Below are 121,896 nucleotides of genomic sequence, written 5' to 3' on the forward strand. Positions count from 1 at the left end.
AGGCCCTGGTGAATACATTACATGGTGGTGGTGGTGCTGACAGAGGCCCTGGTGAATAGATTACATGGTGTTGGTGGTGCTGACAGAGGCCCTGGTGAATACATTACATGGTGTTGGTGCTGACAGAGGCCCTGGTGAATACATTACATGGTGTTGGTGGTGCTGACAGAGGCCCTGGTGAATACATTACATGGTGGTGGTGGTGCTGACAGAGGCCCTGGTGAATACATTACATGGTGGTGGTGGTGCTGACAGAGGCCCTGGTGAATACATTACATGGTGTTGGTGGTGCTGACAGAGGCCCTGGTGAATACATTACATGGTGTTGGTGGTGCTGACAGAGGCCCTGGTGAATAGATTACATGGTGTTGGTGCTGACAGAGGCCCTGGTGAATACATTACATGGTGTTGGTGCTGACAGAGGCCCTGGTGAATACATTACATGGTGTTGGTGGTGCTGACAGAGGCCCTGGTGAATAGATTACATGGTGTTGGTGGTGCTGTCAGAGGCCCTGGTGAATACATTACATGGTGTTAGTGGTGCTGGCAGAGGCCCTGGTGAATAGATTACATGGTGTTAGTGGTGCTGACAGAGGCCCTGGTGAATAGATTACATGGTGTTGGTGCTGACAGAGGCCCTGGTGAATACATTACATGGTGGTGGTGGTGCTGACAGAGGCCCTGGTGAATAGATTACATGGTGGTGGTGGTGCTGACAGAGGCCCTGGTGAATAGATTACATGGTGTTGGTGGTGCTAACAGAGGCCCTGGTGAATACATTACATGGTGTTGGTGGTGCTGACAGAGGCCCTGGTGAATACATTACATGGTGTTGGTGGTGCTGACAGAGGCCCTGGTGAATACATTACATGGTGTTGGTGGTGCTGGCAGAGGCCCTGGTGAATACATTACATGGTGTTGGTGGTGCTGACAGAGGCCCTGGTGAATAGATTACATGGTGTTGGTGGTGCTGACAGAGGCCCTGGTGAATACATTACATGGTGTTGGTGGTGCTGACAGAGGCCCTGGTGAATACATTACATGGTGTTGGTGCTGACAGAGGCCCTGGTGAATACATTACATGGTGTTGGTGGTGCTGACAGAGGCCCTGGTGAATACATTACATGGTGTTGGTGCTGACAGAGGCCCTGGTGAATACATTACATGGTGTTGGTGCTGACAGAGGCCCTGGTGAATACATTACATGGTGTTGGTGCTGACAGAGGCCCTGGTGAAGACATTACATGGTGTTGGTGCTGACAGAGGCCCTGGTGAATAGATTACATGGTGTTAGTGGTGCTGACAGAGGCCCTGGTGAATACATTACATGGTGTTGGTGGTGCTGACAGACGCCCTGGTGAATACATTACATGGTGTTGGTGCTGACAGACGCCCTGGTGAATAGATGACATGGTGTTGGTGGTGCTGACAGAGGCCCTGGTGAATACAGTACATGGTGCTGGTGCTGACAGACGCCCTAGTGAATAGATGACATGGTGTTGGTGCTGACAGAGGCCCTGGTGAATAGATTACATGGTGTTGGTGCTGACAGAGGCCCTGGTGAATAGATTACATGGTGGTGGTGCTGACAGAGGCCCTGGTGAATACATTACATGGTGTTGGTGCTGACAGAGGCCCTGGTGAATAGATTACACGGTGTTAGTGGTGCTGGCAGAGGCCCTGGTGAATAGATTACACGGTGTTAGTGGTGCTGACAGAGGCCCTGGTGAATAGATTACACGGTGTTAGTGGTGCTGACAGAGGCCCTGGTGAATACATTACATGGTGTTGGTGCTGACAGAGGCCCTGGTGAATACATTACATGGTGTTGGTGCTGACAGAGGCCCTGGTGAATACATTACATGGTGGTGGTGGTGCTGACAGAGGCCCTGGTGAATACATTACATGGTGGTGGTGGTGCTGACAGAGGCCCTGGTGAATAGATTACATGGTGTTGGTGGTGCTGACAGAGGCCCTGGTGAATAGATTACATGGTGTTGGTGGTGCTGACAGAGGCCCTGGTGAATAGATTACATGGTGTTGGTGCTGACAGAGGCCCTGGTGAATACATTACATGGTGTTGGTGCTGACAGAGGCCCTGGTGAATACATTACATGGTGGTGGTGCTGACAGAGGCCCTGGTGAATAGATTACATGGTGTTGGTGGTGCTGACAGAGGCCCTGGTGAATACAGTACATGGTGCTGGTGCTGACAGAGGCCCTGGTGAATACATTACATGGTGTTGGTGCTGACAGAGGCCCTGGTGAATAGATTACATGGTGTTAGTGGTGCTGACAGAGGCCCTGGTGAATAGATTACACGGTGTTAGTGGTGCTGACAGAGGCCCTGGTGAATAGATTACACGGTGTTAGTGGTGCTGACAGAGGCCCTGGTGAATAGATTACATGGTGTTGGTGCTGACAGAGGCCCTGGTGAATAGATTACATGGTGTTGGTGCTGACAGAGGCCCTGGTGAATAGATTACATGGTGTTGGTGCTGACAGAGGCCCTGGTGAATACATTACATGGTGTTAGTGGTGCTGACAGAGGCCCTGGTGAATACATTACATGGTGTTGGTGGTGCTGACAGAGGCCCTGGTGAATAGATTACATGGTGTTGGTGGTGCTGACAGAGGCCCTGGTGAATAGATTACATGGTGTTGGTGCTGACAGAGGCCCTGGTGAATACATTACATGGTGTTGGTGCTGACAGAGGCCCTGGTGAATACATTACATGGTGCTGGTGGTGCTGACAGTTTTGTGGCTCAGCGTAGCCGGGCCGACTCTCATTACATAATTTCAGTCTTAAAAGTTAAGGACCAAAGACTGTTTCCTCATCAGCTCTAAACACCTGGGTTTGACTGGTGCTGTAAACCCACAGCGTAAAGAGACTGTCTCACTTATTCCAGCACTTTCTGATCCATCACTCCAGCATCGCACCACCTTCCCCGACTCGGTAATCTGTTGCCCTTCCCTCAGCTCTGATGCCTATTATGCTATCTCCACACCTCCTTCATTATATTCTCAATATTTATTATATTTTTATGTATTGGAACCTCTACAGCCTTTTCCTCTCTGCTCTGTATTCCCATGCGGGTTTTCCTTTACTATATTCACCTCACCTTCTCTCTATTTCTCCATATTTTTTGCTCTTTACCTTCCACCACTTGACTCTCTCTCCGTTTCTCTCCCCCCTCTTCCTCCTCCTCACTGTACTTTGCAATGGGGGCACTTTATCATTTTTGGCATTGCATACTTAAAAATATGAGAATTTATGCAAATATATGGCTGAAAAATGAGCATTCACCTCCTTGCAAGGTACAGAGAAAAGTAGCAACTCATTACAATATCTTCCCTTTGTTTTGAATCTGCAGAATAATAATTAAGAATTGTTTGTGATCTGAACAAAACTGTGCATTTTTTCCAGCAGTTAAGAAAAGCATTAAGCTTCACCTAGACCCCAATTGCTATGCCACAGATGATTACGTTACGATAGTACCTCATTCATATCACATTCATAATCTGTTCTAGTGCTAATTGTTTCTACCAGTTTGGCACTTCTACAGCATTTTCCATGCGCATCGCTAGATGGATGGACGGATGGGTAGTTGGATGGAAGAGAGGGATAGATAGCTGGGTGAGTGGAGGGGTGAGAGGCCACAGGGTCATGTTTGACAGTGGACCAGCTGTCCCTTCTCCTCCCTCGTCCCCCTCAGGAGCCCTCCTCATCCTGCGGACCTGACAGTGATGACTGACACAGCACACCACCACTCTCTAGGGTCAGAGGTCACCGTAGAGCAGTCAGTCAAGGCCCTGTCTCCTGACACACACGGTGATAAACACACACACCGACACACATCCATGTGTCACCCCAGGAACTCTGGGGTTGCAGCAGAATGACTGACATTGCTTACAGCTTGGGATCGACAGGTTCTACTGTAGTAGGCAAATAGTTACTACAGTCACCTACACTCTTAAACAAAGTCCACTCACTGCACTCTCATACAAGACCACAAGGTGAGCAAGCAACCTACCATCAATTATTATTCCTCAATGCTATACTTATAGCTTCATGCAGTTATCTGCTGTTGTTTGCATATTTCCTGTGGATAGTAGTGGGGGTTAGCCACACAGCAGTCTCATCTTTCCATACAGGGGTCATACTAGTTTTCAGGCCAAACCGTTCGTGAAAAGACCGATTTTCGGGATGTCTCCTGGTCTGACATACAGCGGTGTAGCTCTGCCACTTTCCACCACAGATGGGAGAAGATGCGCTGGATTAAGACCCAGCCCATGATAAAAAAATATATATCTCTAGCTTAAACTGACGGATTTTGATGGGGATTGTTTAATTATGTTCATTAGATTGATGCACGGGGGCGTCAATAGACTCTTAAGGTTTGAAACACGGAGACTCTAAATGTGTTCAAGCATCCTCAGAGTTAATGAGCGTCCACACAAAGAGCCACACGCCCATCATCATCTCAGTCTCTGCCTGCCATAATTAATGCACAGACAGAGGGGGGACAGGGAGAAATTGAGAAATAATAGGCAATTTAGCCCAGCATTGTGATGAAAGGAAGGATGAGGAGGAGGGCAAGGTCAGTTTCCGCCTCATTTTTAAGGTAACCTTCCCCGTCATCCCGCTGCGCTGGAGAGGATAATGAGGAGACGGAGGGAATGTGAGAAAAGGAAAAAAGAGAAATGGCATAAATAACATTAATGCAGAAGAGGATGTGAGAAGAGAGAAGGCTACCTGTCCTATCTCTTCCTGTATCCTTCTCCTTTTCCTGGCTTTACCTGTAACCCTTTTCCTCTTCTCCTTTCCTCCACTGCTTCTTTCATCCAGGGTCACTGTGTCCTTGTCACTGTGTCGTTCCCTTCTAACTTCCTCTCTCTATCCCACAGAGGATACATAACACACACAGTGGTGCTTATAACACACACACACAGAGAGAGTAATGTAGACATAGGCCTATTATGAAAGTATTTCTAAAAGCTTCAGCCGGATTATACTATTAAAAAAAAAATCTAAATAAATCAAAATTATTATGGACCATTATGACGCTCAAAAAGAGGCAGCCCCTTATTCAAAGCTTCATTCATTTGTGTGGAGATTGGTTGCAAGATGATAATGTTTGCTGTGCTATCCCAACTCCAACAGACAGGGTTGTGTTTGTTCTGTTCCTCAGGTGGGGTCACAGCTCTAACCTCATCTGATCAAAACCTCATCTAATCATGATGCCATGTATACAGGCTTCCATTTCTATATACTTTACTATGGTTATTGGAAAGGAAAATATGTTTGAAAGACACATAGGAAGTGTGTGCGTGCGTGTGCGTGTGCGTGCGTGCGTGCTTTGCGTGTGTGTGTGTGTGTGTGTGTGTGTGTGTGTGTGTGTGTGTGTGTGTGTGTGTGTGTGTCCATGCATGCGTGTGTCCATTCGTTCTTTCACTATGTGACACAGGTGAGCGAAGGCGAGGAGGATCACCAAATGTTATTTCCAGCACAGTGATTGGGCTGTCTCTTCTCTGGGTAGCAGAGGAAAAGGAAAGGGGGAAACAGTGCAATTATTTTGCCGTGTTTGGGAGCCAGCTGTGGATCCCTTCAACAGCACAGGCTAATTTATGGCTGCTCGGCGCTTTCCGGGACTGAGTCAAACCCCCATTCTCCCCTCCAGAGCCCTTTCTCTACTACCACTGCGAGTCCTGCAGCATTCTCATCTACCGCTGACACTTCTGCTGCTCTCTCCCTTCTCTATTACTGCATCCCGTCTTATTCCACAGATATTCTGTTCACTCTTTAGTCTTCTCTTCTCTGCAGATCCAGTCACAACAGACACAGTCCACCTGATTTGCTCAAATTATTTTTGTCTATTGTTTATAAGCTCTAAAAGATATCTATTACTGATTGATTCAACAGTGAGTAACACAGAACCCTGTGTAAGTCATTGGTTTGTTCCCTACATAGTCCCATTGATTGTCTATTATGGTAGAAACACACCAGGAAATCTGACTGCCGATAGGTACTTAGCACCGTAGGAGGCCTTTCCTTCTTTTGCTAGAACAAAAGACGCCCCTGCTGTGTACCGACCTGATACCAACGAACCTGCCGTTTCTACTTGTAGAATCACAGTGCTTGTCAGTGGCCGAGAACTTGACTTTGAGCCAATCAGAAAGCACGAACCTCCACATGGGGGAGAAGACAGAAGTGATAAGAAAAAGGAAAAAATGCACACAACACTAAATGCTTTACCAAGCTAGCTATCTAGCAAGCTGAATAAATAATGTAACTAGCATAGCTAGTTGTAGCCATCTGGTTAGTATCAACAAGGGCTTACAACAAATTCTAGCAAGCTAGCAACAACATTAGCGCAGCTTGCTAGTTAGCATACATGAGTTACAACAGGCACAAGCCAAACAAGCTACTGCCGCCTTGTGGCCTGGAGTATTTCAACAAAGCAAATATCAGACGTAAAACTGTGTCAACTGCCGACACTCTTGGCAGAGGTGCTAAGTACCTATCGGCCGTCACATTTCTCAGTGTGTCGTACAGTATTGACAGGAGTTATTATCTACTTCACGTTCCTCATTGTTTTCTCCGTGGTTGTTAATGATACACAGTGTTTTTCTGTGCAGAACTGCTGCCTCCTGTCAGCGTTCGATATCAGGGTGACTTGCGAGATAAGAGATGAACTCACAGTTGTGCTATTCTTTTCCTCTGGTTGTACAGTCGTCTCAAATAAAACTGTGAAGGACCTCGGCTGTACTCTGGACCCTGATCTCTCTTTTAAAGAACATATCAAGACCATTTCAAGGACAGCTTTTTTCCATCTACGTAACATTGCAAAAATCAGAAACTTTCTGTCCAAAAATGATGCAGAAAAATGTATCCATGCTTTTGTCACTTCTAGGTTAGACTACTGCAATGCTCTACTTTCCGGCTAAAGCACAAAATAAACTTCAGTTACTGCTAAATACTGCTGCTAGAATCCTGACTAGAACCAAAAAATGTGATCATATTACTCCAGTGCTAGCCTCCCTACACTGGCTTCCTGTCAAGGCAAGGGCTGATTTCAAGGTTTTATTGCTAAACTACAAAGCATTACATGCTCCTACCTATCTCTCTGATTTGGTCCTGCCGTACATACCTACACGTACGCTACGGTCACAAGACGCAGGCCTCCTAATTGTCCCTAGAATTTCTAAGCAAACAGCTGGAGGCAGGGCTTTCTCCTATAGAGCTCAATTTTTATGGAATGGTCTGCCTACCCATGTAAGAGACGCAAACTCGGTCTCAACATTTAAGTCTTTACTGAAGACTCATCTCTTCAGTGGGTCATATGATTGAGTGTAGTCTGGCCCAGGAGTGGGAAGGTGAATGGAAAGGCTCTGGAGCAACGAACCACCCTTGCTGTCTCTGCCTGGCCGGTTCCCCTCTTTCCACTGGGATTCTCTGCCTCTAACCCTATTACAGGGGCTGAGTCACTGGCTTACTGGGGCTCTTTCATACCGTCCCTAGGAGGGGTGCGTCACTTGAGTGGGTTGAGTCACTGATGTGATCTTCCTGTCTGGGTTGGCGCCCCCCCCCCCCCCCCCTTGGGTTGTGCCGTGGCGGAGATCTTTGTGGGCTATATACTCGGCCTTGTCTCAGGATGGTAAGTTGGTGGTTGAAGATATCCCTCTAGTGGCGTGGGGGCTGTGCTTTGGCAAAGTGGGTGGGGTTATATCCTTCCTGTTTGGCCCTGTCCGGGGGTGTCCTCGGTTGGGGCCACAGTGTCTCCTGACCCCTCCTGTCTCAGCCTCTAGTATTTATGCTGCAGTAGTTTATGTGTCGGGGGGCTAGGGTCAGTTTGTTATATCTGGAGTACTTCTCCTGTCCTATTCGGTGTCCTGTGTGAATTTAAGTGTGCTCTCTCTAATTCTCTCTTTCTTTCTCTCTCTCGGAGGACCTGAGCCCTAGGACCATGCCTCAGGACTACCTGGCATGATGACTCCTTGCTGTCCCCAGTCCACCTGGCCGTGCTGCTGCTCCAGTTTCAACTGTTCTGCCTTATTATTATTTGACCATGCTGGTTATTTATGAACATTTGATGATCTTGGCCATGTTCTGTTATAATCTCCACCCGGCACAGCCAGAAGAGGACTGGCCACCCCACATAGCCTGGTTCCTCTCTAGGTTTCTTCCTAGGTTTTGGCCTTTCTAGGTAGTTTTTCCTAGCCACCGTGCTTCTACAGCTGCATTGCTTGCTGTTTGGAGTTTTAGGCTGGGTTTCTGTACAGCACTTTGAGATATCAGCTGATGTACGAAGGGCTATATAAATACATTTGATTTGATTTGAGTTACTAATGCCATCACAGTACATCACGTTTCTACATAGAAAATTGTTCTCACACACACACACACACACACACACATAAATACAAACTTACACACACACACACACACAAACACGCAGGCTCACACATGCACATGTTATATTACTGTAATGAATACCACTATTCTACTTATACTATTGTACAATAATACAATTGAAGTTGCATTCCATTCATGTACAACAAAGTTGTCTAAAACTTTACCTTATCTTATCGTCCTCCTCCCCTCTTCCTTACTTTCTTTGTAGCATCTCTGTTGCTGTCTGCCTCCCCCCATCGGCTCTGGCCACTGCTAAATTGGTTGACATCAGACATTTACACCATGGATGGAAATATCACACCCAATAATAGCTTGACCCTCAAAGGCCCTGCTAGCCATAGAAGCCATTTTCCTTTTGTTCACTGAGACAGAGGACAATATGGAGACAGAGATTAGACGGAGGAAGGAGGGATAGAATCAGACATGGGAAAGATCATGTGTGATTTCTCTGACCACAATTGTAGTCTTCCCTCCCTGGAGCCCAGAGCGCCATTAAAAACTCATTTTTACCTATTCATGATAGAAACCAATCCTCCGAGTGACTAATGGTCTCATCCACACACCGGTCATTAACGATCTGATCATCAAACATTAGGATAATTACTGTACGTGCCATTCTACAACTACCCTAAGCATTAATGACTTGCCTACTTTACAAGAACCAAGACAGTGTCAATCCAGTAATGTATTACATTTTAGGATGACATCGGTTGACACAAACACATTTCTGTGGTTTTGGTCATATTAACACTAAGAAACCAGTAATGTGTTAATGTGTTGAAAATCCCTAATTCTTTGCATAGTCAACTTACACACAGCTCTGACACACACACTTACCCCACCACACATGCCACCAGGGGTCTTTTTACAGTCCCCAAATCCGGAACAAAGTCAAGAAAGTACAATATTATATAGAGCCTTGGTGCATGGAACTCCGTTCCATCTCATATTGCTCAATTGAACAGCAAACCTGGTTTCAGAAAACAGATAAAGCAACACCTCATGGCACAACGCCTCTCCCTTATTTGACCTAGATAGTTTGTGTATGTATTGGTATTGATATGTCGGCTACGTGTGCCTTTTATTTATTTTTGATGTAGTTCTGTCCTTGAGCTGTTCTTGTCTATTAATGTTCTGTATTGTGTCATGTTTCATGTTTTGTGTGGACCCCAGGAAGAGTAGCTGCTGTGTTTGCAACAGCTAATGGGGATCCTAATAAAATACCAAAAAATACTACTTTGGCCTATCATATTACAGAATATCCCTTGGTGAACAGGGTGCTGTGAATGACGTTGTCACGTTTTGTTTTTAGTCTCACTGTTGTGATTGATTATATTGGTTTATATTGTGTCTCCCCAACAGGTGTGTATACTACCCAGCCTGTTATTTATAGTGTTCAGAGAGTCTTTGTCTCCTTCCATTCAGTAGCTCAGAGGCTGATACTGTGTCTGATGTGCACATCAGTCCCATGAGAGGAGCAGGCATCAGACTCTGTACTAGACTGTACTAGACCACAGGCAGGTCAATAACGAGGCTGATCACCGGAGAAAACCGCTTAACCACAACTCAACAAAAACTGCTCCTGTCTGCATCTCTCTCTCTCTCTCTCTCTCTCTCTCATCCTCGATCTCTCTCGTATAATGCATCTGTGGTGATTGGCTATTTGTGCCACAGAGACTGGTGAACACCCTTTTAATTCCTTGCTTGCCATCCTTGGCAGAACACATGTTTAAGAAAGCACAGTAATATTTGGAAAGTAAGTGGAACCATAAAGAGATGTAAATTAGAACAACCATAGTTAAGGGGGAATGGCGAGAGGTCATAGTCCTTAGGCTAACAATACTGTCCACTCTACTCATTTGGTTTTATTTTATCCCGCAGTTTCAAGAGAGAAATTTAAATTTACCACACTCCAAATCCATTTTTCCCTAGAGAGAGTAAACACAACCACCACTGTGTAAACATTAAACACAAACATATAATGAATAGACTACGGACATACCCCTCAAGGCCCTCTAGTTTGAAGGACGCGAGACCCTTTGTTCTCTTACCAATCTTGTATTGTGAAACTGAGTGACATGCTCTCACAACAAAACACTTGAACACAAGTCTGTGGAAAATCAGTGAGGGTTGCGAGAGAGTGAGCAATACACATCTGAAGGATGGGGCAAAGTTCATAGGTGACAGTGTCCAGCTGTCAGCTTGTTCATGTAACCAGAAGCTGCACAGAAAACCCTTCCTCGCTCATCTCCCTCAACTGCACAATTACAGGTTCTCTTCCTCGACACCTGGGCACCATAGCCAGGAGAAAGGTAGAGGGAGGGAGATGGAGGGAGAGGGAGGAAAGAGGGACAGATCAATCACATTTGTATTGTATGTTTTCTTTGTCTCTGTTTTGATGTAGATGCCAATGTGTGAAATGATTTGGCACTGCAGATCTCCTATTTGCTCTGCCAGTGATGTTATTTGACTTTGAAATTTGGATTTGGGAGAAAAGGGAAAGGCTTGAATGATGGGTGTGGGTGAAAGAGAGACGGAACACAAGAGAGGCGAGAAAGCAAGAGAGTGGAGAAAATCTGTAAAACAAACACAGAAAGTAATAACAGAGACAGAGCAAGTGAATGGAGGAGGAGGAGGAGGAGGAGGAGGAGGAGGATGAGGTGAGAAGGATATGAAAAGAACAGTAGAGTGGGAGCGGATCAAAGCAAGCCAGGGATGAAAAATGAAATTATGAGATGAAAAGAGACGCTCTAAGGGGTTAACAAAGTCAACGGTTGGGGGAGGAGGGGCGGGTCCCTCTCTGTAGGAGATCCAGTGGCGACCCGTCATTCAGGGTGGGTGGGGCAGCCCCACTTGTTTTACATGTTATTTTGGCATTAATTCATGTCACATATTAGTTTGCAAGCAATGTAAAAAATTAAATAAAGCCACATACAAACATGGTCTCTTTGAAGCTGCCTTACTCAAGAAAGTGAAAGTGTTTGAGCCTAGCTCAGTAATTTGTTTTGGTGGAGGGACAGCCAGCAAAAATACAGAGCATAGGCGTTGGTAATCTTCTCTACTTGCGCCATGATTGGCTCAGTGTTCTGTCACTCATGGGGACACTTTGTCAACATCAAATCTACAGGGAGAGCTAGGCAGTTCAAGCCCCCTTGGGTGTTGCCAGAAATATACATTAGAAGTGCCCGTCCAAGAAGGCTCAAGGTTGTTCGCCACAGATAAGATAACGTCAAATTAGGTTATTTCTACTGTAGCTTTTATTGGACTGACATCATACTTTCACAATCATAGCTAGCAAGCTAGACAAATTATGAAATACCTTGACAACCTACTGGTGAATCCTTTTCATCCTTGTCATATGAAGAAAAATGATAGATAAAACGTACCGGTGCTCATTGACCATTGGTCATAAACATTACACAACAAGTCGGAAATCGCAAATTCAACAAGTGGTTTGGAAGGAATCAACGGCTAACTGCAAGTATCGCAAAGCAATCACTATTTTGCTTCCCCTGGCTGCTATTTGGTGGAGAGGGTGTGTGGTCCAAGTCTGGGTTTAAGGATTTAAAATATCTGTCTGAAAGGGTCTCTTTTCCAAGCTTAAAAGGATAAACATTCACACGTAACACCATGGGATAGAAAAGTTTGAATACATTGGCCATGCTGTCAATCCAGCATGACTCTGCTACGTTCAAAACAACTGGAAACTCGGAACTGGGAAATCTCAGACTTCAGTGCGTTCAAGATAACTGAGAACTCTCAAAAACATTGCTTCGACTGGCAAAATACGTTCAACTCTGAATTCTTTCAAGAGCTCCGACCTGAAAATCATTGATGTCATGGATCGACCTTGTTTTTTTCTGCGTTCCCAGTTGTTTTGAAAGCAGCATTAATCCAGAGAATGACAGACTTTGATGACAAAGTTCGTCCAAAAAAAGGACTGCTGCAAGTTCAAAAATATGTATTGAATAGAGCTGCATAAATGATGTAATATGCCAGGGAGATATGTATACTGTAACTAAGAAAATAATACTAAGTGTATAATGTGTAGTAAGCTGTTGGTAGCACATGTGTCTCACCATAAGAATTTGTTCCCTCTCCCCCTCAGAACTTAGCCAACTGTTCTGACTTGGTGGTGAACATGTAGCCTATAGCCTGTTTTGGAGAAATGTCATCATTGAATATTGTAATAGCTTTCGTTATATGCCCCCGTCATTTATCCTACGGTTCTGACTTGGTATGCAGGGAGAATACTGTAAGAACGACACATGTTCTGAATTCTGTCGCCGTATATCTCAAAAGTGCTGAACAAATAGTTATATCGACAACTCGCTCATTAATGTCTTAATTGAAATTACAGCTTGCCACTTATTTGTTCATCATTCCCTTATGCCATAGTTTGTACATCTCAATTGTTATATTGCTTATATATTGTATGTCTATCTCATTCGTATCTTCTTCATCAATGTAGGCAATGTTGGAATTATTTAATTGTTTTGCATACTTTGTGTATTATAATTAGGTAATGTGCTTTTCTTCATGAGGAGGGGATTCTTTATAATGTTGTTGTGTCTGTAACCTTGTTTGCCAGTGACAGTCTCTTCCCATTCAAATATTTTTTTCTACAAAAAGTTCAATAATAGACCCATGAAATTCCAGTTAATAATGCGAGGGTTGATTTGGTTTTTGTCTGTTTGTCGGTATATTGTCTATAAAAGTGGATCTCGGGATTGTATTTTCCTTTGTTTTTAGACCACATACAGTGCCTTGCGAAAGTATTCGGCCCCCTTGAACTTTGCAAACTTTTGCCACATTTCAGGCTTCAAACATAAATATATAAAACTGTATTTTTTTGTGAAGAATCAACAACAAGTGGGACACAATCATGAAGTGGAACGACATTTATTGGATATTTCAAACTTTTTTAACAAATCAAAAACTGAAAAATTGGGCGTGCAAAATTATTCAGCCCCCTTAAGTTAATACTTTGTAGCGCCACCTTTTGCTGCGATCACAGCTGTAAGTCGCTTGAGGTATGTCTCTATCAGTTTTGCACATCGAGAGACTGACATTTTTTCCCATTCCTCCTTGCAAAACAGCTCGAGCTCAGTGAGGTTGGATGGAGAGCATTTGTGAACAGCAGTTTTCAGTTCTTTCCACAGATTCTCGATTGGATTCAGGTCTGGACTTTGACTTGGCCATTCTAACACCTGGATATGTTTATTTTTGAACCATTCCATTGTAGATTTTGCTTTATGTTTTGGATCATTATCTTGTTGGAAGACAAATCTCCGTCCCAGTCTCAGGTCTTTTGCAGACTCCATCAGGTTTTCTTCCAGAATGGTCCTGTATTTGGCTCCATCCATCTTCCCATCAATTTTAACCATCTTCCCTGTCCCTGCTGAAGAAAAGCAGGCCCAAACCATGATGCTGCCACCACCATGTTTGACAATGGGGATGGTGTGTTCAGCTGTGTTGCTTTTACGCCAAACATAACGTTTTGCATTGTTGCCAAAAAGTTCAATTTTGGTTTCATCTGACCAGAGCACCTTCTTCCACATGTTTGGTGTGTCTCCCAGGTGGCTTGTGGCAAACTTTAAACGACACTTTTTATGGATATCTTTAAGAAATGGCTTTCTTCTTGCCACTCTTCCATAAAGGCCAGATTTGTGCAATATACGACTGATTGTTGTCCTATGGACAGAGTCTCCCACCTCAGCTGTAGATCTCTGCAGTTCATCCAGAGTGATCATGGGCCTCTTGGCTGCATCTGTGATCAGTCTTCTTTTATGAGCTGAAAGTTTAGAGGGACGGCCAGGTCTTGGTAGATTTGCAGTGGTCTGGTACTCCTTCCATTTCAATATTATCGCTTGCACAGTGCTCCTTGGGATGTTTAAAGCTTGGGAATTTTTTTTGTATCAAAATCTGGTTTTAAACTTCTTCACAACAGTATCTCGGACCTGCCTGGTGTGTTCCTTGTTCTTCATGATGCTCTCTGCGCTTTTAACGGACCTCTGAGACTATCACAGTGCAGGTGCATTTATACGGAGACTTGATTACACACAGGTGGATTGTATTTATCATCATTAGTCATTTAGGTCAACATTGGATCATTCAGAGATCCTCACTGAACTTCTGGAGAGAGTTTGCTGCACTGAAAGTAAAGGGGCTGAATAATTTTGCACGCCCAATTTTTCAGTTTTTGATTTGTTAAAAAAGTTTGAAATATCCAATAAATGTCGTTCCACTTCATGATTGTGTCCCACTTGTTGTTGATTCTTCACAAAAAAATACAGTTTTATATCTTTATGTTTGAAGCCTGAAATGTGGCAAAAGGTCCCAAAGTTCAAGGAGGCCGAATACTTTCGCAAGGCACTGTACGCCTAATAAAATTTTACAATATTGTGTAGTGGTTTTGCTGGCATGCATCTAAAATTTTTTGGGGAGTTTGCCCCAAGATTTACATGCTAAAGATTTACATGCTAAAATCGCCACTGAGGAGGTCAGAGGTTGGCTCGGACTCCTGCATCTGGAGTCACTTCGCCCTGCGTTCACACTACACACACTACACACATGCATCACATACTACACATTACACACCATATCAGCCATCACACAAAAGACAACACTGTTGCTGATGCCCACCTATTTTCAGGACCTTAAGACGTTTTTGCTTGGCAGATACACACACCCACCAAGTTGTGCTGTGTCCATGCTGTCCACTACTCCCAACATCCCCTAGTGGTGAGTGAATGAGTAGAACTGGCAACTTCCCTCTCTTTCTCTCTCTCTCTCTTTCTTTGTGCTATTTAGTTTAGCAGTTAGTTTCTCAATTCTGCAGTCGGTCCCAGACAGTGCTGAACTCAGCCAGACTCATTGTACAGATGTAGGAACTTCATTTCCTCTTTTGTAGATGAGAATGTTCCTGCATAGCTGGAAATTTAGTGTATTCTCAAGGTTTAAAAAGGCTTCAAACATTTGTAATATCCATTAATTATAATCCACATAATAATTCACATTTTCTGTTGCTGCAGAATAATTTTCCTGCTGTAGCAAACTGGCTCAAATCAAGACCCTACATCTGTTGTCTTCCCTCTCTGCTTCCTGCTCTCGGGTTTCTCTCTTCAGCTGTCACGGATTTGTTGGCTTAACGTACTTCTCCGTTACTCCCCCCAGCTGCTCGCTCTCTTCAGGATGCCTTTCTTATGTGTGTAATTGTTGTTAAAGGCTAACTTTAAAAGGGAGGGGGCACTCCACTTCGAAAAGTTATTAATGGGTCCTTTTGATCGTCCCAATATTTCAACCGCTGGGGGGGTGAGATCTGCATGTTGCCATGGTAACAGTGTCTGCCCCCCCCCCCCCCCCCCAGGTTATTGGTTCGCCTGCTACCCCCAGGCACACACATAGACACACACACATGGACACACACATGGACACAAACACACATAGACACATACACGCAGACACACACAGACACAAACAACTCTTTCATTTTTATGAGGGGTTAACACACATTGTGTGTGCATGTGTAACTTTAGTGTGAAAGCTGTGCTAATGTAATTGAGTGTGTCTTGACAAATCAGAGTGTCAGTCTGTGCATTCTGTGAGAATATGGTGACACAATAGGCTTTTTGTAGATTATCTCATATCCTTATTGCCATCTCCTTTTAGGTAAATAAACACCTTTCTTTTAGCACAAGGCTAAACACAAAGTTTTGCAAGGAGCTACATATACAGGCACACATAATGTTTATTTCCCTCTCACTGTGCCCTGAAAGAAAAGTCGATTTGGAAAAAATATATATTTTCCCTCAGCCAATCGTGGGCCTCCACGCTTGCTAAATTGAGGAGTTGAATGTCATGAATTCTTAATGCTTAATGAGCCCATCAGCCCTTGAGTAAAGGCGCTGTGTAGTGCTTCAGCTAATTGGCTTCAGTGGCTGTGCTCTCCAGCTGTGGTGGACTGGAAGCGTAGGAGAAAGGGATGGGGGGAGCGAGAGAGAGAGAGAGAGAGAGAGAGAGAGAGAGAGAGAGAGAGAGAGAGAGAGAGAGAGAGAGAGAGAGAGAGAGAGAGAGAGGTGCAGGCAGAGAGTTAGAGGTTGAGGGAGAGGAGCAGGTTTGTTTGGGGAGGTAAGGTGAGCAGCCAACAGGTCCAGTGGTCCTGGTCCATAGCATTTGTTCCATTAGAGGTTTTCCTCCACTTTGGTTGTTTTATTGGACTTTTGTTTTCATATCAGTGATGTTTCATAGCAGAGCTTAGACAGAGACGGACAAACACATACTGTACACACACACACACACACACGCACACACACACACACACACACACACACACACACACACACACACACACACACACACACACACACACACACACACACACACACACACACACACACGCACACACACACACACACACACACACACACACACACACACACACACACACACACACAACAAGCCTCATTTTCCAAGCTGTTTTGGAGCCTAAAGGTAAACTATTCAATCATGTGATTTGTCCACAACATTGGCCAATGAATAGTTGCAATAATATGTTCATTCATCTTTGTGTGTATAGTTACATGGAAGTTAGTAATGTGTACAGATTACACACAGAATAATTAACATTTTAAGCTTTATTGACAGATACACCATTCAATCCACTGCCTCCCCCTCTGTGGTCACTGACATATGTGGGTTACTACACTTACTCCTGCTTTCCTTGCTTTCTCTACATAACCACTGCAATTGGTGAAAGATGCACACAGGCACACACCAGTAGCCCCTCCTTACCCCCTCATCTCCCTCTCTAGTGTCCCCCCTCCTGTGCTCTCTGTGCCTGTCCCGACACTTGCACCAATTACTGGGAAAGCGCAGAACCATGCCTAAATCTGTGGTGGAGGTGGAGAGGCATGTCTGTCCATGCTGTCCTGTGGAGAGGAAACAGACTCACCACCAGTCTGCCGAGGCTGCAGGAGGCCTGGACAGGATCAGGCCCATGTGGCAGGGTTTCCTAAACTCAGTCCTGGGCCCCCCTGTGTCAGCGTTTAGATTTTTTTGCCCTAGCACTACACAGCTGATTCAAATAACCAACTCATCATTAAGCCTCGATTATTTGAATCAGCTGTGTAGTGCCAGGAAGGAATTTTCTTTTTTATATATCATGAATTCAGTGGGTAGAGTCGTGATGATGAGGGAGAATAAGAGAGCTTTTGTGTTTTCTATCTCTTGTCCTTCTGTAAGGACTGTCGCATTTCTCTCTCAATGGTGAGATGCACTCCAGATCATCACGGTCACTGAGGAAGTAGTCTTGTTGGTATGTTGAATAGTAATAATAATATATGTATTTTATATAGTGCTTTTCGTTACATGTTGAATCTCAAAGTCGCTTTGAAAACAAAACTAACAGAAAACAATTTAACAAAACAAATGTAGGAAGATCTGGCTGTTCTTGGGTGATGGTCTTCCACAACTTTAGATGTCAGGCAGTTCAGAAAGTTAGTATCTTGAGCGTAGGGAGCGTTGATGGTACAGCCAGGAAGGGAGGTAGACACATCTGACAGACAGGCCACGGAGCTCTTCATTGGGCACCTCGTCGTCTCCGATGTTCACTATTCTTCCTCTGTAGGTAGGCTGGATTGTCCACTACTGAAATTAAGCACCCAGTGGGGGTACCACAGGTTCAAATGTGGTGTGGAAAAATTTGTATGTGGATTTTCTGGGGCCTGGAGTTTTCCCTACTGTCATGATTTGGTCAGGTCATTGTTGTAGATAGCTTCCCTTTTCGTCTGTGCTATGGCTATAGGGCTGGGTTTTTCTTGTCGGGTCATGTGAATTGGAAACATTCCTGGCCTAAGGTGGATCAAAGTTTTTCAAACCACAAATCTCATTAATATTCATTCTGAATCTGATATCAAAAGAGCCACCACATTTTTTTATGTGTAAGTCATAAAACCACTAACCTTGTGTTGTTGTCCTGGTCTCCATCTGGCCCACCAAAGGTTGGTTCCTGACGCTCACTGTAGGAACTGAATGCCTGTAAAATCCATATATTCAATCATTAAAACAACTCCTTTCAACATTTTAATAAAAAAGAATATCCCCCTTTTCCTAAAGTCGATTTTATTGAATGTCACTCATTCAATAGGCTGATGAGACAGCCTACAGTGAGTAGGTGAGGGTCCTGGGAAAATGGTGCAATGAAAATAACCTCTCACTCAACATGACCGCAATGGAGAAGGTGGAAAGTTTTAAGTTCCTCGATGTACACATCACTGATGATCTGAAATGGTCCACCCCCACAGACAGTATGGTGAAGAAAGCGCAACAGCGCCTACAATTTGTCTTGGCCCCGAAAACACTCACAAACTTTTACAGATGCACAATTGAGAGCATCCTGCCGGCCTGTATCACCGCCTGGTACGGCAACTGCACTGCTTGCAACCGCAAGGCTCTCCAGAGGGTGGGGCTGTTTGCCCACCGCATCACCGGGGTCAAAATACCTGCCCTCCAGGACACCTACAGCACCCAATGTCGCAGGAATGATAATCAAGAACATCAACCACCCGAGCCACGGCTTGTTCACCCCGCTGTCATCGAGAAGGCAAGGTTAGTACAGGTGCATCAAAGCTGGGACCGAGAGACTGAAAAACTGCTTCCATTTCGAGGCCATCAGACTGTTAAATAGCCATCACTAGCCGGCTTCCACCCGGTTATGCAACCATGCACCTTAAAGGCTGCTGCCCTATATACATAGACTTGGAATCACTGGCCACTGTAATAATGGAACACTAGTCACTTTAAAAATGTTTACATACTGCTTTACTCATCTCATATGTACTGTATATACTATATTTTATTCTACCGTATTTTAGTCAATGCCACTTTGACATTTCTCAATCTAATATTTATATATTCTCAATTCCATTATTTTACATCCGTGTGTACTGTTGTGAATTGTTAGATACTACTGCACTGTTGGAGCTAGGAATACAAGCATTTTGCTATGTACAGGGTCAGTGTGTTCATATTGTGTTCATATTGTCTGTGTAGACTGGTCTGTGGCGAAATTTCTACTTTTGAGACAGTTAAATGTGAGCCACAAACATTTTGTGACCAGCTGTGGAAATAAAATTATACGTCAACATTACTGGACAAACAAACTGGCTGACTAACCTTTTCAGGAACTTCGGTATCACTTGGCCTTGGGAAACAACAGCAGACCGTATCATCTTCTATATCCTGTATCAAACACATTTATTCAGTGAGTTTAAATTATTAGCTTTAGCTGCTGTCTGCATGATTGCATCAACCTAGCTAGCTAATGTTAGCTAGCTAGCTGTCTAGCTAAGCAACTAAAGCTAAAGTTAGTAGTTTTGTTAGCTAGCTAACAAGTTTTGTTAGCTAGCTGGATCCGGCTATGATGGCCGGATCCAGGATGTCTTTAGCGGGAACCCAGCACCTCTCCTCTGGGCCATAACCCTCCCAGTCAACCTGTTACTGGAGACCTCTGCCCCGTGGTCGAACCCTCAGGAGGCGTCTCACCGTGAACGCTGGCTGGCCATCGATGGGATGGGCCTAGAAACAGAAGACAATGTGCAGTCAGAAATGGTTTTGACTCTAGACACAGAAAAAGTAGGAAAAATACGGAGGGTACAGGGCAACAGAGGACAAACAGCGGGACTAATGATCTTGGAGCGGGGGGAAAGGTCTAGGCTTCCGGGAGTGTAGCTGCGGCACTATTGCGGAGTGCCAGCACCTCAGGCCTGAGCTTCTTGTATACCGATCAGTGCTGCAGAAGCGAAGTGGCCCGGGTCTTCCTGAACCCCTCCCGGAGGTCCTGGTGCACTGCAGAGTTGGAGGAGAGGTACGGGGAAATTTCCAGGCCCCCAGGAAGACATCCAGGCAAAGCTGACTTCAGGCAATGAGTGTAGCAGGACGGGCTCCAGCCCACAATGGCACAAATCAAATCAAATCAAATCAAATCAAATTTTATTTGTCACATACACATGGTTAGCAGATGTTAATGCGAGTGTAGCGAAATGCTTGTGCTTCTAGTTCCGACAATGCAGTAATAACAAGTAATCTAACTAACAATTCCAAAACTACTGTCTTGTACACAGTGTAAGGGGATAAAGAATATGTACATAAGGATATATGAATGAGTGATGGTACAGAGCAGTATAGGCAAGATACAGTAGATGGTATCGGGTACAGTATGTACAAATGAGATGAGTATGTAAACAAAGTGGCATAGTATAGTATAAAGTGGCTAGTGATACATGTATTACATAAGGATACCGTCGATGATATAGAGTACAGTATATACGTATGCATATGAGATGAATAATGTAGGGTAAGTAACATTTATATAAGGTAGCATTGTTTAAAGTGGCTAGTGATATATTTACATCATTTCCCATCAATTCCCATTATTAAAGTGGCTGGAGTTGAGTCAGTGTCAGTGTGTTGGCAGCAGCCACTCAGTGTTAGTGGTGGCTGTTTAACAGTCTGATGGCCTTGAGATAGAAGCTGTTTTTCAGTCTCTCGGTCCCAGCTTTGATGCACCTGTACTGACCTCGCCTTCTGGATGATAGCGGGGTGAACAGGCAGTGGCTCGGGTGGTTGGTGTCCTTGATGATCTTTATGGCCTTCCTGTGACATCGGGTGGTGTAGGTGTCCTGGAGGGCAGGTAGTTTGCCCCCGGTGATGCGTTGTGCAGACCTCACTACCCTCTGGAGAGCCTTACGGTTGAGGGCGGTGCAGTTGCCATACCAGGCGGTGATACAGCCCGCCAGGATGCTCTCGATTGTGCATCTGTAGAAGTTTGTGAGTGCTTTTGGTGACAAGCCGAATTTCTTCAGCCTCCTGAGGTTGAAGAGGCGCTGCTGCGCCTTCTTCACGATGCTGTCTGTGTGAGTGGACCAATTCAGTTTGTCTGTGATGTGTATGCCGAGGAACTTAAAACTTGCTACCCTCTCCACTACTGTTCCATCGATGTGGATAGGGGGGTGTTCCCTCTGCTGTTTCCTGAAGTCCACAATCATCTCCTTAGTTTTGTTGACGTTGAGTGTGAGGTTGTTTTCCTGACACCACACTCCGAGGGCCCTCACCTCCTCCCTGTAGGCCGTCTCATCGTTGTTGGTAATCAAGCCTACCACTGTTGTGTCGTCCGCAAACTTGATGATTGAGTTGGAGGCGTGCGTGGCCACGCAGTCGTGGGTGAACAGGGAGTACAGGAGAGGGCTCAGAACGCAACCTTGTGGGGCCCCAGTGTTGAGTAAGTAGCCCAGTCAATGGAGCGATTGTGTCGCTGGAGCCAAGATAATCCCAACACCACGGGAACCTGCAGAGACTCAGCCAGCAGGAATTGGATCGTCGCGCTGTGGTTCCCCGACACTCGTAGGTTGATGGGGGTGGTCTGGTGGGTGACTAGACCTATAGAGCGCCTGTCCAGCACTCTAACACCCATGGGAATGGAGAGGGGTTGAGTGGGGATGCCAGGGTAATGACCATGAGACTCATATCGGCCACCGAGTTGATGAGTATCTGGAGAGACTTGGACTGGTCGCCCCACAGCAGGGTGGCATGGAGAGGGGGGCGAGTAAGGGGAGAAGAACAATTATGTTTGAGACCCACCAGTGTACTCATTCCTACAAATGAGCTAGGTCTCTTGAAGGGACAGGTAGACACAAAATGGCCGGCAGTACCGCAATACAGACAACTCTGGGTCTCAAGTCTGCGTACGCATTCAGCTGGAGACAGCCTAGCCCTGCCGAGCTGCATCAGCTCGGGAAGAGGTGAATTGGCAGTCTCCGGAGGCTCTTGGAGGGACTCGGGTAAGCTCGGATCCTCTCAGAGATGTAGATGCCGGGGACTCCCGGAGTTCATCAGATGCAGGGTGAGTGAGTGATTGGGACCCCAATCGGACCTCTTCTCCCTCCTACGTTCCCGTTGCCGACCATCGATCTGGATGGTTAAAGTGATGAGTGAGGTGAGATCCGTCGGTAGTTCTCGGGCTGCCAGCTCATCCTTTAACTCTGATAATCCGTTAATCCATGCAGGAATGTGTCAAACAGCGCTTCCGGGTTTCAGCTACCCTCCACTGCTAGCATGTAGAACTCCACCACATAGTCTGCAACACTGAGGGTGTCCTGCCGAAGCTGGAGTAACTTCCGGGCAGCCTCTCTACGGGACATCGGAGCCTCTAAAACTTTTCTCACCTTAGCCACAAATACCAGACTGAGGCAGATGGTGGATTGTTGCTCCCACACCACCGTGGTCCAGGCGAGTGCCCTCCCGGACAGTTTGAGTGCCCTCCTGGACAGTGTGATAATGTACACTATCTTTGAGCGGTCCGAGGGGAACGAAGAAGTCTGCGGCTCGAAAACAAGGGAGCACTGGCAGAGAAAGGCCCGTGAGGTTCTGGAATGTCCATCGTAGTGCTCCTGGGGAGGGTAAGCGGGGTTCCCGGGAAACCGGGGTGATGGCGCTGCTACCAGCTGGGTTACTGAGGGCCTGAGAGGTTACCGTCATGGTAGGCCGCCTAGTAGGTAACCCATGGAATTGCTCCCGCAATGCGTCCAAGGTAGATATGCGTCCATTGCGTCCGTTGTTGGCCCTTCCCAACAATGCAGAGAGAAAATATAAAAAATTATAGACAAGGAATAAATACCCAATGAGTAATGACAACTTGGCTATATACACTGGGTACCAAGTTGATGGTACGAGGTAATTGAGGTAGATATGTATAGTATGTAGGGGTAAAGTGACTAGGAAACAGGATAGATAATAAGCAGTAGCAGCAGTGTATATGATGAGTCAAAAAAGTTGGTGCAAAAGGGTTCAATGCAGATAGTCCAGAAAGCAATTTGGTTAACTATTTAGCAGTCTTTTGGCTTGGGGGTAGACGTTGTTCAGGGTCCTGTTGGTTCCAGACACTTGCCGTGTGGTAGCAGGGAGAACAGTCTATGACTTGGGTGGCTGGATGCCTTCCTCTGACACCGTCTGGTCTAGAGGTCCTGGATGGCAGGGGGCTCAGCCCCATTGATGTACTGGGCTGTATACACAACTCTCTGCAGCGCTTTTTTGTCTGATGCCAAGCAGTTGCCATGCCAAGCGGTGATGCAGCTGTATAACTTTTTGAAGATCTGAGGGCCCATGCAAAATCTTTTCAGACTCCTTTAATTCAGTCACGTAATCAATCAAACTTTAGGTAATCGATTTGATAAAATAGCTTGTCATCACATTAAAGAAGTCAGAGACACGACAGAGTGCTACGGGGCGATATCCATTTAGACAGGTTACTTTGGCGTTCTTGGGCAGAGGGACTAGGGTGGTCTGCTTGAAACCTATAGGCATTACAGACTGGGTCAGGGAAAGGTTTAAAATGTCAGTGAAGACACTTGCCAGCTGGTCAGCTTATGTTCTGAATACACGTCCTGGTAATCCATCTGGCCCTGCGGCGTTGTGAATGTTAACCTGTTTAAAGGGGGATCATCATGTCGGAGGCATTTCCAGGACAGTGAGATGTGTTGCCCAGGAGGAAGGCAGGTCTGGCTTTTAAGGGTGGTCTAAAAATAAATGAAGTCCTGCTTTGCTTCGTTTGGCAAAGGCTCTATGTTATACTGCTCACACTATACATTTTTGTGCATGTAGATATTGATGTCCTTGTTCGATAGAGCCATTGGACGTCTTTCAGCGATGTTCCTATCAGCAGATTCATTGCTAAATATAAAAGCGTGAAAAAAATGTCCAGTCACTGAAAGACTACAACTTGTGTTGGGCAGTGTTTCGTGCTCTGACCCCCGTCCCTCCCCCAAGGCAGGCTTTTTAAAAATTGAGGTGGACACTAACAACACAATCCTTTGGGCAAAACTGAAAGAACTGATCAGACGCAATGGCTTCAAGTGATTCCTCTCATCAACAGGAATTCAACCATGGACATTTTTTTATGTTCTATTAGCTACATGGTGACATTCAACCATACATGTTTCAACCGGAATATAGCTAAGAGGATTCGAAACATAGAGTTGGATTTAACTAACATTAGAAGCTAAGCTACAGCCGATGCCAGCACCAAGAGGACAGATGCTTGTCACGTCTACTCCTGCTCCCCCTCTCCGGAGTTCAACGTTGCCGGTCTACCAACCACCGGTCGCTGGCAACCCATCATTACACATACCTGCGCCACATCATGAGGCACAACTGGACTCCATCACTATCCTGATTACTCACCCTTTATCTAGCATTCCCTAGCATCACTCTTCAGGCAGTATTGGTTCAGTTTCCAGGTCCAGACGCTTCTCTTGTTTTGTAACTCTCCATGTTTGTTATTATTAAACTCACCATCTGCACCTGCTTCCTGACTCCCTGCGTCTACGTTGCAGAATACTTCCTCAGAAATTAGGAAGCATGATTACACCATCTTCCTGATGGTTGAGGAACAGGGTCATCTACGCCACCAGCTGGCTCTATTGGCTACGACTTTGAAGAAGGTCCTCCACGTTCTAAACTGACTCGACATCACCAGCGAGGTTCTCCATACCTCTGACGGAGGGCCTCCTACCACAGGTCATCACAGTGAGCCAGTCCCCCAGCCTACCCATCCGTCCACCCAGGTCAGCGATGCCTGACTTTCCCTTCCGGAGAAGTATGACGGTACTCCATCGAAATGCCATGGCTTCCTACTCCAGTGCTACTCTATTTTACCTATCAGACTGGAGCCCCCACCACCGAGAGGTCCAAAGTTGCCACAGTCATTTCCCTGCTGGATGAGTTGGGTGTCTATGAGAGGTTCATGGGTCTGTTCAGGGCAGACTTCAACCATCCTCCAGAGGGCAGAGAGGGAGGTGAGCAACTTTTCAACTCAAGCAGGGTGCCTAGACTGCTGAGGAGTACACCCTCACCTTTCGGACTGTGGCAGACTCCAGTGGGCGGAATGAGCTGGTGCTCCCCACTCTATTCCGCAGTGGACTGCGCAAGGAGGTCCAGACGGAGTTGGCATGTCGAGATGACAACCTATCCTTGGACGCTCTCATCTTGATGGCCCATCCGTCTGAATAGCCTTCTTCAGGAGCGTCGGTGTCCACCTCGCCACTGGCCTCACTCCTAAGGCTGTCCTGAGGCAGAGCCTGAACCCATGGTGATGGGGGTACTGCGTTGCTGGAGACACCTGGGGCTCTGTCCTGATTGTGGCCAGGAGGGACACCAGCTACAGTGGTGCCTGGTGTGTCCTAACCCCTGGTTCACTAGAGCAGAGGGGCGGCCAGTGATAGTTTGCATGCCACGCCACATCCGATGAGCATCAGAGCCGGTATAGTAGGATTCAATCTTAGTCCTGTATTGACGCTTTGCGGGATTTTGCAGGATTTTTTTATAAGAGTCCGGATTAGTGTCCCGCTCCTTGAAAGCGGCAGCTCTAGCCTTTAACTCAGTGTGGATGTTGCCTCTAATCCATGGCTTCTGATTGGTATATGTACGTACGGTTAACACACTTATTAATGAAGCCATTGACTGATGTGTTAAACTCCTCAATGTTATGGTAAGAATCCCGGAACATATTCCAGTCTGTGCTAGCAAAACAGTCCTGTAGCTTAGCATCCGCTTTATCGGACCACTTCTGTGAGCGTGTCAGTGGTACTTCCAGTTTGAGTTTTTGCTTTTAAGCAGGAATCAGGAGGATAAAGTTTTGGTCAGATTTACGAAAGTGTGGGCGAGGGAGAGCCTTGTATGCATTTCTGTGTGTCAAGTAAAAGTGATCAAGAGTTTTGTCGCCTCTAGTTGCACAGGTGACATGCTGTTAAAAATTAGGTTAAACGGATTTCAGTTCAAGTGCAGTTTCCCTGCATTGAAATCACCGGCCACAAGAAGAGCTGCCTCTGGATGTGTATTTTATTGTTTGCATATGGCACTATGCAGCTCATTGAGTGTGCTCTTAGTGCCAGCATCGGTATGTCGTGGTAAATATACAAATTTGAAAAATATAGATGAAAATCATCTTGGTAAATTGTATGGTCTGCAGTTTATCGTGCGGTATCTTAACTCAGGTGAGGAAAAAATGTAAACCGTTACAGCAGGCATGGGGGTTACCGTATGAAATCCCAGCGACAGGGTGGTTTTCACTAGACAAAACAGAGGCAAACGGGCTGAAATTGGGTGAGGTACTATGTCAACTTGTCCAATAGGGAAAATAATAGTGGCGGCTGGTAGCCTAGTGGTTAGAGTGTTGGGCCAGTAACCAAAAGGATGCTAGATTGAATCCCGAGCTGACAAACATATGTTGTTCTGCCCCTGAACAAGGCAGTTAACCCACTGTTCCTAGGCCGTCATTGCAAATAAAAATGTGTTCTTAAATGAATTGCCTAGTTCAATTAAGAAAAGTGTGCTTTATTTTCCATTGCAAAATGTTTTTATGCATATTTCTATGATGGAAATGTAGGAATATGTCTGGTAAACGCATTCGATGCTGCTGCTTTGAAAGCCCCAGATTGAAAAGTATATGGGCAAATGCTGTCTCGCCACATGTTTTCCGGCAGCTCTGCACCTGGGTGAGGATGTAAAAGTGTTTAGTTGGAAAGTGAAATTATAGCAAAAAGTATACACAGCAAAAAATGAAACGTCCTTTCACTGTCATCTGCGTTTATGTTCAGCAGACTTAACATGTGTAAATATTTGTATGACCATAACAAGATTCAACAACTTAGACATAAACTGAACAGACATCTGACTAACAGAAATTGAATAATGTGTTCCTGAACAAAGGGGGGGGGGGTTAAAATCAAAAGTAACAGTCAGTATATGGTGTGAACACCAGCTGCATTAAATACTGCAGTGCATTTCCTCCTCATGGACTGCACCAGATTTGCCAGATCTTGCTGTGAGATGTTACCCCACTCTTCCACCAAGGCACCTGCAAGTTCCCAGACATTTCTGGGGGGAATGGCCCTAGCCCTCACCCTCCGATCCAACAGGTCCCAGACGTGCTCAATGGGATTGAGATCCGGGCTCTTCGCTGGCCATGGCAGAACACTGACATTCCTGTCTTGCAGGAAATCATGCACAGAATGAGCAGTATGACTGGTGGCATTGTTATGCTGGAGGGTCATGTCAGGATGAGCCTGCAGGAAGGGTACCACATGAGGGAGGAGGATGTCTTCCCTGTAACGCACAGCGTTGAGATTGCCTGCAATGACAACAAGCTCAGTCTGATGATGCTGTGACACAGCGCCCCAGACCACAGCGCCCCCGGACCCTCCACCTCCAAATCAATCCAGCTCCAGAGTACAGACGTCGGTGTAACACTCATTCTTTCGACGATAAATGCGAATCTGACCATCACCCATGGTGAGACAAAACCGCGACTTGTCAGTGAAGAGCACTTTTTGCCAGTCCTGTCTGGTCCAGCAACGGTGGGTTTATGCCCATAGGTGACGTTGTTGCCGGTGATGTCTAGTGAGGACCTGCCTTACAACAGGCCTACAAGTCCTCAGTCCAGCCTCTCTCAACCTATTGTGGACAGTCTCAGCACTGATGGAGGGTTTGTGCGTTCCTGGTGTAACTCGGGCAGTTGGTGATGCCATCCTGTACCTGTCCCGCAGGTGTGAGGTTCGGATGTATCGATCCTGTGCAGGTGTTGTTACATGTGGTCTGCCACTGTGAGGACGATCAGCTGTCCGTCCTGTCTCCCTGTAGCGCTGTCTTAGGCGTAAGTACGGTCATTGCAATTTATTGACCTGGCAACATCTGCAGTCCTCATGACTCCTTGCAGCATGCCTAAGGCACGTTCACGCAGATGAGCAGGGACCCTGGGCATCTTTCTTTTGGTGTTTTTCAGAGTCAGTAGAAAGGCCTCTTTAGTGTCCTAACTTTTCATAACTGTGACCTTAATTGTCTACTGTCTGTAAGCTGTTAGTGTCTTAACAACCGTTCCACAGGTGCATGGTCATTCATTGTTTATGGTTCATTGAACAAGCATGGGAAACAGTGTTTAAACCCTTTACAATGAAGATCTGTGAACTTATTTTGATTTTTACGAATTATCTTTGAAAGACAGGGTCCTGAAAAAGGGAAGTTTATTTTTTTGCTGAGTTTATATCTTACATATCATAATACAACCACAATGTCCCCAATGTTCCAGGAATTTGTGACTCACTGACCCTTTAATGGCATGATCTGACATATCACCCGTACAAACCCAGTGACACAGACCTGGGCTCTGACGCACGCTCACCACATAAACATTCAAACTGTGTGTGTGTGTGTGTGTGTGTGTGTGTGTGTGTGTGTGTGTGTGTGTGTGTGTGTGTGTGTGTGTGTGTGTGTGTTCAAGTGTGTGTGTTCAAGTGTGTGTGTGCATACGTGCATGCTTAACTTTGTAAATGTTCTCATGTGGTCCGAGGCAAAGCCACGGCAGGTCCAGGCCGGGCAGAGGCCCTGCCAAATTGAACACCGGCCCACCCAATCAAGATGGCTTAAAATATATATTTGAATTAAATAAATACATTTGATTTGTTGTTTGTACTGCCTCCTGACTAATCCAAAATGTTTAAAAATGCTGTAGGAGGTATCTAATTGGTTATATCACAATCATATAGAACCACTAACCCCTCCACCTCCCCAACACACGTACCTTCTAGCTAGCTAACTGTGGGCAAATTGTTTTGACCCTCTGCAATTCTTTGCTAATGAGAACTAGCGCTAGCTAGTCACAAGTTATGGCAAAACAAAGTTCACTCATGTGCTTTAAAAAAACACAGATGAAGGATGAAGACACAACACCTGCCCCATTACGTCTATCGGCAGAACCTAATCTGTCAGAATCAGCATCAGCCCATGAGGAGGCTAGCATGTCAGCCTATAAGGAGGTTAGCATGGCTACTACTTCGACTTCCACAGCCCAGCTAGCTCCCCATCGCCTAGTACCATTTCTTCACGAGTCCACCTGCAGATTTGTCTGCAGTTGCGAACCACCCACACAACCAAATATGTGAGTGTTCCCCACTACAGTGACCAATGTAAAATGTAGGTGTTTCTCATGGAAAAGGTATCGACCATTTTTGTCGGCTGGAATACAGTTTGACAAGGGACGCTGTTTTCTGTAAAATGTGTAGATGTTTCCCTGAGGCCACTATGGTAGGCTCATTTGTTAATTAAAGACAGATATAAGGACTGGAAGCACCTTCGCAAGGCATTCTTCAAACCCCGCTCTTTTTGCACTGGATCAATGTGAAGGCTACAGTGTAAGCCATCACAATCAAAGCTGTGGTAGTGTTTTAAATCAACTTAAAGTCCAGGTAGCAGATAATGGACCATATCAGATATTTATGTATGTAGTTTATGTTGTATACAGTGCCTTGCGAAAGTATTCGGCCCCCTTGAACTTTGCGATCTTTTGCCACATTTCAGGCTTCAAACATAAAGATATAAAACTGTATTTTTTTGTGAAGATTCAACAACAAGTGGGACACAATCATGAAGTGGAACGACATTTATTGGATATTTCAAACTTTTTTAACAAATCAAAAACTGAAAAAATGGGCGTGCAAAATTATTCAGCCCCCTTAAGTTAATACTTTGTAGCGCCACCTTTTGCTGCGATTACAGCTGTAAGTCGCTTGGGGTATGTCTCTATCAGTTTTGCACATCGAGAGACTGACATTTTTTCCCATTCCTCCTTGCAAAACAGCTCGAGCTCAGTGAGGTTGGATGGAGAGCATTTGTGAACAGCAGTTTTCAGTTCTTTCCACAGATTCTCGATTGGATTCAGGTCTGGACTTTGACTTGGCCATTCTAACACCTGGATATGTTTATTTTTGAACCATTCCATTGTAGATTTTGCTTTATGTTTTGGATCATTGTCTTGTTGGAAGACAAATCTCCGTCCCAGTCTCAGGTCTTTTGCAGACTCCATCAGGTTTTCTTCCAGAATGGTCCTGTATTTGGCTCCATCCATCTTCCCATCAATTTTAACCATCTTCCCTGTCCCTGCTGAAGAAAAGCAGGCCCAAACCATGATGCTGCCACCACCATGTTTGACAGTGGGGATGGTGTGTTCAGCTGTGTTGCTTTTACGCCAAACATAACGTTTTGCATTGTTGCCAAAAAGTTCAATTTTGGTTTCATCTGACCAGAGCACCTTCTTCCACATGTTTGGTGTGTCTCCCAGGTGGCTTGTGGCAAACTTTAAACGACACTTTTTATGGATATCTTTAAGAAATGGCTTTCTTCTTGCCACTCTTCCATAAAGGCCAGATTTGTGCAATATACGACTGATTGTTGTCCTATGGACAGAGTCTCCCACCTCAGCTGTAGATCTCTGCAGTTCATCCAGAGTGATCATGGGCCTCTTGGCTGCATCTGTGATCAGTCTTCTCCTTGTATGAGCTGAAAGTTTAGAGGGACGGCCAGGTCTTGGTAGATTTGCAGTGGTCTGATACTCCTTCCATTTCAATATTATCGCTTGCACAGTGCTCCTTGGGATGTTTAAAGCTTGGGAAATCTTTTTGTATCCAAATCCGGCTTCAAACTTCTTCACAACAGTATCTCGGACCTGCCTGGTGTGTTCCTTGTTCTTCATGATGCTCTCTGCGCTTTTGACGGACCTCTGAGACTATCACAGTACAGGTGCATTAATACGGAGACTTGATTACACACAGGTGGATTGTATTTATCATCATTAGTCATTTAGGTCAACATTGGATCATTCAGAGATCCTCACTGAACTTCTGGAGAGAGTTTGCTGCACTGAAAGTAAAGGGGCTGAATAATTTTGCGCGCCCAATTTTTCAGTTTTTGATTTGTTAAAAAAGTTTGAAATATCCAATAAATGTCGTTCCACTTCATGATTGTGTCCCTCTTGTTGTCATTGGTTTTATTTCCAAACCACTAGAGCGTGCTCTCTCTGATCAACTTTCTCGTTATCTCTCTAAGAACAATCTTCTTGACCCTAACCAGTCAGGCTTCAAGACGGGTCACTCAACCAAGACTCCTCTTCTCTGTGTCACAGACACTCCACACTGCCAAAGCTGACTCTCTCTCCTCTGTTCTCATCCTCCTAGATCTTTGCGCTGCCTTTGACACCATGAACCATCAGATCCTCCTCTCCACCCACTCAGGGCTGGGCGTCTCAGGCTCTGGACACTCTTGGATTGCATCCTACCTGGCAGGCCTCTCCTACCAGGTGACGTGGAGAGGATCTGTGTCTGCACAACATACTCTCATTACTGATGTCCCCCAGTGCTCTGTTCTAGATTCTCTCCTCTTATCTCTATACACCAAGTCACTCGGCTCCATCATATCCTCACATGGTCTCTCCTATCATTGCTATGTGGATGACACTCAACTACTTTTCTCCTTCCCCCCTTCTTACACACAGATGGCCACACACATCTCTGCGTGGCTGGCAGATAAGTCAACTTGGATGTCGACCCACCATCTCAAGCTCAACCTCGACAAGACAGAACTACTCTTCCTCCCGGGGAAGGCCTGCCCGCTCAAAGACCTCTCCATCACTTTTGGCAACTTCATAATGTTACCCTCTCAGAGTTCAAAGAACCTTGGCATGACCCTGGACAACATCCTGTCGTTCTTTGTAAACATCAAAGCAGTGCCCTGCTCCTGCAGGTTCATACTCTACAACATCTGTAGAGTACCACCCTACCTCACACAGGAAGCGGCGCAGGTCCTACTCCAGGCACTTGTCCACTCCCGTCTGGACTACTGCAACTCTCTGTTGGCTGGGCTCCCTTCCACTCCCTACCTCCCGTCCCCTCCCTAAGGGAGGGCAGCTCCCGCTCAGCCAAGTTCAAGCTCCTCTCTGTCCTGGCACCCCAATGGTGGAGTCAGCTTCCCCCTGAAGCTAAGAGTCCCTGCCCATCTTCCGAAAATATCTGAAACCCTACATCTTCAAACATTTTAAATAATCCTCCTCCTCACCTAGACTCCCATCCCCTTCACGCTCTGATTCTACTGATAGCTACGTTATTGAGGAAAAATGTACTTTCTATGCTTGTGATGTGGTTGTTCCACCTAGCTATCTGGAGATGAATGATGTGGTTGTTCCACCTAGCTATCTGGAGATGAATTATGTGGTTGTTCCATCTAGCTATCTGGAGATGAATGATGTGGTTGTCCCTCCTAGCTATCTGGAGATTAATTATGTGGTTGTTCCTCCTAGCTATCTGGAGATGAATGCACTAACTCTAAGTCGCTCTGGATAAGAGCGTCTGCTAAATGACTCAAATGTAAATGTAACTAGCTGGCTCATTGTTGCCCATGAAAGTAAGTTAGACTAGCGAGCAAGCATTTTAGCCAGGTAGCCTAGGATAACAAAACATCAAAGCATGTACTGTATGAAAGAGTCATAGACCATTTTGGCAAAATAAATGAGAAGAGGATGGCATTGGCGTTTCTCTACATGCAGGGTGAGTCAACATGTTTTTTAAATTGATTTGCAAGCACGCACACACACATTGAAATCAGTACCGTGGACAGCCACATCCTATTTAGCTTATAATGATTGGAATAAATTGGGTTTTGGTATATTTTAGTTGTCACTGTATTAGACTAAGCAAAGGTGATTTGATGATGTTAAAATTTTAAAGTTGAAATGGTGCTAGAATAGTGGGGACTGTCACGCCCTGGCAATAGAGAGGCTTTTATTCTCTATTTTGGGTAGACCAGGGTGTGACTAGGGTGGGCATTCTAGTTTCTTTATTTCTGTTTTCTGTTTCTATGTTTTGGCCATGTATGGTTCTCAATCATACTTAGGCAGCCTTTTTTCCTTTGTATTTTGTGGGTAGTTATCTTTGTTAGTGGCACTATAGCCCTATTAAGCTTCACGGTCGTATCCTTTGTTTCGTTTGCGACATTTACATAAATAAAGGAAAATGTACACTCACTACGCTGCACATTGGTCCGGTCATTTCCACAACGACGTCCGTGACAGGGAAAGCTCCTGCTTTCCTAACCCATCGAGGTTCTAAATCAGTGGTTGTTAAGTAGTCTGAAAATGTCGGAAACATGAACTTGCTTGACCATGCTGTTGGTCATGTGACTGTAACTGTCTGTTACATGCAATATGTTTTGTGGACTTCACCATACAGATGTTGCTCTCCGGTTTTGTGATAAAACAAAGGTGTTTTTGAATTTATTCTGCCACTGTCTTCTTATTGTCTCGGCCTTAGGCCTATATACAATGAGGGAAAAAGTATTTGATTTTGTACGTTTGCCCACTAACAAAAAAATGATCCGTCTATAATTTTAATGGTAGGTTTATTTGAACAGTGAGAGACAGAATAACAACAAAAAACAGAAAAATGCATGTCAAAAATGTTATACATTGATTTGCATTTTAATGAGGGAAATAAGTATTTGACCCCCTCTCAATCAGAAAGATTTCTGGCTCCCAGGTGTCTTTTATACAGGTAACGAGCTGAGATTAGGAGCACACTCTTAAAGGGAGTGCTCCTAATCTCAGTTTGTTACCTGTATAAAAGACACCTGTCCACAGACGCAATCAATCAGATTCCAAACTCTCCACCATGGCCACGACCAAAGAGCTCTCCAAGGATGTCAGGGACAAGATTGTAGACCTACACAAGGCTGGAATGGGCTACAAGACCATCGACAAACAGCTTGGTGAGAAGGTGACAACAGTTGGTGCGATTATTCGCAAATGGAAGAAACACAAAAGAACTGTCAATCTCCCTCGGCCTGGGGCTCCATGCAAGATCTCACCTCGTGGAGTTGCAATGATCATGAGAACAGGGAGGAATCAGCCCAGAACTACACGGGAGGATCTTGTCAATGATCTCAAGGCAGCTGGGACCATAGTCACCAAGAAAACAATTGGTAACACACTACGCCGTGAAGGACTGAAATCCTGCAGCGCCCGCAAGGTCCCCCTGCTCAAGAAAGCACATATTCATGCCCGTCTGAAGTTTGCCAATGAACATCTGAATGATTCAGAGGACAACTGGGTGAAAGTGTTGTGGTCAGATGAGACCAAAATGGAGCTCTTTGGCATCAACTCAACTCGCCGTGTTTGGAGGAGGAGGAATGCTGCCTATTACCCCAAGAACACCATTCCCACCGTCAAACATGTAGGTGGAAACATTATGCTTTGGGGATGTTTTTCTGCTAAGGGGACAGGACAACTTCACCGCATCAAAGGGACGATGGACGGGGCCATGTACCGTCAAATCTTGGGTGAGAACCTCCTTCCCTCAGCCAGGAGTGGCTCAAGAAGAAGCACATTAAGGTCCTGGAGTGGCCTAGACAGTCTCCAGACCTTAATCCCATAGAACATCTGTGGAGGGAGCTGAAGGTTCGAGTTGCCAAACGTCAACCTCGAATCCTTAATGACGTGGAGAAGATCTGCAAAGTGGAGTATGACAAAATCCCTCCTGAGATGTGTGCAGACCTGGTGGCCAACTACAAGAAACGTCTGACATCTGTGATTGCCAACAAGGGTTTTGCCACCAAGTATTAAGTCATGTTTTGCAGAGAGGTCAAATACTCATTTCCCACATTAAAATGCAAGGAAATTTATAACATTTTTGACATGCGTTTTTCTGGATTTTTGTTGTTGTTTTCTGTCTCTCGCTGTTCAAATAAAACCACCATTAAAAATTATAGATGGATAATTTCTTTGTCAGTGGGCAAACATACAAAATCAGCAGGGGATCAAATACTTTTTCCCTCACTGTATCACCGTGGCAAGGCATATTACTAACAGGTTATAGAGCAAACACCGCAATTATCACAACACATAGGTTGTAATATGGCTATTTTTACTTGGCTTGGCTTCCCCAGTGAGTTTACCAACACACCGCTACTGACTGTAACCACATTGATCCTAAGATTAAAAAATAAACTTTCCAATGGACCAAAGTCCACAATCTATGCCTCCAAAGAAAGCATACCTCAGGGGCTTCTCCAAATACCCCCTGATCTGTAATCAGCATTTGAGTTTAGCCCGCACCCTGCAGTCCTATGTGGTACGCATAGAAAAAAGAGCTATAGAATGACCGAATTACCGCGCAATATGCAGCCCCCACAAACACCTTGAAAACGAATATTTCCCATTGGCTTGTACTATCTACGACAGCATCATCAGTTAGCGACCAACAACTGCAGAACATGTTTACATTTGGTTAGTTCTATCAGTGTTATTTAGATGAAAGACGCAAGCTAACTGAGGTAGCTCTCAGTTCACTTCCATGCCAGTGATAATGCTCACGGTCTCTGCAGGTGCTGGTGGCTGTTTGAGATGCTTTCGAAGCCACGTTAATGGTAGGAACAGCATCCACTTTGAGAAGCAACATCTTGCTGAAGCCCTCCTTCCATTGTTGATAGCTTTGGAAGTGCTCAGGGATTAAATGTCCCCCGCAGATTGATGAATATTTTTCACAAATGTATCCCACTTTTTTAGAAGTATTCATACCCACCCTGATATTAGGCTATGTATGATGATTTCATGTTTTCATGCCTGCCTCGATAGGCCAGGTTTACGTTTGCTGATTCAAGTGAAATATTGTATTCATACCCACCGTGGTATTATGTATAATGATTTCCTGTTTTCATGCCTGAATGCCTATACAGTAGAGTTTGCTTATTCAAAGTGAGCTATTCATAACCAGCTGTACAGTTCAAGATATAGGCCTAAAGTGTTTGTATTGTATTGTGTGTGGCTCTTTTGATATAGTAAAAAGTGTGCAATTCTGGGCTTAATGAAAACACTTTCAGGGATGTGTCCAGCCGATGCGCTGACCATGGTCCTGAATGCATATTTTGTGTTTGTACTGTAGATCGCTCCTTTGAGCGGGAGTAGTCGATATTTAGGTGATATACTGTACATGTATTTCATGTTTGTTTATTGTCAGCGGGGTTGTTGTGTGACATATTTGGCAATATGGGTTTGAAGAGTGTGAGGCCTACATTATTATTATACATAGCATAGGCCTACATTATTCAGCACCACCGGCAGGTATTGCGGCTTGGCTGGAGCCAGCCAATGTCAGATCAAAGATCTCAGCAGCGGACAGCTCCGCACTCTGCTCTATTCTCTGACTCCTAATGTTTGCATTCACAACAATAATTGCACATTTATTCACGTCTCGTGAGTTCTACAGTTAGCCTATCCCCTTTATTTTGCTTCTCGACAAAATAGCTTTAGGCCAGGGCCCTGACTCGATCAGGTAGCGATCACCATTTCCCCGATAGACCAAATAGCCTAGGCCTACAGAATTCATGTGGCAAAGACTATAGCCTAGAAAAGGTATTCAATGATAGTAATATTAGGGTGGAAAGCATGGTGTATGGATTTTTTTTGTAACCCATAAATCTCCTCTAGTAAAACGCACAATACACAGATTAGTCAGCAGTGACTAGCATCCAAGCCTTAAATTGCAGTGAAGTGTAGGAACTCATCGAGTATCCCGTTCTCATGTAATGTGCCACCACAGAAATATGTTCCCTTTCTTAACTCTGCGCTTATCTGGTCCCTTAGCCCAACATATAAGGCATAAAGGCTAGGCCTATTATTTCATTCTGGATATAATGGTGGATGTATTTTGCATTGCCATGATTTTAGGTCATTCAGAGTAGCCTACATCTGTTTCTCAGAGTTTTTCACACAGGGCGGCCTTTCATTAGCCAGGCAGGCCATTTTGAAAGAAATTGAGTATGCACCACGACAACACCACGGAGTTCTGAGTAGTTTTGCTGAATTTTTTGGGCCCACTCCCTTTTACTCATGTCCAGCCACATAGCAATTTCTGCCTACGTCACTGCATGTAGTATCTGCCAGTGTGCTTGAAACTTTGATAGATCCTTCAATAACACACTGTAATAATCTAAGTGCTGAATCCTGAGAGACTGATCGTTGTCTGATGTGCTGTGGCCACCGGAAAAGACCAATTTGTCTCCTCTCCCTGATCTTACACAAAATAACATTTGCATTCAGCCAGCTGCCTGTAATAAAGCCTGGCAGTTATGGGGTCTGCTCAGACGCTTCACCATTAATCACAATTAAAGAGAGCTCAGCGCTTGTCACATGAATATTTACAACGTGGTCGGGCCATCACACACTGTAAATTCATAAATCATCAGGCCAGATTATGGAATTTATGACCGTTTTATTATTCATGATCTGCCTTTTATCTGGTTTTATATTTATTTCCAGCACCAAATGACCTGCTATAGGGAGGGGGTGGGGCTGTCTCTTACCCAAGCTGTCCAGTTACATATGTAAACATGTGTGTATGTGACACTCACACGTGTTAACAGAGAAGTAAGCAAGGCCTCCCATCTGCACCTCAAGCCAAGGACTCCTCCCACATCTCACTTGTCTTCTCTCTGCTCCTGCACTCAGCCAGGATATGATATGTCACCCATCCGTTATGTGATGTGTCATTCTTTTTTTAGCACTCAATTATGGTATTAGATTTCATGTGACAGATACATTCTGCATATCCTCCCTCCTCTTAAGGAAGCCAACCAATCCAGCATCATGTTCCACAGTACCCAAACTTGTCAGAATTGTTCCTGACTGCTGTAGTGATGGATGCTCAGAGAGACTCATAATAATAATTCATAATTGATTGGATTTATATCAAACTTTTAGAGGGCCTGGTTGTATAAAACAAATGGTCAATGCGCTTAAATAGAAACTCAACTCATCCACCACCAGTGATTGGCAACTACTTGGGTTGTGCCAGAACACTCACCACACATCAGCTTACATGGTAGAGTGGTGAGGACTCGAAGTTAATATATGCAAATTACTGAGTGGTGTGGATATTCTCACAAACACCTTTTCACTTAACTACTATCAAGCTTGGTTTTCTTTACACCATTTCAATTTAGTAGAGACAAGCCGATGGCTTAAATTAGTATTTGTGTATACAAGTGTGAGTGTGAGGAATATGTGTGTACAGTACGTGCATGCTCTGATATCTACAATGGCTCCTGGTGTCCAGTCATCCCAACTGTGGCTGAACAGTGAACAGCCAAATGGAACTAAAGTGGAGCATGTGTCACAGGTCAGTGCTGCTCTCCACCTCACAGCTGTCCACTGCCCATTGAAAATGGCTGGCCGTAGACACAGCATTACACTTCCGGACTACAGAGCAGGGCAGAGCAGGCTCACTGACAGCTCCATTTATTAAGACCACTTAACCCAAGGAGTCTTCAGTGATCCAAAACAAGAGTTTGATTATATTGAATGTTTATATTGTTGTAGAAATTGGCTCTCATTCTGTTGTGCTCCTTCCTATCACTTCACACACGTGTCCCTACAACTCAGACAACATCAGCTTAGAGTGGAAATATTGAGTGATATGTACAGCTATATTTCTCCAGACATTTAGAATGTGTGATTTCATGTGCATCGCTATGGTTCAACCGTGTCATATAAATTAAAAGGGGTAGCATTTCCTCTTCATTGTCAAATGAGGAGAATATAGAGTAATCACTGATTGACATATTGATTAACTATTCCCAATGGACTGTGGTGTGTGTATGTGTGTGTGAGAGAAAGAGAGAGAGAGAGAGAGTTGAGTGGATGAGATGGGGAGACTAGTTGATTGGCAGGCAGTAGTAATCACAACATGAGGAGAAAATGAGCTGATCAAGGTGTGGCTGTGTTGTGGTTGTAGTCCAACAACAGTGGGTGTCAGTTTGTGACTGTAGGCTTGATGCACTATGAGGCTGCCAGAGACAAAGGCGCAGGCAGGATGCCTCTGCTGATATTACTGTCATCTGGACGCTGATGGTTCACGGCACGTTCTCCTCCCTTGTTTAACACTTCTCCTCAATGAACTTTAATAAAGACTATATTCCCCTGCTCTGTGCGTCTGAACTTCAAATAATGAAAAATATTGATCTGAGACATTTTTTTGGTCAATATTACTCTCTGCCATGGGGAGGGGAGAGAGTCTGGTTTAGAGGTTGTTTGGTGTCTAGAAGATGAGAGCACCATCTAGTGGACAGAGGATAAATAAAAGTTGTCAGTCATCTGTTGCCTTCACACCACACCCTCCACAATACAATACAATTTCACTGGTACATATATGAATAATATTCTAAATTACTTTTATCACCAGCACAATTGCTAGCTTCATAATGCTATGGTGATCACATTAACCTTCTAGTAACAGGCATGTAGCAATTATTCTATCATCTGTGAACTGACTGCATGGGGCTGTCATGTCTGAGAATGTGAGCGTGAGAGCATGCATGTGTGCTTGTGACAGTGCTTCTGTCTATCTCACTATGTGTATCTTTATGAGTATCTATTGAATGCCCAATCAATGTTCCTGATGGACAGAGAGAATACTTTGCCATTGCCATCAGTGTGGGTGATGCGTTGTATTTCTGTTGCTGCCACTGTGCTTTGTGTTTCCCTCCATCTCAAGGCCTCGGCGCCTGACAACAGCCTTGCCTTTTGTTCCCACCTCTCTCTCCATTCCCTCTGATCATCTAGTGCCCACACAACTCCCTTTGTCTTTCACTTCATGCTTCACTCCATGAAAAGCACAAGCATGAAAATAACACATCTCTTTCACATACAGAAACAAATAATAAAACAAGTCACATCACTTCATCAAAGGCTAAGTGTCCCAGTCTGTATAGCTTGAATGTGCAAGGAGAATTTGGATTGCATGCAAAAAATGTGTATGCAAACCTGACCTAATGAAAATACCTTGCATAGTAAACAATTGCACTTATTTTTTCCTACTAGCACTGACTTTGCTGATAAGTGATAACTACTTTGACGAAAAATGTACTTACTATGACTGTGAAATGTGGTTGTCTCACCTAGCTATCTTAAGATGAATGCACTAACTGTAAGTCACTCTGGATAAGAGCATCTGCTTAAAGACTGAAATGTAAATATATTGGTCTCTTGAAATTAAACTGACACAAATGTTAGTTCCTTGCACGTTAGCAGATACACTCTAGTTAGAGGAGTGAAAGTAGTATTGAAAAATTATGCTCAGCTTTACCGAAACTTATTAGGCAAATGCATTACACTCAGAGCCATGTATTTAGATATGTGGTTCTGATTACACTGTACCAACAACAATAGTCACATTACCTTTCAGCACAGTTATGTAGCTAGGCAAAACACATCTATCAAGTTTATGTTATGTAGCTTCATCACTAGTAGGTGGTGCAACTGTATAATTTTAGATTAGCTATGAGTCGATGAATCAGCTGCCATAATATGGTTTCCGGTGTTTCACAAATATGCTTTGAATAATCTACACTGATCAGAAATATAAACCCAAAAGTGCTGGTCCCATGTTTCATGAGCTGGAATAAAATATTTTTTTATTTTAATTCCAGGCACAAAAAAATGTTTTCTCTTAAATGTTGTGCACAAATTAGTTTACGTCCCTGTTAGTGAGGATTTCTCCTTTGCCAAGATAATCCATCAACCTGACAGGTGTGGCATATGAAGAAGCTGATTAAACAGCATGATCATGACACAGGTGCACCTTGTGCTGTAGACAATAAAAGGCCACTCTAAAATGTGCAGTTTCGTCACACAACACAAGGACACAGATGTCTCAAGTTTTGAGGGAGCGTGCAATTGGCATGCTGACTGCAGGAATGTCTACCCGAGCTGTTGCCAGATAATTTAATGTTAATTTCTCTACCATAAGCCGCCTCCAATGTCCTATTAATAATTTGGCAGTACGTCCAACCGGCTTCACAACTGCAGGCCACGTATATGGCGTTACGTGGGCGAGCGGTTTGCTGATGTCGATGTTGTGAACAGCGGCAGTGGGGTTATTGTATGGGCAGGCATAAGCTACAGGCAACGAACACTATTGCATTTTATCAATGGCAATTTGAATGCACAGAAATACCGTGACGAGATCCTGAAGCCCATTATCGTGCCACTCATTCACTGCCATTACCTCATGTTTCAGCATGATAATGCACAGCCCCATGTCACAAGGATCTGTTCACAATTCCTGGAAGCTAAAAATATCCCAGTTCCCATTGAGCATGTTTGGTATGCTCTGGATTGACGTGTACGACAGTGTTGAAAAATAGGGGTAGGGTTGTAGAAAATCAAAGGACCATGAATATAATAAGAAACCTTAGGTACTGGCTTAAGGCCAGTAGCAACCACTACAAAATGTCCAGTCAGAACAAGGATGAGGTGGATGTCCAGTTTAAGGGGAGTTTAATTGAACAAGATCTCCAAATTCACACATCTGACCACTCATGGTTCAGATAACTGAGAATCATGTTCAGTGATAACTGACATTAACTATGTGGTTGTTTAGATGCACTCACAATTAAAACATCAGACATACTGGGATTCAGTCCACAGGAGGAAAAGTTCAGCAGGAGAAGTGGAAGTGCTCATCAGGATGGGGAAAGCACGTTTCTGACCACACAGCGTGCTGGGGTCATAGACCAGCTGAAACTGAAGTCCTGGGAATCAAGGCTGCTGATGGGCTGAACGAGATGTGGGGATAAGTATTTGGCTTGACCTTGACCATTAAGACACTAACGAAAGTGGGGGTCCTCTGAACAGGAGACTAAGCTGCCGACTAGAACTAACCATAAAATATGGCTAGAATCAGCTGACTGAAGCTGGACGTTTTAACAAGTGTGTTCCAGTTCCCGTCAATATCCAGCAACTTTGCACAGCCATTGAAGAGGAGTGGGACAACTTTCCACAGGCCACAATCAACAGCCTGATCAACTCTATGCGAAGGAGATGTGTCGCGCTGCTTAATGCAAATGGTGGTCACACCAGATAACGACAGGTTTTCTGATCCACGCCACTACCTTTTTTAAAGCTATCTGTGACTAACAGATCCATATCTGTATTCCCAGTCATGTGAAATCCATAGATTAGGGCCAAATGAATTTATTTAAATTGATTGTTTTCCTTATATGAACTGTAACTAAGTAAATCATTTGAAATTGTTGCATGTTGCGTTTATATTTTTGTTCAGTATTTTATAAAATTATTTGTTTATAATTTTATTTATTTAACTAGGCAAGTCAGTTAAGAACAAAATATAATTTTCAATGACAGCCTAGGAACAGTGCCTGTTCAGGGGCAGAAAGAAAGATTTGTACCTTGTCAGCTCAGGGGTTTGAACTTGCAACCTTCCAGTTACTAGTCCAATGCTCTAACCACTAGGCTACCCTGCCTAATCCATATTTAACATTTAGATGATAGGGATATCATAACTTCCCTTGTGACCATATACAGTGGGGCAAAAAAGTATTTAGTCAGCCACCAATTGTGCAAGTTCTCCCACTTAAAAAGATGAGAAAGGCCTGTCATTTTCATCATAGGTACACTTCAACTATGACAGACAAAATGAGGAAAGAAATTCCAGAAAATCACATTGTAGGATATTTTATGAATTTATTTGCAAATTATGGTGGAAAATAAATATTTGGTCACCTACAAACAAGCAAGATTTCTGGCTCTCACAGACCTGTAACTTCTTCTTTAATAAGAGGCTCCTCTGTCCTCCACTCGTTACCTGTATTAATGGCACCTGTTTGAGCTTGTTATCAGTATAAAAGACACCTGTCCACAACCTCAAACAGTCACACTCCAAACTCCACTATGGCCAAGACCAAAGAGCTGTCAAAGGACACCAGAAACAAAATTGTAGACCTGCACCAGACTGGGAAGACTGAATCTGCAATAGGTAAGCAGCTTGGTTTGAAGAAATCAACTGTGGGAGCAATTATTAGGAAATGGAAGACATACAAGACCACTGATAATCTCCCTCGATCTGGGGCTCCACGCAAGATCTCACCCCGTGGGGTCAAAATGATCACAAGAACGGTGAGCAAAAATCCCAGAACCACACGGGGGGACCTAGTGAATGACCTGCAGAGAGCTGGGACCAAAGTAACAAAGCCTACCATCAGTAGCACACTACGCCGCCAGGGGACTCAAATCCTGCAGTGCCAGACGTGTCCCCCTGCTTAAGCCAGTACATGTCCAGGCCCGTCTGAAGTTTGCTAGAGAGCATTTGGATGATCCAGAAGAAGATTGGGATAATGTCATATGGTCAGATGAAACCAAAATAGAACATTTTGGTAAAAACTCAACTCGTCGTGTTTGGAGGACAAAGAATGCTGAGTTGCATCCAAAGAACACCATACCTACTGTGAAGCATGGGGGTGGAAACATCATGCTTTGGGCTGTTTTTCTGCAAAGGGACCAGGACGACTGATCCGTGTAAAGGAAAGAATGAATGGGGCCATGTATCGTGAGATTTTGAGTGAAAACCTCCTTCCATTAGCAAGGGCATTGAAGATGAAACGTGGCTGGGTCTTTCAGCATGACAATGATCCCAAACACACCACCCGGGCAACAAAGGAGTGGCTTCGTAAGAAGCATTTCAATGTCCTGGAGGGGCCTAGCCAGTCTCCAGATCTCAACCCCATAGAAAATCTTTGGAAGGAGTTGAAAGTCCGTGTTGCCCAGCAACAGCCCCAAAACATCACTGCTCTAGAGGAGATCTGCATGGAGGAATGGGCCAGAATACCAGCAACAGTGTGTGAAAACCTTGTGAAGACTTACAGAAAACGTTTGACCTCTGTCATTGCCAACAAAGGGTATATAACAAAGTATTGAGATAAACTTTTGTTACTGACCAAATACTTATTTTCCACCATAATTTGCAAATAAATTCATTAAAAATCCTACAATGTGATTTTCTGGATTTTTCTTCTTCTCATTTTGTCTGTCGTAGTTGAAGTGTACCTATGATGAAAATTACAGGCCTCTCTCATCTTTTTAAGTGGTAGAACTTGCATAATTGGTGGCTGACTAAATACTTTTGTCACGTTCTGACCTTTATTTCCGTTGTTTTGTATTTATTTAGTATGGTCAGGGCGTGAGTTGGGTGGCCAGTCTATGTTTGTTTTTCTATGTTTTGGGGCATTTCTATGTTTTCGGCCTAGTATGGTTCTCAATCAGAGGCAGGTGTCATTAGTTGTCTCTGATTGAGAATCATACTTAGGTAGCCTGGGTTGCACTGTTTGTTTGTGGGTGATTGTCTATGTTGATGGCTTGTTTCAGCACAGGTCTCATTTTGTAGCTTCACGGTCGAATTTGGTGTATTGTTTTTGTTACTTGTTTGTATAATGTTCAGTCTTTCTTGATTAAAGATTTACCATGGACACTTACCACGCCGCATTTTGGTCTTCCGATCCATCTCGCCTCTCCTCTTCAGATGAAGAGGAGGACGGCCGTGACAACTTTTTTTGCCCCACTGTATGTTTGACAATGGCATGTCTGGTTGTCTGTTCTTTTTCATGGGAAGCTAGAATCCATTATTATTTAATAAAACATTTATTACATTTAGCTAAAGACATTGAATAGATATTCAAAATATCGATAAGATCTCTTTGGATGAGATGAATAAACACACATACATTGAGCTGTATAAACATAATATCCCCTGCTGATTTTGTACATTTGCCCACTGACAAAGAGATGATCAGTCTATAATTTTAATGTTAGGTTTGTGAGAGACAGAAACAGAATAACAACAAAAAAATCCAGAAAAACACATCAAAAATGTTATAAATTGATTTGCATTTTAATGAGGGAAATAAGTATTTGACCCCCTCTCAATCAGAAAGATTTCTGGCTCCCAGCTGTCTTTTATACAGGTAACGAGCTGAGATTAGGAGCACATTCTTAATCTCAGCTTGTTACCTGTATAAAAAAATACCTGTCCACAGAAGCAATCAATCAGATTCCAAACTCTCTACCATGGGCAAGACCAAAGAGCTCTCCAAGGATGTCAGGGATAAGATTGTAGACCTAAACAAGGCTGGAATGGGCTACAAGACCATCTCCAAACAGCTTGTTGAGAAGGTGACAACAGTTGGTGCGATTATTTGCAAACGGAAGAAACACAAAATAACTATCAATCTCCCTCAGCCTGGGGCTCCATGCAAGATCTCACCTCGTGGAGTTGCAATGATCATGAGAACTGTGAGGAATCAGCCCAGAACTACACGGGAGGATCTTGTCAATGATCTGGGACCATAGTCAGCTTGGACCATAGTCACCAAGAAAACAATTGGTAACACAATACGCCGTGAAGGACTGAAATCCTGCAGTGCCCGCAAGATCCCCCTGCTCAAGAGAGCACATAGACATGCCTGTCTGACATTTGCCAATGAACATCTGAATGATTCAGAGGACAACTGGGTGAAAGTGTTGTGGTCAGATGAGACCAAAATGGAGCTCTTTGGCATCAACTCAACTCGCTGTGTTTGGAGGAGGGGGAATGCTGCCTATTACCCCAAGAACACCATCCCCACCTTCAAACATGGAGGTGGAAACATTATGCTTCGGTGGTGTTTTTCTGCTAAGGGGACAGGACAACTTCACCGCATCAAAGCGACAATGGACGGGGCCATGTACCGTCAAATCTTGGGTGAGAACCTCCTTCCCTCAGCCAGGAGTGGCTCAAGAAGAAGCACATTAAGGTCCTGGAGTGGCCTAGACAGTCTCCAGTCCTTAATCCCATAGAAAATCTGTGAAGGGAGCTGAAGGTTAGAGTTGCCAAACATCAGCCTCGAAACCTGAATGACGTGGAGAAGATCTGCAAAGAGGAGTGGGACAAAATCCCTCCTGAGATGTGTGCAAACCTGGTGGATAACTACAAGAAATGTCTGACCTCTGTGATTGCCAACAAGGGTTTTGCCACCAAGTACTAAGTCATGTTTTGCAGAGAGGTCAAATACTTATTTCCCTCATTAAAATGCAAGTAAATTTATAACATTTTTGACATGCGTTTTTCTGTTTTTTTTTTGTTATTCTGTTCAAATAAACCTACCATTAACATTATAGACGGATCATTTCTTTGTCAGTGGGCAAACGTACAAAATCAGCAGGGGATCAAAAACTTGTTTCCCTCGCTGTAGATATCAATAATAAGGGATATCCGTATCGCCCTAGAACACACCACTGCTGTCATGCTTACACGGAACCCAAACCGGCTGCGCGAGTGCGCCTTCGTGCATAAATTTATTTTGTCCCCCCACACCAAACACGATCACGACATGCAGGTTAAAATATCAAAACAAACTCTGAACCAATTACATTCATTTGGGGACAGATCGAAAAGCATTAAACATGTATGGCAATTTAGCTAGCTAGCTTGCACATGCTAGCTCATTTGTCCTATTTAGCTAGCTTGCTGTTGCTAGCTAATTTGTCTTGGAATATAAACATTGAGTTGTTCTTTTACCTGAAATGCACAAGGTCCTCTACTCTGACAATTAATCCACACATAAAACGGTCAACTGAATCTTTTCTAGTCATCTCTCCTCCTTCCAGGCTTTTTCATCCCTGAACTTATTTGGTGATTGGGATCTAAACTTTCATAGTATTACCTCGACGACTGGCAAAACAGTCTTTCAATCACCCACGTGGGTAAAACCAATGAGGAGATGGCACTTGGGTACCTGCTTCTATAAACCAATGAGGAGATGGGAAAGGCAGGACTTGCAGCGCGATCTGCGTCAGAAATAGGAATGACTTCTATTTTAGCCTTTGGCAACGCAAACACTCACTCACTTGACGCGTTCGAGCAGGGTGGGTGCAATAATTGAATAACATGGATTTCTAAATTTATTTTGCAACGCTCGCGCATGCGACGTGTCTGGTCTGGTCAGCATGTTACGTTTATTCAAGTTGGGTAATCTTTGGATACCGACAGCAGTCGCACCATTGGAAGACATACCTTGCACTGTAGCCTACAAAAGCCTATTCCTGCGCTTTTCCCTCGATCCATCAAACACATTTGGTTTGTCATCATAGTGGTCTCTGACTTGTGGTCAGACTCGCACCAGTGGAACAAATTTAAACTTGTGCCTTTTTTTTATTCTGATTTGAAAGTCATTAAGAAATCAGAGAAGTATCAAAGATTTTTTTTCGCAAACATCCTTTCTGAATTTAAAAGTAATCCTCTAGTCATCGTTTTTCAAAAGTATCTGTAATCTGATTACAATATTTTTGCTGGTAATGTAATGGATTAGTTACAGTATTTTTTGTAATCCATTACTCCCCAACCCTGTCAACATCATATACAATACAACAATAAAATACATGTTAAAAAAAACCCCACTCCTTCGGTCATAGTCCAAATCACAATCCTACAAAGGCTCAGGGGCTTGTGAGGACAGAACATTCGTTGACAGGATTCCTTGTAATGGCTCTGCTGTAAAATCCTTGAGTCCCAAAAAACATTCAGCCCATAACGAATCCTATTTTCTCAGATTTCCTATGTTTACACTGTGCTGTTCCTAACCAATGCAATAAACTATACAAAGTCCACCTTTTTAAGATGCAACATGACACATTCCAATATGATATATTTTTCAATTGCAAAGCACACTCCTTAGCCCAAGATATTCTACCAAATCTCTATCAACATGTTAAATGTGCAACCAGAGGGAAAATAATTCTAGATCACCTGTACTCCACACACAGAGACGCGTACAAAGCTCTCCCTCGCCCTCCATTTGGTAAATCCGACCACAACTCTATTCTGCTGATTCCTGCTTACAAGCAAAAATTAAAGCAGGAAGCACCAGTGACTCGGTCTATAAAGAAAAAGGTCAGATGAAGCAGATGCTAAACTACAGGACTGCTTTGCTATCACAGACTGGAACATGTTCCGGGATTCTTCCGAAGACATTGAGGAATACACCACATCAGTCACTGACTTTATCAATAAGTGCATTGAGGACGTCGTCCCCACATTGACTGCATGTACATACCCCGACCAGAAGCCATGAATTACAGGCAACATTCGCACTGAGCTAAAGGGTAGAGCTGCCGCTTTCAAGGTGCGGGACTCTAACCCGGAAGCTTACAAGAAATCCCGCTATGCCCTGCGACGAACCATCAAACAAGCAAAGTGTCAATACAGGGCTAAGATTGAATCATACTACACTGGCTCCGACGCTCGTCGCATGTGGCAGGGCTTGCAAACTATTACAGACTACAAAGGGAAGCACAGCCGCGAGCTGCCCAGTGACACGAGCCTACCAGACGAGCTAAATCACTTCTATGCTCGCTTCGAGGCAAGCAACACTGAGGCATGCATGAAAGCATCAGCTGTTCCGGCCGACTGTGTGATCAGGCTCTCCATAGCTGACGTGAGTAAGACCTTAAAACAGGTCAACATACACAAGGCTGCGGGGCCAGACGGATTACCAGGATTTGTGCTCCGGGCATGTGCTGACCAACTGGCAGGTGTCTTCACTGACATTTTCAACATGTCCTTGATTGAGTCTGTAATACCAACATGCTTCAAGCAGACCACCATAGTCCCTGTGCACAAGAACACAAAAGCAGCCTTCCTAAATGACTACAGACCCGTAGCACTCACGTCCGTAGCCATGAAGTGCTTTGAAAGGCTGGTAATGGCTCACATCAACACCATTATCCCAGAAACCTTAGACCCACTCCAATTTGCATACCGCTCTAACAGATCCACAGATGAAGCAATCTCTATTGCACTCCACACTGCCCTTTCCCAAGGAACACCTATGTGAGAATGCTGTTCATTGACTACAGCTCAGCGTTCAACACCATAGTACCCTCAAAGCTCATCACTAAGCTAAGGATCCTGGGACTAAACACCTCCCTCTACAACTGGATCCTGGACTTCCTGACAGGCCGCCCCCAGGTGGTGAGGGTAGGTAGCAACACATCTGCCACGCTGATCCTCAACACTGGAGCTCCTCAGGGGTGCGTGCTCAGTCCCCTCCTGTACTCCCTGTTCACCCACGACTGCATGGCCAGGCACGACTCCAACGCCATCATTAAGTTAGCTGACGACACAACAGTGGTAGTAGGCCTGATCACCGACAACGACGAGACAGCCTATAGGGAGGAGGTCAAAGACCTGGCCGGGTGGTGCCAGAATAACAACCTATCCCTCAATGTAACCAAGACTAATGAGATGATTGTGGACTATAGGAAAGGAGCAACGAGCACGTCCCCATTCTCATCGACGGGGCTGTAGTGGAGCAGGTTGAGAGCTTCAAATTCCTTGGTGTCCACATCAACAACAAACTAGATTGGTCCAAACACACCAAGGTCGTGAAGAGGGCACGACAAAGCCTATTCCCCCTCGGGAAACTAAAAAGATTTGGCATGGGTCCTGAGATCCTCAAAAGGTTCTACAGCTGCAACATTGAGAGCATTGGTTGCATCACTGCCTGGTACGGCAATTGCTCGGCCTCCGTCCGCAAGGCACTTCAGAGGGTAGTGCGTACGGCCCAGTACATCACTGGGGCAAAGCTGCCTGCCATCCAGGACCTCTACAGAGGAAGTGTTACAGCTGATTTCCTCCTCTTCCTCTGAAGAGGTGAAACAAGGATCGGACCAATATGCGGCGTGGTAAGTGTCCATGGTATTTAATATGAAAACTCAACATGAACACAAATACAAAACAACAAAGTGAACTGGCAACGAAACAGTCCTGTGTGGCACAAAGACTGACACAGGAAACAATCACCCACAAAATACCCAAAGAACATGGCTGCCTAAATATGGTTCCCAATCAGAGACAACGATAAACACCTGCCTCTAATTGAGAACCAATCTAGGCAACCATAGACTTACACCTAGACTAGAAAATACCCCATAAACATACAAAACCCCTGGACCAGACAAAACACATAAATCCCCCATGTCACACCCTGACCTAACCAAAATAATAAAGAAAACAAAGATAACTAAGGCCATGGCGTGACAGGAAGGCCCTAAAAATTGTCAAAGACCCCAGCCACCCCAGTCATAGACTGTTCTCTCTACAACCACATGGCAAGCGGTACCCAAGTGCCAAGTCTAGGACAAAAAGGCTTCTCAACAGTTTTTACCCCCAAGCCATAAGACTCCCGAACTACCAACGGTTACCCGGACTATTTGCATTGTGTCCCACCACCCGCCAATCCCTCTTTTTACGCTTCTGCTACTCTCTGTTCATCATATATGCACAGTCACTTTAATGATACCTACTGTACATGTACATACTACCTCAATAAACCTGACTAACAGGTGTCTGTATATAGCCTTCTACTCTTTTTCAAATGTCTTTCTACTGTTGTTTTATTTCTTTAATTACCTACACACACACACACACATACCTTTTTTTGGCACCATTGGTTAGAGCCTGTAAGTAAGCATTGCACTGTAAGGTTTACACCTGTGGTATTCGGCGCACCTGACAAATAAACTTTGATTTGATTTGATTCTCTGAAGGGGCCTACCATTACTCCTTAAGGTCTAAGGACCTTATCTGTTATTTTCAGAGGTACACTGGCAGCCAAAACAGCCAAATACTCCATCTAAACAAGAATCAACTCTCACTTACGATACAGTTCTAGAAACATAAAGCCCTTTACTTTAATGTCACATAAAAAATAAGTTCACAAATGCAAAATACACAATGTTTACTGTTATAACCAGCTTTATTACAGTAGCAGCCAACAGTATTTTTCAGTGACACGTTTCTGGCGGCCTCCTTTATTCGTTTTTTCTATTTTATACATTGTAGAAACCATGAAATAACACATGGAATCATGTAGTAACCGAAAAAAATGTTAAACAAATTAAAAAATATTTTATCTTTGAGATTCTTCAAAGTAGCCACCCTTTGCCTTGACGACAGCTTTGCACAATTTGGGGATTTTTTTTGTTCCGGAACCTTTTTTGGCAGGATCCGGTACCTCAAATTAAGCCATGACAACTACACTGTACACACCTTTTCCATTCATACAGTGCATTCGGAAAGTATTCAGACCCCTTGACTTTTTCCACATTGTGTTAAGTTACAGCCTTATTCTAAAATGGATTCAATAGTTTTTTGATATATCACACACCATGAGAAACAAGATTCTTTGGTCTGATGAAACCAAGATTGAACTCTTTGGCCTGAATGCCAAGCATCACGTCTGGAGGAAACATGGTAGCATCCCTACTGTGAATCATGGTGGTAGCAGTATCGTGCTGTGGGAATGTTTTTCAGCGGCAGGGACTGGGAAACTAGTCAGGATCGAGGGAAAGATGAACGGCGCAAAGTACAGAGAGATCCTTGACGAAAACCTGCTCCAGAGTGCTTAGAACCTCAGACTGGGGCGAGGGTTCACATTCCAACAGGACAATGACCCTAAGCACACAGCCAAGACAACGCAGGAGTGGCTTCAGGACAAGTCTCTGAATGTCCTTGAGTGGCCCAGCCAGAGCCTGGACTGGAACCCGATCGAACATCTCTGGAGAGACTTGAAAATAGCTGTGCAGTGACGCTCCCCATCCTACCTGACAGATTTTGAAAGGATCTGCAGAGAAGAATGGGACAAACTCCCTAAATACAGGTGTACCAAGCTTGTAGTGTCATACCCAAGACTCAAGACTGTAATCGCTGCCAAAGGTGCTTCAACAAAAAACTGATTAAATGGTCTAAATACTTATGTAAATGTGATATTTCAGTTTTCTTTTTATACATTTACCAACATTTCTAAAAACGTGTTTTTGCTTTGTCATTATGGGGTATTGTGTGTAGATTGATGAGGGGAAAAAAACGATTTCATCCATTATAAATAAGGCTGTAACGTAACAAAATGTGGAAAAAGTCAAGGGGTCTGAATACTTTCCGAATGCACTGTATACACTATATATACAAAAGTATGTGAATACCCATTCAAATTAGTGGATTCTGCTATTTCAGCCACACCCGATGCTGACAGATGTATAAAATTGAGCACACAGCCATGTGATCACCATAGACAAACATTAGCAGTATAATGGCCGTACTGAAAAGCTCAGTAACTTTCAACGTGGCACCGTCATAGGATGCCACCTTTCCAACAAGTATATTTGTCAAATGCCCCAATGCATAGTGCACACTGTAAAGTTTGGTGGAGGAGGAATAATGGTCTGGGGCTGTTTTTCATAGTTCAGGCTCCATAGTTCTAGTGAAGGGAAATCTTAACTCGACAACAAACAATGACATTCTAGATTATTCTGTGCTTCCAACTTTGAGGTAATAGTTAGGGGAAGGCCCTTTCCTTTTTTTCTCTCTTTTTTTTATTAACAACAAATCAATACAGGGAGTACATGTGGGAACACAAGCATATATGAATAATATACAATGGACAATTGGGCTAGGGGGTACAATATCACATTACACAAGGGCCTTAAGGGAAATACATACACTTATAATTCTAACAGCTTTTTTGTTAGTAGAGTATTTAATTGTCTTAAAATATAGTTCAATATAGTTCAATTATTTTTGTAAGGTAAGAAAATTTGTTTTTTGTTTGTAAATTTACATTTGTGAATATGAAATTTGGCCAAAAGAATAATGAAATGAATTACATAAAAATGTTTCAGCTTATTTCTATCATAGGTAAAGAATCCAAGCAGTACATCTCTCCACAATAGTATAAGATCTTCATAAATGTGTTCAATTATAAATCTACTGATGTCTTGCCACATTTTTCTTACATTAATACAATTCCAAAAAAGGTGCAACACTGTTTCTGGGTGGTCATTACAAAAGGAGCCATTTGAGTTGATGTTTTCCTTAAACTTATTCATATAGTGGTTGGCAGGATAATATTTATGAATAATTTTAAAGGAAACTTCCTTCATTTTGTTAACAAGTGAGTATGTGTGTGGCAACATCCAAACTTTTTTCCAACAGATATTATCAATACATTCATTCCAATAAGGCATGACATACAACATCCTGCTGAAACAAGGTTCGTATCGCTCTGTTGTTGAATGGACCAAAAGAGAAACAAATCTTTCCTACTGATGAGTCAACAGGGTCAACAGAAGGTAGGCTCTGAGGGTCATGTCTTGACACATTCCTGAATAATAAAGCAACACCTGAGGGAATGGCATCTAAAACAATTGCAAAATCTTTAGGTGTTACAGGGACCTTGTAAAGTGATAAGAATTCTTTATAACTGAGTAAAAGACCCTCTGCATTCACCAGTTGACTCACCAATATGATATTATTTCAGACCCAATATTCTAAAAACAAAGAAGTATTTTTACACAATATATCCCGATAATTCCATATATAATATCTTTGTGGATAAAAATTATGCTTATAAATTAAGGACCATGACAAGAAAACCTGCTGATGAAAAGCAGAAAGTTTCACTGGAACTTTGTCAATATTATAATTGCAAACCAACATGAAGTTAAGGCCACCAAAAGTAGAGAAGTCATGATGAGGAATAAAATTCCACATAGAAGTGGGTCTTCTTAGAAATTGATTTATCCAATTGATCTTAAAAGTATTATTTAAGGTAGTAAAGTCCAGAAAATTCAGCCCACCATTCTCATAAGTTTTCATTACAACAGTTTTTCTAATACAGTATAATGGGTACAGTTTCTCCACAGAAAGTTGAAAAGCATCTGGTCTATCTCCTTGCTTATTTTACTGTCAAGATATAAAGATAGAGCTCCATATGTTAGTCTAGAGAAACCTTCAGCCTTGGTTATTAGGACTCTTCCTTTTAAAGATAAGTCCCTCTGTAGCCATTGATTTAACTTCTTCTGTTTTTTTTAAAATAAGAGGGTTAAAATGTAGTAAGCGTCTACACTTGCCATATTTCAATTTGATAGAGCTGTTACCATTTGTATAGAGAGTCTTAATAGCCTTACAGAAAAAATCCCCAAAGCCAAGTCTCTCAAGGGAGCGGAAGAGGAACTGATGCTCTACTGTGTCAAATGCTTTATAAAAATCTAAAAAATAATATGAAGCTATCCTCGGTTATTAGGTCTGAGTAGTCAAGTATGTCTAATACTAGTCTGACATTGTTAGAAATATGTCTGTTCCTCATAAAGCCAAACTGTCAATGATTGCATCCAGGACTTCTTTAATTATTTTTGCAAGGAGTAAGGCTAATATCTTATAGACATTATTAAGAAGACAAATTGGACGCCAGTTATCGATGAGCAGCACTTTTTTTTAGGCTTTAGGTATCAGTGTTATTTACCCCTGACTCATTGTAGGAGGGAGAACAGTGTTTTATTACTCTCTAAAAAAGACTTCAAATAGGAAGGGAGCTACTTGTTCAGAAAATAATTTGTAAAATTCTATTGTAATTCCATCAACACCTGGCGATTTATAATTCTTTAGATGTTTGATAGACTCTATAATCTCTTCAATTTTGATGGGTTCACACTGTTTAGATTCTATATCACTGATAGAGTGAACATTATTCAGTGAGTCAAAAAACATATCTGTGGATTCCTGACAGTACGTAGATGTCACGTTCTGTCTGACCTTAGTTCCTTTGTTATGTCTTTGTTTTAGTATGGTCAGGGCGTGAGTTGGGTGGGTTGTCTATGTTCGTTTTTCTATAATTTGGGATTTCTGTGTTCGGCCTAGTATGGTTCTCAATCAGAGGCAGCTGTCAATCGTTGTCCCTGATTGAGAATCATACTTAGGTAGCCTGGTTTCACTTTTGAGTTGTGGGTGTTTATCTTCCGTATCAGTGTTTGATGCCACACGGGACTGTTTTGTTCCTTCACGGTTATTGGTTTGTTCCAGTGTTCTGTTGTGTTTGATTTAACATTATGGACACTTACGACGCTACGCATTGGTCCTCCGATCCTTCTCGCTACTCCTCCTCAGAAGAGGAGGACGAGATCCGTTACAGAAGAACTATACAATTTTCTGAATAAATTGCTACAGTATTTAGCGATTCATTTTTGGTCATCTGTAATAACACCATCAATGTTTAATTTATGGATAGTGTTATTTTTAGAGTGAGATTTCTCAAGTCTAAAGAAATAGGATGAAATCTGTTCTCCCTCCTCAATCAATTTTTTCCTATATCTAATAAAGGCTTCTTCTGCTTTTAATCTATATATATTATCCAGTTTATTTTGTAACTCAATTAGTGCCATCTTCTCCTCCCCCGAGAGGCCGGCTGGGGACCTCTGAGAAAGGGACGTTATCTTAATGATCACCTTTTCCTCCTCAGCTCTTCTGGTCTTAGCAAGATTGCTACCATATTTTCTAAAGTATTTGGACACCTCAAATTTAAAGAGCTCCCGGTTCTTGCAATAAGATTTTTCTTCACAAGCCCTTTCCAAAAAGTGTGAAAGCAGATCTTTAACCTCAAACTTAACTATATCATTATTTAATAATGAGCTATTTAGCTTCCAGTAGGATGCTCTACCAAGGTTAGTATCAGGGCTAAATATTTTGATATCAATGTAAATGGCCCTATGGTCTGTGAGGGGAGTAGTACAAATATTTGTAGTAACACACTCACTATTAATACATTTGGATATAAGACAAAAATCTATTCTGGATTTTCTGGAACCTGTTTTGTTACTCCAAGTGAATGATCTGTCGGCCGGAAACCTCTCTCTCCATATATCAGTAAGATCAAACTTTTCCATAAAAAAAATTAAACCCAAATTCTGATTGATTAATGCATTTGTGGCTGAATGGAAGCAAATCCCTGCAACAATATTCCAACATCTAGTGGAAAGTCTTCCCAGAAGAGTGGAGGCTGTTATAGCAGCAAAGTGGGGGACCTACTCCATATTAATGCCCATGATTATGGCATGAGATGTTCGACAAGCAGATGTCCACATACCTTTGGTCATGTAGTGTATATTTATATTTCATATTCTGACATTGTTCATTCTAATATTTCTTAATTCATTTATTTTTATTTGGGGGATTTGCATGTATTGTCTTGTATTGCTCTGTTGGAGTTAGGAACATAAGCATTTCAGCTCCGCCCATAATAACATCTGCAAAATTATTGTACCAACCAATGAAATGTGATTTGTCTTCAGCCGGTCTTCTGCAAAAAGTGCTGTAACCTGGAGATATGGCGTGTTGGAACATTACTATAAAAAAGGTGTGTTTCAATTCAACATTTTGGAATGATTATTTATCGCTGATATGACAGAAAAGCAGCTCCTCGTGCTTCCTAAACCGTACCGTAAGCGATGCATGTTTGTTCAGACTGAGCGTCCGGGGCTCTTAGCAAAACTCCCCAGTACAGAATTTGCCTTAATTCCAATTAATGTTATGTGTAATGGAACTGAGTCATGATCAAGGGCTAGCTCCTTCTGCTCCTCGGATACAAAAAAACTAAATAAGTCCACTTCTTGTTATCCTCACTGACGCAACCTTATCCAGATAACGCCACCCTCGCTCCAACTAAAAAAAGAGTCAGAGCAAGGCTTGGCTTTACATATTCCAAAACCACTTCTCTTATTTCCCCTTTTGTTCGCCACTGCAGTCCATTCCTTTTCACTCTTAACAGTCTACTCCACTCGACGCGCCATCAGTTTCAAACAAAACATCCGCCTCCGCCATCTTCATTTCCGTACGTTCCGTAGTACACATTGTCTTCTTTTGATGACATCATCACTGGGACTTTCCGGATGCGTTGGGATTGTCGTGTAAAAAGTTGTTTTAAAATAGGATTACTCTAGGTAATATAGCACCGCAGGGAAGAGGAATATAGATCACAGGAAACCATGAATGAGGGTAAAGATCGACATGACACCGAATGGTTAAAATATTAAAACTCCCCGTTGTCAATAGGGACAGATATTCATGAACAGAATGTCAACAACGCGGCCCCTCCTTGGTATGAAGCGAGTCACCGAGGTAACCTGTTCGGAACCGCCCGAAAACAGGCTATCGCCAGTAGCGAGCAAACAACAGCAAGAGGTCCTGACAGTGGACGAATTTGCGGTCCTTGAAAACAAGCAAGAAGAACTGAATTGCGCTAAACGCAAAGTAGAACAGGTTTTCCAGGTAGCTTTCACAATTATCGGCCTTTTGGACCACACTGGAGCCCACTGTAGTACAGCATCAAGGCAGATATGGCTTAAACTCAAGGGAAAGAGAGACGACGTGTCGAAGGCAAAGGTAAACATTGACTGTGATTAATGAAATTACTGTGATTAATGAAAGGCCCATTCTTCAAGTGTTTATTTATTTTTGTCAGTTATGCAGTTCAATAGCAAAGACCTTTCGTTGGTAGAGCAAAGGTCCATCCTTAAATGTTATGTGGTGGTAATAAAATAAGAGGTACCTGATTGGAATAGGTATGATTTGACCAATGTAAAAATGCTGATATGAAAAGTTGTTTGAGTTTCATATAATATAAGGCTTTGTGTAATCTTCTTTCTAGCTAACTGTACAGATTATATTAGTAAATATTATAAAACTAGTCCATCTGGGTGACAGGTTTACAACATCATTACATAAGATCCCGACTGCACGATGGGTGTCAATGACACTTTTGTGTTCAAGTTCGGTACTGATTTCCCGTTTATTCTACAACTCCAAAAACAGCAGTCATAACATATTTTACACTTCAGTATCTTGAGTTTCCCTTTGCCAACATTGTGCAGTGGGAAGATTAAGTTCAATGTACAGGTCACCGGATTGGGTAATATTGTATTACTATTGGTGCCAGTAAACTTGGAATCCCCTTCAACCCGATTGAGAACACAGAAAACGGAAGCCACAACATATTTATACCTTGCCACGTCATTTTTCTCCCTGGTGTACATAGTCATCAGGAAACCATGTGCACTCTATGGAGAGGAGACACACGTATGTATTGTGACAGCCAGGGCATCTCAAACTTGAGGCTGATTCATCAAATATTTCAGGAACCTGTTGAGATGTTGAGATTTCCTCATTGGGTTTCAGTTGATTTCTTACAACTTCCCATCTTCCACTTTTCAATCTTACCAATTTACAGTCAATGTGATGATGACCGAGTTGTCATTGAAGATGATGAGTGATGTTTTCTTGGGCAGGCGGAGAGGGGGTATCCCTGAGCATCCTATTATCAGTTTCAAAAAGCTTTGAACATGGACCTTCTCATGTGAAATTATTTAATCAAATCAAATTTATTTATATAGCCTTTCGTACATCAGCTGATATTTCAAAGTGCTGTACAGAAACCCAGCCTAAAGCCCCAAACAGCAAGCAATGCAGGTGTAGAAGCACGGTGGCTAGGAAAAACTACATAGAAAGGCCAAAACCTAGGAAGAAACCTAGAGAGGAACCAGGCTATGTGGGGTGGCCAGTCCTCTTCTGGCTGTGCCGGGTGGAGATTATAACAGAACATGGCCAAGATGTTCAAATGTTCATAAATGACCAGCATGGTCAAATAATAATAATCACAGGCAGAACAGTTGAAACTGGAGCAGCAGCACAGCCAGGTGGACTGGGGACAGCAAGGAGTCATCATGTCAGGTAGTCCTGGGGCATGGTCCTAGGGCTCAGGTCCTCCGAGAGAGAGAAAGAAAGAGAGAATAAGAGAGAGCATACTTAAATTCACACAGGACACCGGATTGGACAGGAGAAGTACTCCAGATATAACAAACTGACCCTAGCCCCCCTGACACAAACTACTGCAGCATAAATACTGGAGGCTGAGACAGGAGGGGTCAGGAGACACTGACACTGATGTAGTCTAGATCCCCATCCATGGTACTTTATGAACTAGGTGTGTTGCCTACACCTGTGTAAGTTGATGTTGGACAAATAATGTTATGTTGTTGGCATGTCTACTTCTCTAACTGGTGTTGACTCTGTGTTGTTGCAGGAGTACCTGAAAGGTCTCTGTGACCCAGAGCTGCAGCAGGTGGAGCGCTACCCTGTGGACATCCACTGCATCTTTGCCGGTGCCCGGGGTTTGTTCCTGGATCGGCTGCTGCGGGACACCAGCGCTGAGGTTGTGGTGCTGGAGCCGGGACGATTGCGCCTGCTGGGCTGCGTTGAGTCTGTCGTCATGGCACAGAGCCGCGTGCAGCAGTTTGTTGCTCTCTTCCAAGAGAAGCGCAGCCTGCCCGGAGACAGGGAGCAGACCGTCAAACGCACCTTCAAGACGTTTGTGGAGGAGCGAGATGATAAGTACGCCATGGAGCTGCTCTTGCTACCCAGTGCCCTGAAGGAGGAGCTGCTAGGTCTTGCCCAGAGCCCCACTCAGCCTGGTGGGGTTATAGACGTGGACCAGGATCGCTCCCAAAGCAGCACCCCTGTCACTGACCTCTCCAACCGCATCGTGGACACCAGCTTTGAGGAGAAGGCGGCTGGGGCTCCAGCCGGGGCCGAAGCGGGGTTGCTGAATGGCATCCGACCCTCCCACAAGCGGCGGTCGTCAGAGAGCGAGCTGAGGGACACCAAGAGGCAGTTCTCCCTAGAGAGGAGGGGTCAGTCGATTGAGAAAGAGCGCCACACTGTAACCAGTGACAGCCGAGCTAAGACTCCCTCCAAGGCCAACATGGGGCTGGTGCTGGACTCCACTGATAGTGCGGATGACCGGGAAGCTGTGGCCCCTGAGACCAACCTGCGGTGCCTGGTGAACTTCTTCAGGACCATGGGCTACGAGCAGGAGGTGGTGGAGAGGGTGGTGAGGGAGACGGGCCAGACAGAGGACACCTTCCTGCTGCTGGAGCGCATTGTGGAGGAGAGCCAGAGAACAGAGGGGCAGCGAGGTGGGGCGTCCTCAACCCACAACCCTGAGTCTTCATCTTCCTCCTCCACTACTTTCTCCAGGGATAAGGACAGAGGGCCAGATAGAATACCAAACAGAGCCCTGGATGTAAAGTCCAAGGAGAACATTAAGCCACTCAGCAGCAATGCTGTGGGACAGAGGGGACAGTGTAGCAGCATGCTGCAGACAGTGATGCTAAAGAGGAGCAGCACTGGTCAGGGGGGTGCTTACAATATCATCACCATTGATGATGACGAGGACAGTTCCGACACTATGACTGGCGTTAAGGCCAGGACGGCAGAGCAGCTGGATCCTCCATCGGGGTCCAGGATGGACTACTTTTCCCGGGGAGGGGCTCAGACCATGGGGCCGGTACATGTGGAGAGTGTGACGGCACTGCGGAGCACACCACAGTGTCCGACCCAGACAGCAGGTACAAGGCCAGGCTGCTCCTACCAGACCCTGTCAGCCAGGGTCCCTCCACCCCGCACAGAGCCCCCTCCACCACCCCTGACTGCCACAACCCGCTTCAATGAGTCCCTAAGAACCCCCTACACCCTGACCCTACAGAACAAGCCTGGACACCCTGACCTCCGCCACATCATCATCGACGGCAGCAACGTGGCCATGGCGTGAGTAATCCCCCCTCTTACTGTACCCACACACATTTTGTCATCATCAGATAAGACTTTGTCTGGACCACCTGTGTGTAGGCCTATGTGAGCTCTGGTGTGTGAGTGAAAGCAAGAGTGTAACCCTCAGTCAGGACTTTCTCATGGGTAACATTATAAATGTAACTGAGAGCTCTTCCAGGAACCCACTGTAAATGTATGTGTGTATATATATATATATATATATATATATATGAGTAGATAGGCCTAGCACATGGCTGCAGTGGGGGGCGTCTAAGTGGCTTTCCAGATGGGAAAATCTTTCTCTGACTATGAAATAAGTAATAGTAATGGGCAATTCCACGGTAACGGAATTGCGCTGAGACTCAAATGTTTCACTTAAAATATATGCAAAAACCATTGGTTTCAAAGTTTAACCAACCATACAACTCTCTGCACAATGACTACTTTGAACAATTTACACTGAACATTTTACAAAAACACATTTATTTCATGAGCTCTGCCCCTAAATAAGACCAAATTTGGTTGGTCCAGACCAAATCTGAACAAATCAAGACATCTATGTTTCACAACTTTGGACATCAAAGTACAGCTCAGTAGAGTACCGTACAGAACAGTACAGTGGAGTATATACAATAATGTAGATTACAGTACAATACAGTAATTACAGTGTATGCAACTCTAGTGTGCTTTACTGTGTACTGAACTATACTCTACTTTTCTTTACTGACTGATCTCTACAGTACTGTACTGAACAATACGCTGATATTATTTTACTGTGCTGTACTATACTTAAGAAATAATGCATGAGGCCATGTGCTATGACATTTTTATCATGGCTGTGACGTGGCCATATCCTAGAGGTCGACCGCTTATGATTTTTCAATACCAATTATTGGAGGACCAAAAAAAAACATTGACGATTAATCGGGCGATTTAAAAAAAAATAAAATAAAAAATGTTCATGTATTTGTAATAGTGACAATTACAACAATACTGAATGAACACTTATTTTAACTTAATATAATACATCAATAAAAATCAATTTAGCCTCAAATAAATAATGAAACATGTTCAATTTGGTTTAAATAATGCAAAAACAAAGTGTTGGAGAAGTAAAAGTGAAATAAGTGCCATGTAAAAAAGCTAATGTTTGAGTTGCTTGCTCAGAACATGAGAACATATGAAAGTTGATTGTTCCTTTTAACATGAGACTTCAATATTCCAAGGTAAGAGGTTAGGTTGTAGTTAATATAGTATTATAGGACTATTTCTCTCTATACCATTTGTATTTCATATACCTTTGACTATTGGATGTTCTTATATATTATTGCCAGTGTAAAAGTATAGCTTCCATCCCTCTCCTTGCCCCTACCTGGGCTCGAACCAGGAACACATCGACAACAGTCACACTCGAAGCAGCGTTACCCATCGCTCCACAAAAGCCGCGGCCTTTGCAGAGCAAGGGGAAAAACTACTCCAAGTCTCAGAGCGAGTGACGTTTGAAAAGCTATTAGCGCGTACCCAGCTAACTAGCTAGCCATTTCACATCGGTTACACCAGCCATTAGGCTGATAGGCTTGAAGTCATAAACAGCGCTGTGCTTGCGAAGAGCCTCTGGCAAAATGCACAAAGTGCTGTTTGAATGAATGCTTACGAGCCTGCTGCTGCCTACCATCGCTCAGTCAGACTGCTCTATCAAATCATAGACTTAATTATAACATAATAACACACAGAAATACGAGCCTTTGGTCATTAATATGGTAGATTCCGGAAACGATCATTTCGAAAACAAAACGTTTATTATTCCAGTGAAATACAGAACCGTTCTGTATTTTATCTAACGGGTAGCATCCCAAAGTATAAATATTCTTGTTACATTGCACAACCTTCAATGTATGTCATAATTATGTACAATTCTGGCAAATTAGTTCGCAATGAGCCAGGCAGCCCAAACTTGCATATACCCTGACTCTGCGTGCAATGAACGCAAGAGAAATGACACAATTTCACCTGGTTAATATTGCCTGCTAACCTGGATTTATTTTTAGCTAAATATGCAGATTTAAAAATATATACTTCTGTGTATTGATTTTAAGAAAGGCATTGATGTTTATGGTTAGGTACAGTCGTCCAACAATTGCTTTTTTCGCAATTTCGATTATATGCAACGTAGGATACGCTAGATAAACTAGTAATATCATCAACCATGTTATAACTAGTGATTATGATTGATTGATTGTTTTTTATAAGATAAGTTTAATGCAAGCTAGCAACTTACCTTGGCTTCTACTGCATTCGCGTAACAAGCAGGCTCCTCGTGGAGTGCAATGAGAGGCAGGTGGTTATAGCGTTGGACTAGTTAACTGTAAGGTTGCAAGATTGGATCCCCCGAGCTGACAAGGGGAAAATCTGTCGTTCTGCCCCTGAACAAGGCAGTTAACCCACCGTTCCTAGGCAGCATTGAAAATAAGAATGTGTTCTTAACTGACTTGCCTAGTTAAATAAAGGTATAAAAAATAAATTGGCGCCCAAAAATAACGATTACCGATTGTTATGAAAACTTGAAATCGGCCCTAATTAATCGGCCATTCCGATTAATCGGTCGACCTCTAATCCTAACCCTGGTTGTCAAGTGCAATTTTAGGCGTTCTCTAGTCGTTATTTCTATTCGTATTGACTGCTATGTAAAGCAAAACTACCCAAGCACTGGTTGCAGGTTCCTATGGCAAAAAAAAGTTGCTATGGAGGCCCCCCCTACCCCTTGCCTAGGAACATACAGAGAACTCAAATGTGTATTTTTATTTATTTATTTTACCTTTATTTTACTAGGCAAGTCAGTTAAGAACAAATTCTTATTTTCAATGACGGCCTAGGAACAGTGGGTTAACTGCCTGTTCAGGGGCAGAACGACAGATTTGTACCTTGTCAGCTCGGGGATTTAGGGCTGGATTGGGAAGGTGTGAAACGTATCACAGAGAGAAAGAAGCCAATCAATCTTATCGTACAAGTTTTCAACATTTTATGAGCTATCACTCAGAGAAAATTACACCAGCATTAAACTGATTCATTGATTGATTGAAACTATATCAATGCATTTGAATCATGAAGGTCATATGATGGAAAAGACAAAACAATTCCGATTCAGATTCACGTTTGTTCTACAAGAGGAAATCTTAGCACTTCTCACACATCACATAGGCCTCAACAAAACATAGAAAACCTAGCAGATACCCTCCCATCTGACCCCACCCCATACCTGCCCATATGGGGAGTTGTTCATAATAGAACCCCACAGTGGACATGTCATAATACCCATAAAACCTTGCGGTCAAACAGGGAAATATTTCCAACCGTTTTTTCCACCATTCCTTTTTCCCATAGGGGATTTTAAAAACACTTAAAATAAGGGCTGTGTTTTGTGTAGGCTTACCCTGGCGTGATGTTTTGATAACTGTAAATCTCGGACAAGGTGACTTTTAATTGGGCTCTATTTATTCTCAGATTTGAAAATGCTAATTAGAAATTAAAGTAGATGATCAGCTAATTAGCATTTTATTTTTGGGGGTAAGTACAGGCAAATATATTGATAAAAGTCACCTTGTCAAGGCCTCCTGAGTGGCGCAGTGGTCTAAGGCACGGCATCGCAGTGCTTGAGGCGTCACTTCAATTGGCCCAGTGTTGTCCGGGTATACGGTCTGATACAGTGCCTTGCGAAAGTATTCGGCCCCCTTGAACTTTGCGACCTTTTGCCACATTTCAGGCTTCAAACATAAAGATATAAAACTGTATTTTTTTTGTGAAGAATCAACAACAAGTGGGACACAATCATGAAGTGGAACGACATTTATTGGATATTTCAAACTTTTTTAACAAATCAAAAACTGAAAAATTGGGCGTGCAAAATTATTCAGCCCCCTTAAGTTAATACTTTGTAGCGCCACCTTTTGCTGCGATTACAGCTGTAAGTCGTTTGGGGTATGTCTCTATCAGTTTTGCACATCAAGAGACTGACATTTTTTCTCATTCCTCCTTGCAAAACAGCTCGAGCTCAGTGAGGTTGGATGGAGAGCATTTGTGAACAGCAGTTTTCAGTTCTTTCCACAGATTCTCGATTGGATTCAGGTCTGGACTTTGACTTGGCCATTCTAACACCTGGATATGTTTATTTTTGAACCATTCCATTGTAGATTTTGCTTTATGTTTTGGATCATTGTCTTGTTGGAAGACAAATCTCCGTCCCAGTCTCAGGTCTTTTACAGACTCCATCAGGTTTTCTTCCAGAATGGTCCTGTATTTGGCTCCATCCATCTTCCCATCAATTTTAACCATCTTCCCTGTCCCTGCTGAAGAAAAGCAGGCCCAAACCATGATGCTGCCACCACCATGTTTGACAGTGGGGATGGTGTGTTCAGCTGTGTTGCTTTTACGCCAAACATAACGTTTTGCATTGTTGCCAAAAAGTTCAATTTTGGTTTCATCTGACCAGAGCACCTTCTTCCACATGTCTGGTGTGTCTCCCAGGTGGCTTGTGGTAAAAAAAAAGTTTGAAATATCCAATAAATGTCATTCCACTTCATGATTGTGTCCCACTTGTTGTTGATTCTTCACAAAAAAATACAGTTTTATATCTTTATGTTTGAAGCCTGAAATGTGGCAAAAGGTCACAAAGTTCAAGGGGGCCGAATACTTTCGCAAGGCACTGTATACCACCTCTGTCAGCCAATCAGCATTCAGGGCTCAAACCACCCAGTTTATAATGAACTATACTCTACTTCTTTACTGTACTGTAGTTGTGAAACCAACTGTGGTTTGTGACTACTTTGATTTCCCATTGTAGCCAATTGAATTGCTGAAAATCTGTTAACGATTTGGTAACAGAATTCTGAGTTCTAATCACTTGCATAAACAAAATTATACCAGTAAAACAACTAACTAATTGATAGGCCTACCTTGTTACTTATGTGAACTTTTATTATCCTGTCTCGTCATGAGGGAGAGAAATGTGAAAATATCTTAAAGATATGTGGGGTTTTGGTAATGGAATTTCAAATCGCAAGGCAATGTTTCTTAAATTTACAGAAGGCAGACATTTTTCTCAAACTAAGTATGTGTTGATATTAGTTGGCAGGGGTCTTTACATCAACATGATTGTGTTTTGATATATTTCTAATAATTTTTAAGACTTTTTCTGGTAGACTCCTGTAGACTCTGTTTGACCACAAATCAAAGCCTTAGCTTATTCCTAATTTTTAGGATGCAAGATGGTTGAAAAATGTATCTATGCTGAAATTTCTCAGAAATATAGACTCTTAGCTTTTATTTGACACCCAATTGGATATGCTCCTATGAACGTCACATTGGTGCTCATGGGTCCTTTTACATGGAAATGACCTAATATAAACTCTCTCTTTTCACTTTTGTCAGTTTTCCTGTTTCTTCCTTCTTGCCTTAAGCAATTTTATTCTGTCTACTGAAGTCATTACTGGAAGTATGAACAAGTATGGGGGTTTTATTTAAGAAAACTACAAGGGGGAATTTTTGTTTTGTTTTTTTGTGCATATTTCAAGGTGATTTTACTATCCACGTCAATGGTACTGGGGTTAGTTGCACATCCTGTTTGAACTCACTTTCTCTTTAAGAGGGAACTTCCCAGTGACTTTGTATTGCCTCACAAAAATGTAGATTTGTGTGTTTTGAGCTTTTGTGTGTATGTGTTCGTCATGCTTTCTGGTTACTACTTAAAACGATCTCTGCCCATATTGTTCAGCACTCTCACTATTTTTACTTGGACTCCAAGTAATATAAACTAACCCTATGTCAATCTTATTTTTAGATAAACATTGCATTCAGAAAGTATTCAAACCCCTTGACTTTTTCCACATTTTGTTACTTTACAGCCTTTTCTAAAATTGATTTAACTTGTTTTTCCCCCCTATCAATCTACACACAATACCCCAAAATGCAAAAGCAAAAACAGATTTTTGCACAAAACTGAAATATCACATTAAAACCGGCATGGTGGCTTGTTAGACAAAAGGGGAAGTGGGGGTCAACTAAGTCACTACAGAGTGATAATTATAACAATTGAAATGCTAATCCTTTGCACATGAACACTCACTCATTCGGGAACAATTGCAATCAATATATATATTTACGCTCAGTGTGTCGTCTTGATCGCTGGTGAAAAGTTTGTTTCTGTTGGAGAGTTTCGTCCTCGCTCTCTCTCTCTCTCTCTCTCTCTCTCTGTCTTGGTTAGAAGGGTTAGTTCAGAGTGACATTCATTCAGTTGTTATAGAATGGATGTTTTGGCGGTTGTCGTTCTTCGCGTTCAATGATACCAAATTCCTAGCTGCAGACTAGTAATTGATATCAAAGACTTGTTTTTATTCTGTCGGTATCGATGGTCTAAGAGTTTAACCACGTGGTATGGTTAAAAGATTCAGCAATTGTCTACAACCTTTCTCCCCTCCTAATGGAGAAAAACATGGTCTGGTGATAATTTCTCAAAGTTGGTGATCATTTCTCAAAGTTCGGTCTTATTCGGAATTGCAGCAAGGGGCTGTCCCAGGACGCCTGACCCTAACTGGGCGTCAGGGGCGGTCCTCTGATTTAGTTAACTCCAATTTCCTTTTTTGAGTTTTCCTTCATTAAACAGTCCAAAATCACATTGTAAAATTGTGTAAACAGTATTATACTCACTCATTCATCTTATACCACAATTAGATGTAAACCTCATATCTGAGGCTATTATATAAACAGCGTCATGGTAATGTGGCCACACCGTCTCCCATGATCTTCCCCAAGTTGTAACAAACGGACCAGTTTGTAGCTGGATTCTTCACCGATCTTTTATACTTTCTCTGGAACATGAAATTTGTGCGTACCTCAAGTTCTGTGAGGTGGAAGGGATTCCTTTGTTCTCTATGAAAATGTACTCTCTCTATACTGTGTGTCCATGAGGAGATCCTCAGGAATTTACGACATCTCTCAAAAACCATCAAGTGCTATGATGAAACTGCCAAAGGAAAGGAAGACCCAGAGTTACCTCTGCTGTAGAGGATAAGTTCATTAAAGTTACCAGCCTCAGAAATCGCAGCCCAAATAAATGCTTCAGAGTTCAAGTAACAGACACGTCTGAACAGTTGATGTTGAGAGGAGACTGAGTGAATCAGGCCTTCATGGTCGAATGGACATTAGACCGGTGGAAATCTATCCTTTGGTCTGATGAGTCCAAATTTGAGATTTTTGGTTCCAACCACTGTGTCTTTGTGAGACGCAGGGTAGGTGAACAGATGATCTCCGCATGTGTGGTTCCCACCGTAAAGCATAGAGGAGGTGTGATGGTGTGCTTTGTTGGTGACACTGTCTGTGATTTATTTAGTATTCAAGGCACACTTAACCAGCATTCTGCAGCGATGTGCCATCCCATCTGGTTTGCGCTTAGTGGGACTATCACTTGTTTTTCAACAGGACAATGACCCAACACACCTCCATGATTACATCATGTACCTTCGTTATATAGGTAGGCATGTCAGCTGTGACATCGGTTTTGCACAACGGCCGTTAAACTAGACATTGGCCAATACCGATGTTGGCATTTTTAGCTAATATCGTCCGATTCCGATATGTTCACTGATTATATCGCGCATCCCTAGTAATTAGATGAATGTATTGTGAAGGATCAACAACTCGGGGTAGAATTTGATGTATAATTGTACAACTTTCAGAAAGTGACATTTCGGACCTGAATGCCAAAACATTCAAGAGATACGGGTGCTCAAAGTTGACCGTTTTGCATACCATACCACGAGACAGCCACATCTTCATCACTGGAAAAGAAAACCAGTTGAGATTGATTTTATTTAAAAGCTGACAAACAGGGTTGTCATTTAAAAAAAATAATATTTTTTTTTACCATTTAATGTCAATGATCTAGCTTTTTTCATATTCACATATGTTGTAGCTTAGACTCTATTTTACATAATCTAAGGCAGGAATTGGCAACTGGCGACCCCCTTTTGTAGGCCCCGCGGCCAGCTATCTAAACTTGTAGTAAGCATGGTCGAATTACCCACCGGGGAGGGGCCCATTGATCATCCGTTAACTGCAAACATTTGCCTCCACCCTCTGGCAAATGTGTAGAATTGCATGAAATTAGTTTTAAAGTTGCCCATCCCTGATATAAGGTTTTTGTGTTATGCCCGCCATCGGTTCAGACAGAGCATGCTCTTGAATACAGGGTGGATGTCATGCTTTGGTTGATAAATGTACTAAAATGGGAATACAATTTTCAACATTCAAATGGTACCACAAAGATGGTTGGAGGTCCACTTATTCTAAAATAGTTTCTGTAGTTAGTAACATATACAACTAGCTTTCCTGAAAATATTTTGTTAAAATATAATTTGATCTCTGAGAAATTAAGCTAATTGATTGCACCTAAATTGGCCATTTCTTATTTATAGGATTCACAAAATATTCAATAAATATAGTACCCAACATCCGATTTGGACCAAACTTGTTTTCCGACCAATGAGTAAGACATGAGGAATCCCGGGGGAAAAACAACAGCCATTCACAAACCCCCCACACCCCATGCCAATCCCTCCCCAACAACCAGTATACAGTATCAATTCTCTATGTTTGACAAGTAGTATGAAGCTGTTTCTTGGAGTATTGCTTTTCCATACTATGTAATGTATTCCCTGTGAATCTGTTGATGGGTTTCTTCCCCTGTTAAAAAAATAGACAGCAGATTTAACTACAGAAAAAAATTCAGAACAAACTGAAATGGTGGGTGTCATGGCTTTCTGAAATGTCATGGATTGATTCAGTTGACTTGAATAGGAATATCTGTTGTTTTATATCATACTGTCAGTCCTCCATAGGAAACATATTGATAGGTTGTAGCTAGAAATATACATAATAGAATAGACATTACCATTTAAGTGGACATTCGATCGTGGGTGGGTTTGTGTTAGTAATTATACTGAACATTAAATATAAATGCAACATATAAAGTGTTGTTCCCATGTTTCATGAGCTGAAATAAAAGATCCCAGAAAGGTTCCATGCACACAAAAAGCGTATTTCTCTGAAATATGCTGCAAAAATGTGTTTACATGCCTGTTGGTGAGAATTTCTCCATTGCCAAGATAATCCATCCACCTGACAGGTGTGGCATATAAAGAAGCCGATTAAACAGCATGATAATTACACAGGTGCACCTTGTGCTGAGGACAATAAATGGCCACTCTAAAATGTGCACTTTTGTCACACAACACAATGCCACAGATGTCTCAAGTTTTGAGGGAGCATGCAATTGGCATGCTGACTACAGGAATGAACAACAGAGCTGTTGGCAGAGAATTGAATGTTAACTTCTCTACCATAAGCTGCCTCCAATGTCGTTTTAGAGAATTTGGCAGTACGTCCAACCGGCCTCTCAACCGCAGACCACATGAAACCGCGCCAACCCAGGACCTCCACATCCGGTTTCTTCATCTGTGGGGTCATCTGAGACCAGCCACCTGGACAGTCCTCAACTGGCAGCTGCCAGTTGAGGACTTGTGAGTCGTCTGTTTCTCAAACTAGACACTCTAATGTACTTGTCCTCTTGCTCAGTTGTGCACCGGGGCCTCACACTCCTCTTTCTATTCTGGTTAGAGCCAATTTGCACTGTCCTGTGAAGGGAGTGGTACACAGCGTTGTACGGGATCTTCAATTTCTTGGCAATTTCTAACATGGAATAGCCTTCATTTCTCAGAACAAGAATAGACTGACGAGTTTCAGAAGAAAGTAATTTTTTTTATGGCCATTTTGAGCCTGTAATCGGCACCCACAAATGCTGATGCTCCAGATACTCAACTAGTCTGAAGAAGGCCAGTTTTATTGCTTCTTTAATCAGCATAAACGTTTTCATCTGTGCTAAAATAATTGCAAAAGGGTTTTCTAATGATCAATTAGCCTTTTACAATGATAAACTTGGATTAGCTAACATAACATGCCAAATTCTGTTTCAATATAGAAATGCTAGAAAAACAATGTGTTGAAACTTATTACAAATGATGGAATCACGCATGATTCACCGAATTATATTTTGAAAGAGGAAGTAAAGTACTTTAAGAATGTTTTTGTTTCAGTCTCTTCCATCTCCACTAACTGAAACTAATTGTATGGATTTTTTCCTAATAATAATGTAAAATTAACATCTGTACAGAAAGACTCATGTGAAGGCCAAATTACAGAGGAGGAACTTCTTGATGAAATTAAAGCCTTTAAGGCTGGGAAAACTCCAGGGCTGGATGGTATACCAGTGGAAGTGTACAAAACATTGTTTGATATACTCAGAGGACCATTATTAGCATGTTTTAACCAGTCCTATATAAATGGTAGATTATCAGACACGCAACAAGAAGGTCTGATATCATTATTACTGGAACAGGACCCAAGTTGTATATATAAAGATCCAGTTCATTTAAAAAATGTGAGACCTCTTACACTTCAGTGTTGTGATGCAAAAATCCGAGCAAAATGCCTTGTGCATTGAATTTAAAAAGTATTGTTAGATATTATTCATCCTAATCAGACAGGTTTTTTACATGGACGATACATTGGAGATAATATAAGACAAGTACTGGAAACAATAGAACACTATGAAATATTGGAGACACCAGGCCTGGTTTTCATAGCTGTTTTTGAAAAGGCTTTTGATAAAGTATGACTGGAGTTTATATATAAATGCCTAGAATATTTCAATTTTGGGGAATCTCTTATAAAATGGGTTAAGGTTATGTATAGTAACCCTAGGTGTAAAATAATAAATAATGGCTACTTCTCAGAAAGTTTTAAACTGTCAAGAGGAGTAAAACAAGGTTGTCCATTATTTGGCATATCTATTTATTATTGCCATCGAAATGTTAGCTGTTAAAATTAGATCAAACAATGGTATTAAGGGGTTAGAAATCCGTAGCTTAAAAACGAAGGTGCTATTGTACGCTGATGATTCATGTTTTCTTTTAAAACCACAATTAGAATCTCTCCACGGACTCAGAGGATCTAGATACTTTTTCTATCCTCTCTGCATGAAAAAATGCTAATTTTACATTAACGTGTAGTTTACCAATTAAATAGTCTGACGGAGATGTGGACATACTCGTTATACAAATCCCAAAAGAAAGAAATGATCTCACTCCAATACATTTTTATGGAAAGTTAGCAAAAATAGATAAGATCTTGCTACCATGGAAAGGACAATACCTGTCTATTTGTGGAAAAATCACCCTGATTAACTCTTCAGTTGACCTATTTGCTTATGATTTTGCCTACACCTAGTGACCTGCTTTTTAAATGATATGAACAAAAAATATTCAATTTTATTTGGAATGACAAGCCGATATATATCAGCTGTAACGAATATGAATTTGGAGGGCAGAAATTATTAAGTTGTACTAAAGTTATACTTAAATCCAAACTGGTTCTCTAGTAAATTGGTAGGAATGTCTCATCCTATGTTCAAGAATTACCTTTGATTCAGATTACACCTGCTCACTTTTGGTTGTTTGAAAGGAAATAATCTCCACAATATCGTTTTTTTTTTTTTTAACAAGCCCTAGGAAGTTGGTTGCAATTTCAGTTTAATCCACCTGAAAAGCCAGAACAAATAATACAACAAATAGTGGTTAAACTCAAATATACTAATTTATATATTTTTTTAAATGTATTTTTCGAAGAAATGTTTAAAAAGGGTATTTTTTTGTGAATAATATCATAAATAAGACTGGTGGAGTTATGTCACACATGCAGCTAACACAGAAATATGGAAATGTCTGCTCTACCCAAAATTACAACGCAAAACAACGCTGGATTCAAAACTTCAAATTTTTACATTTAAATTACTAAACAAAATTCTTGCAACCAATAGAATGTTATATATATGGGGGGGATACAATCTTCCCAGCTCTGCAGATTTTGCTGTGAGGAGGCAGAGTCATTAGATCATTTATTTTGGTATTGTCCATATGTAGCTCGTTTTTGGTCACAGGTCCAGGAATGGCTGAAGAATTGCAACATTTGCCTAGAAGTAATGCTGCAGACAGCAATACTGGGTGATTTGAAAAGCCATAGTCAATCAATCTATAATATAATAATTATTTTAGAATTATTTTTTTTTAATTTACAATCCGTAAAAGCTATGAGAATAGAAAGGTTCAGTACTTTTGTCAAGCATCACAGCACAGTTGAAAAATATATGGCAAATAGAAATCCAAAATGGATGGTGTTGAGAGTTAGATGGGAGGGGTTGAATGGAACTGAAGGGTGGGACTAATAACAAGATAACCAATGTAAAACATAAAATGTATATAGGTTCAGAAATTTTCTGAAATAGCACAGTTACAAATAGAAAACAAACTGGATGGATATCAGAAATAGAGGAAGGACTAAAAACAAACAAAATATAATTATTGTAAAATAGATTGTGACTGTAAAATGTGTATAAGATGTATATACTGAAGTCTTATTGTTTATTAGTTTACTCCAGTTGGGGGAAGGGTGGTAGGGTTTGCGGGGAATAATAAAGGTATATTAAAAAAAAAAAAGATCTATGTCTATATAGGTATATGTATGTATATAGGGTGGGGAGAACAAGTATTTGATAACCTGCAAAATGGGCAGTGTTTCTTACTTACAAAGCATGTAGAGGTCTGTACTTTTTATCATAGGTACACTTCAACTGTGAGAGACAGAATCTAAAACAAAAATCCAGAAAATCACATTGTATGATTTTTAAGTAATTCATTTGCATTTTATTGCATGAGATAAGTATTTGATACATCAGAAAAGCAGAACTTAATATTTGGTACAGAAACCTTTGTTTGCAATTACAGAGATCATACGTTTCCTGTAGTTCTTGACCAGGTTTGCACACACTGCAGCAGGGATTTTGGCAGCAGGGATTCATGCAGACCTTCTCCAGATCCTTCAGGTTTCGGGGCTGTCGCTGGGCAATACAGACTTTCAGCTCCCTCCAAAGATTTTCTATTGGGTTCAGGTCTGGAGACTGGCTAGGACACCCCAGGATCTTGAGATGCTTCTTATGGAGCCACTCCTTAGTTGCCCTGGCTGTGTGTTTCGGGTCGTTGTCATGCTGGAAAACCCAGCCACGACCCATCTTCAATGCTCTTACTGAGGGAAGGAGGTTGTTGGCCAAGATCTCACGATACATGGCCCCATCCATCATCCCCTCAATACGGTGCAGTCGTCCTGTCCCCTTTGCAGAAAAGCATCCCCAAAGAATGATGTTTCCACCTCCATGCTTCACGGTTGGGATGGTGTGCTTGGGGTTGCACTCATCCTTCTTCCTCCAAACACAGCGAGTGGAGTTTAGACCAAAAAGGTCTCATCAGACCACATGACCTTCTCCCATTCCTCCTCTGGATCATCCAGATGGTCATTGGCAAACTTCAGACGGGCCTGGACATGCGCTGGCTTGAGCAGGGGGGACCTTGCATGCGCTGCAGGATTTTAATCCATGACGGCGTAGTGTGTTACTAATGGTTTTCTTTGAGACTGTGGTCCCAGCTCTCTTCAGGTCATTGACCAGGTCCTGCCGTGTAGTTCTGGGCTGATCCCTCACCTTCCTCATGATCATTGATGCCCCACGAGGTGAGATCTTGCATGGAGCCCCAGACCGAGGGTGATTGCCCGTCATCTTGAACTTCTTCCATTTTCTAATAATTGCGCCAACAGTTGTTGCCTTCTCACCAGGCTGCTTGCCTATTGTCCTGTAGCCCATCCCAGCCTTGTGCAGGTCTACAATTTTATCCCTGATGTCCTTTCACAGCTATGTAGATATTCCTTTAAAAATCAGCCGTTTCCAGCTACAATAGTCATTTACAACGTTAACCGTGTCTACACTGTATTTCTGATCAATTTGACGTTATTTTAATGGACATAACATGTGCAAAAACAAGGACATTTCTAAGTGACCCCAAACCTTTAAACTGTAGTGTACGCAAAAAAGAAGAAAATCTGAGTTTACGCATTTTTAGATCATTGATGTTAATGGGTTAAAAATGACAATTGATGTGTTTTCTTCTCAAGAAATAAACAAGTAATTTGACAACACTGTTTTGTACGCTTTTAAATGATACACTCAACCGTTTATCTTTCCTAGTGATGAAGACATGCATGTCTCATGGTATGGTGGGGTATGACAAATGGGTCAACTTTGAGCAGCTTTATCTCCTGAATGTTTTGGCATTCAGGTCCAACATGTCACTTTCTGACCAATTGTTCCATGGGCAAACGTGTATTGAAAGTTTGTTTAAATTAAAAGGGATGCTGTCAAAAAGTGATTCAAGTGGATTTACCTCATACACTACATGCTTGTCTCAAATCTCATTCCAAAATCATGGGCATTAATACGGTGTTGATCCCCCCTTTCCTACTATAACAGCCTCCACTCTTCTGGGAAGGCTTTCCACCAGATGCTAGAACATTGCTGCAGGGACTTGCTTCCATTCAGCCACTAGAGCATTAGTGAGGTCGGCACTGATGTTGGAGTGAATAGGCCTGGCTCGCAGTCGGCCTTCCAATTCCAATCCCAAAGGTGTTTGATGGGATGACGTCAGGGCTCTGTGCAGGCCAGTCAAGTTCTTCCACACCGATCTCGACAAACCATATCTGTATAGACCTTGCTTTGTACACAGGGAAATTGTCTTGCCTTCCCCAAACTGTTGCCACAAAGTTGGAAGCACAGAATCGTCTAGAATGTCATTGTACGCTGTAGTGTTAAGATTTATCTTCATTGGAACTAAGGAGCCTAGCCTGACCCATGAACAACCCCGGGCCATTATTCCTCCTCCAGCAGGTAGAGTTATCATGGCATCCACCAAACCCAGATTTGTCCGTTGGACTGCCAGATGGTGAAGAGTGATTCATCACTCCAGAGAACTCGTTTCCACTGCTCCAGAGTACAATGGCAGCGAGCTTTACACCACTCCAGCCGACGCTTGGCATTTGTGACAATATCGTTTGAAGGCAGTCATCAATTTGGCAATCTGAAATACAGCAATCACTTGATGTATTAGTTATAAGGCCGTCCTAAACCTAATCACTGCTAAATAACCCTTCCTCCCTGTCTTCCTCCTGCTCCTCTTTAGGCACGGTCTCCACCGTTTCTTCTCCTGCCGGGGGATAGCCATTGCTGTTGAGGCCTTTTGGAGTCGGGGCCACCGGGAGATCACCGTCTTTGTGCCTCAGTGGAGGCAGAAGAGAGACCGCTATACCACAGGTCAGAACAGACACGCCACAGCACAGGCCACCTCAACCTGTGCTAAATCTCATCCTTCTGGTTTTGGGTGGTAAAAAATGTACATGAAATGTACCGGTAGGAAAGCCATCCAAGGCTTTGGTCAGTTGAAAGACGATTGGAAAATAGTTGGGAGGATTCATGTTTGAATAGTTATAATGTGCTCCATGTGTGCTCTGTTAAGGATATGTTTAAATGCAGTGGTGATTTTAGCATGTAAATATTGGTGGGGTAAACTCCCACCAGCAAAGATACAACACTAAACAATACATTAATTTCACCATAACGGTGACAAACGGTGCCCACAAACTGTTAGGTCCTATATAGAGCTGTCGCAACAGCAGAGCTTTCTTTTCAGCACCATGGAGTGAATCCTTACCACTGCTACACCTGGCTTTCAGCGGAGCCTTGTCTGACAGCGAAAGTTAATTCAGCCTCATTTACAGCCTTATTTTTAAACAGCTGATATGGCTGACTTGCTTGACCAAATGTGGCTTCTACTGACAATTGAGATGTACAAACTATGGCATAAGGGGACAACAAGCAGATAAGAAGCAATCTGTCATTTTGATTTAAGACATTAATGAGCGAGGTAGGACAGACGTACAGTACCAGTCAAAAGTTTGGAGACACCTACTCATTCAAGGGTTTTTATTTATTTTTAATATTTTCTACATAAACTATGAAATAACACATGAATCATGTAGTAACCAAAAAAGTGTTAAACAAATCAAAATATATTTTAGATTCTTCAAAGTAGTCTTGATGACAGCTTTGCACACTCTTGGCATTCTCTCAACCATCTTCACCTGGAATGTTTTTCCAACAGTCTTGAAGAAATTCCCACATATGCTGAGCACTTGTTGGCTGCTTTTCCTTCACTCTGTGGTCCAACTCATCCCAAACCATCTCAATTGGGTTGAGGTCGGTTGTGTGAAGGCCAGGTCATCTGATGCAGCACTCCATCACTCTCCTTCTTGGTCAAATAGCCCTTACACAGCCTGGAGGTGTGTTGGGTCATTGTCCTATTAAAAAAGAAATGATAGTCCCACTAAGTGCAAACCAGATGGGATGGTGTATCTCTGCAGAATACTGTGATAGCCTTGCTGGTTAAGTGTGCCTTAAATTCCAAATAAATCACAGACGGTGTCACCAGCAAAGCACCATCACACCTCCTACTCCATGCTTCACAGTGGGAACCACACATGCGGAGATCATCCGTTCACCTATTCTGTGTCTCACAAAGACACGGCGGTTGGAACCAAAAATCTTACATTTGAACTCATGAGACCAAAGGACAGATTTCCACTGGTCTAATGTCCATCGCTGTAGATATTCCATAAAAAAATTGCCGTTGCCAGCTACAATAGTCATTTACAACATTAACAATGTCTACACTGTATTTCTGATCAATTTGTGTTATTTTAACATCTCTAGGGTATGTGGGACGCTAGCCCACCTGGCCAACATCCAGTGAGATTGCAGAGCGCCAAATTCAAATACAGAAATACTCATTATAAAAATTCAGAATAGATACAACTATTTTACATAGGTTTAAAGATTAACTTCTTGTGAATCCAACCACGGTGTCAGATTTAAAAATGCTTTACGGCAAAAGCATACCTTACAATTATTTGAGAACATAGCCCAGCAGACAAATCATTACAAACCGTAACCAGCCAAGTAGAAGAGTTGCACAAGTCAGAAATAGAGATAAAATTAATCACTTACCTTTGATGATCTTCATATGTTTGCATTTAGAAGACATTCATTTATTCAGTAAAGTCTCTTTATATCCGAAAACCTCAGTTTTGTTTGCGCTTTTTCTTCAGTAATCCACAGGCTCAAACGCAGTCCCAACAGGCAGACAAAAAAATCCAAATTGTATCCGTAAAGTTCATAGAAACATGTCAAACGATGTTTATATTCAATCCTCAGGTTGTTTTTAGCCTAAATAATCAATAATATTTAAACCGGAGATTAACGTCAGCAGCATACCACCCTGCATACCACTGCTGGCTTGCTTCTGAAGCTAAGCAGGGTTGGTCCTGGTCAGTCCCTGGTTGGGAGACCAGATGCTGCTGGAAGTGGTGTTGGAGGGCCAGTAGGAGGCACTCTTTCCTCTGGTCTAAAAAATATCCCAATGCCCCAGGCCAGTGATTGGGGACACTGCCCTGTGTAGGGTGCCGTCTTTCGGATGGGACGTTAAACGGGTGTCCTGACTTTCTGCGGTCATTAAAGTTCCCATAGCACTTATCGTAAGAGTAGGGGTGTTAACCCCGGTGTCCTGGCTAAATTCCCAATCTGGCCATCAAACCATCACGGCCACCTAACAGTCCCCAGTTTACAATTGGCTCATTCATCCCCCTCCTCTCCCCTGTAACTATTCCCCAGGTCGTTGCTGCAAATGAGAATGTGTTCTCAGTCAACTTACCTGGTAAAATAACGGATAAATAAAAACGTTGTCAATATAAAAGGTAAACAAGAAATGCACTCTCTCGGTCGTGCGCATGAAAAAGCTCTGTGACACGGCAGGGTCTATTCATTCAGACTGCTCTTACTCCCACATTTTTCAGAATACAAGCCTGAAACCATTTTTAAAGACTGTTGACATCTAGTGGAAGGCATAGGAACTGCCTAAGTCAATGGAGTCCTAAGTCAATGGATACTGTAATGGCATTGAATAGAAAACTACAAACAAACAAAAAATCCATCTTCTGGGCCTGAGTAGAAGGCAGTTTAATTTGGACATGCTTTTCATCCAAAATTCCAAATGCTGCCCCCTACCCTAGAGAGGTTAATGGACAAAACATGTTTTTCTTTAAAAAACATGGGCATTTCTAAGTGACCCCAAACTTTTGAACGGTAGTGTATATATTTTTTTTGTGCCCCACGTGCCCTGAATGACGGGTCATCACGGTGTAAATGTCTGTATTTCCTCCACGTGTCTCAACAGAACAACATTACCTGAATCAACTGGAAGACCTGCGTCTGCTCTCCTTCACTCCTTCCAGAGAGGTCTGTGGAAAGTGGATTTCCTCACATGATGACAGGTACTGCTAAGTCACGCATCTCACCTCGTCATACAGCCTGCCCACCCTCTGTATATTCAACCCGGTGTCCTCACCCCCCCCTTAATGTACAAAACATTAAGAATATCTTCTAGGCTCGGGCAGTATACCATATACTGGGGTATTTGGAGAAGAAAAAAAACTATTTTTTGTTAAGTTTAATATTTGTAGCTAGTTTAAGTAAATGCTTGCAGTCAACTTGTGCAATATGTTTGGCGATAAAGAACATTGCGTCACATTATTGTCACATTATTATGAAGTTTATTTTAGTCCCCAGTCACATGTGGATGTGGACGACAAGGTGTCAAAAGCGTTCCACAGGGATGCTGGCCCATATTGACTCCAATGCTTCCCACAGTTGTGTTAAGTTGGCTGGATGTCCTTTGGGTGTTGGATCATTCTTGATACACACAGGAAACTGTTGAGTGTGAAAACCCCAGCAGTGTTGTAGTTCTTGACACAAACCGGTGCGCCATACCCATACTCAAAGGTACTTAAATCTTTTGTCTTGCCCATTCACCCTCTGAAGCGCTCACATACACAATCCATGTGTCAATTGTCTCGAGGCTTAAAAATCCTTCTTTAACCTGCCTCCTCTCCTTCATCTACACTGATTGAAGTGTAAATGTTTTTTTTGCTAACATGATGGTGGTCCTTGCTCACATTTTTATTTAGATTTTTTTATTGAACCTTTATTTAACTAGGCAAGTCAGAACAAATTCTTATTTACAATGACGACCTACCCTGGCCAAACCCGGACGATGCTGGGCCAATTGTGCGCCGCCCTATGGGACTCCCTATCACGACCGGATGTGATACAGCCTTCATTCGAACCAGGGACTGTAGTGATGCCTCTTGCACTGAGATGCAATGCCTTAGACCGCTCTGCCACTCGGGAGCCTTGCCCACATTCTCTACTACCACCACATCCATACTGACTCACTGTCAGGTGACTCAGTCCTTTCACTCTCTCCCCTGCAGGTTTCTGCTCCATCTGGCAGAGAAGACAGAAGGGGTTATCGTCACCAATGACAACCTGCGGGACTTTGTAAATACATCACAGGCATGGTTGAAGATCATCCAAGAGAGGTGAAGGCCTTTTAACCAATCATCAGACATGCACTAATTTCTCCACAGACATTTATATATATATCATCCATGGACACATTATGTTAAGAAGCCTTCTCCCCTAACACTGATTGTCCCCTTTTTCAAGGCTTTTGCAGTTTACCTTTGTGGAGGACCACTTTATGATCCCAGATGACCCCCTGGGGAAACATGGCCCCCACCTGGATGTTTTCTTACGGAAGGACAACAGGTGTGTGTGAAAGAAAGGAGATGATATTATTGTTCATACACTATGTCCTGACTTTAATGTGTGCGTACATGCATGCGAATATTGACCAAACATGTGTCTCTCACAGACGGAGCCCAGTTGCACCTCTTCTGAGGCCGGACCCCCAAGCCACCCCGCAGCATGTCCACGCTATGCAGTCTGCTCCCTGCCCCTCAGCTACCCCCCATCCCTCAGCTACCCCCTTGATGAGGCCACCCTCCCAATGGCCGCACTCTGGGCCCCCTGGGTGGCACCGCCCTTGCCCTACACCCTCACCCCCTCTCCAGCGGTCGCACCCCCCTCCCCCAACACCGTCCCCCCCTCCACAGCGGTCACCCTCGGAAACCATAGAGCTCAAAAGTAAGATGTACGATATCTTCCCCGGCCAGAATCAGCGCATTGACCGTATCCTGTGTGACAACCCCTACATGAGGGACCTGAACGCACTGTCAGGCCTTCTGCTGGGATGAAACCAAGCTCACATACAGTACTCAGCCACTCACACACAGATACACTTAAAAGTCTGTCTGTCGAATGTTGGCGCCAAGAGTAGGCCTATGTACGGAAAACTGAGATGTTTTTTATTAAAGACAATGATCAACTGCACTGCTATTGGGGATGGCTATTTGTTTGGAAGGCAACAGTCTCCATTTTCTCCACATTTTGTTTAAGTTCAACAGTGTCCATGGAACATATCCACTAGCACAAATGCACTTCTATGACATTTCTGAATAGTTTGCTTTCTAGTGAAACCATGGAATGTGGGGAGAAACTGTCCAGCTGGCATATGATGTGCACATATTTGTTCTGAGTACTTAGGTCTTTAAAGTGTGAAACCAAAATTGTGTTGAAATTGCTGTTGCTGTTATAACTGCTGAAGGAAAAGTTATTTTGTTCATGTTGTAATATAATTACAGTTTATTATTTGATTGAGCAAATATGAAAATTGTGACGTGTAGATATGGTTTTATGTGAACATCTACGAAAAATACAGCAGCCTATAAAGACGTTTTTATTTTATTTTTTACTTCAATCTGCCTAATTGCTCCAGTGAATCACAAAACAGTGCTTTAGTACCAGGTTGGCAGGGTCTGGAGGACCCAGTGCCCTGTCCTAGCACACTCCTGTGCTGAGGTTAATGATATCTTATATTAATATTTTATCTAAAATATGAGTAAATTATATTTCCTACCTACTACACGTCAGTCTGGCTGCCTCTCATCATCCAGTACTGAATGTCCACTACACTCACTGAGGACATAACCATTGTATCTTCGGGAGAGTCCCAGACTGACTCGGATGCCAGAAGAGACAATTTACCCATGTTACTCAATGATCTGGCACACCCTGGCCATTCTCTTTTGCAAGTCACTACCTTGTAATGGTAACACATAGCAAACCTGGAGTTCATGGTTGGTCAATAGGATAAGACCCCAGTCACCAGCTATGGCCACCAGAGGTCACTGTACACTAAGCTGTCAGGGGCTAGTTGCTACTGAATCACTTCCTCATTACCACAAACAGAAGAGTGTCTATTATGAATAAATTAATTTGCTTCAGTTGTATATAACTTCGGTTTTGTATAACAGTAGTGATGGGGGGGAAATCGATACAGTTACAGATTGGGATATTATATTTCACGATCTATTGTATCGGTTTGACAATATCGCAATATTATTTTTGCTCTAGTTGGCTATAACTGCACCAAAACTCAAGTGTTTTTCCTTAATAGCTTATTTTCCATCTTTTTAAATAGGGAGACAATTTGTTTTCAGCACTTTTATATTACTGATCAAAACTTGTTTTCTCATGCTCTCTCATCTCTCTGCAGCAGCCATATGGTGAGCAATGTTTGAACCATGGAATCGCAATAAAATCACAGTATTGAATTGCAATACACATAGAATTGCAAGACATATTGTATCAGCATCATATCGTGAGGACCCTGGCAATTCCCACCCCTGTATAATAGTAATATTCAACTATTTTTTGGATATGTTTGTCAGTGTATTCTACCAGTGAGGTAAAACTTTGGTCTATGTCTCCAAGTCCCCATTTGTTTACTCTCAACAAAATGCAATGGATGTCAGTCACTGATGTTTGGTTTAAAAAGAAAAAAATTAAAAAACATTTTCAGATTTCTATGAGAAGGGAAATGCTGTGGTATCACCAGTCAGTCCGGTACAGACATTTTGTGGGTATCTCACAGTTACTTGAAAGACAGGGTGTGTATATGATCTCCACAGGCTGGTAAGGCTGGTAAAGTTTAAAAGGCTGTTGTTTTTGTCATAAACAATACTTCATTTTCTTATTCTGTATGTTGCCGTCTTTGTTCTTACCATACATTTATGAGCTGTTTTGTTGGGGTGTGTAGACATGGACTGAAAACTAAAAATAGCCATATACATTATAAGAGAAAGAGTGAATGCAGAAGGGTAAAGCTGTGAGGCATTTGCTCAAATAAATGTATTCAGGCTGAGTAACTTACCAAATGTCTGAAGGGAGAGAACTGGCCAGCCTGGTCTCATAGACTAGACATGAGGGTTGAAGGGCGGGAACCCGGTTACCGAGATTTACAGCCAAAAACCACTCCCTTTTCCCGAGATGCTACAGTAATATAAAGACCAAATGCACGTCAAATTTACCCATATCCATCGGATTTTCCAGGGGGTCACCATGTTTTTTCATTGTAAAGATATATATTTTTCAATTGCAGGTGCAGTTTTAAAACAGTCTATCACTCAAATATCATTGCTTTAAATCAGTGCATGCGCCAGCACTCTCGCAATCTTTTTCTCTCTCCATCAACTCCATTCAAATTGCATCCAAAATAGATCATCCTGTTCTAGATTGATATACAGTTGAAGTCGGAAGTTTACATACACTTAGGTTGGACTCATTAAAACTCGTTTCACAAATTGCTTGTTAACAAACAATAGTTTTGGCAAGTCGGTTAGAACATCTACCTTTGTGCATGACACAAGTAATTTTTCCAACATTTGTTTATAGACAGATTATTTACCTTATAATTCACTGTATCACAATTCCAGTGGGTCAGAAGTTCACATACACTAAGTTGACTGCCTTTAAACAGCTTGGAAAATTCCAGAAAATGTTGTCATGTCTTTAGTAGCTTCTGATAGACTAGTTGACATAATTTGAGTCAATTGGAGGTGTGCCTGTGGATGTATTTCAAGGCCTACCTTCAAACTCAGTGCCTATTTGCTTGGCATCATGGGAAAATCTAAAGAAATCAGCCAAGACCCCAGAAACAAAATGGTAGACCTCCACAAGTCTGGTTCATCCTTGGAAGCAATTTCCAAACCCCTGAAGGTACCACATTCATCTGTACAAACAATAGTACACAAGTATAAACAGCATGGAACCATGCAGCCGTCATACCGTTCAGGAAAGAGACGCGTTCTGTCTCCTAGAGATCAATGTACTTTGTTGTGAAAAGTGCAAATCAATCCCACAATTACAGCAAAGGACCTTGTGAAGATGCTGGAGGAAACACGTACAAAAGTATCTTTATCCACAGTAAAATGAGTCCGATATCGACATAACCTGAAAGGCCGCTCAGCAAGGAAGAAGCCACTGCTCCAAAACAGCCATAAAAAAGCTAGACTACGGTTTGCAACTGCACATGGGGACAAAGATTGTACTTTTTGGAGAAATGTCCTCTGGTCTGATGAAGCAAAAATAGAACTGTTTGGCCATAATGACCATCGTTATGTTTGGAGGAAAAAGGGGGTCGCTTGCAAGCCGAAGAACAACATTCCAACCGTGAAGCACGGGGGTGGCAACGTCATGTTGTGGGGGTGCTTTGGTGCAGGAGGGACTGGTGCACTTCACAAAATAGATGGCATCATCTAGGAAATACATTTATGTGGATATATTGAAGCAACATCTCAAGACATCAGTCAGGAAGTTAAAGCTTGGTCGCAAATGGGTCTTCCAAATGGACATTGACTCCAAGCATACTTCCAAAGTTGTGGCAAAATGGCTTAAAGACAACAAAGTCAAGGTATGGGAGTGGCCATCACAAAGCCCTGACCTCAATCCTATAGAAAATTTGTGGGCAGAACTGAAAAAGCGTGTGCGAGCAAGGAGGCCTACAAACCTGACTCAGTTACACCAGCTCTGTCATGAGGAATGGGCCAAAATTCACCCAACTTATTGTCAGAAGCTTGTGGAAGGCTACCCAAAATGTTTGACCCGAGTTAAACAAATTTAAAGGCAATGCTACCAAATACTAATTGAGTGTACGTAAACTTCTGACCCACTGGGAATGTGATGAAAGAAATAAAAGCTGAAATAAATCAATCAATATCTCTACTATTATTCTGTTATTTCAAATTCTTAAAATAAAGTGGTGATCCTAACTGACCTAAGACAGATAATTGTTACTAGGATTAAATGTCAGGACTTGTGAAAAACTGAGTTTAAATGTATTTGGCAAAGGTGTATGTAAACTTCCGACTTCAACTGTATCGCCCTCCCTGTTTAAATAAAGGTTACATTTAAAAATATATATATAGATGTCCTAACCTAGCCTACCTCTTTCAGATAATAAATTCAATGCAATATTAGCCTTATATTTAGATAATTAATTTTGGCTTATGCATAATAAGGTTGTAACTTTTAGCTTCTGTCTCTTGCACAATATGCAAGCACCTGTGCTCTGCTGGCGCCTCTCCTTAAAAAACGCTCCATAGCTCTTGGAGTCCCATGCAGAAAAAGCTAAACTAGAATAGCTTTCTGGACATTTTTTTGTGTATTTCTTAAACCAACAGACTATTTGAAGAGGGATGCAAGCTCTTGTTTGCTGAATGTTAAATACAGCAGCCAATAGAACTGGTAGTTTGAAAGAATAGCGAACACACGTGATAGCAGTTATTTATTCAGACCCATAACCATTCAATCTTCATGATGAGAAGTGAAATCCTTCTGAATCTAATTATAGTCCTAAATTATTCAGGGATGTCATTAGAATGATGAAGATAAGGACAACTAAACTTATTTCATTTCACTGTTGAAAGCGTGGGAAGGGATGAAGCAACAACAGAGAAAGAGGTAAGCTAATAACATGAGAGGAAATATTATGAAAGGTACACATGTGTCAGCCTACTATTTATAAAAATAGGCCCAAATTCGCTACCATATACTTGTAACTTTGTTGGCCGCATGTGCTGCACCAGAATCGCCTGTTCTCTCCATGCTTTATCATGGTTTGAACAATGTGCATAACAGATTATGGTTAAATCCTTTGCTCAAAGGTAAATCGACAGATTTTTCACCTAGTTGGCTGAGAGATTTGAACCAGCGACTATTTGGTTACCGGCACAACGTTGCCTGGAGCCTAATTTCATTTATTTACCCAAGAGAGAATATAGCTAGTTTACATCTATTGCATTTGATGTTTTTTCTGTTGTGCATAATGTGCAGTAGCACATAGTGTATTCGGAAAGTATTTAGACCCCTTGACTTTTTCAAGGGTTACAGCCTTATTATAAAATGTATTATCGTTTTTTTCCCTCATCAAATCTACACACAATACCCCATAATGCTGAAGCAAAAACGGGTTATCAGAAATGTGTGCTAATAAAATATAATTAACTGAAATATCACATTTACATACAGTACCAGTCAAAAGTTTGGACAAACCTACTCATTCCAGAGTTTCTCTATTTGTATTATTTTCTGCATTGTAGAATAATAGTGAAGACATCAAAACTATTAAATAACACACATGGAATCATCTAGTAACCAAAAAAGTGTTAAAGAAATCAAAATGTATTTTATTTTTAAGATTCTTCAAAGTAGCCACCTGTCACAACTCCCGCCGAAGGTGGCTCCCCTTCCTGTTCGGGCGGCGCTCGGCGGTCGTCGTCGCCGGTCTACTAGCTGCCACCGATCCCCTTTTCCTTATCTGTTTGTTATGTCTTATTGGTTGCAACTGTCTCTTATTTTGTTTTGATTCAGGACTATTTAAGCCTGTTAGGCCTGCCTGTTTTTGTGCGGGCTTGTTTTCTGTCAATCGAGGTTGTTGTGTGTAGTGTTCCTGTCTGTTTGTGCCCTGTGTTGGGTTGGACAATTTTTGATTATTCGCCTGTTGTCTTGGGCGTTAATTTTGGAGGCCGAAATAAAGTCCAGTTTCCCCATTCTCCTCTGCTCTCTGCGCTTGACTCCGCACCCACCACTCCAGGCTTTGTGACACCACCCTTTACCTTGATGACAGCTTTGCACACTCTTGGCATTCTCTCAACCAGCTTCATGAGGTAGTCAACTGGAATGCATTTCAATTAACAGGTGTGCCTTGTTAAAAGTATAGTTGTGGAATGTCTTTCCTTAATGCGTTTGAGCCAATCAGTTGTGTTGTGACAAGTTAGGGGTGGTATATATTTGGTAAAAGTCTATAAAATGGCAAGAACAGCTCAAATAAGCAAAGAGAAACGACAGTCCATCATTACTTTAAGACATGAAGGTCAGTCAATACGGAAAATGGCAAGAACTTTGAACGTTTCTTCAAGTGCAGTAGCAAAAACCATCAAGCGCTATGATGAAATTGGTTCTCATGAGGACCGCCACAGGAAAGGAAGACCCAGAGTTACCTCTTCTGGAGAGGATAAGTTCATTAGACTAAACTGCACCTCAGATTGCAGCACAAATAAATGCTTCACAAAGTTCAAGTAACAGACACATCTCAGCATCAACTGTTCAGAGGAAACTGTGTGAATCAGACCTTCATGGTCGAAATGCTGCAAAGAAACCACTACTAACGGACACCAAGAAACACGAGCAATGAACATTAGACAGGTGGAAATCTGTCCTTTGGTCTGATGAGTCCAAATGTGAGATTTTTGGTTCCAATCGCTGTCTTTGTGAGACACAGAGTAGGTGAACGGATGATCTCCGCACATATTGGGGTGGCAGGTAGCCTAGTGGTTAGAGTGTTGGGCCAGTAAACAAAAGGTTGCTGAATCAAATCCCAGAGCTGACAAGGTAAAAATCTGTCGTTCTGCCCTGCCCCTGTGCAAGGCAGTTAACCCACTGTTCCTCGGGCACTGTGGATGTCGATTAAGGAAGCCCCCCACACCTCTCTGATTAAATGCGGAAGACACATTTCAGTTGAGGGCGTTCAGTTGTAAAACTGACTAGGTATCCCCATATGGGGTGACACTGTTGGAGATTTATTTAAAATTCAAGGAACACTTAACCAGCATGGCTACCACAGCATTCTGCAGTGATACGCCATCATCTGGTTTGGAATATGGGACTATAATTTGTTTTTCAACAGGACAATGACCCAAAACACACCTCCAGGCTGTGTAAGGGCTATTTGACCAAAGGAGAATGATGAAGGAAAAGCAGCCAACAAGTGCTCAGCATATGTGGAAACTCCTTCAAGACTGTTGGAAAAACATTCCAGGTGAAGATGGTTGAGAGAATGCCAAGAGTGTGCAAAGCTGTCATCAAGGCTCCTTTGAAGAATCTAAAATATATTTTGATTTGTTGAACACTTTTTTGTTTACTACATGATTCCATATGTGTTATTTCAAAGTTGTGATGTCTTCACTATTATACAATGTAGAAAATAGTTTAAAAAAATAAAACCCCTTAAATTAGTAGGTGTGTCCAAACTTTTGACTGGTACTGTAAGTATTCAGACACTTTACTCAGTACTTTGTTGAAGCACCGTTGGCAATGATTACAGCCTCAAGTCTTCTTGGGTATGACGCTACAAGCTTGGCACACCTGTATTTGGGGATTTCTCCCATTCTTCGCTGCAGATCCTCTCAAGCTCTGTCAGGTTGGATGGGGATGGGCAGCTTTTTGCAGGTCTCTCCAGAGATGTTCGATCGGGTTCCAGTCAAGGCTCTGGCTAGGCCACTCAAGGACATTCAGAAAATTGTCCCAAAGCCACTCTTGCATGGAATTGGCTGTGTGCTTAGGGTCGTCGTCCTGTTGGAAGGCGAACCTTCGCCCCAGTCTGAGGTCCTGAGCACTCTGGAGCAGGTTTTCATCAAGGATCTCTCCGTACTTTGCTCTGTTCATCTTTGCCTCGATCCTGAATAGTCTCCCAGTCCGTGCCGCAGAAAAACATCCCACAGCATGATACTGCCACCACCATGCTTCCCAGTAGGGATGGTGCCAGGTTTCCTCCAGACGTGATGCTTGGCATTCAGGCCAAATAGTTCAATCTTGGTTTGGTCAGACCAGAGAGTCTATAGGTGCCTTTTGGCAAACTCCAAGTGGGCTGTCATGTGCCTTTTACTGAGGAGTGAATGTTTTTTTTAATTTTTTTTACTACATTTGCAAAAAAAATCTAAAAACCTGTGTTTGCTTTGTCATGTTGAGGTATTGTGTGTAGATTGCTGAGGATTTTAAAATTCATTTTAGAATAAGGCAGCAATGTAACAAAATGTGGAAAAAGTCAAGGGCTCTGAATATTTTCCAAAGAAACTCTATTGGATAACAGCACAATCAGCACAATCATTTGGGATTTTTTGGGCTTGGGCTCATTAAATGTCTTTAATGTAGTGCTCATAAAATGTATTTAATGTAGGGCTCATCAGGCATCAGTAGCATCAGGCTTGAATGTTCCATCAAACCTCTAATCAAATCCAGATGTAGGCCTATTTATATGATTTATAGTGCTTTTGAATGAGACTTCTGGTTTTGGCAGGAAATACCGGGTTACCTGGGAGAAAAGTGATTTATTCTCGGGATTAATCATTTGTAAAATATCAGAAAAATATTAAACCCTACTAGACGTAACATAGTAAACATAAATCCAGCCCACTCAAATGAATATGTTACATTTGGCGTGGTTACATAAGACAGAAAGTTACTTGAGGCAAAAACAAAATAAGGGTGGGTTGGCTTATAACACGAACATCTAGCAACCCAAAGGTTGTGTGTTCAAATCTCATCAAGAAAACCTTTGGCATTTTAGCTAACTGGCAACTTTGCAACTACTTACTACTTTTTTTCGCTACTTTGCAACACCTTTAGAATGTTAACTAACCTTTCTCCTAACTTTAACCCTTTAACTTAACCCTAACCTTAACCTAGCTAGCGTTAGCCACCTAGCTAACGTTAGCCACAACAAATTGGAATTCATAACATATCATACGTATTGCAAATTCGTAACATATTGTAAAAACTGCAATTCGTAACATAAGCGAATTGTAACTTGTGATATCATATGAAATGAATGATCGACATCCTCAAATGAATATATACCATACAAAACGTAACATATTATACTAAATGGAGGGAGACAGATTGATATTTCTATCCCTGAGTCCAGGTTAATTCTGGCATGTCCAGAATCCTTTACTGACTGCTGATCAGGGAACAGTCAATGGAGTGAGAAACAATTCATTTCTACCAAACGTATCTTCACGAGAATGCTAATTCAGTCTTGGTGGTTCATCAAGCCTGGTGAATTTGAGCATCAGAGTTTGTCTAAACATCATCAGGTAGGAATTTAGTTGTCATTATAATTGGATGAGAACCATGAATGCACTGTGTGGCGCATTAGTGTGGATAATTGCCTCATTGTTCCCTCATGCAACAGTTTTGCTAAGATTTGGGTTGGCAAGTACTAAATTCAAAATCCCTGTTTTAAATGCCAGGAGTTGTAGTGGTTTCCTCATAGGCTAGTTCTTCAGGGATGCACTTGCCCTCAAAGGTCATAGTTATGTAAGAAACGTATTTTACTCAACCAATCTTCATTATGCAAACAGCAACTTAATTATGCAAACTTTTGTGGTTTCTGTTTACAAGCCAAGTTAGTGTAACTAGGCCCTACTTACAGACCTGAGGAGGAGTAACATGTCAACATTAACACTATCAAAAGTCTATAAAAAGTTATTCAAGGTCTTGAATGGAACCACTCAATTGATGCTGCTCTTTACCCTCTACTCCCCAATTCCCACCTAGCATGACCAGGGTATGAAATTAGCACCAGGCTGGAGTATGGAAAGAAATAAGACCATTATTTTACTCAATAAAACCCCTCCCCACTCCTTCCTTCCCGTTCTGCCATGACCATGGCAAGAAAAAAAGCATTGTTCTGTCCAGAGAGGAATGTTCAAATACCACCAACATTCCAGGGCCTGGTTTCCCAAATGCATCTTAAATCCAAATTAATCTAAGAACAGTAAAATATTCTAAAAGTCTATTTATGCTTGATTAAAACATTTGGTCGGAGGCTCCGTGTGAAGCAATAGCGGAACCTCTGGAGGCACGCAGAATCCAAGCGCATCGCTGTGCGCTTCTCAAATTTTGTAACAATATGGAGGGCTCTGTTTCGCTCCGAATTGATATAATTGGTTGACGGTAGGTGAGGGCGGGAGGTACTGTGTAAACACAAACTCAATTCCTTGACAACTTCTCCGCGCTGCTCCGTAACGCGCAAGAAGTATGAATGCCCTGATTTCTTCATAGACCGTGTCCCGGTAAATGCTGCACGACCAATGCAGACGTTAGATTGACCATGTGGTGCGGTTCTGCTATCTCCCCAGTTACCCTCCTGTTGAAGGCCCAGTAAACGTTCTGTCTGCACCGTTGTTGAAATAATTTGCTTTATTTCGTATAGTATAAGCTTCTGTCTTACGCATCCTAAATAATGCCATAGATTCCGTTTTTGAAAAATAGTCAACTTGAAGGCAAAAAAGGGAAGCATGATATAAGATGCAAACCTGGTATTTAAACTGATAACAGTCTACTGAGAGACCATTTATGCTTGATCCGAAATTGTTGTTGGGGGCACGATATGGATAAATAGTGTGACGCAATTGCGGAGCATCCAGATGGCACGCAGAGTCCTAACTGAGCTCTGTACCGCATCGCTGTGCGCTTCTCAAATGTTGTAACAATATGGAGGGCTCTGTATTGCACCGCATTGATATAATTGATTGAGGGTAGGTGGGTGCGGGATGCCCAGTATAAACACAAACTCTCTTCCTCTCTTCCATAACTTCCTTTACAATCGCTCTGATCTGCCCAGCGAAGCGCAAGAAGAATAAAAATGGCCTGACTTCTGCAGAAGCTGTATCACAGTAAATACTATATGGCCTATGCAGACCTCGGATTGACCATGTCGCGCCTTTTATGGTAAACTGCAGCGATCATTGTTTGGCCAGAGGTTTAGTGGTAGAAATTGGATGCAGAGGGGAACATCACAGTTCAGATTCTTTTGTTGTTGCAGACAACCAAAAGTATGTGCAGCAGCACTGTGTGCACAGAGTAAACTTGGATCGAATAAGAATATTTAGATTCTCTAAACTTGTTACGGGCCACCGTTGTCCCCAGGTCACCAGATTTGTATCTACAGTAAGCTATTCATTATTTTTGTTGTTGTGTGTCACTTCATTCAGATTAAAAGGGCTATGAACAATACATGTATTATCCTCACTTCACGACCTGGTTTTAAAGCCAAGGGAGGGGTTACAAAGCCTCAGACTATAGTCCCTCCATCTGCTGCAAAGCTGCCAACACTGATGTAATATCCTGTCAGTGGATGAGCAGGCAAATTCTTCAGCTGGAAAGTGCACAGAAATAATGTATAAAATGAGAGTGTGCAATGAATTCCAGATCCAAGAGTTCCAACTTCCATTAACTAACAGGACTTGTATTGCACTTGCAGAGGCTAATGTTTTGTTTGAAGTAAATGTGTACATCATTTGCATGTCCTTGAAACCAAGTAAACAAGACAGAGAGAGGGCAATAGAGGGGGGGTCAGTCCACCTGTCTTTGTTGACCTTGGAATCTAATGTCCTTTGTGTTCTGAACATGTAGGCGAAGTCCGGTTGAGATGAGTCATAATAGGCTAACTGACAGGGTTGGGTAGGTTACTTTCTAAATGTAATCCATTAATTACTAGTTACCTGTCCAAAATTGTAATCAGTAATGTAACTTTTGAATTACCCAAACTCAATAATATAATCGGATTACTTTCAGTTACTTTTGGACTACGTTGCTCTGAAGAGGCATTAGAAGAAGACCAAAATGATCCATCAAACATATTTGGTGTGTCAGCATAGTGGTCTCTGACTTGTGGTCAGACGATCAGGTAGAACACAACCTTAACTTGTGCCTTTTTTCAATGCTTAATTGAATGTCATTGAGAAAACAGGAAGGTGTAATTTTTTCTGAATTTAAAAGAAATACAATAAGTAATCATCTAGTTTTTCAAAAGTATCTGTAATCGGATTACAATATTTTAGCTGTAATGTATTACAGATACTTTTGGAAAACTAGATTATTATTTTGGACAGGTAACTATCTCAACCCGGCACAGCCAGAAGAGGACTGGCCACCCCTCAGAGCCTGGTTCCTCTCTAGGTTTCTTCCTACGTTCTTGCCTTTCTAGGGAGCTTTTCCAAGCCAATTCTAGATTTGATTTTGGATTGGAGATGCTTAACGTGAGTCTGGAAGGAGAGTTTACAGTGTATCCAGAGACCTAGGTATTTGTAGTTGTCCACATATTCTAGGTCAGAACCGTCCAGAGTAGTGATGCTAGATGGGTGGGCAGGTGCGGGCAACGATCGGTTGAAGAACATGCATTTAGTTTTTCTTGCATTTAAGAGCCATGGAAGGAGAGTTGTATGGCATTGAAGCTTGTCTGGAGGTTAGTTAACACAGAAGGGCCAGAAGTATACAGAATGGTGTCATCTGCTTAGAGGTGAATCAGAGAATCACCAGCAGCAAGAGTGACATCATTGATGTATACAGAGAAAAGAGTCAGCCCGAGAATTGAACACTGTGGCACCCCCATAGAGACTGCCAGAGGTCCGGACAACAGGCCCTCCGATTTGACCCACAGAACTCTGTCTGAGAAGTAGTTGGTGAACCAGGCGAGGCAGTCATTTGAGAAACCAAGGCTGTTGAGCCTGCCGATAAGAATGCGGTGATTGACAGAGTCGAAAGCCTTGGCCAGGTCGATGAACACGGCTGCACAGTATTGTCTTTTATCGATGGAGGTTATGATATCGTTTAGGACCTTGAGCGTGGCTGGGAAACCAGATTGCATAGCGGAGAAGGTACGGTGGGATTCGAAATGGTCGGTGATCTGTTTGTTAACTTGGCTTTCGAAGAACTTAGAAAGGCAGGGTAGGATAGATATAGGTCTGTAACAGTTTTTAAGGGGAAAGTAATCGGATTACATTACTGAGTTTGGGTAATCCAAAAGTTACGTTGCTTATTACAATTTTGGACAGGTAACTAGTAACTGTAACGGATTACATTTAGAAAGTAGCCTACCCAACCTTAACACAGCATAGCCATAGGCCTATTTTTTTCTTCTTCCATTTCCACTTTTCAATTTAAATTACTGTGGTTCCATTACAGGAGAATGAGTGGTTTAGTAGCCCAAGTAAATTCAGAGTGTGGTAGATTAAGCTCACAAATAAAGCAGAATACCATTAGCTGCTACTGTTTGGATACTGTAAAGATTTTTTCATGACGCCTACTACAACCATTAGTGCGTTCATGTAGTTAAAGCGCGTGCTCCTTTGCGCCGCTCTGGTGAGAAACTATTTCAACAACCGTGCGCGGTCACGAGACCGGTGAGTACTTGGACGACAGTCGTCTCGTCTCCAGTACAACGCGAATGTGGAAACACTGTAGGTAAAGAGTGAAGGACTGTAGAATTGGAGTGGAATCTCTTGTGGATTACGTCGCAGTAGCTAGCTACAATATAAAAAGGACATTTCATCCAAGGTAAGTAGTGCGGATGTTTTACCGGGATGTACTCGAAAAACAACAACGATGCTAACGTTGTTACATAGCCATCTTCATAATAGCATGTTCAGCTAACTGTGTTAACGTTAGATAGCTACCGTTAGCTACTTCACGTCGTAAACTAGATATGCTGGCTAACGTTAAATTATCTGGTAAACTATCTAACTAGATATGTGGATGGTTAAGTGATAATTCCGGTCACCACATCGGAGGCTTTGTTGTACCTAGTTAACTACTGTACGGTAGCTAGGTCAGAATACATAACTGATGTTGGCTAGCTACATGATTCGAGTAGGCCGCGCTCTCTACTACTAAACAACTAGCTAACGTTACAGTAACTGGCTAGTAAGATTGCTGGCTCCCATGTCGTGCCAAAATTGGCTCAACTCATGCAATTTGCCGAATTTGTCAGCTAACGTTAACTTTACCTAGTTTACACAGCAAGTGAACATTTTGCGGTTTTGTGAAGCAATGTTGGATAACTAGCTGATAGCGGACATTGATTTGTTTATGTTGTAACGTTAGCTACGCTAACCGTTAGCGCATACGTTTGCTATGGTGACGACATCGTCTCAGCAGATTTGTTCGCAGAGTCTGGGCCTCCGTAGCTAGCTAGTTGAATATACATACCTTGCAACTCTGCACTTGTTTGCTAAAGCGCTGTCTTTGAATGTCAAACATGTCTGAAGTTAGCGATGTCAGTGCTACGCTGACATGAATGGGCCTGATTTGATTGTAGACTAGTTGTGCCAATCATATGTGGCAGGTTCTGCATCACCTCTGTCAACCTTTACTTTATATTCCTAATCCCATGTTTCTCCATAAATCTTAAACTGAGAATATAGCCTGTTTTCCTTTGAAAATATAGAGGGTCGTTGTCAATAACACTAAACAATAAGGTGCAGAGCAACCATTGACAACTAACTGCGTGCCGTTCAAGGGACTGTGAAATAAATGTTAACTTTGGTTTTGTATATTATCATCTCTTGAAGAGCGTAGTCAGAACTACACATTTCTGATAATCCCATGCAAAACAGTAGCGCAGATTTAGCATGATTTCAATAAGTAAATATTATGTCATTTCAGATACAGTAGGTGAGTGGAGCCTCACGATATCTCTCAAATGCCACCATTTAATTTGATATTTGAGTGATATAAAAATCAACAATACCTGGAAAGTGCGAGTGTTTTAGGTTAATTTCCCATCCTGTCAACATTGTTTTTAAGTGTTGAATCGGTGCTGACAGACATGATAGGCCACATTGATTGATGGACCACATCAGATTGGATAGCTAGCTGATAACAGATCACGTCAATATGGCTAGTTAACAAGCTCACTTTCAGGGGATAAATTAGATGGCTATATCCAAATATTGTTTGATTTGCTTGCTATTTATAGTGGTGATGGCAGTAGTCCAACTGACAACTTTGCCCAGAAGGAAGACTTGCTGAGGTCAAGTCCTTTCCAAAAGCCTAATCTCTGATGAAGAAAGCTAAATGACACCTTGTTTGCTTAGCTAGATAGGTTTCTGAAGTTACATGATCAGTTGATGTTTACTGATTGTGAAAAGCATGCAGTTGCTTGCTGTATAACTCTGAGATGGTTAAATGTGGAATAATGGTTAATGTGTAGTTCTTCTTACTATGCTCTTCGAGAGGTGACGTTAAAACCAAATAGTTATAACCTTCATTTAACAATTCCTTGAATGGCACATAGTTGTCAATGGGTTTTTAGCAGTGATCGGGGGGCAAGGAGAACCCCAGCTCTGCAAAAAACATTGACAACTACAAACCAAATCTAACTCTGTATTGATAATGGCCGAGTAAAATGGATGCGATAGAGGTCGACCAAAACAATGGAAATGCGTGGGGGAAAGATCCTGAATCTCCTCATGCTCCCCCAGCACAATTAACCAACATGTAGGCTGTAGTTGAGGTTAAAATATAGTATAATGCTTGTATGACAGTCAACCCCAATACATGTTCATGTTGTCACCAATCAAGTTCATTACAGTTAAAAATGACTGACTACCACCACCTGATTTCTGTATGCTAGTTATGCTACCAACTTATACTAATGGGAGTTAGCATTTATCAAGCATTTCTTCTAAATCAGAAAAGGGACAACTTCTAAATGTTATGCAGCCAAATATCCAAATCAGACATTAGTAACCACATTTTGGGCCTGTTACAATATATCAATCATGACAGATTTGAGGAATATCCACTTTGTTAGATCAGATTTGCTGAATGTGCCAATGCGGTGTCCTTCTGACGGTCTGCGTCTTACCTGGCTGCTGATTTTATTTTAAAATTAAGAATGTAACTCGGGCTACTTTATCGAGTCATACATGTCAACTAGCTACAGATTGTTACACCCGATAATGTGATATAACCAAAGATTTTTGGTATCCAATACTGGGCAATAAAGGATAGGTACTGTTTGGTTTAGCACAGAAAATGTACTACCAACCTTAACTTGGTGATACTGTCTTCGTTCTCGATTCGGCCAAACATGTACACTACATGTTTGGCCACCTGCTTGTCGAACATCCCATTCCAAAATCATGGGCATTAAAATGGAGTTGGTCCCCCCCTTTGTTATAACAGGCTCCACCCTTCTGGGAAGACTTTGCACTACATGTTGGAACATTTCTGCAAGGACAAGCATTAGTGAGGTCAGCACTACTGTTGGGCGATTAGGCCTGGTTCGCAGTCGTCCCAATTCATCCCAAAGGTGTTTGATGGGGTTGCGATCAGGGTTCTGTGCAGACCAGTCAAGTTCTTCCACACCATTCTTGACACACCATTTCTGTATGGACCTTGCTTTGTGCACTGCCAGATGAAGAGTGACTCATCACTCCAGAGAACACGTTTCCGCTTCTCCAGAGACCAATGGCGGCAAGCTTTACACCACTCCAGCCAACGCTTGGCATTGCACACAGTGATCTTAGGCTTGTGTGTGGCTGTTCTGCCATGGAAACCCATTTCATGACGCTCCAGACGAACAGTTATTGTGCTGACATTGCTTCAAGAGTCCGTTTGTAACTCTGTAGTGAGTGTTGCATCCAAGGGAAGGCATATTTGATTTTTTTTATTAAAATAAATGCAATTCAGCACTTCGCAGTCCGGTTCTGTGAGCTTGTGTGGCCTACCACGTCGTGGCTGAGCAGTTGTTGCTCCTTGACGTTTCCACAATAACAGTACTGACTGGGGCAGCTCTAGCAGGGCAGAAATGTGATGAACTGACTTGTTGGAAAGGTGGCATTCTATGATGGTGCCATGTTGAAAGTCACCGAACTCTTCAGTACAGGCTATTCTGCTGTCAATGTTTGTCTATGGAGATTGCATGGCGGTGTGCTCAATTTTATACACCTGTCAGCAACGGGGGTGGCCGAAGTAGCCAAATCCACAAATTTGAATTGGTTTCCACATACACTACATGGCCAAAAGTATCTTCTAAAATCTTCATGTCCAGTTGAAGGTGGATCGTTTGTATAAAAAAAAAAGGCACTTTATTGAATTCTATTTTTTGCTTTGATGTAATCCCAAAGTATGCATGTCGCCATCTTGTATTTTCACGTCTTCTCTCATTGATTGAGACAGGTGGGTCCACCCCAAAGTGTTGCATGTCTTGACACTGACCTATGTCGATCAGTGATAGAAGATTTTAAATCGACAAGATGGCCACGCCATGGAGAAACCTATTTTATTTTAGTAATGGCGCATTTTCTAAGTGAAAACAAACTACATGCAACGGGACACTGACATTTTAAGATGCATGTTTAGCTGAATCGAACGAATATGGTATCTCCAATACCGAGGTTTTGTATAGGCCAACCTGTAACGCCCAGTAAGAGATACCAAAATCTTTGGTTATATCACATTATCAGGTGTACATTCTGTAGCTACATGTCTATGTATTTCAAGGAAACTGGTTGTTCAAAGGAGCTGTTTGCAAATCGAGCTAGTGTAGGTAGGTATGTTGTGATTTGTTGATAAACTACTAGCAGAATTGTTTCTGATTTCCTTAGGTCCTTGATTGGATGTAATTGTGCACTGCATCCATCTCATGTCCAATGTATCAACTACGACAGAGAACCGTTTCCTTCTGTAATGTTTGTGTGATTTAGTTAGCCAAAGCATAACCTTATTTTTAGGACTACTGTTTCAGGCATCTGTTGGTTGGAAACAATGCACCAAAGACTGCCAGTATTGATAGTGTCTTATGACTGGCCTGGGTTTAATAAATTAAATGGCTGGCTGCCTGGTTCATGACTGTAGTAGCCTGTCCTGTTGCTCCCTGACTTGCTGGCAGCTGCACATGTATAGTGAATTGAACATAGTGACAGGCGGACAGCTGTCTCTAGCAGCAGGAGGTCCAGTTTGGTAACTCACTCACTGGCTCTCAAACAGTGAGGGAATTCTATATACTTTGAAAGTGCTCTGTCTGCCTCCTCTTTTAATTTTCTCTAAATCAGAATCCCTCTCCTGCATCAGGTTGGCTTAATGAACATGCTACTGGCTGTGTGTGTTTTGCAGAAGCGCGGGCTGGATGTTTGAAGGTGGGTGTTTCTGCCTTCAGATTCCAACCCTCAATGTAACATTTCCATGGCAACACATGCTTCTGCTTATAATGCTCTTCTGCCCAGGGTGAGTTGGCTGCTTTGCCCAGGCTGCTCTTGTATACCAGGAAGTTGAGTGAATAAATACTCTGTTTCTGGGGTTGAGCAAACTTCTGTATATAGCAAACTATTATTATATTTTTGCGAAGGGGCTGTCACAAAGCAGGCTACTTTTTTTGCAGTCAAAATGTTAGCTTAGCGCTATCTAAAACTGTTTGTGGGCGGCATAGTTTCCTGCCCTGTCAGTAAAACAATTAGTTAATTTGTGTTCTTGCTTCTAGATGAGTTATTTTTCCCTCTTGCGAGGCGAGGAGAGTTGTGTGTTGGTTTACTCTGCCATGGAAGGAGGTTTGCCTGTGCTTTCTTTGAGTAGGTGGAGTGGGTTGTCACTGCAGCTGTTTACATGGAAGGTGTGTTTCTATGGATGCATTCAAGAGTGAAAATAGGCTAGTCCATTCTGTCTGATCAGACTACTGCAATGCCTTTGTCAGTGTCTTTCACTTATTGTCAAGGTGTGTTCTTTGTGGTAGACCCATGGTACATTTCCACTGGGCTACCTGTTTTGCATCCTGCTGGCTGAGAGTTCTATGCATCCTGTCCTTTTTCCGGTGTCTACAGCTTGGATGTAGCCTAAATATTATGACACATTTAAGATGGAAATGCATGTGCCACTTCCCTCCCTTTCAGTAATAAGCTTGACAACGTTTTTAAAATTAATATTCTTTTAAGCTAAGAGGTAGGCTATATCCAAATGACTGTAAATGTGGCTTTAATAGTCATTATACTGTAAGAACAACTGTAAGAGCTACCCTTTTGCCTGCTGTTTTATGTGCTCTGCCTGGCACCTGACTCTGAGTAACCTTTTGTTCACCAGCCTGTTAAAGGATGCCAAAGAATATGCTCCTGCTTTTAGTAGTTAGAATACCTCTGTCTGGCCTCCTGAGTGGCGCAGTGGTCTAAGGCACTGTATCGCTGTGACACTAGAGATCCTGGTTCGAGTCCAGGCTCGACCGGGAGACCCACGGGGCGGTGTGCAATTGGCCCAGCGTTGTCTGGGTTTGGGGAGGGTTTGGCTGGCAGGGATGTTCTTGTCCCATCACACACTAGCGACTCCTGTGGCGGGCTGGGCACAATGCATGCTGACACGGTCGCCAGGTGTAGTGTTTCCTCTGACACATTGGTGTGGCTGGCTTCCAGGTTAAGCGGGTGTTGTGTCAAGAAGCAGTGTGGCTTGACTGGGTCCTGTTTCGGGGGATGCCCGGCTCTCGACCTTCGCCTCTCCTGAGTCCGTACGGGAGTCGCAGCGATGGGACAAGACTGGTAGTTACAATTAGATACCACAAAATAGGGGAGAAAGAGGGGGGAATAAAAAAGGATGTCTGTCTGTACATTTTAGCAAGCACTCTTATCCAGAGCGACTTACATTCATCTTACATTGTCTCACCTAGTAATCTTATGTAGCAATGTAGCAAGTACATTACTTTCAAATGTTACTCAGGGAGGGAAGGGCAGTGAATGTGCTTTCTGCCTAGTCTATTGACAGTTTATTAGTATTGTTAGGTTGGTAATGAGGTCAGTATAGAATACTTGGTAAAGTATTGTTGCTGTTCTAGCACTTAATGAGATTTTACAATATACCATCATACCTGTTGCTGAAACCTATTTCGACACATTTGGTCTGAATGATTGAGACCAATGGCCTCTATAATACCTGTACTTTAACTTCTAAGGATTGCTCTCAAAGACCGGGCATGTCTCTGAATAATTTCATTGGAAGTCTATTTGGATTAGAAAAGATACAGTAGCTATAACGGTTACATTGCCACAATCCATGACTAGGGCTGGCACAATTCCTGTAGAACTGTACCCGACAGTTATGGGTGCAGACCATCATGAGAATAAAACAACCGGCAGAACCATTTTTTGTGTGTGTGTGTTTGGAACGAACTGAAGACTGGATGCCCGGGCATTTGTGCGGTTTGAGTCTGTTTCTGCTGTAACAGACTCTCTATAACGTGATCAAACTTTGTTGCTCCTTGCCTGAAACAAGCAAGGTGTTGTAGCAAATGAGTCTATAGTTGCCTGGGCAACATCCCCCTCCCTGCAGCAGTAGCACATGCATTCAGGAACAGAGGAGAAAATGGTTGGAACGGTGACTGCGGAAATTACCAATAAGTCATCCAAAATTCCATGACTGTCACTGCCCTGTCCATGCTCAGAGAGAGAGTGTGTGTGTGTGAGGTTATGAAGTATTTTTGGTATCAACTCTGAATATTGTGCTGTGCATTTGTAATGTATACTCTGACCTGTGTTTGTGATTAGGGTGTCTACTCCACTGTGAGGCTGTTTTTGGGACTGTGTGTCACTGAGTGTAAGTAAGGGTACTTGTGTGTTCTCCAGCTCTCAACTCTCTCCAGTTTCTTTGTCTAGTCTGCATGGTCAGAGGAAGGGAGGGAAGCAGGCAGGACGGTGTTAGCCCAGCTGGAGGTGGAGCTGCCAGAGCTGTAATCTGAGAAGGGCCCCACTCCCCAGAAAGAGGGTGGGGGAGAGCGTGAGCATGCGCTCTCCAGTCTGACATTGGACTCCTTAGCCTACAGGGAGCAGTGCAGGCGTCAGGCAAGGGGGACTGCTCTATGGTGCTCAGCCAGGACTGTCTGTTTCACCCTAATACCTGCCTCTCGCTGCCTTTTCCACTGACTGACTGGATCACTCAGAAGATAGTGACCGAGCAGGGAGTGGTTACCTAGACTAGGGCTTTCAGGAGAAGAACACTGCCAGTGTTTCCTTAGCTTCCTCTTCAATGTGCTCCATTTCTCTCCCTGGCTGGGCTGCCTGCTTGCCGCGGAGCTGGATATACTTGTGTAACATTCCTGGATTACAGCTACGTGTTATTTAAAAAAAAAAATATATATATATATATATATATTTTTTTTTATTCTCTACTTGGGCCCCTCCTACCCATGGCTCCTCCACCCTTCCTTGTGGCCTTTTCCTGGGCTGCACTTTAAAGAGGATTAAGACTACAGCCTCCTGCCCTCTGCCGTGCTGGTGAAAGAAGTGCGTGAATCGGAGTCTCTGGCTCTGTTTGAGGCGTCCAGCCCGCCAAGGTGTCTGGCCCTGGACCCCCAGGCTCTGACTGCAGTAGTACATCTGTTTTCTGATGGGAGTTTAAGTAGAGACCTAGGGAGAGTGACGGGAAAGGATCTGCCCTCTGTTATGGGCTGTTTTTGTTCTTATGGAAAAACCGCGATGAAGAGTTCCCTCACACTCTCCCTATGTCGGGCAGAGCTAATGTTCAGCCCATGAACTCATGGAAGGGGGTGCTCAAGCTCTTCACATGCATAGCTTCTAGAACAACTGCCAACAAACCTAAAGGTAAAATGTCCTATTTGCACACTCGGTGGCTCATAAATATTGCTCTGCTCATTTTCTGTGAGAATGTCTGTTGGAATGTTTGCCCCCTTTCCCCCTGTGCCTCCTATACCTGAGGTGCAACTGTGGTGTCATAAATACCTACTGGTGTTCACTTCTGTCCAGTAATGGCTTTGTTTTCTGCAAGGCACTGCAGATCCTAAGAATGGCAGGGCATTTTTTGTATACTTTGTATATGCAGGGGTGTGAGAGAGACTGGACATGAGTGGAGAACAAAGAATGGCATGTTTTGTTAAGTAGAAATGCTTTTGTTTTTCTGACCCTCTGTACAAACATACCGAACAATTGTCATGGTTGCCAACTCTGTCGTTGTCTCCCTCTGTTGTGTTTTGGATGTTATGCTGCTTTGAAGTGGTGTGTGTTCCTCTCCTCTGCAGCAGTGTGGAGGGCACAAGCAGACGGCGTGTTTGATAGTAAACAGCAGCCGGAGTTTACAGAAAGGGGGCAGGCAGAGACTCGCCGCCTCTACCAGGCCACGCTTACTCAAAGCCAGGCACCTACATGGAGGCAGCTGCTAATACACATGATAGTGTTTGTTTTGGGTTTAGCCCACATCTGCTAGATTCTGGTGCTCCTTACCGGCCGTCATCGTAGAGAAGTCATGTTTTAACGAGGTAGTGACGTGAATTCATAGATTTACCCTACACAAAGACTACATGATTCAACAAATGTGCTAGACCGGAAGACGTTTTAAATGATAAAACAACCAATCTGACATGAGTTCTGTGCAGAGATTTGGATCCATATTAAGACTATATGCCATTTAGCAGAAGCTTTTATCCAATGTGGCTTACAGACTTGTGCATACATTATTCGTGCAGATGCTCCTGTGCATTGAACCCACTAGAGGTCGACTGATTATGATTTTTATACCGATTTATTGGAGGACCAAAAAAAAAGCAGATACTGATTTAATCGGACGATTAAAAAAAATATATATATATATTTATATATATTATTTTTTTGTAATAATGACCATTACAACAATACTGAATGAACACTTATTTTAACTTGATATAATACATCAATAAAATCAATTTAGCCTCAAATAAATAATGAAACCTGTTCAATTTGGTTTAAATAATGCAAAAACAAAGTGTTGGAGAAGAAAGTAAAAGTGCAATATGTGCCATGTAAAAAAGCTAACGTTTAAGTTCCTTGCTCAGAACATGAGAACATATGAAAGCTGGTGGTTCCTTTTAACATGAGTCTTCAATATTCCAAGGTAAGAGGTTAGGTTGTAGTTAATATAGTATTTATAGGACTATTTCTCTCTCTACGATTTGTATTTCATATACCTTTGGCTATTGGATGTTCTTATAGGCACTTTAGTATTGCCAGTGTAACAGTATAGCTTCCATCCCTCTCCTCGCCGCTACCTGGGCTCGAACCAGGAACACATTGACAACAGACACCATCGAAGTAGCGTTACCCATGCAGAGCAAGGGGAACAACTACTCCAAGTCTCAGAGCGAGTGAGGTTTGAAAAGCTATTAGCGCGCACACCGTTAACTAGCTAGCCATTTCACATCGGTTACACCAGCCTAATCTCGGGAGTTGATAGGCTTGAAGTCATAAACAGCGCAATGCTTGAAGCACAATGAAGAGTTGCTGGCAAAACGCACGAAAGTGCTGTTTGAATGAATGCTTACTAGCCTGCTGGTGCCTACCATCGCTCAGTCGGACTGCTCTATCAAATCATAGATTTAATTATAACATAATAACACACAGAAATACGAGCCTTTGGTCATTAATATGGTCGAATCCGGAAACGAAACATTTATTCTTTCAGTGAAATATGGAACAGTTCTGTATTTTATCTAACGGGTGGCATCCATCAGTCTAAATATTCCAGTTACATTGCACAACCTTCAATGTTATGTAATTATGACATAAAATTCTGGCAAATTCGTTCGCAATGAGCCAGGCTGCCCAAACTGTTGCATATACCCTGACTCTGCGTGCAATGAACGCAAGAGAAGTGACACAATTTCACCCGGTTAATATTGCCTGCTAAACTGGATTTCTTTTAGCTAAATATGCAGATTTAAAAATATATACTTCTGTGTATTGATTTTAAGAAAAGCATTGATGTTTATGGCTAGGTACACGTTGGAGCAACGACAGTCCTTTTTCGCGAATGCGCATCGATTATATGCAACGCAGAACACGCTAGATAAACTAGTAATACCATCAACCATGTGTAGTTATCACTAGCGATTTATGATTGATTTGTTTTTTTATAAGATGAGTTTAATGCTAGCTAGCAACTTACCTTGGCTTCTTACTGTATTCACGTAATGAGTTTATGAGTTTACATTGGCGCGTTACATTCACTAGTTCCAAAAACATCCAGTGATTTTTGCATAGCCACATCATTCAATAGAAATACTCATCATAAATGTAGATGATAATACAACTTATACACATGGAATTATAGATATACCTCTCCTTAATGCAACCGCTGTGTCTGATTTCAAAAAAACTTTACGGAATAAGCCAGCCATGCAATAATCTGAGACGGCGCTCAGAACATAAACAAGAACATAAACAAATTACATGATAAAAATTCCCTTTGATCTACATCAGAAAGCACTCCAGGAATCCCGGGTCCACAATGAATGTTTGTTTTGTTCAAAAATGGCCGTTATTTATGTCCAAATACCTTCTTTTGTTAGTGCGTTTGGTATACATATCCAAACGCTCATTCTGGTCAGCGTTATATTGGACAAAAACTTCAAAAAGTTATATTACTGGTCAAAGAAACATTTCAAACTAAGTACAGAATCGATCATTAGGATGTTTTTAACATATAGCTTCAATAAAGTTCCAACCGGAGTACTCCTTATCTTCGTGAGCAATGGAACGCAAGTGACTGCCATGAGGAATAAGCATGATCAGAAAATGACTGACTGCCAGACGACTGACTGCCAGACACCTGACTGATTCTGCTATCATTCACTCCCACAACACCATAAAGTCTCATAATTTCTATTGATGGTTGACATCTAGTGGAACCCCTAGGCAGTGCAACATCATTAATATCTCAAGGGGATTTCATTGGGGACTCTGGTGAATACATACAAAGCTCAGATTTGACTTCCTGTTTTGATTTAAACTCAGGATTTTGCCTGCCATATGAGTTATGTTATACTCAGACATCATTCAAACAGTTTTAGGAACTTCAGAGTTTTCTATCCAATACTAATAATAATATGCATATATTAGCAACTGAGACTGAGGAGCAGACCGTTTACTTTAGGCACCTTATTCATCCAAGCTACTCAATACTGCCCCCCCCCCCAGCCATAAGAAGTTAATCAGTCGACCTCTAGAACCCACTGTCCTGGCATTGCAAGCGCCACACTCTACCAACTGAGCGACAGAGGACCACAATCAAAACTTCAATCAGTGGACTGATTTCGTCAAATATTTCCATGTTAGTGTCAGTCAGGATGTAGCCAGTTGTTGTAATGTGATAGTAGGCCTAAAGGTTGTGTTGAGAACAGACTGAAGAGGGAAATCGATGCTCCATGTAATGTACTTTGCATTAGTAGTGTTAACCCATTGCATGATGGAAGCAGTGAGTTTCCAGTGGAATGTGCGAGGCCAAGAGCGCTCAGTAGTGGCACTCTAGCTAATATGGCTCTAGCCATTACATTTTTGTTTCCACAACTCACTGATTTAACACTTAATTTGTATCTGTGCTGTTTGGGGAGGTCTGAGTCAGTCCCCAACACATGTCCACCTTCATACTATAGCTAGAACTGTTGACTATGACCAGCCCTGAATGGTCACCCTGCAGAGAACAGAAGGTGGGCATATGGGCCTTTACAGAACTCTGAGACTGCAGTGGTGTTGATTGATGTGTTTCTATGGCTACCTCAGCTCCATTTGACTTACTTTTTAAGAATTGTTTTTACTCCACTAGTTAACCTCTCTTCTCTCTCCCCTTTCAGAGTTACCCATTTTTCAAGAGAAGAAGAAAGCCTTATTTGGGAATCTTATGGACGAAGGCAAGCAACATTTTCTTTCTCGTGTGTTTGTCTGTGTCAATGTTTGGGTTAACCCAGGGGAAGCAGCTTGTTTGATAAAGCAGGGGAGGTGTTTGGAGGATTGTAGAGGTCATCTAATGAAGGTTCAGTGAGTGTGATTGGTAGATGGAGGAGAGGTCATCACCCTGAGCTGGTTTAGTAATCAACTCCTCTCCACCTGGAGGGACATATTGAGCATCTCGTCCTCGTGTGCCATTCACCCCAGCTTCCCAACACACGGGTCGGGAGGAGAGAGTCCTAACACAACCTAATCCCAACCTACTGTCTTTACCTCCCTCTTGTTTGATTGTTGCACAATTTATCACATGTGCCTGACCAGAACCTGCCCCCCCCCCCCCCCCCCCCCCAAACGTAGTTCCTACTACGTATGAACATAAATAAGAAATTCAAATATGGTGGAATGCTAGACCCATCTCTTGAAGTGATTCAGGTACAATCGCTTGTGTTTCCTGTGTAAAGACATGACCTGAAGAGTTTCCACTAGCACCACAAGTCAGCCCATCCTACAACAAAGAACACGGTGGACACAGACAGTTCTGACTGCGCATCTAGTCCTACCAGAGGTCTAGTAGCTAAGTCATTCTGCCCTCTTAACCATTAGCATGAGAAAAGCATGATTACGATGTCAAATGGTTCTTTAGACGTTATGTTTAATGAGGCACAAGACCTGGTTGTTTCAAGTGTTCATTGAGCCCTAAAGTCTTGGAATAATTTCCACTATTTATGGTGAACGTGCTTTGTTCTGATCTCTGCAGTGGCCTCTGCTCAGCTGCTCTTACTCTGGCCTGTACGCCCTAGTTCTAAATCATGAATGTCTATCCTCTTCCTCAGTAGGAGAAATACTCATGTAGCCGGTTCCTCCAATGGGAATCACTGCAGGCACACCAATGTGTGCACTCTCAGAGCAGTGTTGTTTATGCTCATTATGGCACCAGTCCCATGGGTGTCTGCATTAGTGTTGCACGGTATACCAAAATTAGGTTATTTTTCCGATACTAGAACATGAAATATGGTTCGCTACTAGAATTAGTTGATTTTGGTACTTCTGTCAAATGTGTCTCACGGGTCAAGCCTGTGTATCAGCGCAGCCAAATTATTGCTAACCTGCACTGGGAGTCTGGGTTAACACTTGAATAATGAATGCAACATGGCATGTAGACATTTTGAAACTGCTTTCTTATACTGTTCGCAAAACAATGTCCATACACGCTGAAACACTTTACAACGCAAGAAGATACCGGTAGCTTCCAGCTTTGTAGGCAAACTTCCTTTGCTGGCTGACGGCTAAAGCTAACCTCAGTTCACTGCCCTAGTACTTTGTGACAATGTGCAAACCATAATGTGAAATATGCTGTTTGCCACCAAAAACATTGAATTCACTTATTCGGTCTCTCTCACGTCTCTCCCGAAGGCTGCTGCATCATTCGTGGGGGACGACATGTTTACTGTTGCCTTGTCATTTGTAGGCGCACAAAATCAGCCAAACAAGCTCAATAACTCAATGCATGCACACTCCTTAGTAAATATTAATTCACCTGTATTGTAGATAGGCCTAGGTTATATTTTGATTTACCTAGTTTATGGTTGGCCACCCTTGATAGCCTGTAAAATATTGCAACATTACAATTACAGCCAAATACTTTATACACAATGATTCCCTCTAGAGATCTAAGTTAAGGTCGTCCCTAGAACAATAAAGACAATATATACGTTCAAAACAGAGACAAAATTCATACAACCACTGCACATTAAAAAAAAAAAACAATGAGGGTGATGCAACCGAGCAGACCCTTTAGCTTAATGTTGATTGAGCTTTATGATATGAAGAAATACAACTATGTGCTGCACATGTTCCAAAATGCAATTATTGAGAACATCAGTCTCAAAAGTCCACTGCATGCGTGAGCGTTTTCATTTGACCGAGATAAAAATATCCCTTAGAAATTAAGAGAGCGGGGAGATCAAAAGATGCATCACCTAGCATGGGTTACTAATGACTGACATAATACTAGTCTTTGGCAGCTGGGCAATAAAATAACTTTTGATTTTGAAAATTTAAATAGATAATGAAAAAATTACTGGTTACAATGGGATAATAATTCCTTGCCAAATAATTACCTCAACAGTTCTATGGTTGTATTTTGGCTAGGCTACTTTGAAACAAGGGAAGACATGCGTCATAAAATTACAAACGTCCAAGTTTTAAACAATTAAGTATAGATAAATAAATAGCTCCAATGCTGACCGCCTCTGCTCAGATTCAAGGTGATGGATGTGTGGTGCGCAACAGGCACTGTCTTTAACTCTCCGTCTTGTGAATATTTAATCTGAATGTACCGTGCCTCGAGTAGGCTATGTTGACCGAATCCGACCTTTTTTAGATGTCAATGTTAATTATCCTTCATTGTATTTGACCGGTGTATAAATAAAAAGTAATTTATAAAAAAATGTAATGATACTGAACTCAAGATGCCCAATGATTGAACAGAGTATTTTATGGGCTGGATCAAGTACCATTCCGTGACTGGCTAATATGGCTTTTTTTTTGTGATACTAAACCTGGAACCAGTATCGAAGTCAAAATTCTGGTATTGTGACAACACTAGTCTGCATCCAGCCAGACACTGTTGCAGGCAGTACAGACTCTGGGACGAGGGAGTAAAATAGAGGCTGCTGATGCCAAAGCCTCCAGCCTCCTGGAGACAGACTAAAGAGCTGTCTGCATCTCCCTTTTCCCTGTTGCTCTGGAGCACATCACTGCCTTCATGCAGGCTGCAGCAACCCACACACAGGCAGATACTGTTACCGTCACTGCAGACTATTCCTACTAAAGTGCTCACTCACTCACGCCCACACACATACTAAACCTCACACACTTATAGCCCAGACAGCAGCCACCAAGTGCAACTGTTCCATCTCAACAAGCTGCTTTCTCAGCACCCACACATAGCTCTTGTTTTAGCCCTGCTAGTCTTGGCTTTGCCCTGTTGTGTTCTGTGCTAATTTGGTCCACAGATGTTGCTTGTGTGTCCAGAGCAGCTTGCTAAGAGGCCCATCAATAGGTGGAGCTTTATCCAAGCAGATGTGGTCACAGGCAGCCTTAATGACACCTACAGTTGAAGTCTGAAGTTTACATACACCTTAGCCAAATGCATTTCTACTCAGTTTTTCACAATTCTGGACATTCAATCCTAGTAAAAAAAAATCCCTGTCTTAGTTAGGATCACCACTTTATTTTAAGAATGTGAAATGTCAGAATAATAGTAGATAATTATTTATTTATTTCATCATGTTCCCAGTGGGTCAGAAGTTTACATACACTCAATGAGTATTTGGTAGCGTTGCCTTTTAATCCCACCACAGTGTCTGATTTCAAAAAGGCTTTACAGCAAAAGCAAACCAAACGATTGTTAGGTCAGAGCCAAGTCACAGAAAAACAGCAGTTTTTCCAGCCAAAGAGAGTAGTCACAAAAAGAGAGAAATTAATCCCTAACCTTTGATCTTCATCAGATGATACTCATAGGACTTCATGTTATACATGTATGTTTTGTTCGGTAAAGTTCATATTTATATCAAAAGATCTGTTTACATTGGCGCGTTACGTTCAGTAGTTCCAAAACATCTGGTGATTTTGCAGAGAGCCACGTCAATTTACAGTAATACTCATTGATAAGATTGATAAAAGATGCAACTATTATGCATGGAATAATAAATAGATACATTTCTCCTTAATGCAACCACTGTTTCAGTTTTTTTTTTTTTTTACTTTACGGAAAAAGCACACCATGCTATAATCTGAATACAGCGCTCGGAGACCAAAACAACCCAAACAGATATCCGCCATGTGTAGTCAACAGAAGTCAGAAATAGCATTATATATATTCACTTACCTTTGATCTTCATCAGAATGCACTCCCAGGATTCCCAGTTCCACAATAAATGTTTGTTTTGTTCGATAATGTCCATTTATGTCCAAATACCTCCTTTTTGTTTGCACGTTTAGCCCAGTATTCCAAATTCATGACGCGCGATCAAGTCAAAGTTCCGTTACAGTCCGTAGAAACATGTCAAACGATGTATAGAATCAATCTTTAGGATTTTTTTAACAAATCTTCAATAATGTTCCAACCGGAGAATTCCTTTTGTCTTCAGAAATGCAATGGAACTCAAGCTAACTCTCACGTGAACGTGCGTCACCAGCTCATGGCTCTCTGGCAGACCTCTGACTCATTCCCTTTTCATTTTCCCCCACTTGACAGTAGAAGCATCAAACAAGGTTCTAAAGACTGACATCTAGTGGAAGCCTTAGGAAGTGCAATTTGACCCCATAGACACTGTATTCGATAGGCCAAGAGTTGAAAAACTACAAACCTCAGATTTCCCACTCCCAGAAGGGATTCTTTTTCAGGTTTTTGCCTGCCATCTGAGTTCTGTTACACTCAGACATCATTCAAACAGTTTTAGAAACTTCAGTGTGTTTTCTATCCAATACTAATAATAATATGCATATATTAGCAACTGGGCCTGAGTAGCAAACGGTTTACTCTCGGCACCTTATTCATCCAAGCTACTCATTACTGCCCCCAGCCCAAAGAAGTTAAATTGTTTAACTTGGGTCAAACATTTTGGGTAGCCTTCCACAAGCTTTCCACAATAAGTTGGATGAATTTTGGCCCATTCCTCCTGACAGAGCTGGTGTAACTGAGTCAGGTTTGTATGCCTCCTTGCTCGCACATGCTTTTTCAGTTCTGCACACACATTTTCTATAGGATTGAGGTCAGGGCTTTGTGATGGCCTTGACTTTGTTGTCCTTAAGCCATTTGCCAGAACTTTGGAAGTATGCTTGGGGTCAATGTCCATTTGGAAGACCCATTTGCGACCCAAACTTTAACTTCTTGACTGATCAGTCTTGATGATGCTTCAATATAGCCACATAATTTTCTTTGCTCGTGATGCCATCTATTTTGTGAAGTGCGCCAGACCCTCCTGCATCAAAGTGCCCCCACAACATGCTGCCACCCCCGTGCTTCACGGTTTGGATGGTGTTCTCCGGCTTGCAAACCTCCCCCCTTTTTCCTCCAAACATAACGATGGTCATTATGGCCAAACAGTTCTATTTTTGCTTCATCAGACCAGAGGACATTTCTCCAAAAAGTACAATCTTTGTCCCCATGTGCAGTTGCAAACCGTAGTCTAGCTTTTTTATGGCTGTTTTGGAGCAGTGGCTTCTTCCTTGCTGAGCGGCCTTTCAGGTTATGTCGATATAGGACTTGTTTCACTGTGGATATAGATACTTTTGTACCCGTTTCCTCCAGCATCTTCACAAGGTCCTTTGCTGTTGTTCTGGGATTGATTTTCGCTTTTCGCACCAAAGTATGTTAATCTCTAGGAGACAGAACGCGTCTCATTCCTGAGCGGTATGGTGGCTGCGTCGTCCCATGGTGTTTATACTTGCGTGCTATTGTTTGTACAGATGAACATGGTACCTTCAGGGGTTTGGAAATTGCTTCCAAGGATGAATCAGACTTGTGGAGGTCTACAATTTCGTTTCTGGGATCTTGTCTGATTTCTTTTGATTTTCCCACGATGTCAAGCAAAGAGGCACTGAGTTTGAAGGTAGGCCTTGAAATGCATCCACAGGTACACCTACCATTGACTCAAATGATGTCAATTAGCCTAACAGAAGCTTCTAAAGCCATAACATAATTTTCTGGAATTTTCCAAGCTGTTTAAAGGCAGTCAACTTAGTGTATGTAAACTTCTGACCCACTGGAATTGTGATACAGTGAAATAATCTGTCTGTAAACAATTGTTGGGAAAAATGAATTGTCATGCACAAAGTAGATGTTCTAACCAACTTGCCAAAACTAGTTTTAACAAGAAATTTGTGGAGTGGTTGAAAAACGTGTTTTAATGACTCAAACGTAAGTGTATGTAAACTTCCAACTTCAACTTTACCTGAACAGCTCTGCTGCCCAGTCTACCCCCTCTCTCTGCTTCCCAGCAGTCATTTCCCTCCATTTCACATTAATTTTTTTGTCTGGAGCACAGTGCCTCATGGCTGTCTTCCTGCCTGTCTCTGAGCTGTGCTGTGGGTTATATAAAGCAGCAGGGCCAGGGGTGGGTCACACCCAGCTCCTGCCAGGCCCAGGGAAAATCCAGCCCTCCCTCCACTCGGCGGGCCGTCCCATCCACAAAGGCCTCAACCGCAGCCTGTTACCATGGGAACAGCTGACAGGAAGCAAACTAGTGCTCTGCTCTCGCATCCATCCTAGTCCACATTGCCGTATGGAGTCTTTTTTTAAATATTTTTTTTTTATGCAACCATGAATCTGTGTTGCTCTCCTGGGCCAAAAATAGCCTCCAAGCTCTGTGCTTGCCCTTCGCTGGTCAGGCTTTATAGACAGATGGGCATATCACAGAACCTCTAGGCTGACCCTCAGCGGGAGGAAGGGAAGGGCCAATCAGTGTATAGGGCTGCCTTCCTGGACGTCCCAGTCAACCCACTGTACTGGGGCTGTGCTAAGAGAGGAACATGCCATTCTCTCTCTGGTTGTCAACAGAGAACATCTTCCTAGAGGCCGAAAGGCCCCTTGACTTTTTCCACATTTTGGAGTTACGTTACTCTAATCAATTTTAGAATAAGGGTGTATGTTTTTTTTTTAGAAAACAGGTTTTTATAGATGTTTGCAAATGTATAAAAATAGAAATACCTTATTTACATAAGTATTCAGACCCTTTGCTATGAGACTTGAAATTGAGCCCAGGTGGATCCTGTTTCCATTGAGCATCCTTGATGTTTCTACAACTTAATTGGAGTCCACCCGTGGTAAATTAAATTGATTGGACATGATTTGGAAAGGCACACACCTGTCTATATTAGAGGTCGACCGATTATGATTTTTCAACGCCGATACCGATTATTGGAGGACCAAAAAAGCCGATGCCGATAAATCGGCTGATTTAATTTTTTTATTTGATAATTTAATATTGTTGTGATTTTCATTAACATTAACTTATTTTAACTTAATATAAAACAGCAATAAAATAAATTTAGCCGCAAATGAATAATGAAACTTGTTCAATTTGGTTTAAATAATGCAAAAACAAAGTGTTGGAGAAGAAAGTAATGTGTGCCATGTAAAAAAGATAACGTTTGAGTTCCTTGCTCAGAACATGAGAACATATGAAAGTTGGTGGTTCATTTTAACATGAGACTTCAATATTCCAAGCTAAGAGGTTTTAGGTTGTCGTTAATATAGTATTTATAGGACTTTCTCTCTATACCATTTGTATTTCATATACCTTTAACTATTGGATGTTCTCATAGGCACTATAGTATTGCCAGTGTAACAGTATAGCTTCCGTCTCCCCCTCGCCCCTACCTGGGCTCAAACCAGGAACACATCGACAACAGCCACACTCGAAGCATCGTTACCCATCGCTCCACAAAAGCCACGGCGCTTGCAGCGCAAGGAGAATAACTACTCCAAATCTAAAAGCGAGTGACGTTTGAAACAGTATTAGCGCACACCCAGCTAACTAGCTAGCCATTTCACATTGGTAACACCAGCCATTAGGCTGATAAGCTTGAAGTCATAAACAGCGCTGTGCTTGCGAAGAGCTGCTGGCAAAACCTACGAAAGTGCTGTTTGAATTAATGATTACGGGCCTGCTGCTGCTCAGTCAGATTGCTCTACCAAATCAGACTTAATTATAACACAGAACTACGAGCCTTTGGTCATTAATATGATCGAATCCGGAACCTATCATTTCGAAAACAAAACGTTTATTTCAGTGAAATACGGAAATATGGAACAGTTCTGTATTTTATCTAACGGGTAGCATCCCTAAGTCTAAATATTCTTGTTACATTGCACAACCTTCAATGTATGTCATAATTACGTAAAATTCTGGCAAATTAGTTCGCAATGAGCCAGGCAGCCCAAACTGTTGCATATACCCTGACTCTGCATGCAATGAACGCAAGAGAAATGACACAATTTCACCTGGTTAATATTGCCTGCTAAACTGGATCAAATCAAATTTTGTTTGTCACATACACATGGTTAGCAGATGTTAATGCGAGTGTAGCGAAATGCTTGTGCTTCTAGTTCCGACAATGCAGTAATAACCAACGAGTAATCTAGCTAACAATTCCAAAACTACTATGTTATACACACAAGTGTAAAGGGATAAAGAATATGTACATAAAGATATATGAATGAGTGATGGTACAGAGCGGCATAGGCAAGATGCAGTAGATGGTATCGAGTACAGTATATACATATGAGATGAGTATGTAAACGAAGTGGCATAGTTTAAAGTGGCTAGTGATACATGTATTACATAAAGATGCAGTAGATGATATAGAGTACAGTATATACGTATACATATGAGATAAATAATGTAGGGTATGTAAACATTATATTAAGTAGCATTGTTTAAAGTGGCTAGTGATATATTTTACATCAATTCCCATTATTAAAGTGGCTGGAGTTGAGTCAGTGTGTTGGCAGCAGCCACTCAATGTTAGTGGTGGCTGTTTAACAGTCTCTCGGTCCCAGCTTTGATGCACCTGTACTGACCTCGCCTTCTGGATGATAGTGGGGTGAATAGGCAGTGGCTCGGGTGGTTGTTGTCCTTGATGATCTTTATGGCCTTCCTGTGAAATCGGGTGGTGTAGGTGTCCTGGAGGGCAGGTAGTTTGCCCCCGGTGATGCGTTGTGCAGACCTCACTACCCTCTGGAGAGCTTTACGGTTGTGGGCGGAGCAGTTGCCGTACCAGGTGGTGATACAGCCCGACAGGATGCTCTCAATTGTGCATCTGTAGAAGTTTGTGTGCTTTTGGTGACAAGCCGGATTTCTTCAGCCTCCTGAGGTTGAAGAGGCGCTGCTGCGCCTTCTTCACGATGCTGTCTGTGTGGGTGGACCAATTCAGTTTGTTTGATGTGTACGCCGAGGAACTTAACTTGCTACCCTCTCCACTACTGTTCCATCGATGTGGATAGAGGGGTGTTCCCTCTGCTGTTTCCTGAAGTCCACAATCATCTCCTTAGTTTTGTTGACGTTGAGTGTGAGGTTATTTTCCTGACACCACACTCCGAGGACCCTCACCTCCTCCCTGTATGCAGTCTCGTCATTGTTGGTAATCAAGCCTACCACTGTGTCGTCCGCAAACTTGATGATTGAGTTGGAGGTGTGCGTGGCCACGCAGTCATGGGTGAACAGGGAGTACAGGAGAGGGCTCAGAACGCACCCTTGTGGGGCCCCAGTGTTGAGGATCAGCGGGGTGGAGATGTTGTTACCTACCCTCACCACCTGGGGGCGGCCCGTCAGGAAGTCCAGTACCCAGTTGCACAGGGCGGGGTCGAGACCCAGGGTCTCGAGCTTGATGACGAGTTTGGAGGGTACTATGGAGTTAAATGCTGAGCTCTAGTCGATGAACAGCATTCTCACATAGGTATTCCTCTTGTCCAGATGGGTTAGGGCAGTGTGGTTGAGATTGCATCGTCTGTGGACCTATTTGGGCGGTAAGCAAATTGGAGTGGGTCTAGGGTGTCAGGTAGGGTGGAGGTGATATGGTCCTTGACTAGTCTCTCAAAGCACTTCATGATGACGGAAGTGAGTGCTACGGGGCGGTAGTCGTTTAGCTCAGTTACCTTAGCTTTCTTGGGAACAGGAACAATGGTGGCCCTCTTGAAGCATGTGGGAACAGCAGACTGGGATAAGGATTGATTGAATATGTCCGTAAACACACCAGCCAGCTGGTCTGCACATGCTCTGAGGGCGCGGCTGGGGATGCCGTCTGGGCCTGCAGCCTTGCGAGGGTTAACACGTTTAAATGTTTTACTCACCTCGGCTGCAGTGAAGGAGAGTCCGCATGTTTTGGTTGCAGGCTGTGTCAGTGGCACTGTATTGTCCTCAAAGCGGGCAAAAAAGTTGTTTAGTCTGCCTGGGAGCAAGGCATCCTGGTGCGTGACTGGGCTGGTTTTCTTTTTGTAATCCGCGATTGACTATAGACCCTGCCACATACCTGTCTGAGCCGTTGAATTGCGATTCTACTTTGTCTCTATACTGACGCTTAGCTTGTTTGATTGCCTTGCGGAGGGAATAGTTACACTGTTTGTATTCGGTCATGTTTCCGGTCACCTTGCCCTGATTAAAAGCAGTGGTTCACGCTTTCAGTTTCACACGAATGCTGCCATCAATCCACGGTTTCTGGTTTGGGAATGTTTTAATTGTTGCTATGGGAACGACATCTTCAACGCACGTTCTAATGAACTCGCTCACCGAATCAGCGTATTCGTCAATGTTGTTGTTTGACGCAATACGAAACATATCCCAGTCCACGTGATGGAAGCAGTCTTGGAGCGTGGAATCAGATTGGTCGGACCAGCGTTGAACAGACCTCAGCGTGGGAGTTTCTTGTTTTAGCTTCTGTCTGTAGGCAGGGAGCAACAAAATGGAGTCGTGGTCAGCTTTTCCGAAAGGAGGGCGGGGGAGGGCCTTATATGCATCGCGGAAGTTAGAATAGCAATGATCCAAGGTTTTACCAGCCCTGGTTGCGCAATCGATATGCCGATACTATTTAGGGAGTCTTGTTTTCAGATTAGCCTTGTTAAAATCCCCAGCTACAATGAATGCAGCCTCAGGATGTGTGGATTCCAGTTTGCAAAGAGTCAAATAAAGTTCGTTCAGAGCCATCGATGTGTCTGCTTTTTTTAAAGATAAGTTTAATGCTAGCTAACAATTTACCTTGGCTTCTACTGAATTTGAGTAACAGGCAGGCTACTCGTGGAGGGCAATGATTAGAGCGTTGGACTAGTTAACTGTGCGGTTGCAAGATTGGATCCCCTGAGCTGACAAGGTGAAAATCTGTCGTTCTGCACCTGAACAGGGCAGTTAACCCACCGTTCCTAGGCAGTCATTGAAAATAAGAATGTGTTCTTAACTGACTTGCCTAGTTAAATGAAAGGTGTAAAAATACATGTTTTTAAAAGATTTTTTTTAAATAATCGGAAAACGGCACCCAAAAATACCGATTTCCGATTGTTATGAAAACTTGAAATTGGCGCTAATTTATCGGCCGTTCCGATTAATCGGTCGACCTCTAGTCTATATAATGGTCCCTACAGTTGACAGTGCATGCCAGAGCAAAAACCGCCCGGCTAAACTGAGCAATCGAGGAGAGAGGCCATGGTCAGGGAGGTGACCAAGAGCCCGATGGTCACTCTGACAGAGCTCCAGAGTTCCTCTGTGGAGATGGGAGAACCTGTTTTTCAGTAGCAGGGACTGGGAGACCAGTCAGGATAAAGGGATAAATAAACTGAGCTAAGTACAGAGATCCTTGATGAAAACCTGTAATACTTTCTGAAGGTGCTTCAACAAAGTACTGAGTAAAGGGTCTGAATACTTATGTCAAATGTTTTTATTTATACATTGGCAAACATTTCTAAATCTGTTTTTGCTTTGTCATTATGGGGTGTTGTGGGTAGATTGATGAGGGGGGGAAACGATTTACTCCATTTTAGAACAAGGCTGTAACATAACAAAATGTGGGAAAGACGAGGTCTGAATACTTTGTCTGCTGCATGTACATTATGTACTCTTCTGTTTAGACTCCTTTGCACTGAGTGTAACTATTTTTACCGTACCCGCTCTTCCTGTATGAATAGAAGGCAGTTGCCAGTAAACTACCGGCACACATGAACAGTAAAAAAAAAATAATAATAAAGCATACCCCTCAAATTCAAATCTGGACCTTGAAGCCAGTTCCACTGCTTAAAACCAGGGACTGATTTTTAGACCTGGCACACCAGGTGGGTGCAACTTAATTATCAGGTAGAACAGAAAAGCAGCAGTAGTCTGGACCTCGTAGGGTCAGAGTTCCTGTACTAGATTGTTGTTTTACACACACTTCCATTCCGTTTGAAATTGTTACATGATATTCTTCAGAACATTTGTAGTTTAACATATGACCTTTGTGCATGTGAATGAACCATGACTATTGTTTTAAGAATCTGTGATTGGTCAAGCCTCATGGAAACCATTACGTTTGTCCTCACTACATTCACACCAAATGTATAGTTCATTTATTATCCCGTTGTGTCTAACCTGTGTTCTCCCTGTTTCTCTACAGAAATGAGTCGCCAGACCGCCACAGCGCTGCCCACAGGAACCTCCAAGTGCGCCCCCTCCCAGCGCGTCCCCACCTTGTCCGGCACTACGGCCTCTAACAGCGACCTGGCCAGCCTGTTTGAGTGCCCTGTCTGCTTCGACTATGTGCTGCCCCCCATCCTGCAGTGCCAGAGCGGCCACCTGGTCTGCAGCAACTGCCGGCCCAAGCTCACTTGCTGCCCCACCTGCCGGGGCCCGCTGGGCTCCATCAGGAACCTGGCCATGGAGAAGGTGGCCAACTCTGTGCTGTTCCCCTGCAAGTATGCGTCGTCGGGCTGTGAGGTGACGCTGCCCCACACAGACAAGGCAGAGCACGAGGAGCTGTGTGAGTTCCGGCCATACTCCTGCCCCTGCCCAGGGGCCTCGTGTAAGTGGCAGGGCTCGTTGGACGCGGTCATGCCCCACCTCATGCACCAGCACAAATCCATCACCACGCTGCAGGGCGAGGACATCGTGTTCCTTGCCACGGACATTAACCTGCCTGGGGCAGTGGACTGGGTCATGATGCAATCCTGCTTCGGATTCCACTTCATGCTGGTCCTGGAGAAGCAGGAGAAGTACGACGGTCACCAGCAGTTCTTTGCCATTGTGCAGCTGATTGGCACGCGGAAGCAGGCAGAAAACTTTGCCTACCGCCTGGAGCTCAACGGGCACCGGCGACGGCTCACCTGGGAGGCCACGCCCCGCTCCATCCATGAGGGCATCGCCACTGCCATTATGAACAGCGACTGCCTAGTGTTTGACACTTCCATCGCGCAGCTGTTTGCTGAGAACGGAAACCTGGGCATCAACGTCACCATATCCATGTGCTGAGGACTGTCAAATGGACAGCCACTAACACACACACACACACACACACACACACACACACACACACACACACACACACACACACACACACACACACACACACACACACACACACACACACACACACACTTTCTCTCACACTCTCTCACACACACATACTCGGACACATTTCAGACACTACAGGACACCTGAAGTTGTACCTGGGGGGTTTGGAGGGGGGCAAGATCTTTCCCAGGGAACCTGTTGTCTTCAAACAATGTGATTTAGAACATTCAGATCGGTTAGATTGATGAAAACAATGGAACTCTATCCCTGGGATTCAATTTTAAGCTTCATTACAATATTAGTTCTAAAGTAAAGGTATCCTTTTTTTACCTTAATGTTATGAGAATAATCCAGCATTGCCCCTTGAACCCAGAGCACACACTTCAACAGATGGGCTCAGTTTGCAGTGGGAAGCTGGCAGAAGGGGCTCAGGGGATAGACACGGTGGGAGGAGTCAATTTGAGGGAGGATGGGGAATATAAAACAACTTATTTTTTGAAGATGTTGCGTTTTTCAGCTTAGTCAAAGTGAAACTAACTTCTTTCGGTTCATTATTGTTTTGATTTTTAGTTCTGTCCCCCCCCCTCATTGGATGAGAAGAGAAGGTCCTGATATTGTGTGCACAGACATTGGCTGAGACGAAGCTAGTTTGGTCTCTCTCTGGAGCCTAACAGTTTTAGCCTAAACCACTGAATATCTGACCAGGAATGGGGACAATTTCTACAGTTATATTATTATTCAATGGAGATTTATCATTATCATTTTTTTGTAAGGACTTTTAATGAATGAAAAAGGCTGTAACCTTGAGGCTAATCTTCAGTGTTTGTAGATAAATTGTGTTGTTCTTTCGAAGACTTCAATGTATTTTATTTTGTAAGTTAGATTTTTCTCTTTGTTTTGTCAGTCTTTGTCTACATTCTGTTTGAGGAGTGGGTGACGCAAAGCCAAACATCTCTGGATACGTAGAACTATTGCTGGTCCCATCATTATTTTGTTTTATTTTGTCATTAAATAAATCTATCTTTTTCATACCTTGTGCAATTTCCCCTTTCCCTGTGATTTTTCTCTTGGCCAGGGTTTAACTATGGGTAGGGACCCAAAGTGGTCCCTGGGCATGTGGGAGGTGGGCCGTGAGTTAGGAGAAGACATCTATAGTCGCAAACTTTCCTCTTAATTTGGTTAATGGGAGGACAGTAAATTTCTCATTTTAGCTCTTGAGCTGAAAAAGTTGAACACCTGCTATAGGCAACATCATTTATTGGCAGGGGTTTACTCCAACCACACACTTATCCTCCCATCTTACCACGTTATCCTTGTCCAATGGCTTTACCCGTGTAAAAAAAATAAAAAATGGAGGGGGAATGGTAAGTTCAGTGTGAACTTTGACGAATACCAAATAAAGTATGTATGAAAGATAATGGATATTTTTTTCAAATAAGATCATCTTTGAGAACTAAAAACCACAAAAGCTAGACAGTCATGTAGAACCTAAAAACGATGCATATTTGTCATAGCGTGGGGCCCGGCATAACCCATAGCATAAATTTGGCTTTAATACTGCACATTTTCTTTCCACCCATGACCAAATGTGTGTAATTGCAAGAAATTACCTTTTTTAAATTCTGTAGCCAAGAGTGCTTCCAAAATCGTAGGTCGGTATCTGCACAAATGGCCACGCCCACCACGATCCAGAAAAAAACTGACTACATGGCTGATCAAAGGCTTAAGGACAACTCTCACTACTAGACTGACCGTTTCTTTGTTCGTTCGCTTGTTGTCGGCGCTGTGTGTTATAGGGACCACTCGTCGTTTCTACATGTAGAATCGATTTGCAACAGTGGAGGCTCCTTAGAGGGGAGGACCATCCTCAGGGAATTTAATAAAAACAGTAACATTAAGTTATCCTTTCTAGATAAAACTTTACCAAATATATTCATATCACCAAACAATTGACAAAAACACTTATGAAATGGTCTAATATAGCCTCAACAGCACTCTGTAGGGTAGCACCATGGTGTAGCCAGAGGACAGCTAGCTTCCGTCCTCTGGGTACATTGACTTTAATACAAAACCTAGGAGGCTCGTGGTTCTCACCCCCTTCCATAGACTTCCACAGTAATTATGAAAGGTTGGAGGACGTCCTCCCAAAGTTATCAGAGCTCTTGCAGCACGAACTGACATGTCCACCCAATCAAAGGATCAGATAATGAATCTAGTACTGAAAGTATAAGCTACAGCTAGCTAGCAGTGCATAAAATGTGGCATAGTTGACTCAAAGCGAGAGAAACAGTTAAACATTTTGGACAAATTTCTTCCAAATGGAGTAGCAAGAGGGAGCGAGAGCTAGCTCTATATATATATATATATATATATATATATATATATATATATATATATATATATATTTTTTTTCCTCACTTAGCTAGCAAATGCAGCTAGCTAATTTAGCCAACTCAAATACCCGGCTCAAACATGGGGATGCTATTTTAGCTAGCTGGAATTCTTAGAAGGCAAAGTAAGCCTTTGGTTTTACTAATTTAATGCCGCCGGTGTAACTGCTTACTGACTGTACTGCATGATTGTAGTGGGTTCACTAATGTGTTAGCTAATAGAACTATGTTGACTAGGATGTTACTTTAGCTAATATGGTGACAACGATAAAGGCTGTGT

General features: G+C 42.7%; 2 protein-coding genes across 5 annotated transcripts; both read left to right on the top strand.

Moving 5' to 3' along the window:
• Window positions 1–56,331: 56,331 nt before the first annotated feature.
• LOC110494586 (NEDD4-binding protein 1) lies at window positions 56,332–82,635 on the top strand. The gene is made up of 7 exons (XM_021569790.2): window positions 56,332–57,382; window positions 59,079–60,601; window positions 75,769–75,899; window positions 78,874–78,970; window positions 79,970–80,077; window positions 80,205–80,306; window positions 80,413–82,635. The coding sequence occupies exons 1-7, from the start codon at window positions 57,065–57,067 to the stop codon at window positions 80,792–80,794; spliced, it is 2,661 nt and encodes an 886-aa protein (XP_021425465.2). The 5' UTR covers window positions 56,332–57,064; the 3' UTR covers window positions 80,795–82,635.
• Window positions 82,636–93,863: 11,228 nt separating this feature from the next.
• Window positions 93,864–120,269, top strand: siah1 (siah E3 ubiquitin protein ligase 1). 4 transcript variants are annotated; one of them, XM_036954134.1, is made up of 4 exons: window positions 101,332–102,079; window positions 106,096–106,152; window positions 118,334–119,208; window positions 119,269–120,269. In XM_036954134.1, exons 1-3 carry the CDS (start codon window positions 101,980–101,982, stop codon window positions 119,182–119,184), a joined length of 1,008 nt encoding a protein of 335 aa, XP_036810029.1. In that variant the 5' UTR covers window positions 101,332–101,979; the 3' UTR covers window positions 119,185–119,208; window positions 119,269–120,269. The 4 variants fall into 4 exon arrangements, with proteins under 4 accessions (XP_021425509.1, XP_036810051.1, XP_036810029.1 ...); XM_036954143.1 differs by having other exon boundaries at window positions 119,273–120,269; XM_021569834.2 differs by lacking the exons at window positions 101,332–102,079; window positions 119,269–120,269 and adding an exon at window positions 93,864–94,058 and having other exon boundaries at window positions 118,334–119,262.
• The last annotated feature ends 1,627 nt before the right edge of the window (window positions 120,270–121,896 follow it).

The sequence above is a fragment of the Oncorhynchus mykiss genome, chromosome 2 (assembly GCF_013265735.2).
Source record: "Oncorhynchus mykiss isolate Arlee chromosome 2, USDA_OmykA_1.1, whole genome shotgun sequence".
Lineage (NCBI taxonomy): Eukaryota > Metazoa > Chordata > Actinopteri > Salmoniformes > Salmonidae > Oncorhynchus > Oncorhynchus mykiss.

Bases quoted from the DNA above. Each gene is read 5' to 3' on its own strand.
- LOC110494586 (XM_021569790.2), top strand. From the start codon at position 57,065: ATGAACAGAATGTCAACAACGCGGCCCCTCCTTGGTATGAAGCGAGTC. The intron at 57,383-59,078 runs GTAAACATTGAC...GTGTTGTTGCAG, and splicing joins ACGACGTGTCGAAGGCAAAG to GAGTACCTGAAAGGTCTCTG. The intron at 80,078-80,204 runs GTGAAGGCCTTT...CCCTTTTTCAAG, and splicing joins TTGAAGATCATCCAAGAGAG to GCTTTTGCAGTTTACCTTTG.
- siah1 (XM_036954134.1), top strand. From the start codon at position 101,980: ATGTCGGGCAGAGCTAATGTTCAGCCCATGAACTCATGGAAGGGGGTG. The intron at 102,080-106,095 runs GTAAAATGTCCT...CTCCCCTTTCAG, and splicing joins AACTGCCAACAAACCTAAAG to AGTTACCCATTTTTCAAGAG. The intron at 106,153-118,333 runs GCAAGCAACATT...GTTTCTCTACAG, and splicing joins TGGGAATCTTATGGACGAAG to AAATGAGTCGCCAGACCGCC.